Source organism: Prionailurus bengalensis, chromosome B1 (assembly GCF_016509475.1).
Source record: "Prionailurus bengalensis isolate Pbe53 chromosome B1, Fcat_Pben_1.1_paternal_pri, whole genome shotgun sequence".
Taxonomy (NCBI): Eukaryota; Metazoa; Chordata; class Mammalia; order Carnivora; family Felidae; genus Prionailurus; species Prionailurus bengalensis.
The window spans coordinates 7005371-7149549 of record NC_057344.1 but is presented as its reverse complement, the minus strand read 5'-3'; the positions used below and the strand labels follow the sequence as shown (position 1 = coordinate 7149549).

The 144179-nt window shown below is 46.2% G+C and overlaps 3 protein-coding genes and 1 pseudogene across 10 annotated transcripts; 2 read left to right on the top strand and 2 right to left on the bottom strand.

Moving 5' to 3' along the window:
- Positions 1 to 7840: 7840 nt before the first annotated feature.
- DEFB108B (defensin beta 108B) lies at positions 7841 to 12077 on the bottom strand. The gene is made up of 2 exons (XM_043555239.1): positions 11948 to 12077; positions 7841 to 8015 (listed from the first exon to the last, which is right to left on the bottom strand). The coding sequence occupies exons 1-2, from the start codon at positions 12075 to 12077 to the stop codon at positions 7852 to 7854; spliced, it is 294 nt and encodes a 97-aa protein (XP_043411174.1). The 3' UTR covers positions 7841 to 7851.
- Positions 12078 to 26043: 13966 nt separating this feature from the next.
- Positions 26044 to 56587, top strand: LOC122470277 (zinc finger protein 705A-like). Of its 6 annotated transcripts, XM_043557727.1 has the most exons (10): positions 26056 to 26281; positions 33272 to 33553; positions 33822 to 33892; positions 50368 to 50377; positions 50755 to 50791; positions 51370 to 51455; positions 53188 to 53314; positions 54031 to 54129; positions 54575 to 54657; positions 55100 to 56587. In XM_043557727.1, the coding sequence occupies exons 6-10, from the start codon at positions 51444 to 51446 to the stop codon at positions 55745 to 55747; spliced, it is 969 nt and encodes a 322-aa protein (XP_043413662.1). In that variant the 5' UTR covers positions 26056 to 26281; positions 33272 to 33553; positions 33822 to 33892; positions 50368 to 50377; positions 50755 to 50791; positions 51370 to 51443; the 3' UTR covers positions 55748 to 56587. The 6 variants fall into 6 exon arrangements, with proteins under 6 accessions (XP_043413647.1, XP_043413681.1, XP_043413690.1 ...); XM_043557755.1 differs by lacking the exon at positions 50368 to 50377 and having other exon boundaries at positions 26053 to 26281; positions 55103 to 56587; XM_043557720.1 differs by lacking the exon at positions 50368 to 50377.
- Positions 56588 to 76372: 19785 nt separating this feature from the next.
- On the bottom strand, positions 76373 to 109619 carry LOC122470258 (zinc finger protein 705A-like). 3 transcript variants are annotated; one of them, XM_043557701.1, is made up of 6 exons: positions 97049 to 97172; positions 90454 to 90539; positions 89045 to 89171; positions 87775 to 87870; positions 87432 to 87499; positions 76373 to 76757 (listed from the first exon to the last, which is right to left on the bottom strand). In XM_043557701.1, exons 2-6 carry the CDS (start codon positions 90463 to 90465, stop codon positions 76752 to 76754), a joined length of 309 nt encoding a protein of 102 aa, XP_043413636.1. In that variant the 5' UTR covers positions 90466 to 90539; positions 97049 to 97172; the 3' UTR covers positions 76373 to 76751. The 3 variants fall into 3 exon arrangements, with proteins under 3 accessions (XP_043413636.1, XP_043413629.1, XP_043413620.1); XM_043557694.1 differs by lacking the exons at positions 87432 to 87499; positions 97049 to 97172 and adding an exon at positions 109256 to 109619; XM_043557685.1 differs by lacking the exon at positions 87432 to 87499.
- On the top strand, positions 104383 to 105674 carry LOC122470252 (annotated as a pseudogene).
- Positions 109620 to 144179: the final 34560 nt, after the last annotated feature.

Genomic DNA, 144179 nt, shown 5'->3' with positions numbered 1-144179 from the left:
TTTAGGAAATTTCTCCCAGTATAGGTATCCTTTGCTATCTTGGCAGAATAATCACTACGATAATTGTACTTCATTTTAAACTATATTGCACTCTGTAGATAAAAATCTACTCTGTTGGATACTGTGATTTTCAGCTCCTCTGATGGTGCCCAGTGACCCCTGCCTCCTTTTCTTCATGCCTTTGTGCAATCTCCTTTCCTCAGAGGAGGCTGGACATGGGAATAGGGTACCGCAGAATGGATGGGATATTACTTTCTAGATTGGGTTACATTTTTTCCATCTTGGTCACCCTCTCTAACCCTTATTCTGGCTTATTCAGTTGCTCTGAGTAAAGCGGCTGCCATATTCTGAGCTGCCTTATGAAAAGACCCTTGTGGCAAGGGACTGATGACGCTAGCAATTAGCTAATGAAGACCTGGGCCCTGTCAACAATGACATAGTTGAGCTTGGATGCAGATTCCTCCCATGCACTCACAGTCCATCCTCCGGGTGAACCCCCAATCCGGGCCAAAAGCTGGACTGTGGGTGCATGGGGGCCTCATCAGAGCCCTTGAGCCAGAGGCACTCACCTGAGCCTCACCACATAAATTGTTTACATAGTAAATTCTTGTTTTTTCAGGCTTCTAAGTTTGGGGTAATATGTTGTGCGACAATCGATAGCTAATAATACAGCAGTGCATCTGTCCTCTGGCAAAAATGCTTTCATAGGGCATGAGTTCAGGTGTGAGGATGCCATACGTGTCACAGTTGTGTTTTAGGTCTTTTCCAGCCACGCGTTAAAGAGAGGGACGTATAAAAATATGTAAAATCGCCACGCAAATGACCCTATCAACCTTGTGTACAATTAGGCATCTGAGTGTGTGTGTGTGTGTGTGTGAGAGAGAGAGAGAGAGAGAGAGAGAGAGAGAGAGAGAGAGCGTGCGATGAGATGGGAGAGAGAGAGAATAAAGAAATACCATGAGGAAAAAAATGATTGGTTCAGGAGTATTCCCTGTGATAAATAAGCATTGCTGTTTCTTTTTCAACTTTATGTTCGTTGTTGAAAGAAGGAAGAGCAATGAATAAAACTGTAAGAGACATTCTAGATCCTGCTGAAAAAAAATCATTGCTATTGGTAATAACCATAATGAGGAGGTGAGCAGAGACAATGACAGTGGTCAGTTACAAAGTCCATTTCATGTCTCCAGGAGCTATATAATCACAGGGAAAGAAAGCACACAAATACCCATTTACAGCTTTTGCTTCTTTGTTTCTTCTCTTTGCTTCATTCCGAGATTCAGACAGATCAGCGCTTATGGCCAACTGATTCTGAGCCAGCAAGAGCTGTGAGTGCCAAATCCACCACATTTTTGGATTTGAACCTGGCGAATCTCACACATTTTCTGATTCCCTCCCAGTGTGGCCATTTCACTTTTGCTCGACTCCCCCTCCCTTAATCCAACCATGACTACTCTCTCACCCCCCTTCTCCCACCACCAAACCTCACTGAGCTGCTGACTATTTAAAAATATTGTCTTGTTTATTTTTTATCTTGCTAAATATTATTTTCATTCGTTCTGTACCTTTACTGCACTGTTTTATTCTTCATTTACACCCCAGCACATACTGATTGCGGTGTGGAAGGAAACACAATTCCTGTAAGATTTTGTTGTGTTCTGTTACATATATGGACCTACCAGTGTGTCATATGTTAAATAATGAGGAAATTGACGTTTTAAGTGCTTGAAATTGTACTAAAACCCTTGGCGGATGTTTAAGTAGATATCGAAGAGGATTTTAGTGATGCTCTTCTGCTAGTGGAGAAGCAAGGAACACGAAAATTATGTCTCAGTGGATACACTGCAGAGCACAGTCACCGTCAGAATTGTTATCACATTCAGTTGAATAACATTTTACACTTTACATTATTTTACATCATAATCCGGTATAGTATGTAGAAATGTTGGCTTCTCTGCTAGGTAAACCAGTATAAGGAAGATTTTCATTATCATTTCCTTTCCGGTTAGTAAGAAGGTTTTTAAATTATTTTATGCTTTCTTACCTTAGTGTTCATTTCGTTATTAAATTCCAGTTACACTGCATGATGATCAAATGTACTTGTCTGTGCTATTTTCACTTAGAATGACTGGGGATCTTGGGTCAGTTCTCCTTTATGTTCTGTAGAAAGAGAAATTGAGGGGCGCCCCGTTGGCTCAATCAGTTGAGTGTACCACTCTTGATTTCAGTTCGGGTCGTGATCTCAGTTTGTGAGTTCCAGCCCCACATCGGGCTCTGCACTGACAGTGTGGGGCCTGCATGGGATCCTCTCTCTCTCTGCCTCTCTCTGCTGCACCTCTCCAGCTTGCTGTCTCCCTCTCTCTCTCTCCCTCTCTCTTTCTCTCTCTATGTCAATAAACTTTAAAAAAGAAAAGAGAAATTAAATTATATCTCACATTGATAATGCTTAGAGTTGAACATATGTTTTCTAGATTTTACTTTACAAACTGTTGTTTTAGATCCTCTATAGTCTTAATGTATTTTTCACCTACTTGATCTATCAATTGTCCGTGATGAAATACAGCCTTCATTATGCTTTGTCTCTTTATCCATTAGGCACCTAGACCTGTCTGACAGATTTAGAGGATGACGAGTACGTAGCAGCAGCAACAGAAAGGCACAAGTAGTAGCCGTGACAGCAGGACTTATAGGAGCCGGGACTCAGGTGACTGGAATGTACCAGTATTTTGAACAAATTTAAAACCAGATTGGTTGCACAGGTAAAGAAGGGCTCAAGGGAGGGCTGAGGTTACCCAGAGATGATGGCAGGCAGCAGGTGCTACCCCATAGGGGGACACCAAAATGGAAGCAACCAAGAGCCTGCAGAGGGGTCTCCCAGCTCTCCAGCTCCTGAGGACGGACATGCCACCCAGATGTCGTGGGCATCCTTGGAGCTCTGAGAAGAGACTTCTCTTCCTATGGAAAGGGGACAGGAACTAGCTGTTGCTCGTGTCTCTGTGTGGGCACGACGAGGTTGGCTCTGGCCGTGCCCTAACAAGGGGGACACTGCAGCTGAGTGGTTAAGGAAGCTCTTCCCCTCTTCTCCAGGCTCCAGCCCCCTCTCCCTCCCCAGTGCCTGATGTTTGTTGTGACTCAACTGGAAGCAGGTCAGCAAAGGAGTCTGGGAGGCGTAGTTTGCCAGCCGCTGTCCCAGCGTCACCGGAGCACTCTGGGACACAGTGGTGCCACCGCAGAGACAGCATTCCACATTTTGAATACTGATAATTTCCTCTGATGTGCAGATGTTTTAAGTGATTATGTTGTACACTCATTTATAATTGCTTGGATGGATTTTTAAGTCATCTAGGGAAACAGAGTTCCATGGCATCACGCAAAAGATTAAGCGTGGAACGGGGAGTGAATTCATCAGATTCATTTGGACAATCAGACCTGATTCTGGTTGGGCCAGGAATTTGGTAGGCTTAGGAAACAATGGAGAAGCAGAAGGAAGGGACAAACAGTCTGTAAGAAAAACTGTTAATGACGCTGGAGTGTCCAAAAATTTCTTTCCTATGCTGCGTTAAAGGCTATGCCTTTAATTCAGAAGAATAGATGTGGGAGTGGGTTGGTGCCTCATACCTACTTACAGGTGATCTGGGGTCTCCTAGGGAGGCCAGGACGTGCTCTTGAGGCAAGACATTGATCTTCTGGTTCTTCTCATTGCCTCAAAGCCTATAGCAGTTTTTCAACCTCAGCACTGTCGACATTGGGGGACAGATAATTCTTATTTCTCTGTCTTCAAGGTCATCCCTGTCCACCGTAGGGTGTTTAGTATCATCCCTGGCCACCGGCCATTAGACGCCAGTAGCGCCTTTCTAATGGTCAGAACTACAGTGTCTCCAGACATCGCCAGTTCTGTGCTGGGGCCAAACCTTGTCCTGTCGGGACTTCTGGTTTATGACATCTAAATCCTCATGCAAGGTTTGTTTTTCTCTGGCTGTTTGGACCAATTCTTAGGGCTGAGGCTTGGCTCTAGCATTATCAGGGTGCAGCTGACTTTGAAAGAACCTAGGAAGAAAGGAAGGTTACATGAATGTATCCGGAGCGGGGCCGCATGGGATTCTTTGTCTGCTACCCCGTTATCAGTGCACAAGGCTTTATACTTTGGACTGTGAGAGAGAATGAGGTGGCTTCTCCGCATGACTGGATCTCCTCTGGGTTGTTGTCTGCTCCTGTAGTTGAGCCAGGCCTCAAGAATCCCCGGAAGTTATGGGGATAGAAGCTGTGGTTACTCTGGAGGACCATGTTCTAGGTGGACAAATAAAACAGATTCTTATAAATGAATCCTATCGTGGCACTGCTGCTTAATGAAAAGGAGGCACAAGTTACTAGAGTTATGTAAAGGGAACAGCAAAACTCTAAGACAGGAAGACAGATGATATTCGGTCTGTTGTATTTTAAGTCAGAATTATTGGGCTATCCCTTATACGCAGTAAAATTTTATTCATTAAAATTTAGTGTACATTTCTTTCTTTTTTAAGTTTATTTATTTTTATTTATTTGTTTTAATTTTTGTTTTTTGAGAGAGAGAGAGAGAGACAGACAGACAGACAGAGTGCAACAGGGCAAGGGGCGTAGAGAGTGGGAGACACAGAATCCAAAGCAGGCTCCAGGCTCCAAACTGTCAGCACAAAGCCTGATGTGGGGCTCGAAGTCATGAACTGTGAGATCATGACCTGTGCCATGCTTGGATGCTTAACTGACTGAAACACTCAGGTGCCCCTATTTATTTTTTTTTAGTAATCTCTGCACTCAACATGGGACTCAAACTCATGACCCCGAGATCAAGAGTCACATGCTTTTCTGACTGAGCCAGCCAGGCACCCTGAAATTCAGTGTACATTTCTATGAGTTTTGAAAAATGCATGTAGTCGTGTAACCAGCATCACAATCATGCATTGGATGGCTCCCTTACCTTTCTTCCTCTCTTTGTGCAGTCAACGGCTCAGGCCTCCAGCCCTTGACCACCACTTGTCTTTCTGTCCATATGGTTTTGCCTTTTCTTCTTTCTTAAGTTTTGGTAGTTTGTTTCTTTAAAGGAATTTACCCTTTTCCACCAAAGTTGTTGAATTTAATGACATAAAGCTATGCCAAATAAGACCTTCTTATTGATCCAAGATTTGTTCCTTTCTTTTATTACTGATGTTGGTCATTTGTGTTTAGTTTCTCCATTGACTTTCTCTCAGATCAGCACATAAGGGGTTCCTACATTTTATTGATCTTTCCAATGAACCAACTTTTGATTTCATCTTTGATTTCTGTTTAATACATTTTTCTTATTATCCTTATTACTCTCCTGTCTTTCTCATTTTAGATTTTCTCTTCTTTGGCAATGTGAACATATGGGTACTACAATGTATTTCAAAATGCTAATTTAGCTTTATTCCACACATTCTGATATGATGTGCTTTCTTTTTTACTCAGTTCAAAATGCTTACTCATTTTTATTCAGAGTGCATTGTTTAATTTCCAAATATATGGGAATTTCCCCAATACTGAATATTGGTTTCTACTTTACTTTTGTTAGGGTTGCAGAACATACTTTGTATGATTTCGATAATTTTGTTTATCAAGACTTGTTTTGTGGTTTATATTGGTAAGTGCACACTTAAAAAGAATGTTTGGGGCACCTGGGTGGCTCAGTTGGTTGGGTGTCCAACTCTTGATTTCGGCTCAAGTCGTGATCTCATGGTTTGTGAGATCGAGTCCCTTGTCGGGCTTTGTGCTGATGGCATAAAGCCTGCTTGGGATTCTCTCACCCTCTGTCTCTGCCCCTCCCCTACTCACACGCACTCTCTTTCTCTCTCTCCCAAAATTAAATAAACAAACTTAAAAAGAATGTTTATTCTGTGGTTGTGTGAAGTTTTTAAATAATGTTAGTTAGATTAAGTTGGTGGTCATCTTATTCAGGTCTTTGGTATGCTTACTGAATGTCCTCTCGTGTTACTGATAACTGAAAAAGAAAAATTTTTATTGAGATATAATTGATACATAACATTATATTCCCTTCAGGTGTACCACATAATGATTCAATGTATGTCTGTATTGTGAAGTGATCACCACAGTAGGTCTTATTAACATCTGTCAGCACACACAGTTACAAATGTTTCCTTGTGATGAGAACTTTTAAGTTTTACTCTTTTAGCAGCTTCCAAACGTGTAGTATTATTAACTATAGTCGAGTGCTGTACATGACACCCTGAGGGCTTATTTGTTTTATAACTGGGGGTTCACACCTTTTGACCCCCTTCGTCCATTTCACCACACATCTCCCAACCCCTGCCTCTGGCAACTGCCAGTCTTTCCCTATATCAATGAGTTTGTTGTGTTTTTTTTTCTTTGAATTACACATATAAGTAAACTCAGATGGCATCTGTCTTGCTGTGTCTTTCCGAATTATTTCACTTCGTGTATGTAATGCCATCAGGATCCATCCATGTTGTCATAAATGGCAGGGTCCCCTTATTTTCGTGACTGAGTAATATTCCATTGTGTCTGTGTGTGTATGACATTGCCTTCATCCATCCACCCCTGGAACCTGTGAATATGTCACCTCACATGGCAAAGGAGGTTGCACTGGAAGTTGGAACTGAAGATCCCAGTCAGCTGATCTTAAAATAGGGAGATTACCTTAAATTATCTAGGTGGGCCCAATTTAATGACAAGCCTCCTTAAAAAAGGGAAGAGAGGGACGCCTGGGTGGCGCAGTCGGTTAAGCGTCCGGCTTCAGCCAGGTCACGATATCTCGGTCCGTGAGTTCGAGCCCCGCGTCGGGCTCTGGGCTGATGGCTCAGAGCCTGGATGGAGCCTGTTTCCGATTCTGTGTCTCCCTCTCTCTCTGCCCCTCCCCCGTTCATGCTCTGTCTCTCTCTGTCCCAAAAATAAATAAAAACGTTGAAAAAAAATTAAAAAAAAAAAAAAGGGAAGAGAGAGGCTGCAGGTTAGTTTTGAGTGTTAGGATGTGAGAAGGATTAAAGCCCGGTGTTGGCTTTAAAGATGGGTGAAGCATAATGGCCCATGATGCACAGGAACATTCCACCATTGCTGCCCTAACCACGGAGGAAGGGAGCCATAGAGCTTCCAGGAGGGAACTCGGCCCTGCCGATACCTTGATTTTACCCCATTGAGATCCACGTCCGTGGATCTCTGGTTAGATTCTGACCGACAGAGCTGTCAGATAATGAATTGTTTTTGCTTTAACAAAACAAAGATCTGTGGTAATTTGTTAGAGCAGGCAGAGGGAGCAATGCAGTGGCTTACAGGATGGGAGGAAAGCTGAATGGCCATGCCCAGTGAAAGTGGGAACTTGAGAAATTCCATGGATCTCAGCCAGAAACACATGGACAGGCCAGAGCGCTACCTCTGGAAAGAATGTAGAAGAGGTTGTCTCGTATCTGGGTGCTGCTCTGTCTGGGGAAATTTCCCGTACGTTGCCTCTTTGTCAGGGAAGAGACGCCATGAGGCTGCATGGAAGGAAGTAACGCATTTTGCCAGTGGAAAGGGGAGCGGTGCCCCCAGATGCTGGGTTCGGGGGCAGCAGTGCCTGGTAAAAGATAGGTATGATCACAGCTCCCCCACCCAACCCTGGTCACTTAACTAGAAGCTTGTCCACACCCGACAGAAAGATGGGGACCAAACAGTGATGGAGTGAAAATGTACAAGATGAACTTTTGAAGTCGGTCTTGTGCTTGCTCATTTTGCTTTATTATTTATTGAGGACTCCATAAGAATCCCTGTGAGAAGACAGAAAGAGAGAGAGAGAGAGCACAGAAGAGAGAATAAAACGTCAAAAGAAACACAAAGCTTCAAAAGAATTCATCTTTCCTTGGGTGTTGTAGGCTCGATGAAGGGCTCATTCCCCACGGGCAGGCAGCATGTTAGGTCATTTAAACACTGCCCAGCATGGACTTCTTTTTCAAGGCAAAATTCCTGGCAGGAGCCATTTGGGGGCTCACAGATCTCCTTGAATTTGCCCCTGGCTGTGCAGAAAGGAGGGTTATTATAACTATTTATAAGACTCCCTGAACTAAAAACAAAATTTTTTTTTACTATTTATTTATTTTTGAGAGAGGGGGAGGGGGGCAGAGAGATAGGGAGACACAGAATTTGAGCAGGCTCCAAGCTCCGAGCTTTTAGTACAGAGCTCAGCTCGGGACCCGAACCCATAAACTGCAAGATCATGACCTGAGCTGAAGCCCGGATGCCACCCAGGCACCCCAAAGGCATTTTTCTTACTTTTTTAAATTGTTCTTTGCTAGTGAATCTTGTAGATTGCACAATGTCGTATCTAGCTTTTTGCTTTCAAAACAGAATCTAGAGTCACCAAGCACATACAAGAGGATCTGGTCTGCTTAGTCAACTTCCAGGTGAGGAAATGAGGCCAAGAGAAAGAGAAGCACCTTGGCCAAGCTCGATGATTGGGTGAGGGCGGGAGCGGGACAGAGGTGAAACCGTGTTCTCGGCCCCATTGTATTTCCCCTTCCTGCTTCCACTCGGTACCCCCTCCCCTCTCCTGGCTTCCCACGGAAAAGCTTCAGGCCCACTGCAAATGACCCCTGAGGGCAGCAGGAGAGATCCCAGTGCACCCAGCACAGGTATCAGAAACGGGTTTGCCTCTGCTTTTCTAAACACAACACTACTTTCCTTTCTTTTGGTTGAGTGACTGAAAACAAAACAAAAAAGAATTAGTTTTCAAAATTTGGAAGCTGTAAGACTTCATTTCCTATCTTCCATGCAACCCATCTGGTTAGTGAGGATGGCCGCTTAGTAAGTACCAGTCAGACGGGTCTGTGGCAATGCCACGTGGACATTTTAAGCTGAAGTTCCCAGCTCTGTGTGCTCCTGAGTTAATGTCCTCGGATATGGCTTCACCTCTCACCAGGTCCGGGAGTCCGAGAAAGGAGGCAGGACAGTGGAGCCCTGGTGGGGAGGAGGTGAAGACCAAGCCTTGAGTGACAGTTAGCTCCCTCCTGCAGCCTGGGGGAGGCCCTCACTTTTTTTTTTTTCAATATATGAAGTTTATTGTCAAATTGGTTTCCATACAACACCCAGTGCTCATCCCAAAAGGTGCCCTTCTCAATACCCATCACCCACCCTCCCCGCCCTCCCACCCCCCATCAACCCTCAGTTTGTTCTCAGTTTTTAAGAGTCTCTTATGCTGAGGCCCTCACTTTTCACAGCCTTGACTTTTCCTCTATAAAATACAAACAATAGACTAGAGCATCGAGACCTTGTCAACGACAGCGAATGATTTTATGGTATCTGCACCTGTCATACATAGCTCCTCTGCTCATTGTAACAAGGATAAATGCTCTTTTGTTTTGGTAAGAAAATACTTCTGCATCGTTTAAAAGAATACTTATTCTGGGGCGCCTGGGTGGCTCAGGTCATGATCTCGCAGTTTGTGAGTTTGAGCCCCACCCCACGTTGGGGTCTGTGCTGACGGCTCAGAGCCTGGAGGCTGCTTCAGATTCTGTGTCTCCCTCTCTCTTTGCCACCCCTCTGTCTTAAAGATAAACATTTAAAATAAATAAATAAAGGAATACTTATTCTTCCCTTTAAATTAGAGAAACATTTTCAAGTTAAGTCATAATGAGCTCAGCCAGGCTTTTACATATTAGCTCTTCACAGTGGGATGGAGTAGCTTGACCCCAGACCCAGAGGTATGATTCCAGACTGTTGTTCACGCCAAACCCTCGCGCGTGTGGAACGGTGGATATACTTCACACACATGCACACACACAGATTATTACTAAGGGCAAGATGCAATGAAAGCCCTGGAGAGACAGCCTCAGACACTCCCAGTACCATACTGCTGCCGTGATTTTCCATCCAAAGCCTGCTTCTGCAGGGCGGAGGGCCTGAAGCATCCCAACCTTGTGTTGCCTTTGGCTTTTGTCACTCTTTTGGTCATGTCTTATTCCTCTCCCACCTCTCACTTAGGGAAGCTCTCCTTCATCCTGTGCCACAGCTGTTTTGGGGCTTGGTGACTCTCTCCTAGGCTCTACAGCCACCAAAGTGACTGGCCTGTGACTTCTTGGGAATCAGGGGCCATCATATCTTCCTTGGCATGCCTGCTTCCTGGTAAGGGCCTCCCCTACTGTGGGAGCCTGACAATATCTGATAAACTGGACCAGCTTCCCACCCCCAGCCTCTGCGCACCCGAATCTCGCCCCCGCTGCTTCCTCCAGAGTAGCTCTCCTGGAACCGAGTTGCAGCCACTTTATAAGCCGTACCCTCCCCACCAACCTAAAGTACTGTCTACCTGTTCGCAGTAAGCAGTCCCTTAAAACCCAGGCTTCGCTGGGAAAGTCGGGATTCACCGAGACTAGGCGTGCCTCCCATTATATTTTCTGGTGGAAATTTTGGGAAGCATCCTTTTGCAAACAACATAAAACGCAAGAGTCAACAGTTCCCTGACGAATAAGAGGACGGCCCAGCTCCTCTTATCTGTGCCTGTTTTCCTATCCCTTCCCGAACTTCGAGGCCCCGAATTGTCAGGAGCAGATGACAAGACATTCCACTTGATGGAGACCACTACGTTGCTCGTGCCTCCTTGGAGCTACAGGTCCCGAGTTTTAGGGAATTTAATGATCCATTTTGGGTATCTGGCCACTTCCTTGGGTGAAAGCGAGGAGTGCCCACCCAATTACATGTCTGTGCAGGGCGCCTCACACCCGTGACCCATGTTTGCACGCTGAATGCAGGAAGATACACTCCACCGGGGTGTCGTTGCTGATGCCTGTGTTTAAGTTCAACTTTGTAAGACTAGATGTAGGAAAGGGGGGGAAAAACTAGGGGTTGGGGTGGAGCCTCCAGGGACAGAGTCAAGCACAGGACACCAGCAGCACGAAGGAGCCAAGGATTGGACATTTCTTTTTTTTTTTTTTTAATTTTTTTTTCAACGTTTTTTATTTATTTTTGGGACAGAGAGAGACAGAGCATGAATGGGGGAGGGGCAGAGAGAGAGGGAGACACAGAATCGGAAACAGGCTCCAGGCTCCGAGCCATCAGCCCAGAGCCCGACGTGGGGCTCGAACCCACAAGCCGTTAGAACATGACCTGACCCAAAGTCGAACACTTAACAGACTGAGCCACCAAGCGCCCCCATTTTTATTTCTTTTAAAATACTTTTTCACTTTCCTTTTGATTTATTCTTTAACCATTTGTTATTTAGATTACAAATATTTGAGGATTTTCCAGTGATCTTTCTGTCATTGATTTCTAACTTAATTTTATGGTAGTCAGAGAACTATTTTGTATGAACTGAATCTTTTAGAATTTATTTGGAATTATTTAATGGACAAGAATATTGCCCATGTTGGTATATGTTCCATGTACATTTTAGAAGTATGTGTATTGTATCATATTTAGGTTAAATATTTTATGACTGTCAAGTAGGTTAATTTGATTGATAGTGTTTATTTTTGGGACAGCGAGAGACAGAGCATGAACGGGGGAGGGGCAGAGAGAGAGGGAGACACAGAATCGGAAACAGGCTCCAGGCTCCGAGCCATCAGCCCAGAGCCTGACACGGGGCTCAAACTCACGGACCGCGAGATCGTGACCTGGCTGAAGTCGGACGCTCAACAGACTGCGCCACCCAGGCGCCCCTGGATTGGACATTTCTTAGGTCAGAGTAAGCCTTTCGAGGAGTCCCCCTGGCTCGTCCCTCTGCCGGGGCCCCTACAGCTCTGGTGGGGCTCTTACGCCAGTACCTTGGAATACCCTGGGCTTTTGCTGCAGGTAGGCAGAGGACGTTGGAAACCAACAATTACTAGAAGAGATACCCATTTGGGGGGTTATGTGGGTCTAGAAAATACTGGTAAACTTGCCTAATTAAATCCATCTTCAGTGGTGGAGCAAAGAGGGTATCAGACGCTTGAAGCACCCTGCCTTCCCTTCATCTGACCGAGAGCTGCTAGCGGGGACTGATGAGTCAGGCGGCTGCAGGCCCCAGCCACGGGGTCCTCCGGTTTCCTGCGAGCCCGCTGCTCGGGGTTCAGGTGACGGCGATTTTGCTCCAAGTACTGGATCCCCATAAGGTCTCAGGCACTCGACTCTTACCGAGACTTCGGCAAAGTTTCTTTTGTTACCTGGTAGAACTTGGCTCATAGACAACGGTAAAGAGGAGGGCTGGAGAGAGGAGAAAGCTTGGCTTCATTTCCGAGAGGCAGAGAGGACTTCCGTCTGCGGCTCTCCAGCACTGGCAGAATGTCTTTGTCTGGATGATAAGCACCCTTCTGTACCTCAGTAGGGATATTCATGGACCCAGGTGTTCTACGCATACACAATTGCCTTCAAGGGAAGACTGGGCATCCTTGTGCGGTCGGGCACTCAGTTCAGTAGGAGGACGTGGGTGCACCGTTTGATCAGAAAAGCTTATTAAATGGGGACAGAAGCTCCAAACACCTTGGCGGCAGATCAGAGTGTAGGAACAGAGCCATCTATATCAAGTTACAAGGAGAAACCAGTCGGGTTAGTTAGTGACTAGACATTTTGTCGGTGAATGCTGCCCAGGCTTTCCTAATAATAACCACCACGCTCGCTCCTGGTCTGAACGCCCTCGGTGCCCTGCTCCTGGGACGGTGCTTACCACCCCGTGTGTTAGTCTGCTGAACACATACATACTTCCCCCACGAAGGTGTGGGCTTCTTACTTGTGGGGATCACACTTTGCTCCTTGAAGCGTGAATCACATGGTCATTTACTTTCAAACGCTCCTCATGAAATGGAACAATGCGGGGCAGTGACATGCCACTGAACGTGGAGACACAAGGTCTGGATGGAGGTGCTGGATCTCCAGACCTGCTACTGACTAGGCGTATGGACGTTGGCAGAAGATCGTCTTCCTCGGATGTCCACAGCGCCCGTACAGATCTGGATCTGTTGAATCCACATCGGGGGTCTCTTAATCATTATTGTGTGTGCGACTAACAGGGAAAGTTGCTGTTTAATGTGGACCTGTAGATGCACTCTCAACATTTTCAGTGTGGTAGGGTGGGGTGGAGCCTGGAAGTCTGCTTGAACAAGGCTCCCCGGTAATTACTCTGAAATTTATTCTGGAATACTCATTGGAAGGTGTCAACTTGAATATTCTCGAAGCTTCTTTGTAGCTCCAATATCAGAAAATCCTAAGTTCGCTTGTCTTAGGATAAACCTCATGTTTGGGTTTTGTGACTGACAACAGTGCAGGACCAGAGCCCTTCACCCTCCGCTCAGTATTCTTCTCCTGAAGAGGTCCACGCACGGGTCTCTGTGCTCACGCATGCCCGCTGACAGCTACCCTCTCCCTCCTGTGGCTCACATGTACAACCGTGGAACACAGGGAGTGGTGCAGTCTTAGGACTCTGACTCCAACCCACCCCATATGCGTGCCTCGTCATTCACGTAGAGGAGGATGTACCATGATCGCTACCTCCTTAGTTTAATATTACTGTAACTACTAAATTCATTAGTATTTCTGTCACTTTGTTCATTATCATGATAGTTCTGATTGTTATTCACCATTAATTTTTATTAATTATTACCATTCTTACTGTGGGTCATTTTTGTGGGGTTATGCAACACCGAAGAGAGGCTGACTGTTGATTAAGGCTGCATGATTTACTGAAGATGATTTCAGACGCGCACATGCCAGCTGCAACCCTACTCTCACTCCACTGCCTGGGTGTTCTTGCACTTTCAGAGCCTCTGGAAAAATGTAGCAATACCCCTGAGGACCCAGCAACCACGTTTGCTGTCCTGTCTCCTTGTCACATCCAAGTCAGCACTAAATGCTCTAAGCTAACTCTGGGGCACAGGATCCGCTCCTGCAGGCGTGGACGAGTCACGAATGACATCCATGGCATTCCCAAGACTCTTCTGTAGGCAGACAGGGTGTCCAGGGGGAGCACTCTTGATCTGCTGAACCCCTAAAAATTTGCAAGTCCCCTCACGATGCCAGCACCTCTTGTTCTGGCATCGATGACCCAGGGAGATCTATCACAAAATTTTCTTCTAAGTCTACTCAGGGTCCTGGGAACTGCCCTGTTGTCCTGGGAAGGACGGACAGGGTGTCTATACCGGCATGTGCCTCCTTAGAATTTGATGTCCGCTGAGAGCACAGAAACTGCCATTGCCACACCCGAAGAGTGTCCTAGGCCTTTCTGAACCTCTGGAAATAGTCTAAGTACCTTCAGGTGTCTTGGAAATGCAGGTACTGCCCTGGAAGGCACAGAGATGATGACCCTCTGGCCTGAGCAAGGACGGCCTTCATGAAGTAGGTCAGGGCATCCTTGAACTACTTGTGTTGGTCTGTCGCCCCCTGCTGGTCCAGGAACAGCATTGAGGACACCTTCCCACAGCCCCCCTGCAGTTGCCCTGCACGGGCCTCCCCCAAACAAGTCCCCTAGGGTTCTGTGGGGGAGAGCTGTTGGAAGGGCATCCAGGCAGCGAGAGCTGAGGCAATGCTGGGACCTAACGTGGGTATAGTCGGGGCCTCTATGTGCGGAGGGTGGGTCTGACTCCTGCCTTCCCTGCTTGGAGCCCAGCCCCGTCATCCAGAAGGCAGAACTTCTGAAACCCGGTGGGTGCGCAGTGATGGGCAGGCCCAGGACTGAAGTCCCTCTGTTTTCCTCAGGACACCCCTCTGAACTTTGTGCACGGAGCTCCCAAGTTCACTCACATCCTTCTCCTCGGCTCTCTCTTTTCCTCTGCTGCTACTTTCTGCCTTAATTTTTTTTCTTTGTTCAGACCTTGGACTCTGGCCTCAAACTATCCCATGAGGCCAGAAACTGGTCCCTTGCCATTCATACAGGGGAGTCTGTACTCTCACCTCCCATTACCTTAGGTTTATTGTTCTTGTCTTTAGTAGTGGTGGTGTTATTATAATCATTATGTTGATTATCATTTCACTTTCATTGTTAGTCATTATTATTCTTACGAGTATTTTCTTTTTTTTTAAATTTTTTTTTAATGTTTATTTATTTTTGAGACAGAGAGAGACAGAGCATGAACGGGGGAGGGGCAGAGAGAGAGGGAGACACAGAATCGGAAACAGGCTCCAGGCTCTGAGCCATCAGCCCAGAGCCTGATGCGGGGCTCGAACTCACGGAGCGTGAGATCGTGACCTGGCTGAAGTCGGACGCTTAACCGACTGAGCCACCCAGGCGCCCCACGAGTATTTTCTTAGTAACAGTATTCCTCTATTTTTTCTTATTGATTATGATTTTTTTAAGTTTATTTATTTTGAGAGGGAGGAGGGGCAGAGAGAGAGGAAAGAGCGAGAATCCCAAGCAGGTTCTGCACTGTCATTGCAGACGTGGGGCTCAAACTCACAAACCATGACATCATGACCTGAGCTGAAGTCAGATGCTTAACTGACTGAGCCACCCAGGCGCCCCATGGGTTATAATTTTGTAGTCAACTTATAGGACACTGAGGGCTTCCTGTAGGACTTAGAAAACCCCGAAGTCAGGCAGGCAGGTGGACATTCCTGTGCCTTCTAGCGTGGTAACAGGATTTCTGGGGCCACTGAAGGGACTAGGAATGCTTCCAGGAGCTTGGGTAGTCTTTGGGCGCCCTTGTGACACCTCAGTTGAGGCGGCTGTGTGTCTGTGTGTCTGTAGGGGACCCTTGTAGTCGTGTCTGGCAGCCAGATGCCCTTCCTGAATAGAGAAGCTATATGCCATGCTGTAAGATAGAATCACAATTATAATCGGTAATAACAATAATAATCGGTCATAATAAAAACCGATGCGTATCAGCAATCATGATGATAAGCATGTGATACTGACACTCATACCTATTGACTATATTGACAATAATAGTAAACCTATGGACTTGAGACACAGAGGAGAGATTTCCCTTAGTGAATGTAGGTACAGATACTGGGCCTCATGAGGTAGTTTGGAGTCCCAGGAGGCAGAGGTGACCAGCCAGAAAGAGAAGAAAATCAGCTGGAAGTAGGCGTGTGCAAACACGGGGAACCCGAAAGGAACCCCAAGCCCTGAGCATCCAGGCCAACCAACACCCAGCAGCTTTGGGGAGAGGAGACAGCTGGCTGATGGGGCAGGGCCCCGTCCCAAGAAGGCAGGGCTCCAGACCTACATACGGCGCCCAGAAGCACGGACTCTGACAAACAATAAGCCCCTAGCATTGTGTCGTCCCAAACCATCTGGCTGCCCTTCTGCTGTCTGCTCTTCCGTGGCCCTCCATGGCTGGGACATCTGGGTACTTGTATCTCCTCCAAAGGCTGCTGGAGGGGTTGTCACCCTCCATTCTCCCCTACCTGCAGCGGCGAGACAGACAAAACCAGTGGTTCCCGGCTTTGCTAGAAGATTCTGTGTTTGCTCCAACAGGCCAGTCACCTGCTCAGTGCATTTTCGTATAGCTCCAGCCATCCCTGGACACCTGAGGAGACTTAGAAAATTTCCAGAAGCTCGGGAATTCTGGAAAGCACTCTGTGAGCATCCTTTGCCTGTGGCAGTGGATCCATGGGCTCCTGAACTGTCTTAAAATTTTTTCGGAGGCTCTGGTGAACACATGGGCCCGTTCCAGTTACAAAGGAGTGTTTCCTGGGCCCTGAGTTGATTCCCCCTGGGATCTCAGTTGGGTAACAGAAACTGTTCACGACCCATCCCTGCTGGCATAAGGGGCTTGTGGACCTGAGTTTATTTAGAGAAATTTTAGGTGGCCCAGTTGATGCAAGAAAGCCTTCTCTAGGGGCTGCAGGTCTGCCTATAGAGTTGCTGGCATGTGGACGATGTGTCTAATATTTTCCAGAGCCTAAGATAAGACGAGGGTGTCCTTTCCAAGTCCCCCCCTGCTGGTATGGACAGGTCCTTGCATCCAGAAGGAACCTGGAATATTTCAGGGGGCCCATCCTTTGAATTAGCACCAGACAAGACAGTACAGGAGCCCCGAGGTGCTGGGTGTATGTATGTCTTCGGGTTACTCTTCTAATCATCTGCAGTAGCCTGGACAGCTTTCACAAACTGAGAAGCTTTACACAACATTACATAACAATCACACAAAAGATCCATGATAACCATAATAATACATGGCGAGTAACAGTAACAATCACAGGGATGATCCTAATGACTAATACACAAGTATTAGTACACTAATACACTAATACACAAGTATTAGTCATTTCAATGAAGATATTGTTAACGTAAAGAGACGGAGATTGAGCATATATTTCTTTGAGTATCTGACAACGTACTGATTGATATAGGGCCCCGTGGTGTAGTTTGGAGGCAGAGTCCTAGGACCGCGCCGTGAAATGTGGTCCTGGGAGGGCAAAGAAGGGCAGTAGCAGGGAAAAGGCAACAAGCCACATGAGGCCACGCGTGAAAGCGAGGCCTCGCGCGCCACTCTGGGACGCATTACTGCCAGGCATTGATGAGGGACACTGGTCCAGATCCTGCCTGCCACAGGCCACTCAGAGGCTTTCATAGTTTTGCCACATGGATGGCGGGGCAGCGCTCCAGTGAGAAAGCAGTACCAGCCCCACATCGCCCCCTCCAGGTCTCAGAAGCTCTACTTACAAGGGACATCAAGCCCCCAGCGCTCCATCAGCCCTCACCCCCGTGGCTAGCCTGCTGCCATCTGGTTTTCCCCAGCCCCATTATGGTGAAGGTATCTCCATACAGTATTCACCAAAGCCTGGGGAGGGCATCATCCTGTACTTCTCCACCAGCAGGGGCAAAACAGGCCAGCACCCATGGTTCTGGAGCCTCCCTAGAGGACTTAGAGAATTCTGAGGTTGCTCAGACGGGCAGGAAGCCCTCTCTGAGGCTTGCAGTGGAGCTCCAGCCTTACACACCTGAGGGTACTTAGAAAACTTCCAGAGGCTCATGCAGTCCTAGGACACCCTTTGTGCAAATCAAACGCGTACAGTGGTGGCTCCTTGAAGTCAGAAATGAACTTAGGAAAACCTGGGGAGTCTCTAGAGGAAGGAGAAGAACTCTACTGCCATTCCAGAGAGAAAGGAACAGTTTTGTTGCCTGAAGGACACTCCTGCGTCCAAGTTCTTGAGTTGGAGGAGCACGCGGAAGAAACAGAAACCAGACGACTGTGCCTTGGACCAGTGGAAATTCCTCCCGAACAATCCCAGCCAAAGCCTGAATCCAACCCCAGGAAAACAGAATTCCCCCTGCCTTCCAATGTTGTCATGATTCACTAGTCGAATACAGCACGGAAATCCTGAACGGGAAAACCACCTGCTCAACCATGCAGGTATGTACAGGTGGCAATGCACGTTGGCAAGTCCCGTGTCGGGAGGAGCTCCAGGGGTAACAAGAAGAATAACAGGTCTCCAGATGTATCCCAGTCATCTCTGTCCAAGTGTTGACACACGAGCATATGCACGCGCACACACACACAGTTACTCGTGGACGAGGAGGTGAAGACAGAAGGTTTGTGGTTGTGCCCGCAGGTAGCAGAGACAATATTCCAGGTGAGCTCACACACAGGACGTATTTTGTGACGTGGCTTGTGGTTGTCTAGGCAGGCGGGGCGCTGTCTTTCTGCACATGTTCATGGACATCGCATGCAGCATGCATAAGTGTTTACTGGGTATTGGGCTGTAGGTCTCCACGGCAGGATTTCCGGAGAGGAGCGGGTCTTACTTCTGGGTCTGAGGATTTGCCAGTTGACAAAAATAAAGTCAGCTGATGACGGATGGGGGGGGGGGGTGGCGTTTCCATTTTTGCAATATGTGACCCATGTTCAGGGACCTGGAAGAACTGCATTGGGAATGGATTTGCCTGATGCGTGGGTAGGTTTTTCTTTTCACCCATTTCCTACTGGTATTTAGTGTTGTCCAAGTAAGTTCAGTTTTTGGCAGGTTGTCCAAATAAGTTCAATGGTGCGTTCTCAAGGAGCAGTGGGCTGTGCCATCTGCATAGCTTCGGGCATGTTGATCACACATTTTGTGGTTCATCTGGTGGGTATATGGGGTAAGCGTGTGCATCTGGGACTGCAGGTGTGTGTGCACGTTGCCTGGCCTTGGTCAGATTTGGGATTCATCTAATTTGGGATTAAATGCATTCAAAAATGTGTTTGTGCTCTATAGAAAGATGATATTTGAATTCATAGACCTTTGTGGTTAGAGAGAGTGCAGGTAAATGGTTTATTTAAAAATAAGGAGCAAGTGATCCTCTGCCTTAATATCGGAGGTTTTTATGGAGATGTAAATGAGTCAGGAATAATTTTTCCTATGTTCTAGGCTACGTGGTATTAATATCTTATAAAGTTGTCCCAATTGCCACTTCTCACAGAAACGTTATCTGCCATCTTTCATTAGATGAATAGCAAAGATGATTATTGAGAGCTCCCCCCACCCCCACATACACACCCACCATCCCCGCAGGTGCCTGTGCTGTGAGGTGTGTCCTGAGGTACCAGGCACATTGTCCTGGCTGCAGTGACCCAAGGAGGCCATTTCTGGCCCTCCAGGGCCACTAGACTTTTCCACCTACATTTGTGGATGTAGGAACTGCTCTTATCCTCCTGAAAAGGCTGGAGATGGTGAACTCTTGGGGCCAGGAGCTTCCTCAGAGTGGTCTGCATCAGCTTAGAGTCCAGAGTCTGACATTTCTGACAACTGAGATCCAGTAACAGTGTTTTCGGCCCAACTTGACACTCTGGAAATATGCTGGATCCCTGTTGGAGAGCTGGAAAGGTGTGTGATGCCCTCGAAGGCAGCTTGGCGACCCGCCCTCCCAGGGAAACTGCAGAATTTCCTGAGTCCTTCAGGAAACCCATGGACCTCTCACACATGCCTGTTTCGCCCCCTGCGACACACTGAGATGCATGAACGCAGACATCTGGGATTTCCAGGCTGGAGAGGATCAGGAGACAAGCAGCCAGACATTAAGGGTAGCAGTAATGCTTGGAATTGCAGTCTGTGCGAAAATGCCAGAGCGTGATGGTGTGGGCATCCTGGTCCTTAATTTCTGTTCACATTAACAACGACATTTGCCGGCAATACCCATGGCTACAATTCTATTGGAAGGGACGTGGAACTTTACAAATGTCAGCTAACAAGGGCTAGAAGAGAAAAACCCAGTGCATCTACACAAATAAATAGTAAACCTCGGTGAGCCTTAATGAACCAGAGCTACATGGGCCCACAGGGAGATTTTTCAGGAACAATTGTTTGAGTCAGAAGGGAAGGTGCAGAGTGAAACATAAAGCGTATCAACAGGGGCGCCTGGGTGGCTCAGTCAGTTAAGCGTCCGACTTCCACTCAGGTCACGATCTCATGGTTCGTGACTTTGAGCCCCAGATCGGGCGCTCTGCTGTCAGCACAGATCCTGCTTTGGATCCTCTGTCCCCCTTTTTCTCTGCACCTCCTCCACTTGTGCACGCTCTCTCTCTCTCGCTCTCAAAAATAAACATTAAAAAAAGAAAGTGTATAACAAGTGTAATGTTTTTACTTACATAAAATATATGTTGTTAAAAGTTTACACATGTGTATATTAACATTTTTCAATGCTTATAAATGGTGAACAATTACTGTATATTATTTCCAGAGAATTCGATAATTCCCATATACTAAAATCCCATAATTATAGTATATGGAAGTGAGTTAAGCAGGCTCCAAAAGGTAGAATCCTGTGTATAAGAATATCTTATAAATTATGATAAATCTTTCCAAATTGTCCATCAAAACACATTAGTCATCAAACCACCTTCAAAACAGCATTAACTGTGTACAATTCCCCAAAACAGTATATACAAGCGTTTGCTTCTAATTAGTTGACCAAAGACAATATTAAGAACTTTTACATTTTCCAGTTTGGTAGAGAAACTGTATCAAGTTAATATTATAATACCTGTTTTCCCAACCAGCACTGAGGCTGTTTGATTTTCATACCAAAATGATTGTTCATATTTCTTTAACTGTTAAATTTAATGTTTTATGTTCCATGACTTTTTATTTGGTTCATTTCTTTTCAATTTGATTGAGAGGAAATCCTAGTATATATTGTATACATGGCATCTTCTCCTACAGCATCCAAGCAGGTGGATGTGCCTGCGCACAAGGAAGAAATCTGTTCTAGAAGCTGTTCTCACAAGTCGGCCGCATGAGATCCCCTGCCCTATGGTGTCTCCCCTGAAATGACCTGAACTGACTTCCTCACCTCATGGACAGAATAAAATACAGGTAAGGAATGTCACTGAAACCCCCCCTCTAAAGTATGTTCCAAATACTTTAGCCAGGACCCTTCCCTCATTGTCAAGGTAGGCCGGATGTCGGTTCTCAGGATGTTCTAGAGCTGTTCTAGAAGCTGTTCTCACAAGTCGGCCGCATGAGATCCCCTGCCCTATGGTGTCTCCCCTGAAATGACCTGAACTGACTTCCTCACCTCATGGACAGAATAAAATACAGGTAAGGAATGTCACTGAAACCCCCCCCCCTAAAGTATGTTCCAAATACTTTAGCCAGGACCCTTCCCTCATTGTCAAGGTAGGCCGGATGTCGGCTCTCAGGATGTTCCCTAGGCTGCCATTCCTCAGTCCCCAGGAACAAGCCAAGTATCCTGAAATGAACTCACATCCCATCCCACATCCTGCTGCACATAAATTGGGCCAGGACTCCAGACTCAGCATCAAGGCACCAGGTGAGAGATCTGCCCAGATCCCCATCCATCCAGACTTGACAGAATCCCTCAAATAAATGGAGTCCCAGCCCCTTCCAGACCTTCAGTGGAGTATGATCTTGGGGGGCTTTACAGACTCTCCAGTATCCCTTCAACAGAAATGGATTTAGACCCAAAGACCACGAGGACACTTGCCCAAATGCCAACCCCTGACCTCCAGGCTCTCCTTGGGAGACCTCACCTAAATACTGTCCAGGCCTGCACTGTGCCCCGTCCTCCCCTGTCCAGCTGTGTTCCAGGCCAGTTCCTCCAAACAGGCTTCCTGAGATTAGACAATGAACAGTGGAGCCTCAGGTTCACAACAACTCCCTCATTCCAGCCTCCTGAGAAGCCAGCCCCTCATGGTCAGAGTCCTCACGTCTTAAAGAGTTCTGAGGAATGCTGTCCCTATATCCTGGCATATCCACGTGCGGCACCTTTTGGTGAACTCTGCCTCTGAGCAGAGTGACCAGGGGTGACAGAGGAGACAGCCTCCGGCCTCAGGTGTTGTGGAAGGGACTGTTGGATTGAGTAGGGAGGGATGCAGGGAACACCTAAATACCTCCCAGAGAGTCCTATCCTTCCCCCTCTTCGTAGAAGGGACCCAAATGATGGTCCCACCCTCTGTTGGTTTGTTGGTTCACAACCTCGGGAGTTCCTGGGTAAAATTTGAAGCTGGCCTCCACACATGGAGGTCAGGGAAGGACCGAAGAAAAGAGAAGACCACTCCAGATTGGTAGGTTATAGTTTTAATAAGCAAAGGGAACTTACATGCAAGGCATGACTTGGGCAGCTGCAAAATGAATCACTCTGAATACCAGCCACCAGGATCTTTGTATAGAGGCCTTAAAGGGGTTCAGTCACATTTACCATTGGATGGTCTCAGCATGTTGCACTCTCAAAGCTGCATCCTTGAAATGGTTTCTAGTATGGGCACAGTGGGCAGAACATACATTCCAAGGACGGGGAAGGGGCGAGGAGCTTTCTACAGCCTGGGTCATGTCCTCTCAGTGACCTCCTCCAACACCCTCATGACCTCACCTAACCCTAATTACCTCCAAGAGACCCCATCTGTAAACATCATCACACTGGAGGGCAGGGCTTCAACATAATGAGTTTGGGGAAGAGGGACACAGTTCAGTCCATAGTACCATGTCACTGGTTGAATGTTCTAGAGCCCAAGTTAGTGGAAAAACCATGCGGTTGCTGAAGAGAGTGGAACTGGGGCATGGGGCTCTCCTAGGGAGACCTTGGGCACACGTGCAGGGTTTCAGATGGAAACTCTGCTCGTACATGTGCCAGGTAGGGCAGAGATTGGTTCTGTGAGGGGCACAGGCCAGTCAGTGTCCTGTGCCCATGCATGGTCAATGTCACTGGGCATCACTGAGTGTCCACAAATCAGGTGAAGACTCAGCCATCAGAGCGTGCTCCTCAGCAACCCCTACACCAAATGATGCTGACTCTAGCTCTCTCTGACCACCCTGACCAGAGGAGATATGCAGGCATTTAATGAGGAACTGCAATGTGACATCAGTGTTTGGGTGAGCCGAGCCTCACATCCAGAACAGACGCAAACACCCTAAAAGGAACCCATAAAACTTGACTATGCTCTCTGGAATCCTGACACTCTTAAGACAATTCCAGAGCCAACCTTCATTCTTTCCTCCATCGGCTAAAGTCCTTCTTCCTCCATAAATACCGGAATGAAATGATCCCTGACTGAGCAGGCACTCATACTTTCTCGGGAAGAGAGCTCCTTCAAAGAGTGACTGTGAACTTCCCTCAGGAGTATGTGGGCATCCTGATCCCTTCTCTGAGGACTCCGAACAGAGACATGGCACTTAAGACGAGAACCTGGTGTCTGTGGGTGAGTCTGTGTTGCCCTGTGCGTGAGGACCTGCCCTGGAAATGACTTGAGATCCCCCGGGACACAGAGCTCTGGGGCCTCTAAAATGTGTAACTGAGTCTGGATGTCAAGGTCAGCAGCCCATGGATTTTCATCACAAACTCACTGTTTGTGTTCTTCATCCCCCACTTTCTACCTCTGGGTTATTCTCTTCACTTTCAACATGGCATGCTGAGAGTATTAATATACCCATCCACACATGAACATATTTTCATCATGAAAGCAATGAGACAAATGGTATTTGAGCATTCCAAAGGCCTCAGCAGAACCTCAGGACAAAAGGCTAACAAATGTCTCAACACTGGGGGGCACCATATTCAAACTTCACACATTACACCCCCTCATGTGCTCACATCCCCACACGGGAATCAGATTCTCCAAGCTTAAGCTCCTTCATTCCACCACCCTAGAGCCAACAGAACAACTGCTCCCTTCCACAGGAGCTCCCTACTTTGACTCATAGCACATCTCTGCTCTCAGCTGGAGGCTCCCAGATGTTACGACATTCAGGGTACTTGATGGGCAAATGTACTAGAACCAGAGACATCCCCAGGAGAGAAGGCATCATCATCCCTGGGATGATGTGGGCACAGGCACCCCTAAACATGCATTCCAGTCTACAGGGGCCACCTACCCACCAGGCCATCAGAGTGACCCTCATCAAAATTCTATCCTACAGTCATTATGATTACATAGGGTAGTGTTTCTAAGGAATGCCTGGAAAATGGTTTTTCACTGTAATAATAATATAATGAAAACAGAAATAGAAGAAATTATACTTCAATTCAGTCTCATTTCTTTTCTTTTCACTCCTCAGCTTTCATCAGATCTAATTCCAAGCCAGGGAAAGAGATTCAGAGGTGTGGGAAGACCTTGGTTTACTAAGACACCATCTTACGGGCTCAGCTTTTCATAAGGAGCTTCCAAATAATACACATCGACATGTGCACCCAAGAAAAATCACTTCAGTCGATTTATGGCCTCCCAAAGCACTCCGTATAAAGCAGAACACAGAGGATTTGATGGAGGAGGTGGCTTGGAGGCTGGATGGCTTACACTGGTGGAACTGTATCACTTGGCTTCCATGTAAAGAGAGAGGGGGATGAAGAAAGACTAAATGGGGGAGGGGTTCATGTACCGGGATTTCTTGATCCCTTCTTAATCTGTGCCCAGCTCCTCACAGGTATGAGAGGAGTGAGGTGAGTTCAGATTAAGTAATCTCTGCCTTGGAGACCAGGAGGGATCGTGGGTAGGGCTCCCCCAACTCGCTCCATATGAACTCCACAGTGTTTACTGTTGCCCTGCCTGAGAACGTTATCTTCCAGAATTTAAACCCATTTGAGCCCAAATATTTAATATTAAAAAAATGTAAAACTAGAGAAATAGGTGTTACGAGAAAACCAGAAGGGTTCTTCTCTGGAAATAATCTTTGAGAAATCCTGCAGCCTGAGTAGTTGGGATTTAGTCTTGCCAAATTCCCTCTAGCATGAACGTCAGAATTTACAAAGGAAACAGATGAAGATTTTCACTCACACACTTTCCATTAGAATTTATTAAGGGTATAAATGAGGCAACTAAACTTTGAAAATCCAGTTTCACTATGCTTTTTGGTGTTGTCAAAAAAGAGACGTTTCAGTGAGATGTATACAGAAATAATGAAAAATTAATACTTGCCCATACTCGACACAAAACATTGGGAGGCAGAAAAAAAACACAGACTAAAAAAACCCTGATTTTTCAAAATTAAAAATGCTCTTTCGAGTAGTACCTCCGGAATAAAGAAAAATGTGAAATTACAATAGATTCAGGAAATACTAACTCCGGCAACTTGCAGAATGTCCTGCACATCAGTCTTAAAGGTATGCGAATTTATCAACCTCAAGCCCTGCGCAGTAACACGAGGGCCTCAGCCGACCATCCTCACGGCCCAATCCTGGGCCCGTGTGTCCCTCTGCCTCCCCGCGAACAGGGAGGAGAAATGTTAGAAATGTTAGCCACCCTCCGCGGTGGTCCGGCTGAACCCCTGGGTTCGCACAAGTGAATTCGGCGTTCACACTCGTTCTATCGGAAAGGAAACCACAATTTGATAGGCGGAGCCGCAGACGCCCCTGCCCCGTCCACGCCGCCGCAGGGGTGTCCCCGCAATCCGAGCGCCTCTCGCGGTCCGCGGGACTCTGGCGCGCACGTAGGGTTATTTAAGCCGTTCTCACGCTGTTGCGAAGGAAACAACTCCGCATTCGGAATTACCGGCGCGCCAACGCTAAGCTTTTACCTTAGCGTATCTGAGTCATTTAACGTGGCGTAGGGTGGGCAGCCCGGCGCCACAGGCCACCCCGCCACCTGGAGGCAAACGCCGGGACCCAAGCTCCGGGCGGAAGAACTTGCAGAACGGAAACGCCCTGGGGGCGGGGCGGAGACTTGCATAAGCCACACCCAAGCCCTTCCTTCCAGACCCCGCCCCGTCCGAGGTCCCCGTTTCCGGCCGACCCGGATGCAGATTTCCCAAACGGAAGGGCTCTTTTCCCGGTGCGGGTTTCAGCGTTTCTAGTTGCAGCTGGCACGTTGATGGTCTGGGTGTTGCGGCCTCCACACCCGGAGTCCGGGCCCTCGCTAACTTGACAGTCCCCGCATCCGCCAGCCCCGCCCGCGGGGAGCCCGGCCTGGTCGGAAGACGTTGTGCTGCTGCACTGGATCCGCGTCTGTTTCCGGTAAACTGCCTCCCAGGCCGTTTCGCCCGTTTTTCTGCCTCCGTTCTTTTCACCGTCTCTCCCTGGCCCCCGCGCGTGTCAAGGCCCCACTGGCGGGGTGCATACTCGCCCTTCGCGGTACCGAGGGGGCAGCACCACGACGCCCTGCTCTCCGGATCCTGCAGACCCCAGCCCCCTCCTGAGTTCCTCTCTCCCTTCTCGCGTCTTTCTGGGGCCGGCCCTGCTGGTCCTTGGGCTCTCCACAGTCAGTTCCTCAGGGAGGCCCTGAGTCCCTTGCTGGGGCTTTCACCTGCCCCTGTCCCGTGGCACCCCTTGTTCTGTCCCGTCCCATCCTGCTGGCTGTGCCTGTCAGGTATTGGTTACATTCCCGATGAGCCACCACAAAGCGTGCTTCTGGACAGGGGCATCTTCATTCTGTTCCTGTGAATGTGAAGGTGGGGCCGGGGGATAGGGGAAAGGGAGAGACCAGGGAGAAGCCGGGAGCTACAGCCAAAGAGAGTGATGAGAAAAAGCAGCTGTGAAATCGAGGAGAGGGAAGTGGGTCCGATGGGCTTTGGAAGACCAAATAAGAGTGAGAGCGTGACATGAGCTAGAAGCAGTGGAATAAATGAAAGTGGCAAAAAAAGGATCAGCAGAGAGATGGAAAAGAGCAGAAGGGAGAGGAGGCGAGCAACAGTAGCAATGGGGGCAAAAGAAGGGTAGATCCCAAATTCATTAGAATTTTGTTTTTAATTCCCAACGTATATTCCCTCTTAAATATGTCAGAGTCAGATGATGAGGTCTTAATGGTTTTATAGTCTGCTATTATATGTTGAAAGTATTCTTTGGTGCTTAGTAAATAATTGTACACTGTTTCAGTGTGCCCTTGATTAAGGATATTGGCAATTTTTTATATTAACAGTCAAAACCTAGTTGAACCAATTAGTCTAATATTCCACATCTTCTCTTTCTTCTTATGTGATCTTTTAACCTAGTGGTCTGTGAACTAGTTCCCAGTCAAGTGTGTATCTATTTCCTTTGTCCTTTCTCTGGAAATGACCAAGGATGGGTTGGATTGTTGTGGGACTTTGTTGAAAGATAGCCCATCTGTTCATAATTGGATAAATTACTCAGCTGCTTCTATTGACCTTCTTCCACGGTTTTCAGTGCTACTAATTAGGTCTTCTTAATTACCTATTTTTTGGTAGTTTAATCTGATGTTCTGGAAAAGAGGAATTAAATACTTGAGATAGTGATTAAAACCATGAAAGAGAAGCAGCTCTTGCTCAGGTGTATGATATGTGATCTGTAAATTTTAGGGGTAGGGGTGAGAAGGGCAAGCCTTACCACTGTCCCATCCAGGCCATGTCTTTCCTGTGAGGAGACTTCCGCTCTGCTGGCCTCTCCCACCGACCCCTTCACCTGCCCCAGTACACATGCAGGGAGTCACGGGGCAGTTTGATGGGAAAGGGCCCAGGCTTTTTTTTGTCTTTTCTTTTTTAAGTTTATTTATTGTGAGATAGCATATGAGCCCTTGTGAACAGGGGAGAGGCAGAGAGAGAGGGATAGAGAGAATCCCAAACAGGTTCCACGTGCTGTCAGTGCAGATCCCACACGGGGCTGCATCCTGCAAACCTCGAGATCATGACCTGAGCTGAAATCAAGAGTTGGACGCCAGACCCACTGAGCCAGCCAGGCGCCCCCAGACCTAGGCTCTTTTAGCCAAATAGAGAACAAAAGCATCTCTCCAAGGAGGAGGAAGGAGGAGGTGCTTTGCTCTGTGAAGGGAGCCTGTAGAAGGAATTAGAGTGCTCTTTGGGGAGTTAGGGGTCCTGGAATGGGGGAGAGTTTGAGAAGCTCTGACCCTGTGCTCAGCAGGTATTAGCAGAGACTGGGGTCTTTGTCTTCAAGGGACCGTCAGTCCAGTGCGTAGACTCACCACTGCCGCGGACCGTGTGGGCTTCACTGGGATAGGAGAGTGTTCTGAAGAAATGAGCAGAAAAGCCCGACTGTTGATCTTCACGGAGGAGCGTAATCCTGCTGAATCCCCGTTATTTCAGCGTGCAGCGGAGGACTGGCTTTGCCACAGAGTGAATGCCTTCTCCTGGGTGTGTGTCTGCAGTGCAGGGAGGGGCCGTGCTGTTTCGAAGCCCCGAAAGCCATCGCCACGCTCAGGAGTGAGGGAGTGACTTTCAAGACGGATCTTGGCTGAGAAAGAAGTTTTTCATGTGTTCTTTTTTAATTCCTGACCTGAGGAATCATGTGAAATCATGACCTGAGCCAAAATCAGGAGGTCACTTGACCGGTGAGCCACCCAGGTGCCCCTGCTTTCTTTTTTTAATTCAAGATTTTTAATCCAATCAAGATCGGAAGATACTGCAACGTTTAAGTTCTGGGAGGATCAAATAGAGAGGAGTAGTGGAAGTTATTATTATTTTATAAGTAATAACATAAAATTCATGATATGGCAGGAAATAACAGGACCCAAACATAAAGTTGGAGGTAAAGAACCTAGCTAAGATTAAAAGTTATTCCTCACCTTTTACGGAGAAGATGGCATAAACACCAGGTACGACTGCAGGAATACTTTACAATTTAACAGTTGAGGGGCACCTGTGCGGCTCAGTTGGTTACGTGTCCAACTTCGGTTCAGGTCACGATCTCGCGGTTTGTGGGTTCGAGCCCCACGTCGGGCTCTGTACTGACAGGTCAGAGCCTGGAGCCTGCTTCAGATTCTGTGTCTCCTTATCTCTCTCCCCCTCCCCAGCTCACACTCTGTCTTTGTCTCTCTCTCCCTCCCTCCCTCCCTCCCTCCCTCCCTCTCTCTCTCTCCCTCTCTCTCTCTCCCTCTCCCTCTCTCTCTCCCTCTCTCTCTCTCTCCCTCCCCCCTCTCAAAAATAAACATTAAAAAAATAATAAAATAAGATGAACAGTTGAAAGCATCTACCTCCAAAATTACCTACCTTATTTGTGAAATAAGTTACCAACCATCTGATGAATGAAAGAGGAAGGACAAGTCGATGGAAATTTATCTGTCATAGCTAAATTTTGAAATAGCATTTATTTTGCATGGGAGTTGGAATTTACATGCAAGACCTAACACGATTGCCAGGTATTTTTGAGAAATGACCAAAATGACCTGAGATACAGTTGCGTATTTACTGTGCTGTGTACTGGAATTATTTCATTGTGAGAGGCAGAAACTTTCAGCCAAAAGATTTTTCTCTGCAGACGTAGAGATTCCACTTAAACGTATAATTCAGTTGTGAATGAGATGGCGGTGAAAGTATTTACTGCGTTGTGCTCTGTATTAATATTTTATTTATTTTCCCATTAGCCAAAAGATAAAGTATAAGGCTGGCTTCCCATTTTAATTATAAATTAATAAATTCTTAACATGTTCTTGAAAGCCCCCTAACACTCTCCTCCTCCACCCTAGTAACATAGTTTATGTATGCTGCATCATAATATATTTGCAGATTTTCATATTTATTCGGCTTTCATCTTATCTTCAAGCCCAGATTTCCCCCAGGGAGTTTGAGGTTTGTGTCCATGGAATCCCCGGGTGTCTGCTTCCCTCCTGTATCTGTCTTTAGACATTTGTTGTATCAAAGCAGCATCTTAAATCTGAATTTTACTGTTAGCGGTAATCAGTCCCCCATTCTCATGTCCTATTTTTGACTATTTGTGTCCCTTTTCCATTTTTGTCTTTAATCTGTTTCATTATTTTGACTGCCTACTCCAAGGTTTTAGAGCTGTGCTATCCAATAAAGTAACCATTAGTGACATGTGCTTATTAAATTTAGATTAATTACAATTAAATAACTAAAGACCCTCACTAATGCTAGCCAGATTTCAGGTGTTTTTTTTTTTTTTAAGTTTTAAAATTTTTTCAAAAGTTTATTTACTTTTGACAGAGCATGAGTGAAGGAAGGGCAGAGAGAGAGGGAGACACCGAATCCGAAGCAGGCTCCGGGCTCTGAGCTGTCAGCACAGACCCCGATGCGGGGCTCCAACCCGCGAACCTCAAGGGCATGACCTGAGCCAGAGTTGGATGCTTATGTGACTGAGCCCCCCAGGCGCCCCAGATTTTAGGTGCCCTTTAATGACATGGATCTGATGGCTGCTGTGTGGATAATGTAGGTAACAGAGCATTTCCTTCATCACAGCAAGTTCCACCGAACTTCTTGTTCTACATCTTATGTTTTTACTGGACTTTTTTGGCTTCTAAGTAATTTCTTTTCTGCTTCTCCCTATTCCCTTTAATGGGTTTCCTCAAGTAGTTTTTTCGTTTCATTTCTTTTCTTGAGGTAGGTGCTTATATCATTTATTTAATCTTTAATTAATTAAATATTTAAGATAAAATTTTCTGTGAATATTGCTTTAGTTTGTTCCATTGGTACATTTATATATGTATAGGGACATTGCAGGTTCCTTTTTTTTTTTAATGCGAGGTTTTCCTCCATCCTTGTGTCACAAGCCCTTTGTATTCAGGGACCGCTGTGCACTGTAAAGGGAGATCTTCTCTTTGGGAGTGTGATGCTTTCATATATGAAATTCTAGAATAATTACAAATTTCATTCTATTTTCACCTTTTCTGAACAGCTGTGGATGTACTGGATGTTAAAAATTCTGAAAGGTTGGATTTTGATTTGTGATCAAATGAGCTGATAGGTTTTTCCATTTACAGTATTAATTTGAAGGATACAGTTGTTCTAGTTTTATACTTCTTCATACGTAAAGCTATTTTCCTGTACTCTGTGCCTTTGCTTTCCAATCTGTGTATTGCTAGAAGGTTAGAGGCAAGAAGGCAAGACTCTCTTGGTTAACCTGTAAACTGCCGTCTCCCCAGCACCTGGAATAGCTTGGCCCATCACTGGTTTTGGGATTTGAGGGAGCTCACTTAGTAATATCATTTTTTCAGACTGCACTTCGGAAAGAAAAGGAAACACAGGTGAATGGGAATAGATACCAGTCATTTTTTTTGGCACATCTGTTGGAGAACCTGGTTTTGGAATGGAGAAAACAAATGTTGCACCCCAGACCTAAGCAGCTGTGTTCAGATAGCCTGGGAAGGACTGGGAAATCTTAATGGTTAGTTAGCAGTGCTCTAAAAAATAGTGAGGTGATATTGAGGATGCACAAGGCCTTCTTCCCAGTGACCCTTTAAGAGATCTCGAGGGAGGGGCTGAGCTGTGTAATCACCCATCCTGAAGTCATCAAAGACGTGTCACTATTCCTGGTTGGGTGGGAAGTTGGTTAGTATAGTGTTGTGTGAATGAATAGATAACTTGGAACTGTTAAATAGGTTTTATTGGTTCTAAAGTTGGCTTATATAGCTATTTTATTTATGTATTTATTTATGTATGTATTTATTTATTTATTTATTTATTTATTTATTTATATTCATTTTTGAGAGAGAGAGAGAGAGAGACAGAGTGTGAGCAGGGGAAGGGCAGAGAGGGAGACACAGAATCCGAAGCAGGCTCCAGGCTCTGAGCTGTCAGCACAGAGCCTGACCCGGGGCTCAAACTTGTTAACTGCGAGATCATGACCTGAGCCGAAATCCGCAGTTGGAGGCTTAACCGACTGAGCCACCCAGCTGTTCCCGTCCACGAATCTTTCTTAAATCCATCTCTTGTGATAGTTGAGGAAGAGTTTACTTGGTTATAAGGTTAAAGGTCACAGTTGGTTCCCCACTTTGTTCAGTGAATGTCCTTTTATACCTCACTTGAGTTTTTACTATGATCCTCAAATCATTCTTCGTCTATGAATTACAGACTCTATGGGGACGGGGCACTTTTGTTTTGTATTGCTGTATATATGTTTTTCCAAACAGTGCATTTTCACGCACGAATTACTTTTTTTGTATGTTTTAATACTTCTTTATTGAAATCATTCATAAAATTATTTTTTGTCATATTATTTCATTTGTTATCTTTACCACTAACATGGGTTCTCTAGGTTGTGGGCTTGTATTTCAAGCTTTCAATGATTTTTTATTTAATCCTTTTACCTTTTGCTCATTTTAAGCCTGTCTGTGACATTAATGAGTGACTTTTCAGCAGTGTGTCTGTTACTTTCTCTTCTCTCCCAATGTAGTCTCTTTTAAATGATTTTTTTATTTTATTTTTGAAAATTTTGGAGTTTTGCCAAGTCATTTCCTTCTTCCCTTGTCCTGTAATCTCTTTCATCATAATTCTGCTTTGAAGTCCTTTTTTTAAGGTTTCTAATGATTTGTTGTCTATCCATTACCAAAATTATTGGATAGCTTCTAAAGATGTTTTGCTCCAAGCCACGGGATTCTTTGAATATTAATATTCAATTACTTTTTCACTCCTGCCTCTTTCTTTTTAATAGCTACTGTGTTGGTTACTTTTTTCATGTCATTTTTATGAAGTTGAATTCTTAAACCCAATGAATTCATGGTGGTAGTTTGCAGAAAAATAAATGTCGGGGTTGTGCTATAGGAGGACCTCTTCCTGGCTCAAAATAATGACTGTTTAACACAGGACATTTGGAAAGTTTGTGGGACCTAGTTGGGAGTTTTCATAATATAAGAAATAATCAGCTACTGAGCTGCTTTTTATTTATGGTTCTCATTCATTCATGTTCCTCTTTGATGCCTACCACTTGGAAACACAGACAAAGCACAGTGATACGTAGGTAAAATTTTCCTTCCTACTCATAGGACTTTCCTGTTCATATGTGTAGGGATTCCCTGGGTATCCCTAGATTTCCTTTGAATAAAAATTCTAAAGGTAGAACATAATTTTACATTTCAATCTAAATTTGTCTTGAAGGCAAAATCTAACATAATCCCACGGCCAGTGCGTTACTAGTTTCCTGAGATCTTCCTTCTCTCTCCTTGGACTCTCCCATATGCTCTGGATAACTCAGTTGGTAAACCATATTTATAGAGAATCTTTTGGGCATTGTGAAGTGTCCTGGATATTGGCTACCTTTCTCCAGTTATCAGATGCTTGCATTAATACAGAGTTTCTCTTTCAGATCTGAATCAAAGCTCTGTTCTCTCCACTGGGTGGCTCATAGGAAAACAAGAGGATACAGTACCCAGAATCCAGCTGTCACCTCCCCAGAAATTTAAACACTTCTCCAGTTCCTCAGACCCCTCAACTCACCCCAGAAGGCAAAAGATTCAATTTCTCCATCATAGTACATGCATACAACGGGCAGAGAGCAAAGCTTGGTAATCACCTTGGCATTGCCTATCTCTGTGATGCTGAAGACATTCTCATCTCTGTGCATTACAGAAGAGATTCAGATTTCCAGGTGTGGACCAGTGTGCAGGGGAGGGGTGTTCCCACTCTTCTGAAGGGCAGGTACCTTGAAGCTCAAGAGAGGTACTCAGAAGGGTATAGAGTCTCAGTCCAAGTGCCCTAAAAGGGAAAATATTGGAATAGAAGCTTAGGGCACAGTTGGAACAGGATATCCAACCACTTTCTGGCCTCGTAGCCATGGAGAAGGACAGCAAGGGAGCGGGGTGAAACTGGGGCTCTTGTCAGTCTTGGAGATGAATGCCAGTTTTCTTCCTCTACAGAGTTGGTAAGCTTTGGAAGATGCTAGTGGAGCATTCTGCACTATGGAGACATGTACGTGACACCTTACAGGGTATGTACGGACTCTGGGAAAATGCTTGCGGGGATCCGCTTTATGTGGATGGCAGCTGGGATGGCAGTTCTTACACAAAACCCATCTTGGGCCCTCCAGAGACTGTATATATGATGGCTCAGTGGAGCTTTGATACTGTCCAAGAGCCCTGAACATCAATCATTCCACTTTTTTCTTTTAATCTTTATTTATTTTCGAGAGAGAGACCGACAGTGTGCAAGTGGGGGAGGAACAGAGAGAGAGGGAGACACAGAATCCGAACTAACCTCTAGTTGCGTGTCGCATACTTGAGGAAACTCCCAGTCACCAAACTTCCCCAATTCCTGACAAGTCTAGAACTGTACAACTCTAAAATGTCCAAGTCCAAGTCATGGATCTTTGAGGAAAGTGACTTCTCTTCACTATTCTTCCAACACAACTTTGGCCTGGACCCTGTTCCTGTCTTCATGACAGGTAGGTGGTGACCTCGTCCAGGCTGAAGGCTCTGCATTTCGTGGGAGTAGGGGACATTTCCTTGAGTGTCAGGAAAGGGGCTCATGATGGCCCTCTCTGAGGTTGATGGGTTCCACCACCTAAAACTGGTGAACTTCTCAGCAGATGGATTCCTACAGGCAGTAGTCTGTATCTTCAGAAGCTTTAGAAACTCAGTAGGAGGAGAGCAAATGGTCTCACGAGCCAAGTATTGTTTCAACTAGAAAGGATGGATTCACTGCAGCCCCTGGAGCCAAATATTCCTCCCACCACTGAAGCCTTGCCCTCTACTTGACACATGTGTGGTGGCCTCAGGCCCCGACCCCAAATCTTCAAGCTCCTGGAAGTCCATGCCCCATGTCAGAAGGGAGGATGCCAAGGCTTTTCCGCAGGAAGTTCCGTGCTACTCTGGTCCCCTTTAGTTCCAGCCCAACCTTATCCCGAAGGGTGGAAGTGATGCCACAAAAGGACTCGGTCCCATTTCTCACCACTCTTACTTACAAACCATATGCCCTTTTTATCCTTTCTCTTCCTGCAAGTGGTTATCCATCTGGGGTTCCTATTTTTCTGAGACATTTGAAACCGTGAGAACATAACTCATAAACTGTGGTCAGGCAATAGGCTTTTGACCCAGATAAATATGAGCAAATAGGTGAGTAAATTATATGCTGTATGGTTTTTGTCAGGTCATGTGAATCCTCTGCAAGCTGGCTTTCTAAGAGGAAAAGTGAAGATAATAATGGCAAACTTATAGGGTCTGAATAAATGGCAAGATTATAAGTAAATACCCGTCACCTAATATGTGATCAATATTGATGATGTATTTGGGCAGCTAGCTTCTTAGATCTTCCATGACTTCTCCGTAGACTTGGTACAGAGCAGGGCTAGAAGATGTCACTGAGTTTAAGAGAATCAGTGGTCCTGAAATGGACACACCTCTGCTGGAATGGAGTCTGGGCTAGGGACCACAGCGCTAACCATGATTATCTTTGGGGATGTGGGTTTGGGGGTTATAGAAATTTTGAAGATTTTGAAATGTTTATTTTTCATATTAAACACTTTTTAAAAAGTGTGTGTTTTAGGAATGGTAAAAAGCATGTTACTTTTAAAGTAATGTTACCAATTTTAAGTAAAATATGCAAGATTTTATATGGCAGATGACGGAGGAAAGTAGTATTCTCTCAAGATGATGCTCATGGAGGCAAGAAGCCACATTCTGTGGTCTTGTTGGAAAGGGAAACATACAGGTCAGTGGCCTCTGGAGAGTAGTAGTTAACTGACTCTCTGAAACAGACAAAGCACTGATTTATACCATTTGCTGGTTTCCTTGTATACCGTGGCAAAATTCAAGCTAACAAAGGCTTTCCATCCAGTTTCCAAACCTCTGAATATTTTATTTTTTTATTTTTTAAATTTATTTATTTTTTTCAACGTTTATTTATTTTTGGGACAGAGAGAGACAGAGCATGAACGGGGGAGGGGCAGAGAGAGAGGGAGACACAGAATCGGAAACAGGCTCCAGGCTCTGAGCCATCAGCCCAGAGCCCGACGCGGGGCTCGAACTCCCGGACCGCGAGATCGTGACCTGGCTGAAGTCGGACGCTTAACCGACTGCGCCACCCAGGCGCCGCCCTCTGAATATTTTATAAGCAACTCTTAGGAGCCAGTCCATGCCAGATCAAGCATAACTGCCAGAGGCACTGAAGGAATATATAAAAGAAAATTAGTAACTCTCCTTTGTTGCCCCAGGGTAGGAGTATAATGGTGGAATTGAGAAGAACAATCTCACTAGGATGCTGTGGCTTATGTTTTAAGGAAGCCAGTTAGAGTAGCTCCTCTTACCTCTGACCCAGTGACCTCTTGAATGGACCTAGCTTTTTGTAGTTGGGAAGAATAGAGTCCAGAAACATAAGCCCACTCCCTTACAAAACCAGCCCTGTCACAACTGTCACAACCGTTCTATTTGTTTGAAAAGGGAGGAGCTGCAAGGGTCTTGAGTGCTGCTGTAGGTGGAGCTCGGTGACGGTGAATGAACGAAGTTCCATGATTCCACGCAATCAGGACCCAAGGGAAAACCGTGGTTGTGAATGACTTTCTTTCTGCAGTATTCGTATCATTCCTCTTTGAGGGTTAAGTAGATTCGGCACTGATTAAATCTTGGTGGAGTTCTGGGATGCTGCCAAGGCTGACGCCCCAGGACAGAAATCCAAAGCTTAAGTGGTCCAGCCTCTTCAACTCTTACAACATTCTACGAGAAGTTATTTTAACTTTCAGTCACTAGGTGTGAAGGATGTAAGCTGCTTTGGACATATCTCTGTTCCATAGCTTGAAATTTCCCTAATGCATAAAGAAGGTGTTTGGGGATGGGTGGATGGTAGTCCAAATCAAACTTCTATGTTAACTATAAGTCAACACTATGGTCATTTTAAATTCAGAAAAGCGAGGTTACTGGATGGACTGGTCTAAGGAAGACTAATCCATCTATTTCTGGACTTAGTTACAGAAATAGGAAACAATAGGAAAAATATATCCTAAACCCAGACAATGTCATTACTTAATCTCAAAGGAAAGATGAGCTCCAGTACCATGCCAGAGCAGAAGGGGGCTTTTTATATACTCCAAACTCCAGGAATTTTCAAAAGGAGGAGCTGTCAAAGGGAAATGTAATAAAAGTGCCAAAAGTGAAAAGAGAGCTGAGTGGGCACTTGACTACCTCAAAGCCTTTCCAGTGCAGCTTGGAAGTAGGTGCCTGGAAGTGATGAGTTGAGTGGATAGTTGACATTTCTTGGATAAGTTGGCTTCTCTTTGCATCCATTTACTTTATCTATGAAGTAGGAATAGTACGGGGACCTGGCTGTCATTTTACCTTGGGGTAAATACCTAAGAGTGTAATTGCTGGATCATGGGGTAGTTCTATTTTTAGTTTGTTAGGGAACCTCAATACTGTTCTCCAGAGTGGCTGCACCAGTTTGCATTCCCACCAACAGTGCAAGAAGGTTCCCCTTTCTCCACATCCTCACCAACGACACTTGTTGGTTCTTCTGACAGGTGGGAGGGGGTATCCAATCATGGTTTTGATTTGTATTTCCCTGATGATAACTGATGTTGAACATCTTTTCATGTGTCTGTTAGCCATCTGGATGTCTTCTTTAGAAAAGCATCTATTCATATGTCTTCTTCCCATTTACTGGCTTGTTTTTTGGGTGTTGAGTTTGGTAAGTTCTTTATAGATTTTGGATACTAACCCTTTATCAGATGTGTCATTTGCAAATGTCTTCTTCCATTCTGTAGACTGCCTTTTAGTTTTTTTGATTGTTTCCTTTGCTGTGCAGGTTTTTATCTTGATGAAGTCCCAATAGTCCATTTTTGCTTTTGTTTCCCTTCCCTTTGGTGACGTGTCTAGTAAGAAGTTGTTCTGGCCCAGGGCAGAGAACTTGCTGCATGCGTTCTCCTCTAGGATTTTGATAGTTTCCTGTCTCACATTTAGATCTATCATCCATTTTGAATTTATTTTTGTGTGTGGTGTAAGAAATTGGTCCAGTTTCATTGTTCTGCATGTTGCCATCCAGTTTTCCCAACACCATTTGTTGAAGAGGCTTTTTTCTATTGGATATTCTTTCCTGCTTTGTCGAAGATGAGTTGACTGTACAGTTGTGGGTCCATTTCTGGATTTTCTATTCTGTTCCATTGATCTATGTATCTGTTGTTGTGCCAGTACCATAATACCTTGATGACTGCAGCTTTGTAATACAGCTTGAAATCTGAAATCGTGATGCCGCCGGTTTTGTTTTTCTTTTTCAGGATTGCTTTTGCTATTCAGGGTCTTTGGTGGTTCCATACAAATTTTAGGACTGTTTGTTCTATCTCTGCAAAAACTTCTGGTGGTATTTTGATAGGGCTAGCATTAAATGTGTAGATTGCTTTGAATAGGATGGACATTTTGACACTGTTTGTTCTTCCAATCTGTGAGCATGGAATGGTTTTCCATTTACTTGTGTCCTATTCAGTTTCTTTCATGAGTGTTCTACAGTTTTCAGAGTATGGATCTTTCCCTCTTTAATTAGGTTTATTCCCAGGTATCTTACTGGTTTTGGTGCAGTTGCAAATGGGATCGATTCCTTGATTTATTTTTCTGCGACTTCATTATTGATGTATAGAAATACAACAGATTTTATATTTACAACATTGATTTTATATCCTGTGACTTTGCTGAATTCATGTATTAGTTCTAGCAATTTTTGGTGGAGTGTTTTGGGTTTTCTCTATAGAGTATCATGTCACCTGCAAATAGTGAAAGCTTGACTTCTTCCTTGCCGATTTAGATGCAGTTTTTTTTGGTTTGGTGTCTGATTGCTGAGGCTGAGACTTCCAGTAGTATGTTAAATAGTAATGGTGAGAGTGGATATCCTTGTCTTGTTCCAGACCATAGGGGAAAGGCTCTCTCACTTTCTCCCCACTGAGGATGATATTAGCAGTGGGTCATTCATAAATGGCCTTTATGACATTCAGGTATGTTCCATCTGTCCCTGCTCTGTTGAGCGTTTTTATCAAGAATTGATGCTATATTTTGTCCATTCTTTTTCTGCATCCATTGACAGGATCATATGGTTCTTTTTTTTTTTTTTTTTAATGTAGTATATCGTGTTGATTGATTTGCAAATATCGAACCAGCCCTGTAGCTCAAGAATAAATCCCATTGATAATGGGATCAATGGGTGAATAATTCTATTAGTATACTGTTGAATTTATTTTGCTGGTACCTTGTTGAGGAATTTTGCATCCATGTTCATCAGGGATATTGGCCTGTAATTCTCCTTTTTAGTGGGGTCTTTGGTTTTATAATCAAGGTAATGTTGGCTTTGTAGACTACGTTTGGAAGTTTTCTTCTATTTCTGTTTTTTGGAACAGTTTAAGAATAGGTAGAACTATTCTTTAAATTGTCTGGTAGAATTCTCCTGGGAAGCTGTCTGTCTGGCCCAGGACTCTTGGTGGTTGGAAGATTTTTGATTACTGACTCAATTTCTTTGCTGGTTATGGGTCTGTTCAAATTTTCTATTTCTTCCGGTTTCAACTTGGTAGTTTGTGAGTTTCTAGGAATTTGTCCACTTCTTCCAGATTGCCAAGTTGGCATATAATTTTTTATAGTATTCTCATGATTATTTATATTTCCCTGGTGTTGGTTGTGATCACTCCTCTTTCATTTGGATCCTCTCTCTTTTTGATAAGTCTGGCTAGGGAGTTCAGTTTTGTTTATTCTTTCAAAGAACCAGCATTTAGTTTCATTGATGTGTTCTGTTTTTTTGTTTTTTTCCCTATATTGTTTATTTCTGCTCTAATCTTTATTATTGTCCTTCTTCTAATGGCTTTAGGTTTTATTTGCTCTTCCTCTTCTAGGTCCTTTAGATGTAAGGTTATGTTGTGTATTTGGATCCTTTTTTCTTGAAATAGGCCTGAATTGCAATATACTTCCCACTTAGGACTGCCTTTTGCTGCATCCCAAAGGTTTTGGACCCTTGTCTTTTCATTTTCACGTGCTTCCTTGTATTTTTTTAAATTTCTTCTTTAATTTCCTGGTTAACCCATTTTTTCTTTAGTAGGATGTTCTTTATTAACCTCCATGTATTTGAGGGCTTTCCAAATTTTTTCTTGTGTTTGACTTCAAGTTTCATAGCATTGTGATCTGAAAATATGCATACTTTGATCGTGATCTTTTTGTACTTGTTGAAGGCTGATTTGTGACCCAGTATGTGCCATGTGAACATGTTCCATGTGCACTAGAAAAGAAGGTGTATTCTGCTTTAGGATGAAATGATTCGAATGTATCTGTTAAGTCCATCTGGTCCAGTGTGTCATTCAACGCTATTGTTTCCTTGTTGATTTTCTGCTTAGATTTGTCCATTGCCATACGTGGGGTGTTAAAGTCTCCTTCTATTTTTGTATTATTGTCAATTAGTTTCTTTATATTTGTTAGTAATTGATTTATATATTAGGGTGCTCTCAATTTGGGGGCCTAAACACTCAAACTGTTAGATCTTCTTGATGGATAGACTCCTTAATAATAATACAATGCCTTTCTTCATTTCTTGTTACAGTCTTTGTTTTAAAATCAAGTTTGTCTGATAGAAGTATGGCTACTCTGGCTTTCTTTTGATGTCCATTAACATGATAGATGGTTCTCCATCCCCTCACTTTTGATCTTCAGGTGTCTTTAGTCTCTTGTAGGCAGCATATAGATGGGATCTTATTTATTTATTTATTTATTTTTTACCCATTCTGCTACCCTATGTCTTTTGATGGGAGCACTTAGTTGATTTACATTCAGAGTGATTATTGAAATGTATGAATTTAGTGCCATTGTGTTACCTGCAGAGTTGGTGTTTCTGGTGATGTTCTCTGGTCCTTTGCAGTCTTTGTTGCTTTGGTCTTTTTTTTTTTTTTTTTTTTTTTTTTTTCTTTTTCTTTTTCCCTCCAAAGAGTTCCCTTTAAAATTTCTTGCAGGGCTAGTTTAGTGGTCACATACTCCTTTAGTTTTTGTTTGGGAAACTCTTTATCTCTCCTCCTATTTTGAATGACAGCCTAACTAAATAAAGAATTCTTGGTTGCATATGTGCCCCATTCAGTACATTGAACATTTCCTTCCACTCCTTTCTGGCCTGCCCTTTTTCTGTGGACAGATATGCTGCAAATCTGATCTGTCTTCCCTTGTAGGCTAAGGACTTTTTTTTTCCCTTGCTGCTTTCATGATTCTTATCTTTGTGTTTGTGATTTTTGACTTGACTTTTATGCCGTGGTGACGATTGGCTTTTGTTGAATCTAATGGGAGTTCTCTGTGCTTTTTGGATGTTGATATCTGTGTCCTTCCCCAGATTATGGAAGTTTTCAGCTATAATTTGTTCAAAGAAACTTCCTGCCTTTCTTTCTCTCTCTTCATCTTCTGGGACTCTTATGATGCGAATACATTTTTAGTAAGTCACTGAGTTCCTGAAATCTGCCTTTGTGGTCCATGATCGTTTTTACCGTCTTCTTTTCAGCTTCATTATTTTCCATAATTTTATCTTCTGTATCACTGATTTGCTCCTCTGCTTTGTCTATCCTCATTTTTATGCCCTCCATTTGGGATTGTATCTCGGTTACAGCATTTTTAGTTTGGGCATGACTAGATTTTAGTTCTTTTATGTCTGCAGTAAGGTATTCTCTAGTGTCTTCTATGCTTTTTTCAAGCACAGCTAATATCCTTATAATTGTTGTTTTAAGTTCTAGTTCAGACAATTTACTTATATATGCATTGATTAAAATATCTGGCTGTCCTTTCTTCCTGTTCTTTCTTTTGAAGTGAATTCCTCGTCTTGTCATTTTGGAGAGAAAGAAAAATAAAGCAAAATAAAAGAAAAGTAAAAATAGAAGACAAAAAAAAAATCTAAAAAATACATGAAGTTAGATCCTAGGTGTGTTCTGATCTGCTTGTTACAAGAAGCTTGATAGGAAAAAGGAAGAAAGAAAAGAAAAATCTAATAAAAATATATCCAAAAATAAACAATTTAAAAATGATAAAATAAAAAATAAGATTAAAATGCTCTTTTTGTATCAAAAAATAAAAAGAAACAAAGACAAAAACAAAAACAAACAGAAAAACCTAGGATGCTTTTATGCTAGATATTTTTTCCTCTAGAGCTGAAGCTTTGCGCCAGTCTGATTCATAGACTTGGTGTGGGCTAGGTGTTTCTGCTGGTCTTCTGGGGAAGGGGCCTGCTGCTCTGATTTTCAGGTACAATTGCTCTCCTGGAGATGTGCCTTCAGGGTGCTGGGGGGGGCAGGACTTGGTATAGCAGCTCCGTCCTCCACTTGGTGGCGCTGTTTAGCTCACCGAGGTGGATCAAGCTGGTGGGTGCGGGAGAAAATGGTTTCTCTCTCCCCATTCTCTTGTTCTCTCAACTCAGGAGTAGGAAGTGTACACCACCCCTCTTCAATAAGCCCTCACAGACGCGCAGCGATGCCACCTGTGTCCCGGTTTCCGTCATATCCCCACCTTCACCCCGTGTCCAACCTGTCCACCTGCCAAATGGTGCAGCACTGCCGTGTTTTAAATCAGGTGCGGCTGTGTTTCAAAACCCCATACTTCAGAGACGCCCACAGCACAGACCTGCACTGATCTGGGGACAGTCACGATGACTTGCGGCTGGTGGTGCCAGTTTGTCACAGAAGACAGCCACGGGATCATGTAGTGGATCAGAATTTATTGTAAATCACAACACACAGCTGGCGCCCGGGTTTGCATACCTCTCCTGGCTTCTTTGTTTGGGATGTTGCCTGCTGGGTCCTGTGTCCATTGAGAGGCCGAATCACCTCTCCCAGATGCACTCCAAGCAGCCGAACCGCTTCTCCCCATGTGATCCTGGGGATCCTCAGGCCGCCCGCCATTGGGGCTCAGCTCTGCTCTCTCACTGCTTAGCTCCCCAGGTGCGAATCTGGAAATGTCACAGACCTCCGAAACTTAGGAATATGCGCTCCACTGTTTCTGGAAAACTGGTGGTGTTGTAACCCTGTCCTTGTCTGAGGTTTTGGGGAGTAATTTTCTTGAGCAGTCCCTTGCAGTGTTTTCCCTCTTACATGCCCCCCCCTCTTTTTCTCTCCGTCTCCCTCCTCTCCCTCCCCTCCCTACTCCCACTGAGACCAGGGCTCCTTTCCCTGGGGAGCACCTGCAGCTCTTTTCTCCCACGAATTCTATGCAGTTCCTTCCTTCCATGGGTCATTTTTCTGGTTTTTAGATGTGCAGGTTTGTTCTCTGAGAGTTATGATTGCTTTCTTGGGTGTTCAGAATGATTTGATGTTTATCTGGCTGTGTTCCAGGGAGGATGCATGCTTAGGGCCTCCCCACTCCTCCACCATTTTACTCCATCAATTTCTGTATTTTCTTAAGACAATAGATTTTTGAACTCCTAAGGTATTATCGTAACAGCAGTATTGGCGCAGTGATTTTTATTTATTGAAAATAAGATAATAGCAAGAACAAAATTCACATCTACTTAATTTGATCAAGGAAATTTGCTTTTCACAGAAATAACAGGCACAAAAGAAAAGTATAAATGCTGATGTATGTTTTAAAACAATTTTACGAAACCAAATTTAAAAGTTGTATTTTTATTGAGCTCTCTAGAGAATGTTCAAGCATTTATATGTACTTGTCCGTAGCATATGCTTTCTGGATGAAAAGTCATCGCTATGTAATAATATTTTACTTAAATCTTTCTGTATCTAAAAACAAAGCCCAAGAATTTCCATGGTAAAACAGTTAGGAGAATCTGTTTACCCAGCATTCGCTCTACAGCTGTCCCAGATAGAACTGCCTCATCATATGCACACAGGCAGCTGCACAGACTACGGACATGGGGGTCTCCAGTTTAATACTATAGTATGGCAGGACTGTCTACAGACACGGACGGCAGATAATTCATCAGCTGGTGCCTAAATGAGATACCTCCCCCCACCTCCCAGCCACTTTCTGAGGACCAGTTGGACACCAGCCCTGGGCCAGCCCTGTGGATCCCAGGAAGACCTTCAACCTTAAGTCTCTTCAGCTATTTCTTGTGGAGGTTGATACTGAAGTCAGTTTGCAAAACCAAGCTGTGAATTAGAGGAGGAAAAAACCCCCACAAATTCCCCAAAGAGGACTTGCCATCAGCGCAGAGGGGGGGTATTCCACTGGGACGTAAGACCCCAGGATCCTGAGCCTGCGCTCTGGAGTGGAGCCTTCGTCGTCCATAAATTAGTCCCATCCCTTTGCGTTTCGTTTGAAGGTTAAGAGTGTTGTTTCTGGTAGAAGGGTGGAAGGCGAGAATAGTGCTGCCAAAGCACTAAGGTTTGGTCCTGTGTTGATAGATCTAAAACAGAAGGCTTTGTTTATATGAATTGTTCTCTCACTACTTTTAACATGCATCATATCTCTCCATATCCCATACAGTTTATGGGGACCCGGGGACAATAATGAGCCAAGCCAAGTGTTTTTGCTGTCCTCAGCTCACACAGCTCTGAGAAGGAGACAGTGAAGGTGGCAGTTGCAGGGAGGTGTCCTAAATGCCCTCCTGGGATAATGGGGAGGTTTGGCACCAACATTAGACTGAATGTTCAGGGAAGGGGATCCCATCTCCCAAAGGGGTATGATATTTAATCAGATTCTTAAAGGGGAAGTTCAAGAATGCCAAGTGGGGGATGGGAAGGAAGTTCTAGTAAAAGGGCTGTGCACGGTGAGACAGTAAAGCCAGCTGGCCGGTGGCCCGTGAATGAGACAAGTGCCTGTGAGGCAGATGATTTCAGTTCAACCAGGGATGAGTGAGTGATGAATCTGGCCGTGTCTGATGGTGACCTGAATCCATATTAAGAATCTGTCTTTAGCTTATTGGCCACTGTGTCACATTTTCAGGGTTCTACTCCTACATCAGGATCCCTGGTGTACTTGTCAAAATGCAGACTCCCAGTGTCCACCCCAGACCAAAGGGAAGACTGTGACTGGTGTTAGTCAGGAGCCCCATAAGTTTGGTGCTCATGTCGGGCTATTGTCTTCCTCACTGCTGCACTGTGGCTATTTAATTTTTTTTAATTGTGCTCAGAAAGTGGTATCATGGCATTGTCAGCACTTTGTAGAATATAAGGTAGTTTGTTTCTTTACCGCTTCCTCTCTGTTAACAGTTCACTGTTATTTACTGGGCTCTATGTCTATAGAAGATCAGTCTATCTGGAAGACCATGAAAAAAGACAAATACACGTGGGAGACGCCAGATGTAAAAACATGGGCTCAGGGAGCTGTGGACAGTGGTTCACATTTGGATCCAAAACCCTCTGCGCCCCGTACTCCTGCCTACTTAGCTGCAGCTGGCCTTTACTGCTCCCGATACAAGTAATTACAGCAGTGACTCAGTGTGAAAACGTTACACTCATTAACCCATTTTTACCTCTCAATAGTCCTATGAGGGAGTAAAGGCCATCTCAATTTAAACATCACCCAGCATGTGGGGGAGCCTGGCTGGGGCCCCAGCGGGCTGAGACCAGAGCCTTGGCCCTTGACCTCTGAACAGTTTGGCTCCAGCAGGACCTGGTTCGACGTTCTTTTGGCCTTAGGACACTAGCTTTTCATGGTGATGATAATGCCAGTGATACTGATGACAAGGATGAAAATGACAATTTTTTCTAAATCAAATGCTTGTATTTAAAATGTATATTGCATGATTTTTCTTCAAAAACAATCTGTTCTTTTGGATCTCGAGATTTCCGTGTATCTTAAGATATGTCCTACTTCTTTGAAACTTATTTTCAAAAACAAAGCACATCCTATTTATAGTAAAATAAGTAATGAAGCTACGTTATTTATTCTAGAAAGCCTTATTAATACTTTGAAGCTTGTAGGGTTTTACAGTTGTTAGGCATCAATCAACTGAATCTGATGAAGAGACCTATGCTGATTTGTTTTTCTATTTCCTGAAAGTAAAATATACACACTCTAGGTAGCCAAATATATATTTTAAGCTCAAATGTTTCGTTTATTTGGAGTCACCAGGATGCTCACAGCCTGAGAGATGTCACATGATGAGTCCTCTTGAAAATAAAGAGCAGCATACAGCTCTCGCTTTAGCTTCTCTCCAGTGTTGCCTGTAACAACCCAAATCCACAAGATGGATGAAGATTGCTTTTGAGACCTTTAGAAGGATGACGAGTTAAACTATGTAATCTGTTGGTGAAACAGACAACTATATCAGTGAAACACAACAGGGAGCCCAGAAGTATACCCACACAAATACAGTCAACTGATACTTGACAAAGAAATATAATGGAGAACAAAAGCATTTTCAACAGTGAGGGCAGGTAATAACTGAAATTCATATACCAAAAAAAAAAAAAAATCTAGACACAGACATTATACTCCTAAAAACTTATCTCAAATATAAAACACAAGACTATACAACTCCCAAAGGAAAAAAATCAAGGTGACCTTGAGTTTGGCAATGACATTTTGGCTACAACATCAAAGGCATGATCCATGAAAGAACTGATAAGTTGAACTTGATTAAAATTAAGTACTTCTGCTTCAATACTGAAGAAAATGAGAAGACAGAGCCACAAGCTGGGAGAAAATATTTCCAAAACACACATCTGATAAAGGACTTAACCATAATATAAGATATTCCTAAAACTCAACAATAAGAAAATGACCAACTCCATTCAATAATTGGCAAAAGTGGGGTGCCTGGGTGGCTCAGTTGGTTAAGCATCCGATTTCAGCTCAGTTCATGATCTCACGGCTCTTGAGTTTGAGTCCCATATCAGGCTCTGTGCTGACAGCTCAGATACTGGAGCTGCTTCAGATTCTGTGTCTCTCTCTCTCTGACCCTCCCCCCCAGTTGCTCTCTGTCTCTCTCTCAAAATAAACGTTAAAAGGGGGGGGGGGAATCAAAAGATCTGAACAGCCATCTCACCAAAGAAGATAGAAAATAAGCATATGAAAGTATGCTCAACATCATGTCATTAGGGAAATACAAATTAAAATAAAAACGAGAGTACCACTGCATGCCATTAGAATTCTAGGGGAAAATCCAAAATACCAACACCACCAAATGCTGGTAAAGATACACAGCAACAGGAACTCTCCTTCATTGCTGGTAGGAATGCAAACTGGTACAGCTGCTTTGGAAGATAGTGGGAGGTTTTTTTTTTTTTTTTTTTTTTTTTTACAAAACTAAACAAACTCTTACCATGTGATCCAGCAGTCATGTTTCTTGTTTATCCAAATGAGTTGGAATACGTAGGTCCACACAAAAACCTACACGTGGTTGTTTTAGAACGGCTTTATTTGTAATTGCCAAAACTTGGAAGGAACCAAGTTCCTTCCTTCAGTAGGTGATGGATAACTAAACCGTAGTATAGCCAAACTGTAGAAATTATTCAGTGGTAAAAAGAAATGAGCTTTTAAGCCAGTGAAAATGGAGGAGGTTTAAATGCCTGTTACTAAGTAAAAGAAACCAATCTGAAAAAGACATACTGTATGATCCCAACTATATGGCATTCTGGAAAAGGTAAAACTATGAAGACAGTAAAACAATCAGTGGTGGCCAGGGATTGGGTGGTGGGCAGGGATAAATAGGCAGAGTACAGGATTTTTAGGCCAGTGAAAATCTGATGATACTGTAACAGTGGATACATGTCATTGTATATTTTTCAAAACCAGTAGAATTTACAACACCAAGAGTGAACGCTAGTATAAAACTAAGGACTTTGGGTGATGATGATGTATCACTGTAGGTTCATCAGTTGTGACAAATGTAGCACTCTGGTGGTATATTGATAGTGGGGAAGGCCATTCTTTTGTGGGGACAGGAGGTATATGGGAACTGTCTGTATCTTATGCTCAGTTTGCAGTGAACCTAACATGAGTCTAAAAAGTATTGTTAGAAACAAAAAAAAAGCATCATCTTTTTTTCCGTAACTGCATCTATATGATTTACCTAATTAGAAAAAAAAGGCATGCCTCAATTAGATTTATATTGACTGTCATCCAGACTGGCCAGGGTATGTCTTTTGGTTTACGTTACTGATGACGTTGTCAACTGCTTATAAAGACGGATCACCATCGCAAGAGCGATCTGTCTAGAACTAGAAAGAAACTCTGAGGGTCTTTGTGTGGTGGCTGCATCCTCAAAGAGTTGGCTTTGTTAGCTTTTCCATCTGTTTGGGTCTGGGGAAGTACTGGAGAGAATTTATACCAGAAAAGACTGACTCCTGTATTTCAGAGAGGAATTTATAATCAGAAAATGATGGTTTATCTGACCACAGGCATTTGGGGGGAGGTTTCCTTACTGTGGGCATAGAATTTCTCTGTCTTCATAATTCAGATGTAACGATCAGAGGGGGACTTGCCTAACTCTACCATTCATAGGTGCATTTTTCCTCATTTAGACCATTGAGAGGACAGCATAAGTAAATATATAACAACAATTTCATGAGTGACCTGAAAGGGCAGTAGTTCTGTTTAAGTCAAGGCGGAGGGCAAGGGAGAGGCTTACTCTGGTTGGAGTTTAGTGAAAGTGTCTCTGTATAATTGAGATGCAGACTGAAACTGGAGGAGGAGGAGTATGGGGCAGGACGTTCGTTGATGGAGGTGGAAATGAAGAATGACACCAGTGGCCAGTTTAGAAATAATAGCAGTGTGTTTGTCGGATGGATGAAGGCATTTACAATACCAACACTCAGATGGAGCCATTAGCTAAGATTCAGACAGAGGAGGAATACATTTGATGTTTCGAGTGGTGGAGTTACTGTCCTGGGAAATATTTCATTTTAGGTGTATGTACGTTTGCAGGCAGAGGTGATCATTCAGAAATGGAATCCAGACAAGAAATTGGTTACTTTCAATTTAGGGACAGCAACAGAAAAAATGTGGAGCAGTTGAAGAAATGCGTGAGCCTATGAGGACATGGTATAAAAGGAGAGCAGGAGCTCACGTGAAGTCTCGAGGCATTCTGACAGGATTGAGGAATTCTTTGCAGAGGACATGTGAGAAGGACCGATTGTAGAGGAGACTTAAAGTGTCAGGTAACGGCAGCAAGATGTTCAGAAAAGGAGGTCAGGGTTTAACTCCTCCTCATTTCCATGTAAGGATTTATTTATGGAGACAGTGATATTAACAACGTGTACTTACAAAGCAATCATTGGTGGTCTTTGGAAGTCAGAGGGAGGGGACGACGTGAGTGAGGGACACCAGCACTTCCGGTTCGGCTCTGAAGGGAGGATGGAAGGCCAGGGGCCAGAGAGAAAATCCGTCCAGAGGAGATTTTTGCTTCAAGTTACGAGAGAGATAATGAGCGTCAATGAGGAGATAGGTGATTGTGGAGAGATGGACATGTTTTGGGGAAAGGAGAGTTCATAATATAGTTCTGAACAAAACAGGAGAAAGGAATTCAGTTGGACACACTGCACTTAGAGGCAACAGGACTTCAATTTGATAGAAAAAAATAGCCAGTGGACATGAATGTAGGACTTGTGGGGAAAACTGAGGCAGAATGTCACTGTATGTAAATTCATCTCTATTATAGGTTGAATTTTGTGTTCTCAAAAGTCAAATGTTGAAGTCCCAACGCTAAGAATGTATTTGGAGATTGGGCCTCACAAGTGGTAACTAAGGGAAAATGAGGTCAGTGGGGCGGGCTCGGAGTCTGTTTGACTGGTGTCTTTGCAAGAAGAGGGACTGATGTCACCGATGTGTGCCAAGCAAGAGTGTGGAGACACAGGGAGAGGACGGCTGTGAGCACGCTGGGTGGGGAGGCCTTGGTCTCGTGCAGCGGCCAGATTCATGAGAAAATACACTTCTGTTGTTTAAGCCCCTCGGTTGGCGGTACTGTGTTACAGCAGCCTGAGCAAACCAACACAGTATTGTAGTAGGGAAGAATCCCGTCTTTTGAAAGGGGAGAACGTGTAGATTGAAGAGCCTGCAGATTTGAAGTATTTATGGAGCGTGGAAGAATGATTCACTTCTCCAAGGTAGAGATGCCAGACACATTTGAAAAGCCCTAGGAGTGGTGGTGCTGGTGTTAGGCAGGGATCGGCTTCTTTGCCACGTGGGTCACATTTGGCCACAGAAAAGGCAGGCGCACGGAAGTCACCTGCTGTCGGTTCCCGCGCACAGAGACCTGAGTGTGGGGTGTGTTTCTTGAAAAAGTAGGAAGAGGACGTTGTAGTAACAGCGGAGGGCTTCTCATTAAGTCAGAACCGACATGATTTTCCAGGTTAAACCCAGGCATGGGGTGTGATTCTTAAGGAATTTGAGCATGGGAGACAGGCAGAGCAAGATTAAAATACAGAAATTGTTTTGAACCTCTTCTCTTCAGGTCTTTTGTTAAATTAGTAAATCAATTAAAATCACCAGTTTATTGTGAAGATTAAATAAGTGGATCATGTAAATATCCAAGCAGAGTCACATTTGATACAAATTTCCTTTTTTTCCCTCTTTTTCTGGACCCCAGGTACAAATGGGTGAGTTACCCTGTTTTTGCTTATGACACATTGTCGTCATTTTCCCATGAAATACATTTAATTATTATTGGTATTTTAGGGGAGAATTTACAGTTTATAAATGGCTTTCTCTGTCTTTCACACACATTTGTGTATATACGTAAATGTGCATGTATGTATACGTGTATGTGTGTGTGTGATGCAGGATAGTACAGCTAATGAAGACTCATATAGAATCGGATTTCAAGGCCTTGTGCTACCACTTAGCTAAAATAATCGAAGAGTAGCTAGATATCCTCCTGAACCCCAGCCATTCCAAGTTACCCGAATGACCTGGAGGGTTGGGACAGTACATAACAGGAACGCTCTGACTCCTATACTCCTCCTTTCTGATGCAGGGGAGCAGACTGAGTGCCACTGATCTCTCCAAATGGAGTAAGTCCTTGAATTGAGTAATCCTATCATAAACTTAGTTTTTTTGACATCCACATCTGCGGGGGGAGCGCAGATCGCAGAGGTGGAGTTGAGGGAGAGCAGAAAGGCAATGTGGCTCCAGAAGGTTGCCATGGATGCTGGACAACCACTGCTTGTGTAGGAGAATAAGGAAATCTGAGAAAGTCGAGTATTTACCTCCAGATGGAAATCAAACTCGACATGCGGCCGAAGTCCAGGATCCCCACGCTCTGGAGTCACAGAGGGAACTGAAGAACTCTGGATGCCGTGGGCTGATTGCCATATACACTCAATACTTTCAGTGGTCTTATCCTGAGACATCTATATTTGTATTTTTTTTTGGGGGGGGGGGGTGTTTTTTTTAGCAACTGTAGTCAGTCTTCTTAACTCTAGACCACGGGAGAGGAGGCGAGTCCTCTGCATTTCTTGTAGAGCGCGCTGCAGGTTGGTGGGGCTGGGTGGGGAGTGTCACATCCAGGTGAAGGTTTGGGGCTTCATGACAGTTTAGACTAGACATTATGTGCAGGACCGCATCTCATGGCTTCTTTCTCCGTCCTCAGCTTTGCCTGCTTAGTGCTTGGACTGCCAGTGAGCGAGGACCCAGAGAAAGACACCTGCATCTGGGTTATTGACAATGCAGCCACTGGTGAGTGGGGATCGCCTCTTTCCGCTTACACCCTTGTGCCATCTGACGGGAGGGATTTTCCCATTGGCACGGATGTTCCAGGTGCAGTCAGGAAGTATTCAGGGATTTGAGCTCCAGTGAAATCTCCCCAGGACTCTGGGATGGTTCTAATGGGTCAGGAACTCCTCAGTAACTAATAACCTTTCTACCTCACACTAGTTTACTCTCGCCTCCATTACGCTTAGGTATTTACAGAAAAGAAGAAAAGTTTTTTTCTCTTAGTCCATATCCTTACTGGGAAATGATTCACTCACTAATCACGCTGTTAGCTATAATGGTCCTTTGTAAAGGGTTGTGATGAAGAGATGAGCCAGGAGGGCAACACTGTAGTCCAATAGGGAGGTGGGTTCTGACAGTCCAGTGTTACAGGTCCTGGTTGGGGTCTTTGGGTGCGAAAGGAGCACGAGAAAGGTTTAGGCCAGAAAAGGCATGAAGGGTCACTCATTCTGTCCAGTTTTAAAGTTTTGATAGAGTGTATTTGTACTTTTGGAAACTTCTTAAAAAGAGAACTTTTCACTATCATTCATGTTCCCAGTCACACATTTTGCCTTACTGTAATTAATTAACGTTTTAAGAAAATATTCTTAGCTGCAATTAGTGTATAGGGAGTATTATTTCCATAACTGTGGCTATATACTCAGGACAAGGGAGTAGAGTACAATTTAAGATCCTGCAGAAACTTTTTAAGAATTAAATAAACCAAAACCAGTCAAGAGACTTCTGTTATCCTTTAGCAGAAGGACCAGATAGGAGACGGTGATAACTGTGTCTGAGGTCCCAGAGAAGATTGGGATTGGGAGTCCTTGTGGCACAGGACTGTCCCCCGGCACAGCCGTCTCAGAGGTCCCTGGCTTTGCTGCTGAGCCTTCTGACCTTGTCCTTTATTATGAACATCTGCATCCCATAGAGATGAGCGAGACAACACTATTTTTACCAAGTTCTTTATGAAACCTGTTCATTTTTGAAGAATGCTAGAGATGGTTTCAAGGTTCTTGGGACAATGTAAGGAGTAATAGGCAAATGGCTTATAGTTAATACACGTTTACTTAGGAAGAACTTCGTACATTAGTTTATCAAGTCTTTCAGTACTCGTAACAGTTTACTAAATGTTTACCTATGGGAATGGCGTCATGGTTTAAAGAGACAGGTCACGGTTATTGTTTGCCTTACAGTGCGTCGGTAAAGTTACTTGAAATTACCAGAAAGTGAGTTTTAGTTATTAATTTTCAAGTGCCACATATCAGAAACCATCATTACCAGTTTTTATTTTAGACTTTGTCTTTATTTTACGTATTTACTTTTGTAAGTAGGCTTCACACCCAGTGTGGGGCTTGAACTCACAATCCAGAGGTCAAGAGTCACCTGCTGTACTGACCGAGCCAGCCAGGAGCCCCTAGAAATACCAGTTGTTGTTGTTTTTTTTAAAGTTCCAGGTAATATTATGTCACGCTTCACGTGATACCCCCTTATAAAGAAGTCTTATTGCTTCAGACTGGATGTATCTCTGTGATGAATCTGAAAGGCAGCTGCCCATTCGGTACTGAGAATGAGCTGACGGAACCCCACGTTCAGTTTGATCTTTCGACACACCTGGCGCCTCCGCCCCCTTCCTCAGAGCTGTCAGCTCAACCCTCCTACTCTGGACGCCTGTTGGGAGTGCTCGGTCTAAACCGGAATATCCATGATGTTTCAGGAATCAGTGACATTTGAAGATGTAGCTGTAGACTTCACCCAGGAAGAGTGGGCCCTGCTGGACGCATCCCAGCGAAAGCTGTTCAGAGATGTGATGCTGGAAAATATACGTCATCTGGTCTCCCTGGGTGAGCCTGCCAGTACGTGTGTATCTGTATGCACGTATACGTATACAGATGGGTGGGTCGGGAGGTAGTCAGTCCCTCCGTCCACAGGAATCTGGAATAGCTTCGACATACCCACTCCACACTCTTCCCTGAATCTTTCATAGACCTTCCTGGAAAAATAAGTTATTTCTTTGTATTTTGCTCCATCTAGTTTGTCACCCCACTAGAATGTAATCTTAGCCACAATTTAATGTCTTTGTTGCTACTCAGTCTCTAACACAAAGAGAACTGGGAACTCAGTATTTCTGAATGTAGAAATAAGCTGATTAAACATTGTCTAAATAATTATTCTGCTCTAGTCACTGTGGCAAGAGTTGAAAGCAGACTAATGAAAACAATAGAACTTGGTTATTCTTGTAGAGCTTATGTTTGTTGGTGTCTGTTTGAAAATAATATTCAACCCACTCTGGAGATATTCAGCATGTAATGCAGACTGACTGGCGTTCTTTGAGCTTGGGCATGGACATCAGCATCCAGAGGTCTTCACTGTTGTGAACACACTGTCTGGATGTCAGTGTTCTTTTCTATTCAAGTGGTGCCTGGGGTGAACTTCAGTGTTGTCCTTGTCCTTCCGCAGTAGCCTGTCCTGGACTTGATGATAATTACTAGCTTCGGGGAAGGAGAGGACTTTTATCAGCACAGAATTCAAAATCCATGTACCTTTTTTCAATGACCAGGGTACCAACATTGCCAGTCAGATGTGATTTTCCAGCTGGAGCAGCAGGGAGAAGAGCTGTGGGCTGAAGGAAGCGGATCTCTCCAAGGCCAGGGTCCAGGTGAGCCGCAGGGACCTGTGCTTAGTAGGCGACGTGCCTGCTCAGTAGGGAGCATGTTCCTGGAAATGCCGGCTGAAGGTCTTGTCCAGTGAGGGATGCTTCCTAAAATGCGAGGAAGGACACTGGGGCAGAATTCTTCAGTTACCATTATTCCTCGCATGTGACAGGCACGGTTCATGTTTCCTCCTGCCACTGTCTTTTTTTGGCTTTAGGGAGAGCATATTCATGTGCTTATCACAGTTAAATTTTCACGCAGTAACTCACACTGCCTACCCAACTTCTCTCCCTTAGAATTTTTTTATAATTCAATTTGAAATCTTCACTTGCCAATTACTTAGTATTCCTGGAGTATTCCTTCCCTTGATTTATTTGCCCCCATCAAAGTCAACATTTTCATTCCCCTAATGCCATTCGAAATATTTGTGTTTTTTTTCAATTGTTTTAGGTGGGGAAAGTGCCCTTAAAGAACAAGACATGATTGCCCCACAGCGTATCAGCAGCAAGGACACATCTACGGTCATGCCAGAGGTGAGTTCCAGGGGTAGTCACCCAGCTCACTCAAAGACCTGGAAATAGAATGTTAGTAATTGAGCACAATAGCCTAATTTACATTAAATTGGGATTAAGCCTTTTTTATTTGAGCAAAAGGTTTAATGAATCTGAGCTCAAATCCATAACCTGAGAATCTTTAAGAAAAGGTTTTTAAACATTGATCAGAAGTTCATAAACACTGATCTTATGCCTAGTCTTTGAAACATGTTAAGGTCTCCAAAATCAGGTAATAAGCTCTGCAGTTGGGATGCTACAAAAGGGAAAATCTTCATGTATGCAGGGGAGTAACCCATCATGTGTGTGCAAGTAATACTGAATTTTGATTGGAGACCATCACTGAACGATTTCTATTCCTATAGAGAAGGGAACGTATGGACATAGACAAAGCTTTACCAACCTTCCACCTCTTTCCCCAAAGCAGAAGTCTCCTTCGCCAGAGGATCCCTTTGAATGCAGTGACTTGGAAGAAGATTTCACTCGCAGCTTCATGGTGACTCGGCGTCTGTTGACTCCCACAGAAAAGACCCCCTGTGTCAGTAAACAGTGTCAAAAATCCGTTAGTGAGTCGTACCTTAATCAACACAAGCACCTTCACACTAGAGGTAAATCATGTGAGTGCCATCTGTGTGGGAAAGCCTTTAGCAATTGCTCCAGCCTGAGGAGACACGAGATGACTCACACCGGAGAGAAGCCCTACGAATGCCGTCTCTGTGGGAATGCCTTCATTCAAAGCTCTGACCTTAGAAAACACAATCTGACTCACACTGGAGAGAAACCGTACGAGTGTCACCTGTGTGGGAAAGCCTTCAGCCAGTCCTCCAACCTCAGACAGCACGAGAGAACGCACACGGGGGAGCAGCCGTACGAGTGCCACCTCTGTGGGAAAGCCTTCAGTAAATGCTCTGCCCTCAGACGGCACGAGAGAACGCACACTGGGGAGAAACCGTACGAGTGCCACCTCTGTGGGAAAGCCTTCAGTCAGTGTTCTGCCCTGAGACGACACGAGGGCACCCACAACGGAGAGAAAATTAGGAATGCCTTCGGCAAATGTCCTGACCTCACATGACCCGCGTGGCACGACTGTCACGAAGGCGGGCACCACGTCCACCACAGCGGTTAACACTGAAACGCGCCACAGGACTCGCACGTCGTTCGGTCTCATTCGTCGGACTCACGCAAACTTCTCTGGGAGAAATCCGCCGTGTGCTGTCCACGCGGCAAGACCTTCGGTCAGTGCTCCGACCACAGGCGACACGAGCACACTCACTCTGTAAATGCGAGGAAGGGACAGGTTTGCGGCCACGGCTCTCGGCCTCGGCACCTCCGTGCGGGGGAAGCCCGAGGTCGGTCATCACTGCACACGCCGCTCAGCGGGCACCGGGCCTGCGCCCAAGAAAGCTCAGTGAGGTCTGAGTAGACGCTCGCCCCAGATGGAAGAGGAGAACGCTCTTGAGGAACACCAAAAGTCACACCGCGGTGAAGACTCACGGGAACCCCTTGGCTCACAGAGAAGCCCCGTGGCGCGTGTGAGGACACAGACCCTACAGAGCAGTGTCACCAGCAGAGGAGAATCCAGTGGTCACTCACTTCTTAGCCAACGTTAAAGTTCTTACCCTAAGGAGACATCAGTCGTGAAACCAAAGTGGAGGTAACTTCAACTAGATTTCACATCAGAAAACTAAGTCGGGGGACAAAAACCTCTAAAAGAGCCTTTTGACGTAGAATTTAGCAAATATTTCAGGATTTTCAGAAAATAACTATTCATGGGGAAAATGTAGCATGTAAGTGCAGAATAGTAAGGTGATCCGGGAATACTGAATGCAGAAGTTTGTAAGAAATTAAATTTTTTCAATAGATTATTACTTGTAAATATTTAAACAATAAACCCTGTTGCTGAAAAATCTAATGTTGGTGAAATTCTAGTTTTCTCTGCGCGGTTGTAAACAGGGGCTCAAGCCTGCGCTCCTCGGTACGTGGGTGAGACTCAGCAGGACTCCGTGTCTCCCCCTTTCTCCAGCAGTTTCTTCCACACAGATCAGGTCCGCTCTTTCCAACGTGTCACCGTCAGCTGCCTCCTGCGCCCTGGTGGCACACAGCAGGGACGCTCGGCCCGGCCCGGCAGGACCCTACTGGACATCAGTGTAAGCTGCAGGGTTGTCTCCTGCCTGTGCCCCTAGGCGACCACATGGGGCCAGGGAAACAGGCAGTGGTCTTTCCAGACCAACGACATTCCTTGGAGTTTTTCCACGAAGCTTCTTTGGGGGTAGGAGTTCATCCCACAACCATACCTAACATCTGCTCAAGTGAGTCCGGAGTTATGTGCCTACCTGCACTCCAGAGCCACGGCCGTGCACCCCCAAGCAGTCCTGCAAAGAAAACTAGTACCATAAAATCCCCTAACCTGTCAGACATCACAGAAGACTTTGGCATAAATGTAACGTACTCTTCTCCAAACAAAATGAAAGTTCTCACAGGGGCCGTCTCCCCAGCTTTGGTCCCAGGCCCTGGAAATGCTCTGCCCTTCAACAAACCCTAATACTGGACCTAAACCTCAAGGGGGGGATGTTCTCTTCCCAAGCTGCCACAATCCTAAAATCTTAGCCTGGGACCAATTAAATGAGCACATCTCTGGGTGGAACTGATGGTTAAAAAAAATTTTTTTGAGAGACAGGGAGAGAGGCAGCATGAGCGGGGGAAGAGCAGAGAGAGGGAGGGAGGGAGACACAGAATCCAAAGCAGGCTCCAGGCTCCGGGCTGTCAGAATAGAACCTGATGCGGGGCTCAAACTCACAAACCATGAGATCGTGACTTGAGCCAGTCAGACGCCCAACCAGCGGAGCCACCTGGGCGCCCCAGATCATTTTTAAAAATTACCCACCAGTGATTTTACCCTGCAGCCAGGGTGAGTCATGTGCGAGGACAATAAGCAATCAATGTCCAACATCTTGGCACCCAGGCTGGAGAGGCAGGTCTGTGATCAGGCAGGGACACAGGGAGGTATGAAGGGGACCAATTAGTGATGAGAAATTCAGACCCTGGAGACAAACCTCATGGGTTTTAATTTCCACTGTCACAGCCAGTGAGATCTTGTTACTGAACCTTTCTGTGACTCATCAGTTCTAAGGCAGAACTAAGCTTACTGCTTTCACCTTCAGACTTATTGAAAAGACTGAGAACTCAGTTCTACATACACCAAGTTGTTATTACAGGTAATAGGTATTTTGTATTTGCCAGTGACATTGCATAAGCAGAGATGTGAATTTACCCCTCTGCCCTATTTTTATATTGACGTATTTCATAACCATTCTTAAAAATATAAACAGGTTGTAGTATATTTCATCTGTTTATAACAATATGTACCTTATCCCCATGCTGCAGTTGATTTTAGCTGTAATCCTGAGCCCCAACTAAATTTGAGACCATTTCTGGTGGCTTGGCTGGGAATCACACACCCTCTGCCCGTGTGTCTCCAGGAAGGAAGGGATCCATCCTGGTGCCTCCTGGGGGTGGGGCCTGTGCTAGAGTTGGGACCCCTAAGATTGACGCACACACCCCCTTCTGAGAGGATCTCATGTTCCAAGGGGCTTTATCTCCACCGACCTATGGATGGAAGTGTGCTGGGCCGCTGTACTGAGATCAAGGGACTTCAGGGCAGATAAAGGAAAATCTATGACTACAAGGTGATGGAGTGACACAACTAGCTTTGGGTAGCACATTGACAACTTGCTGTAAGGGGAAGTCCCTCACAAGTTGACTCCTTCCAGAGGAAAACTGTGGGGCCGCCACCCAGAAGGGGAGGCTGGCAACAGAGCTCCGGGCAGGGCGGGGGGAGAGCCATCTTCGCGTCCCGATGAAGTCTCATTCGCACACGGGGAGTCCCCGGGTCACATCTACGGGGGGCTAGCAGCACTGAGAGCATTGGGCGGTCCACGGTTTACCTTTATGGCTATGGCTAGCAGGTGCAATGTCAGTATGCACAGCACGCAGGCTCTGAATGGTTACAAATCTGCTAATCCGAGCTGTTTACAACAATTGGGTGTAAAAATGCGAGTTTGGCACTGGTGGGTTTTTAAGCTCATGGGCCTGGTCTGCTGCAAAGAAGTAAAAAATACGGAGACCATCTTTGGCTCATTTATAAACGAGGTCATAATTTCAACTGATTTGTCTTCGTGTTCACTGGTTATTTCTTTTGCCTGCTCAAATCCAGGGTTGGAGCCTTTCGTCATTGTACTCTTCGGAATTGTGCTCTTCGGCTCCAGAACTTCTATTTGATTCCGTCCTATAACTTCTGTCTCCTTACTGAAACTCCCAACTTGGTGAAATAACGTTCTTCTGGTTTCCTTCAATCCTTTGAGCCTCACGGAGACACCTGTTCTGAAGCTTCTGTCCAGCACGTGCACGGTCTGTGCTTCCTCAGAGACCGCATCTGTCCGATCTTCTTTTCCCGAGGGTGGGGTATACCTTCTGATTTCTTCACGTGACTCGTAATTTTTTGCCGAATACTGGATATTTTGAATATTAGAAGCGGTCCTCAGAAATCAGATTCTCCTACCGTCCCAGGGTCTGTTGTTATTACGCTTGTTCAGTGATTTTCTCAACTCTTTGTAACGGCTGTTCGGCGTGTGTGGCCCTGACGTCTGTTCCGTCAGCTCAGAGGTCACCTCGTGACTTGAGACCGATCTCCTTCAACAACCGCAGCCAAAACACCCCGCCAGTCACGGCAGACTGACTCTGTAGGCGCTCTCCTCCAGGGCTCGGGCAGGACGTCGGCCCTGTCCCACCCTTCCCTGCACCTGCTCCAGTGCTGACGGTGGACTCGCGTGGTGCCCTCACACGTTTTCCCAGCACGTGTCCAACAGCAGGCATCAGCGTGGCCTTCAGATGCCGCGGCGCTCGGCAGGCTTATCTCCCAGCGTCCTCCCGCGGGGGCTCCCTGGTCCGCCTGCCTCCCGCCCCTGTGCTCAATCCCTGCAAGTGCAGCTAGTAGATTTCATTGAGATGCTCTTGACATTGCCAGCCAGGAGGGTCCTTCAGCCCCCAGAGAGTTCTAAGGCCGTCGCAAAAGGAGAGCCCGTCCCTCCTGGAGCCCCCAGACGGTCCGAACGCACAACTACGATTCCCTGAGAACAACGTTTGTGTTGCCCTGGCACCAGAAGGCTGCGTCGGGAACGTGGGCCACTCACGGCTGCCACAAAGCTGGGGAGTGTGGCACAGTAGGTGGGCAAGTTAGAACATCACACTGCTGTTTTACTGAAATCAAACAGCTTTTGTTCTTCACGAAGCATCCCCCCAATTATTTGAACTATCAATACCTCATTCTCCAACTTAATTTTGCAATTTTTGTTTTCCTAGTCCAGTTCTGTTTCCCCTGGCATTTGAAGATTTTAACTTACCTCTACTCTCTAAAAAATCTTACTAACATTAGGTAAATATGTAGAAGGAATGCTATCTGTTGTGTCCAAATTCCGAATAACCAACAATTTATCCTCAAGGATTCAGTTTCATTTTATTACTTCCTGAAGACCCCAACTAACCGCCTTGTGTTTAGAGACAACACACATCATCATGGTATAACATATTTAAATACCCCTACCTTTATTTTCTAGACACACTACAACATAAAAAGTTCTTAGCGTGCATTTCTCTGGGGACAGCTTAATCTATGGCCTATAAGAAAGAATTATGGGAAATACCCTGCTGCCGCAGTTTTGGATTTTTGTTTTTTGTTTTCCCAGGACAAAAATTTAGTAGAACCCTAAACCTACTCCATATTTTAGTTACCTCCATTTCCAAAACTAGAATACAAACTCCCAGAGGAACTTAACATTGTTTTCTCCTGGTATATTTTACTAACACCCAGCAGGAGAACTCAATTCAAGACTCAGAGCTTTGGCAAGGCTGTTTTCCACATTACACAAATATTCTTGTGGTTAATACCTTTCAAACACTGCTCGCATGTCACTCCATAAAGCCGGTCTTAATTCTATCAGCCCAAGTTAGGTCCTGGACCCGGAGACCTTTCACAATACTTGGCTTTCATGTCTCTAGTACAGGCTTTATTTCAGTGTATCACTTCTCTGGAGAATTCTCCTTGAGTGTTCATTTATTCATCAAAACCGTGTACATGAAACATACCAGGCATTGGTCTGAGAGCTCAGGATGCAGAGATGAACACAGAATTATTTCTGACTTCAGAGTCTGGTGGGTGTTATATCCAGATCTTAGCTTGAGAAGCAGCAGTACAAGGCAGAGGTTACAGGAACACATTTAGAACCAGACATTGTCTGAAGACCACATCTACCATTTAGGAGCTGTGGGGCTTTGAGTAAATCATTTAACCATTTACTAATTGTGGATAATATTTGATAGGCTTTTTTGAGAACAGAATGAGTTAAATCATGTAACACATTTACAAACATGGCTGGTCTAGAAGAACTCCATGAATATATATTTTTAAAAATTGAGATGTTTCCTTGGAAAGCTTTCTTAAATGTCTCCACATTGTTCAGAATACCACGCTAATACCATGCTAAAGCAACACATTATGCTAATTATAAATTTCTATGCAACTAATCACTGTAGTATGGTATTCTGAACATACACATTTGATACATGTCACTAATTTGATCGATACCATTAATCTGTGAAGGAAGCACCCTGACTGCATTTGGCTTGATCCCCAATCTTGTGTGTTTGTCAAGCAGTCTTCAAACCCATGAGAACATCCCACCTGCTCACCAATTTCACACACAAAAAATGGGGACCTTTTGTTTGTACACTATTTAAAAAGACTACCCTACTTAAATGCACAGAATACATTTTGCATACAAATAATGAGCTGAGCAGAGCACAGATCTCCCATAACCATGGGGTGTGGGGAGACAGGGTGGTAACAGCTTCCACCCTTTCATACACCTGCCAGAGTTGCTCCGTTGTCATGGCTCATGCCAGGTAGGCTTTTATATCAAAGCCATCTTTCAATAACTTCTTCATAATAAGAACATTTCCAGCTTTTCTTTCATATCAGTAAAGTCAATGAACTATTTTGACTGTTGATATTTTATGATTATAGGAATATACCTTATAATCTAGTATATTGTTCATAATGAATGACTTCTGTTGCAGAATGGAAAAGCATGGAATGTATTTTGCTTTCTGTGTCCTTTTTTTTTAAATATCTTTTTAATGTTTGATTATTTTTGAGAGAGAGAGAGAGACAGAGACAGTGTGAGTGGAGGAGGGGCAGAATCGGAAGCAAGCTCTAGGCTCTGAGCTGGCAGCACTGAGCCTGAGGCGGGGCTCCAACCCACGCACTTTGAGATCATGACCTGAGCTGAAGTCGGACACTCAACTGACTGAGTCACCCAGGTGCCCGTGCTTCACATGTTCTTAACAGTATTTGAGGCCTACTGTGATTTCCTCATTAGAAATTCCATTTGAATTTTGTTAAACATAACAGGCAAATCTTTTTGCCTACTTAATAGGCAAATCTTTTTGCCTACTTAATAGTAGCTTGTAAGGCCAACTATAGTTACAACCATTTCTAGGGTTGGGCCTCCAATAACGATATGAGGTATTTCTTTCCCCCCCAAAAATAACAGCATCTGAAAGCTTTTACAAAATAGTCTGCCATTTTTACTTTTTGTTAACTCTACAAACCACCATCTACGAAACTCAGATGAAATGTTTTTAAAACTCTCCTGTTTGGGTAAGCGCTACGAAAAGCTATCAGATCTTCATGGTGCTACATTCTGTTTACACTCTTACAAACCTTAACAAGTTTCTTAGTTGGATAGTTGGATAGATTTGACTGTGCTAAAAGTGTGTATGGAAACACACAAGAACAAGAATGCTTTGGAGTAAGGAAGCCAATTACAATGAATCAATTCATCATTAGAAGTGCTATGAAATCAGCCTTTGGAAATGTTGAGACAAGATATGACAGAGAATTTTAAAATCTGAATGCTGACCCTCTTAGAAAAGCTATTTGTAGAGAGTAAGACACATAAACTCAACCATACCAGAACCACACACACACACACAAACATATGCAATACACGATCATATATTAGTTCTATTTACCCATCAATGTCAAAATTCTTCCAAATTAAAAAAATAGAGAATATGACTAGTACACTGTCAATTACGAGTTATTAATAGTAGGAATAATCAAACATGTAAGTAAGTGTTAGAAAATTATAATGGTGTTTTAAATAAACTTTTAATTTTGGAATAGATTGTATTCAGAATAATACAGAAAATTTCCAAAAAATATAAAGATATTTCCCATATACCTAAGACCCAGTTCCCTCTCTTATCATCTTGTACCACTATGCCATTTTTGACTCAATTTATGAATTAATATGTCATCAACTAAAGTTGATACGTCATTCCGACTTCCGTAGGTTTATCTTTACTGTTCAGACTCCCATCTAGTATACCACGTCATATTTATTCATCATGTCTCCTTAGGATCCTCTTGACTATGACATTTTCTTAGATTTTGGTTTTTGATGACTTTGACAGTCTTTAGAACTACCATTCAGGTTTATCTGATTTTTTTCCCCCATGATTAGAATGTCTGTGGTTTTTGGTATTGAGAGAAAGATAACAGAGATAAATAGCCATTTTCATTACTTCTTTATCAAGGCTCTATGCTTTCAAAATGACTTAATAGTGCTGTCAGATTTCTCCACTGTAAATTTACTTGTTTTCCCGTCCTTACTATTCATACTCTTTGGAAGGAAGTCACTGTATACAGCCCACATTTAAGGAATGGGGAGTTATGTTCCACCTCCTCGAAGAACAAAGTTATGAATCAGTTACTTTGTTTTTTTTCCTCTTGGTATGAGTACTATCTATTCTTTCCCATTCATGTATACACATCAATTCATATCTGTAGATTTATACTTTGAATCAGAATTCAATTCTACTTTATTTTGTTGTCCAAAGTATTTCAACTTTGGCGTTAGGAGATCTTTAATTTGGCTCTTGTTTTCCTTTTGCTTAACCTCATCTTTATTTTTTGTTTTAACTAACTTCCTTTTTAGAAACTCAAGGTTCTTCAGGATTGTCTGTACATTTCCTGCCCAGTCCTAGTATCAGCCATTTCTCTGAGGAGCCCTGGTTCATCCTATTGGAGACCAGTATTAAACCCAGGTTCTAGAGCTAAATGTGCTTGTTGCTACGGAGTGCCATTGCTTCTTGACCCTCTCAGTAGACACTGCAAGGAACTGTGTGTGCGCACGCGCTAACCTACGAATATACACCCAACTGTAAATATTGTTTATGAAAGCCATCTGTATCTGTGCTAAGCTAAGCACTAGTTCATAGTGATGTATCCAACATGGATTATTCTAACCTCCTTTCCATGCTTATCTCTAACTTCCTACCCTCAAAGTGAGGTACCTGGCTCCTCCTATCCGCCATCCTTTTTTAATTGTTAAATTCCAGTTCATGTGTATAGTGGTTTCGGAATTGTTAACTAGTACCTCCCTGGGAAAGAACTTTATCAAGTTGAGTGCACTGTTTATGTAACAATTCCTTTTGGTTCTGGTCTTACAGACTTCACTCATTCCAAGTTACTTAGGCCAGCCCCATCCTTCCTCCACCTACAGTTTCTTTGTTTCATACTTTTTAGTAAATTCATTGTGTAACATTCTTATTCCATTTTGGGATTAAGCTAGTTCCCAAAGGATTATTTTCAAATTTAAACTCATTAAGAGTCACCATTTTGGCTGTAAAATCGTAAGGGATTTGACAAATGCATAGGGGCAGGTAACCACCATTAAAGAGTCATTTAGAACGTTTCACTTATTCAATCTTCTCCTTTCACAGATCCCGGGAATCTACTCATCTATTTAGCATTTCTATAGTTTTGTATCTTCTCCAAGATCATAGAGATAATACAGTATGTGTCATTTTCAGACTGGCTTCTTCTACTGAGAAATATGCATGTAACCTTCATCCATGTCTTCATGTGGCTTCATACTTCATTGTCTTTTCATCACTGGATACTATTCCATTTCACGGTTGTTCGTTTTGGTTATATATTCACCCACTGAAGGACGTGTCGGCTCCTTCCAGTTTGGGGCCATCATGATAAAGTTGCTATAAATATTGGTGTGCTGTTATGGTGTGGGTCTAAGTTTTCAGTCCAGATGGATAAATATCTGGAAATACAATTATTATGAGACGAGACCATGTTTGCATTGTAAGAAACCTGCCAGACTGTCTTCTAAAGTATCTGTGTCACATTCCTTCCCACCACAGGTCCTCGTGGTTCCTCAGGCTGGTCAGAATGTTTTGTGAATTTTTCTAAATTTTAGCATCATCTTAATGTGCAGTAGTAAGTGGTAACTCACTTAATTTGCTTTTCCCTAAAAGTGAGTGGTGTTGAGGATGTTTCTGTATATTAATTTGCTATCTAAGTTCTGTATTGGTATCTCTCCTCAGAACTCTACTCATTTTTATTTTTTAAATTTTCTTCTTTTTAGGTGTTATGAGTCTTTACCATATTTTCCATACAAATCCTTTCTTCTGGTATCTGTTATGCAAAGATCTCCTTGTCTGCAGAAGCCTTTCCATTCTCTTAGCAGAATCTTCTGCAGAGTAACATTGTAATTTTGATGAAACTCGCCATTATCGATGTTTCTCTTTCATGGATCATGCTTTTGGTGTTGTATACAAAAACTTACCTCTATGCCCGAGTTCAAGTACGTATTTTCTTATTCCAGAATTTTTTAAGTTTGCATTTTGCTTTTAAGTTTATGTAAGTTCCAGCGTGTGGTGGGTTTTCTGTTCATTTCTCCACGCAGCGGAACAGTCCCTGCAGCTGTTACTGAAAAGAATCCCCCCCCCCCCCCCACCCCGCACCGCTGTGCTCCGAAGGCCAAGCTCGGGTGACTATATTTGAATGGGTCTATTTTCAGGCCCTCAATTCTGTTCCATTTACCAATGGGTCTGTTCTGTTGCCAATGTCGTTCTCTAATCGCGATGGCCCTTTGGGTTAATTTTTGGAATGAGCGGAAGGGGGTGAGGAATCTTCGACTTTTTCTCCCTAAGTGTGCAAGCTATTCTAACGTTGGAAACGGTTTTAAAAATCTACAACTTACCGGGATTCTGATTCAGATGGCATTGAATCTACTGACAAATTTGGGGAGATGTGTCATGTTAACAATACTGAATTTGCCTATCATGAACATGATTTGTGAAGACTCTCTCTGAGGGGCACCTGGGTGGCCTGGCCAGTTAAGTGACGCTTGATTTCGGCTCAGGTCATCGAGGTCACAGCACGGCGCCTGCTAGGGATTCTCAGCCTCCCTCTCCGCCCCTCCCCCGCCCGTGCTCTCTGTTTCTCTCTCAAAATAAAAGATAAAAAAATTTTTTAAACACTCTCTTTTATATCCTTTCACGGTGTTTCCGTTTTTGGCATGCAAATTTGTATTCATTTTGTTATATTTGAGATCTAAGCATTTCACTTATTTGTGCCGTAGAGTCTGAATACACAATTGTCAGCAAATTTAAAACTCCTTGACAAAATAAAAGACGTTGCACCCGCCTGAGGAAAATTTTCTCCACGACCCACAAGAACCCGGAGGGCAAAACGACCAAAACCGCGTCATTAGTGGGCACGCGGTCACCACACTGGGGGGAACCCAGAGCCTCCTTCCGTCTCTTCCAACAGGAGCTGACTTACTCCCTTGTTACGTAGCTGATAACCTCACGTACTTAATAATCCAAAGGCAGGCCCTGCTTACACTGGAGGCCAATCAGGATGAATGTCATCATGGCTCCCTTCTGTAACAAGGGCTCTTCCGTCCAATTAAGCAAATCATTTAGATACGGCCTTTATCTCAGCACAGATTTAAGCCATTATTTACACTGAAAACCGTGGCATCAGGTTTAAGGCACCTACTTTGTAAACTCCCTGTATCTTTCCCCTGTGCTTTTTTAACCCACACGAGGGGTTAAAACGTTTACACCTTGCACCAGGCACCTCGGGCGCTCACCCCCAGCGAAGGCGGCAGGGTCGTCGTCCCGCCTGGGGGGTCCCGGGGCTGCGCACCCCCTCCCCACCGTGCACGTGTGCACCCCGGAGCCGCACCAGGGCCCCTACATCCCCCGAAACAATCCCGAATCCCTGCACCTGCCCACAGCATGCTGTGACTTCCACCCAAAGGCCCTGGATGAACGGGCACGCCCGGAAAATACGTCCTGGGAAAAGCCTCCACGCCGGGCGGTGCGGATAAACAACGAGCTTCTCTCTCGCTATTTAAGAGAAACATCCCGCAACAGCCCCCTCCCACCAGTGCGGCCGCACAGAGACGTCACTCACGGCAGATACCGTCCCTCGTAGTCCTTGGTGTCGCCTAGTCCATAGCCCCCGGGAGGGAACACGTCCCCGGGCTAGCGTCTAGGGCAGGGGCGCGATGCGCAGATGCGCATGCGTTCCACGCGGGCCAGAGGCAGCGGGTCGGCGCGCCCCCTGCCGGCCTTCAGGGCGCAGCGCAGGAAGCTCTGCGCTCATCGGATGGACAACAGCACCCCTGGTCTGGTGATCATTGGTTATTGGTTACCTAAACGCAATCGGCTATTCCCTGTCACTTATGCAGGTGTTCACACTAGAGCCCAGATGGTGAAGAATAAACCGGCACTGCTTTCCCAGTAGAGAAGCTGCCTTATCACAGCATACACACCTGACTTGCATCAATGCTACATTGCGGCGCCACAGGGGTCAGAGGCTGCCTTTTTTGTGTGTCCAGAAGCAACTTTGATGAAGTAGAATGGAGTGATTCATTGGCTTTACTTCTATTATTGTTGCACTTGTGGCATATTTATGTTATTATTATACACTATATATATTACATCTGATTTTTTTCATGTCCTCCTATGCCACAAATTGAATAAACTGCTATGGGCTGTATTACTGAGAATGTCTACAATTTATGATAAACCCTCTTCCTCTCCTGCTTGTCCTGATTTTTATTCCACCACCATTAGCCCCTAAATCATAAAAGATTTGAGGAAGCTCCAAAGGGTCACACACATTCTCTGCCTGTCCTCACTCAAGTTCCCCTCCCCACAACTGTCTCCTTCACTGAGTCCCTGGGCGGGGCCTGCGGCTCCCTTGTGCTCTGAGGGGTCCTAGTTCCCCCCAGGACCTCAGGTTGACAGCCTCAGTCCCTGACAGTCAAACTCTCAGCTCCCTGGAGCCCAAACCCAAGGGTTTTGGCGTCACCTGCTGGCCATCGCGTATGCAACAGGTGCGGATGCTAGTGTGGTCTTCCTAATATTGAAAATAATCACGGTATTAGTAAAGCCTGTTAAAAACCCAAAACAAATGGGCAACAGCCTTGAAAAGTCCATGAGCAGACAACACCACGTTAGTGAAGCATGCTGAACTTAATTTATCTAATTTTTAATTTCAATTTGGCCTGGTTGTATCTTGTTTCTGCCTATGGAAATCATAAGCAAGACCTAAACCATTCCCACAAGTTCATTTGTGGTAACGAGCAACCAGTTCCCATTATTTTTAAAAATGTAGTAGCACAACGTATCGCTATCAATCATAAACAGCCCGTGTCTCCCCACTACATAGTGTGCTTTATAACAACATACCCCTGTGCCTCCTCCTAGGTTGCATGCATGTAGTGCTCTTGGATCACAGAGTGAATATTTAGTGTGTGCGCAGAAAACTTGCTTATTACAACTCAAGGATTCATTGATTCTAGTTCTATTATTACTTCATTATGCATATATCTATGCATTATTTTATATATTATTATATTAAACTCACATAAGACCTTTTTATCACTCTCTCCTTTGTCTCCTGATAGGATGCACTGACATTGGCGATAATGTTTACAGAATGTTTGTAATTAAATCCAGATCTTCTCTCCCTCTCCTCTCTGTCCTTGTATTTTCCCCTCTCCCCCTAGCCAATGAGCCCATGAAACGCTATTCCCCTCCAAAGCACCATGCTCATCATCCTGTCACTTTCTTCACCCAACACCCCCTCCCCAGAATGTGGTGACTCCTTCAGTGAGTCTCTGGGAGGGGCCAACATGTCCCCTGGGCTCTATAGGGTCCTGGCTCCCCGCAGATCCCCAGGCACTCTGAAATCAGCAATCCGGAACCAAAACGAAGGGTCTTGGGGCCACCTGCTGGCTTTGGTGGGTGCATCAGGTGTGAATGCATCCATTTCTCCCAACAGTGATAACAACCACGGTAGGAGTAATGTCTGTTACAGTCAAAAGCAACCGAAGACTAGTGTTGAAAGTTCCCGAGCAACAGCACCAGTTTAGTCAAATAAGCAAAGCTCATTTGCCATATTTTCCAATACCAACCGACCCTGGGTCTTGGCTTTTTCTGCTTCTGGAAATTGTAATGAAAACATAGTGTTTCTCAAGGTTCAAATGAAGGATCGAGTAATGAGTTCCACATGGCTGAACATTCTTATAACCAGTCACTGTGCAGAAGAAACAGTCATTCTTCTCCCTGAATATAAGCTGGTTTGTGACAATATATCCCTGAACCCATCCCATGTTTGGAGTACTTCAGGCTCAGAAAGTTTTTGCGTGTGTCCTGAATTTTCACCAAGTACTATTCAACAGTTTATTGGTGGTACTTCAGTATTGCTTAACTTTGCACATATATATAATTTTTACTGTATACTCTATTAAAGCTACATAACATGGGTTCTTTTTATTACTCCTTTGTCACCTGCTCAGATGCATTGTTATGTGCCCTTATTTTTATAGTCTTTGCAGCTTATGAAAAATCCTTTTTTCACCTCCTCCTTGTCTTGGTTTTTATTCCTACACGACTGGTTCATGAGCTCATGGGAAATGCTATTTGATTCCTAAGAATCATGCAACTTCTGAGCCTTTCCTCACACGACCTCTTCTCCCCAATGTAGTGTCTCCTTCACTGAGTCCCTGAGAGAGGCCAGGGGGTCTGACAGTGGCTGTGATCAGCTTCCTGGAACCAAAACCCCGGGACAGGTACTTAGCACCACCTGGTGTCCATGGGAGATGTAGCCGGTCATCCTTTTCATATGATAATAATGACAGTAGTATTAAAGTCTGTTAAAATCTAAAAGAAATGGAGCCCAGCATTGAAAATTCTCTGAGCAGGGAAAACAAATTTAGTAAAACAAGCACATCTTAAATTTGGCTATTTTCTGAGACTCACTGGTTCTGTGTCATATTTTGTGTGTCTTCTGTAAATCACAAGCAAAACTTGAACTGGTTCCCAAGGTTAACTGGCTTCCAAATAGCCAGGAAGCAATTCTTTATGATTAGAGAGTTATAATATTATTACCAATCACTGTGAAGAATAAACTTTCACTGCTTTCCCGGTATACAAGCTACTTTTTTTCTTTCTTACAAGCTACTTTATAACAATACAGTCCTGAGCCTCATCCCATATGTGGTGTGAGTCTTCCTGGGTCATAAGTCATGCACTGTTTTTAGTGTGTGCACAATAAACTTTTACTAAGTACTATTCAGTTATTCATTGCATTTACTTCTGTTACTGATACACTTGACATATATACATATTATTTAATATACTAGTATATTAAAGGTATATAACATGGTTTTTTTAATAACTCTAATTTGTCACCTAAGATGCATTTTATTTTTATAGAATCTATTTTATAGAATTTATTTTATTTTTATAGAATCTCTGCAATTTAATAAACATAAATCCACCACCCCTCCTCTAGCCCATGAACCTATGGGAAATGGTATTCCACTCCAAAGAATCATGCTCTTTCTGTGCTTTTTTTTTTTACTCAGTCTCCCCTCCCAGAATGTGGTGACTCCTTCACTGAGTCCGTGTGAGGGGCCAGCAGCCCCTGTTTTATCGTGGGGTCCTAGCTCCTCCCAGACCCTCAGGTACCAGTGTCTGATGGCAGTTCTGATTCCTCTGCTTTTTGGAGAGGAAACGACGGGGTTATAGTACCACCTAGTGGACATTGGGGGAGGCGCGCAGCGGATGTGAAGGCTTCTTTGTTCACTTGTTCATTCTTTTGTTTATTATAATAATGATGATACTATTAAAGCCTGTTAAAGTCAAGACAAATAGAGGCAGCGTAAAAAATTCCCTAAGCTGAGAAATTCAGTTTAGTGGGATAAGCAAACCATCATTTAGCTTAGTTTGTAAGACAGATTCGGACTGAGTCATTTTCTTTTTCATGTCTCTGGAAATCAAAAAGCAAAACTAAAACGGTTTCCCAAAGTTGATATGAGATAACCGCAAAGAAATTCCCTACCATTAAAAAAAATTTTAGGGGCGCCTGGGTGGCGCAGTCGGTTAAGCGTCCGACTTCAGCCAGGTCACGATCTCGCTGTCCGGGAGTTCGAGCCCCGCGTCGGGCTCTGGGCTGATGGCTCAGAGCCTGGAGCCTGTTTCCGATTCTGTGTCTCCCTCTCTCTCTGCCCCTCGCCCGTTCATGCTCTGTCTCTCTCTGTCCCAAAAATAAATAAACGTTGAAAAAAAAAATTAAAAAAAAAAATTTTAATAGTATACCTAGTCACTGTGAAGAATGAGCAGTCACTGTCTTCTCATTATATAACCTGGTTTGTAACAATCTATTCCTAAGCCTCATTCCCTATTTGGTTTCTATGCTCTTGGGTCCCAAACTGTCTTTTTGGCGTCTGCACAATGAACTTTGTCAAATTACTACACTGATTCGTTGACTTTCTTTTTCCTTCTCTTATTTATTGCTGAACTTTTGATAAATAAAATGTAATAGAATTATATGGAAGGTACATAATATGGCTTCTTATCACTATCTTTTGTCACCTAAGATGCATAGTTACAGGCTGTTCTTTTAATAGAATCTTTACAATTTATGATAAATCCTTTCCCCTCTCCTTGTCCTGATCTGTATTCCCCCACTCCTAGCTCACGGGCCCATCAGAAATGCTTTTCCACTTCAAAACATCATGCGCCTTCTGTGTCTTTCCTCACGCAACCTCCCTTCACCAGAATGTGGTGCGTCCTTCAATGAGACCCTGGGCGGGGCCAACAGCTCCCCTGTGCTCTGAGGGGTCCTAGTTCCTCCCAGAGCCTCAGGTCTCTGATCAGAAACTTGGAGCCCAAACCACAGGGTCTTAGCGCCACCTGGTGGCCATGGGGGATGCATCAAGTGGGGATGCTTGCGTCCACGTTCCTCTTGGTTAAAGAAATGGGGGCGAGAGAGAAGGGAGGGCACAGCAGAGACCTAAATGAAGAGTGGAGACTAGAAGCAGAGCGGGGAGACCACAGGAACCTTCCCGCGGCCATGTGTGGGGTCTCCAGTTACTGAGAGATTACTGAAAGAACTCGGAGACGTTCCTTATTTCAGGAAACCTAAACAAAACCAACAAAACAGAAAATACTAACCTTTTACACATCAAAAACCTTTTACAAATTACTAAAATAACTCGATAATAAATTTTTTCAAATCACCTAAAACGGCCTTTACCAGAGTGCACTTTTACCCAACATTAACACTTACCGCTCTCAAGGAGAGGAGGAGGCAGCCAGAACAAGCCCTTGGCCCACCAAGGGGAGGAAAATTGGGTCTGAGTCTTCTTCATTGCTAGGCCATTTGTTAAAATAGATGTGAATTTGGAGACACCGTGGCCAGTTCTGTGGGTCTTCCTGTGCCTTGACAATCTTTGCTGTCATCACGGTGCACATCTGGCTAGATCCGGTTTATATCCAGACACTATAACCTTCTCTCCAATGTCACGTCACTATTGAATTCCTTAAAGTATTTTGAAAGCCTGCTTTCCACTTTTTCAGAAATTGTTATTGGAACTGAAACACTTGATATATTTTCACAAACTGAATCCACTGCACTGGCAGCCAGACTAAGCGGGAGTCATGACCAGTACCTGCCACTCAACCCCTGCGCACGTGGTCAGTCTTCATCATCCCAAAGGTAGCCTTTCCCACCACTTCTGACGGCATGGATTCATTTTTGTCCTTAAAAGCTTGAATTTACAGATCATGTGTCCTTTTGTGTCTGGCTAAGTCTGTTAAATTTGTTCTAGTCATTGGCCGATTTGTAGGTCACTAATTCACATTGCTGATTATTCTGTTTAATGACTATTCAATATTTACTTACCTATTCTGTGTTAACGGGCATGATGTGAATATTGTAGGGGTTAACTAATGAAGGTGCTGCTGTGAACATTCTTGTCCGTGACTTTTGGAGACCATATTGGAAGACTTTTTGTTGCAGCTGAACCACGAATAGATACGTTAAATCGTAGGACGCGCTTATGTGGATCTTTAAACTTCCAAACCACTTGCCCAGATTGTCCCAAGGCACACATCCTGGGTCATTCGAGAGCTCCAACACTTAAGCCAAACAAAATTGACCGCATTTTCTGTTTTCTGTCGCTCGAGTTAGCAGAATACACACCCTTCCCAGCTGTCTGGAGACGGACATAAACCATGACGTTGGAGCTGGGCTGTGAGTCGGGGCTGCAGTAGCAGGGTTTCTGACCTTGACCGTGGAAAGGGGAGCTCACACTTTCTCAGATTGCCCCACACCTTTGTCACAAACAATAGGCATCCTGTGTCCATTTGTCCTTCAACTTGTAGGTCAGTCTTTTCTTTTTTTCTTTAAAGAATTGTGGTAAAATACGTATAAAGATTTACCATTTTAACGATTTTTGAGTATATAATTCAGTGGCATTAAGTACATTCACATTGTTGGACAACCATCACCACTATCCAAAATTCAGAATGTTTTCAGCATCCCAAACTCCCCGGTAACTCCTTCCCCAGCCCCCAGTTACTTCTACTTTCTGTCTCTTTGGATTTGATCACTACATGTACCTCATGTAAGTGGAATCCCACGGTATTTGTCCTTCTGGGTTGGCTGAAATCACTTGGCACAGTGATTTCAAGGTCTATCCCTGTTGTAATTTAATCTATGTCAGAATTGCATTTTTTTCAGGCTGCACCTCTATACCACGTTTTGTCTATCCATTCGTCTGTTGACGGACATTTGGGGTTGTTTCTACCTTTTGATTGCAAATGATGCTGAGTATCTCACGCCCCCCCCCCCCCCCCCCCCCCGCTTTCAACGATTTGGGCTATATACCTAGTAGAGGGTTTGCTGGCTTGTATGGTTAATTCTATGTTTAACCTTTTGAGGACCTGCTGAGCTGTTTTCCACTGTAGAAATTTTATACCATTTACACCCCTGTGGGCAATGCACAGGGATTGTGGCTTCTTTACATCCTTGACAACATTATTACTTTGTAAACAGCCATCCTAACAGGGGTCACGTGACATCTCATGGTCATTTCCATTTCATCAGTCCTTCCTGCCTAGTGATGTTGAACATTTTTCACAGGCTTATTGGCCAACTGAGGGTCTTCTTTGGAGAAATGTCTATTCAATCCTTTGCCCAATGACTAATGGGGGTCATTTGTTTCCGTCTGTTACTTTTTAAATTTGAGAAATAATCCACGGTGACTTTCATGCAGGATTTTAAACGGTACCTATATACCGGCATCCTTCCCTGTGTCCCGCCCTCACACGGCCTCTGGGGTGAAGCCCTTGCTCAGGAAGCCGCACTCAGGCTGCCGCACTTCCCTCCTCCCGCAGACACCAGGCCTGCGTCCGCGCTCCACTTGCCCAGATGTCCTTCCCTTCTCGTCCTTCTCCTTGCTCATCTTCACCAACTAATTCTAGTCATGCTTCAAGATTCAGCTCAGGGCCATTTCTCCAATCCTCCCCCCAAGCAGGCCAGGCTGACCCTGGTGGCGCTCCCGCATTTACCCCACTCAGCCGAGGTCTCTGCATCTGACCCTTGAGAGAGAGCTCCCGGGGTCTGTCTCCCTCCCCGGACGCCATCTGTCGTGGAGAGGGTGCGCCTTTGTCATCCGCCTGCGGCAATACCTGGCACGAAAGAAGAGCTCAGTGTTTGCCTAACAGAACTCCACTCTTGATTCATAGAAACTGCTACCAGAAAGGCTATTTTGTCAGGAACGCATGGCAGTACCTGCTTCGCTGCGCCCTCGCCTGCACTGGGAATTACAGTATTTGTGGCCAGGCCTGGGGGCGAGGCTCCGGGCAGCAGAGCCCAGGGAGCGATGGCCTAAGTGGGACTTGGGAACCAGGGCTGGGGCGCAGGACAGAGGAGGATGCTTTGGTGCTGGGGGAACAAAGCTGCGCCCCGGCTGAGGGTGGAGCTCAGAGCAGGCGCAGCTCCGGGCCCCGTACGTGGTGAGGCACTGTCGCGCCCCAAGCGTCCCCGTCCTGGGGGACGGAGCACAGCAATGACCAGAGCCCCCGGGGGCAAGTCTGTGCAGCGACCACTCTGTCAGCTGGCTCAGCTTTGGTGCAGACTGTGGGAGACCTCGGCAGCAAAGGCTAATAATGCGCCCCGAGGTGAGGTTGTCTTCTTTTCCCTTTCCAGTGGGCTGAGGCTCATCTGACGGACCGGACGCCGAGCTGCTCTGGACCGGGGACGGAGCTACACTGATAAAATGCTTCCCGGATCTTCTTATGGCCGTCCTTGGGTTTTGAACTCTGCAAGGTTGTTGCTTCTGCTCTGTCATAATCCAAAGCTTTCCCAGAGCTATTCTTGCCAGTTTGTAGTTGTTTATTGTTTTTGTGGGAGAGATGAGCATTGGGCCCTCCTACCCCTGCACCTTGCAGATGTCACCCCTCAGGTTTTCCTTTCTAGAGTTATTTTTTCTCACACTCAGAGATGGGCATGGTCATGTAAGAAGTTAAATCTAGTCTTCTCATCTCCAAAAGGAAAACAGAATTTCGAAGAAAACAGTTCCCCAATCTTGCCATCTATAATGTTACAATGATTTTCAGAGGCAGCTGAAATTTTCAGGGCCCATCACGATGAACTTGTGTCTCGGTTTCAGTGCGTGTTACTGGGGGACTGTCCACAGGAAAGGAAAACCACCCTTGGAGCTGTCGCCGCTTTAAACATCTCTGTAAAATGTGCTTAGTTTACCAAGAAAAGGTGCAAGCCGACCGGCCAGCTTCAGAGCCGTGGCCACCTTGGGAGCCCCGACCGCCTGAGAGGTGCCTGTCTCCTCTGCCAGAGGTCAGACCCTCTTCCCTCAGCACTGTAGCTAAGGCCTTGGGGGAACAGGCGGTGGGACACCCTTGAAGACACGAGCTCATCTGTCACAGGTTAGGAATAATAACTGAACAGAATATCTGCACTCTTGTATGCTCATTACTGTGCATCTGTGACCATCCCTGTCACCTCGCTCCGGGTCCTCAGATGACCCACGGGAACCAAGTTTCTTTACCCCACTGGTGTCTCGTGACACTATAGTTGCACACGGACCAAACCTCCCAAATAAGAAAACAGGTGCTCAAATCCTTTGAGGACTTCCTCTGCAGGACAAGTGTAAGACCTGGAGACTCTGAAGCACAGAAGATGTTGAATGTGGAACCATCTCCAGAACTGGTTCCGGAGTTCCCAGCTCCAAGAGAAAGCCATTTGAGGACCTGAGTTTCCCTTACCCACTGCTCACTGACCCTCCCTGTCACCATACCCAGCCCAGTCCTAGTTCTCTGAGTACATCAGCCTGAACTACGGCAAGGAGAACGATCACCAAGTTTCTAGTCTTTTCCATGGAGGAAAGCAATCTCTGGGTGATCACTGTGCTGAACTGATTAATATCACTACATTTAAAATGCAAAGGTAGCTCTAACTCAGTTTATTAGTTCCTAAAGCCAAACTGCGCAGCTCTTCTTTGGGGAAAACTGCAGCCCAGAGAAAGGTCACCAACTGTTGACTCATGACCACATATAGACGGAAGAGTTCTGAAAACTCTGGATTAAACGAAAAGAACTGTAGTTGATCTGTACCAACCTGCACTGCATTTAGTGAAGAGATTTTCACTGCATTTAGTGAAAATTTAGGGATTTTCACATTTTAAAAATTATTTTAATTAAAACATTAGAAATCAAATTATCAAATTATGACTGAGGTGAAAAAGTTACATTTCTTCCTGCAGCACCCAGGCAGTGAGAACCCTTAGATTTCAGAACAGCGGGATTCAATGATAGGCTGACCGCAATCATGTCTGAAATTCAAAAGAGAAACCAATGAGAAGACTTTGATAGAACTGTGATACAACATCTAATATTAAAATGGAAAAGCTACTTTAAATAATAACTGCAACATTAATGATAAATTAATGACAACATTAAGTTTAAATTATAATGAAATAGTCTAAGGGTATAAGTATCAATATCAATAACATTATTTATATAATCTGTGCTTAGACTACTAATATTGAATTATGCAGTAACTCCTGAAAGTAATTATACCTTATTAATACCAAATTATGAAGTACTACTAATATATTCTACATTACTAACTTATTAGTCTGATATAATAATGTCAATAAAATTTTAACGGAATGTTTTCTAAGTTTCCCAGAAATATTTATATAGAAGTTGTGTGAGGTATTGTTTGGCCAACAAAGAAAACAATGTTTAAAGTGTTGGCATTTTCCAGTTAATGATTTTTTTTTAAGTATTTGTTTAGAGAAGTTTTATGTTTACCACAAAACTGAGAGAAAGGTACAGATATTTTTCATCTATTGCCTGACTCTATACATGCACAGCACCCGCCCCCCACCCCTTATCAACACATTTGCCAGAGGGGTACGTCTTTTGTTTTTTACCAAGGATAGCCCTACACTGACACATCATCACCCAGAGTCCACAGTTTACCTGACGGTCACTCTTGGTTGTACATTCTATGGGTTTGGACAAGTGTATAATGACATAGATCCATCATACAACAACATCATTCAGAATATTTTCACTGCCCTAAAAATCCTCTGTGCTGATCAAATTTTTAAAAATTGTGTATTTGCAAAAAAAAAAAAAAAGGAATACCAGGAAGTTATATTTTAATGTCCTTTCATTTTCCACATAATAAAATTATTATTCACTTTACATTAATGAAGAATTCCTAATATTGATTCATGTCCTCACATGAAGTGTTAAGTGGTTTGCACTATGGCATACTGTAAATATATCATTTTCTGCTGAAGAGCAGTTTATTTGAATATTCAAGTAACTACCCACTAAACTATTTTAATCGAAAACATTCAGCCTATGCCATAAAATATTTGCTGTGTTTATACTAATTTCAAATTTCATAATAATTGCTTGCATCTCAATGTAATTTATACAATTATGCCATTTTAATTGTTTTAGAAAAGTTTCCTCTGAACATTCACAGTTCTGTAGTGTGTGAGTGAGCCCAGCATGAAATGTGGCCAGATGACAGACCCTAAGATAGAGCTTAAAACAGAATTATTTCACTCTCTGCATGACTGGAACATAAGAATCTCCATATTTCATATGAACCAGCAATATACATCACGCATAAGAGACTCATCTATATTTTTACATTACCCTAGTTCTCTAAAAACCAAGATGTAATAGATTTCCAACATCAAGTTTTAATATGTTTTTAAAATATGGTAATTCCTATATAATAGTGGCAATAACAAAATACCATTGTGTTCCTGTATTATGCTAGAGTGATCATTCAACAGGATTTAGTACTTACTCATATCTTCCCCTTGTTATTCTCCTGTATCAAATTAAAAAGCCAGAGGAGTCTGGGAAATAGAAAGGAGGTCTGTCTACTTAGAGAAGAAAATTGCCACTGAGCCCCAAAAAGCAGGAGAAAAACTAGTTCCGTGGAGATAAATGTAAATCCTAGAGACTTTTCTGTAGGAGACTCAGCCCAGCAAGCTCAGAGGAGAGTGACTCCCAAGTCAACCTAGCATCACAGGTACGTGATGTGGACATGCCCACGAGCACACCGGCTCCTCTGCCCTCTCCAGTCAGGGCTGACGTGCAGTGTCCTTCCATTCTGTTACATCATGTACAGTTTACCCATCAATTTTCAGCCAAGGTTTTTAGTTTTTATTTTGGCTACTTTTCACTGTTATGAATGTTCCGTACGAAATGATTTTCATAGAAGAAATCTTTATCAATTCACTTACTATTTGGAATATTCTCAAACGTGACATGGGGGGGGGCACTGTGACACACTGAGTGTGGCTCACTGCTCAGCCTTTCTACTTCCCACCCTCTCCAAGCTGGCATCTGGCAGTGACAAAGTCGCAACACCAGCCTTAAATCCCACAGCACCAGCATTTCAGGCAGTTGTTCGGGACTGAGCTGGTGCACAGAGCTGGCAGAGCAGAGCTGGAAGGCAGGAGCAAACATGTGCTCTTTTTTAAAACAATTTTTAATGTTTTTATTTATTTTTGAGAGAAAGAGAGAGCACGAGTTGGGGAGGGGCAGAGACAGAAGGACACACAGAACCCGAAGCAGGCTCCAGGCTCTGAGCTGTCAGCACAGAGCCGGACGCAGGGCTAGAACTAACGAATCAGGAGATGATGACCTGAGCCGCAGTCGGACGTTTAACAGGCTGAGCCCCCAGGCACCTCTCAAACATGTGTTCTTGACGCAAGGGAAGGTGAGGGCCACCAGGGAGGGATCATCCCTAAGGAGAACAGACCACAGCTCACTGGCTGCCTGGACACTGGCTCATCCCTTTGCTGAAGGTCACTGTTACCCCAAGGCCAGCTCCCCTACCCTTCAGTCAAGCTACATGGCTCCAATATCTTCTGTCAGGTTTTATTCCACTTCTGTTTTTACCAGAGACCTAGAGTCCAGAACAAATAGCCTGAATGTTCCAGCTCACCTCTGCCCCTGCTTCTCTCTAAATTGTATGAGCAGGAAGCAAATCATGCCATCCCCAGACTGGTCTGGACCCTCAGCCAGGTCGTGGTGTGCTCCTGGTCAACATAACCAATTGCGCAGAACAGCAACATCATTTCAGGCCGTTATGTGACAAACCTTGATGACAGATCAAGAGGAAGACAATTCCACCCAGTTGTCATGTCCAGACACAAACTAGAGACATCATCCAAGCCACAAAATACCAACTCCTTCCCTCTCTCAGCCTATATAAGTGATCGCTGCTTCTTTACAAGATACAGCTGTAGTCTTATTCTATTCATACCTCCAGAGAGAGAAGGTTTCATAAGACACCAGTTAAACAATTATCCCTGCTTTCTGACAGAAAATATCTAGATCTTCTTCTAACTTTTAACTGCCCCCTGAAATCAACTAACACAAGTGAAAATCAGCTCGTTCTAAGACCTTATTGAGAATTTCCAAAGTTCCATTTTGAAACTTGTCTCTAAATGAAAGGAGTAACGAATCCAATTTTTGTTCAATCTCAGGCACGTTTCGGACAGTCTTTAGCTGGAGGTCACTGACAGCTGTGTATAAAGTATGAACATCTGCATGTGCGTAAAGGCATACACACTTTATTTTACAAACCCGGATCTGTGTTCTCAATGTTTAAACACACGATCACAATGCACGGTCAGTAAGCTGAGCTGAATGCCCCCCATGAGGACTGGCACAAAGACTGCCAGCCGTCGTGGGGCCACGATAAGCTGCTGGTTGTGGACGTGTGCGTGAGCAGCGGCGCAAAAACGTGGGATGGAGAATTTGCCATCATTAGTTGGAGCCCTGGAGCGACAGGAGCAAAGAAAAGGTGTTCACGGCTGTGTGTGTGCCACAGGTCCCCATCCATCAAGGCACTACTCAGTGAGGCAGATGAAGGGGTATCACGGTGTCAGGAGACCCGGAAGAAACTGAGCTCTTGCGAGGCTGTGACCCCTGCCCGTGGGTCTTCACTCCCCACCCATGGTCCTCTGTTAGGTTTCCTGCCTGACCTCAAGTGTGCGACAACCCCATCTGCAGCTGCGGAGTCTGGGATGGGATTCTCACAGAGCCAAGAATGGGAACCGCGAGGCAGATGCTCTTGGCTGAGGTGACGGATGGGTCAGTGAGTCAAATTTCTATCAGGTTGTTCCACAGGCTCCGCTTGCACCCGCATCACATCTCTGCAGAATTCAAGGTGCACCTTCCACGAGAGAACAGCCGAAAGGTGTGTCATGACTGCCGCTACATTTGGTAGCCATGCACACAAAAGATGCCAGTCTCTTAAGCATCTTCCCGCCAAACCCCACACATCCTGGTATTACGACCTTGCTCTCTGGTGCTGAGTCCCCCCTGGCCAACACCTAAAGGAAACAGGCCAGCGAAAGGAGTTCAGGGTTGCTCCTGTTTTACTCACCCCTCTCATTCCTGAGGAGGAGCCCCAGAGGAAAGTCCGATGCAATGACTTCAAGGAGAGAAGGAACTCTTCCGGGAGCGCTGGAGCAAACTCCCAAGATGAGGAGGGCAAGGCCGGGTGCACAGGGGCCAAGCCTGCTGCCCTCAGGTTCCTCAGCGCCCACTGCTTTGTCTGCAGCCGCGGGGACGCTCTGTGTCCTGCTGAGCTCTCTCGTCTCCCAGGTCACAGGTCACCCCCAGGATTCGGGTTCTGTAGCTGGTGTCATCCTTTTCAACTGGGATACGATTCACGTTCCATAAAATTCACCCTTTAAACTGGGACTTTCTTTTAGCATATTCACTAAGCTGTGAAGCCATCACCACTAATTACAAAACATTTTTATCATCTGCCAAGAATCCCCATCCTCATTAGCAGACACTCTCCATCCCCCCTCCTCCCTGTCACTGGCAACCACTACTCCACTTTGTTTCCGTGGACCTGCCTCCTCTGGGTATTTCATATAAACAGATTTACATGAGAAGTATCTTTTGTGTCTGCCCTCTTTCACTTAATAGAAAGCTTTCAAGGTTCATCAGTGTAAGAGCATGTATTTAGCATTTCATCCTTTCTCAAACAGCTGAGTAACATTCCACTGTTCAAGTATGGCACATTTTGCTTTTTCATTCAACTTAAGGGCATTTAGGTTGTTTCCACTTTTCAGCTATTATGAAAACTGCTAAGAACACTCACACGTACATTTTGGCATGAACCTATGTTCTCATTTATGGATAGGTCAGCAGAAGCTGAAATGCTGAGTAGTATATGGTAACTCTATCTTCTTGAAGGACAGCCAGGCTGCATTCCAAATCAGCTGCACCATGTGACATTCCCATTTGGAAAGGATGAGAGTTCAATGTTCCATATCCTCTCACTTTCCACCGTCTTTGCATGAACCATCCTAGTGGCAGTGCGGTGCTATCCCTTTACAGTTTTGATTTGCATTTCCCTAATGACCATTGACTTTGAGGATCTTCTTGTTATTCCTACTGGTTGCTTTTATATCTTCCTTGCAAAAGATCTACTCAAGTTTTTTGCCCATTTTTAATTTTGATTTCTAGACAATTTTTGAGTTGTATAAATTCTTTATGTATTCTGGATACTACTCTCTCTTCAGATCTCTGGTTTGCAACTAATTTTCTCCCCTTGTGTGGGATGTCTTTCAACTTTATTAGCGTCCTTTGAAGCACATTTTCATTTTGATGAAGTCCAATTTATCAGTTTTATTTGGTTGCACATGCTTATGATACTGCCTAATCCGAGAACACAAATATATGTATTTTTATTTTTTTTAAGTCATCTCTACACCCATTGTGGGGCTCAAACTCATGACCTCGAGATCAAGTCACATGCTCTTCTGAGCCCGCCACGTGCTCCCAGGAACACAAATTTTTATGTCTTTGTTGTCTTTGTTTTCTTCTAAGAGTTTTGTGATGTTAGCTCTTATATTTAGCTATTTTACCCATTTGAGGGCTTTTTTTTTTTTTGTATATTAGGTAGGAGTACAATTTCTTTTCTTTGTATGTGGATGTCCAGTTACTCCAGGACCGTTTATTAAAATAAGTATATTGTTGGAACCCCTATCAAAAATAAATTGACTATAAATGTGAGGATTTACTTCTGAACTCTTAATTCTAGCCCATTAATCTAGAAGTCTATTCATACTCCAGCACTAGAGTCTTGATTAATGTCTCTTTGTGGTAAGATGTGAAAGTGGGACACGTGAACACTCTAATTTTTTTTTCTTTCAAAGCTGCTTTTTCTGGGTCCTTGGATCTCCACGTGCATTTCATGGTCAGCTGCAACTATGATAAAGATTACACTGAATCTGTAGGTCTGGGCGTGCTGCCATCTGATATTAAATCTTCCAACCCGTAATCACTTTCATTTAGGCCATTTAAATATTTCCTTTTTTTATGGTCTATTTCATTTCTTTCAAAATATTTTGAGTACAGATCTACCTGTGTTAAATGTATTTTAAGCATTCCATTCTTTTGGTATTAACATAAATGTTATTAATTTTCCGCTCTCTAGGATTCAGTTCTGGCTCATGCATTGCTTTTAGCTGTCTTAGCTTGCTACTTTCCTCAGCTTTGTCTTCTGTGAAACTCATTTGTGTAGAGTATGCGCCACTTGTACACCAGAATTCCCCCAAACAGTGTTTCCTTCTGTGTTCTAATGGTGGGATTTAGTTTATGTGGTATTATTCTTTTTGTTTTCATTTTTTAGGAACACTCCACAAGTGATGTTTAGTCTTTCTCAGTGATTTACACCAGGAACCACATGATGTCAATGTTTTTCATTATGATGTCAATTATTTTTCATCGATGTTTCAGTTACATGCTTAAAGTGTTTACCTAACATTAACCTTTTTCACTAAGGTAGTTTCAAGTGGTGTTTTTCCTACCATTCCCTCTGCATTTTTTAGCCAGTATTCTACTGTGATGTTTCACTTCCTGCCACGTATGAAGACACGTACGTATATGTGTATGACTATGTTAATCTTTCAATGTGCTAAAGAAATCCATTATTTTTATTTTTTATTTTGATGATATGGTTGTCCCAAATGTGGCCATAGGAGCCCCTTCAATCTGCCCCCTATTTCCTTTTCACCTGTCCACTCTCCTTTTGTACCTCCTTACTTTCCAGCAAAAGATACCTTAGACTCATCTGTACTTTCTCTACTCAATACCAATCTTGCATTTGCCCACCTCAATCAACCCCTTCTCCAAGAAAGCCTAGCTCCAATTAGTGAGAAGGAAATTTAGAAACCAGTAATTGAGTGATATTTGTCATTGCAACTGAGGTGTCCCTCCCTACTTCTAGGCCCTTTCAGGGCACAGGACACATGTCTGCACATATGCACAAGAACACAGATTGTCAATTCATGCTAATTAAGTCTAATTCCAATTCAAATGCCCTGAAACTTATCTTCTCCTTTCTCAAGTATCTGTATCTCCATTTTCTATTACCAGGTAAACTTTTGGCTGAAAAACACCTAAATATATTTAATCACATACTCAGTCATACATTAAAAATAAAAACTTTAAAAACTGCTACACTCACACCACTGAAAAAAATAACCAAATCAAGTAGGCATTAAGAATAATTTGCAAGTATTGTTGTATTTCGTTTGAGTGTATAAAAACACTGTGCTCAAAAATTACTTGAATTTGGGTATTTTTTTTTAATTTATTTTCTGTGATTATGGTAGTTATTTGATAAAAAGTTAGGTTCGTTTGTTTTCCAATTTTTCCCCACTCATCCTTTTCACTTAATTTCCTTGCTGGTACAGCAAACGTTCCCAAACCAAGCTTCCAAACAGAAGTGTTCTCAGAAGTGTCTTCCTCCTCCTCCCACTTCCTCGATACTCCTCTCCACTCCCTATATTTTACTTTTATTAATTATCCTCCCTTCACTTTTTCAAGACCAGCAGTAGACTGTCTCTGGCTTCACGTCTCTCTAACATGCTGTTTCTGACCTGCAGATCTTGTTCAAAAAGGCTCACCTGATTAGGTTATGCTTATTCAGGAAAAACGTCCTTGGGATCACCTTACAGACAACCAATTCGAGACCTTAACCACATCTGCAAAACCCCTTCCCCACTGCCACATGATGAGAATGATATTCTATCACATTCAAAGGTCCAGAACAGAAGCAAAGGAAAGAAATTATACAGGTGGGAACACTAGCGGGTATAATCTTGGGGGCAAGACTTTGAATACTGCCTCAAAATTACTGTTGATCCTCTTCCAACCCAGAGAGTCTGAGGCTGTAATATATAAGGAATAACTGCTTGGGGGTTTAGCAGAAAGTGCTGGGAGAGAAGAAAAAGACTTCGATTCCACCCAGACCATCTACAATGGTCCCAATCCCTCACCTCAGAGCTGGACCCCTATTTCCCCTCAGTGTACCCCATACTCCTCCATCCTATCCTTTAACCTACATTAACCCTCCCTACCTGGACCCTCTTTCTGAGACCTGTGCACACCGTGGATCACCAATACCTGTCCCAAAGCGCTGCTGTGGTCACTTCCAGTGGCTTGGCCTTTGACCTTGAGTCTACCTGGAGATTCCCTCTTGTGCATCCTCATTCAGTAACTTGGCTTTTACGCCTTTCCCTCTTTTCTGCTTTCGTCAACACCTAAGGCCACCAAATGCTCCCTTCAATCTACCCTGCTCCAACATCACCTGGCACCTCCGATGCCAGCCATGCACCTATAGCTGCCTCCTCACCCGCTTGTACTCACTTCTCCCTCTGCCCATGTTTATCCTACCCCAACCGGGCCCTGGTCTCCATCCCCACTCTCTCCTCCTCTGTCGTGCTCGAGGTAAGAATGACTGTGGCTGTGCAAGTAGGAAAATGTGGACAGGTTGGACATTTTAAAAAGAGGAGTACTGTTTTAACACTGGACTTTATTCACAAACCAAATGTTTATTCTTGCATGTGTGTATTAATTTTTACCATGTACATGTATTTTTAAACCTGGATTTATTTTTGAGCAGCAGGCAAAAGTTTATTAGAGTATAAGATTAGAAAAGAAGAATAAAAGGAAAAGTTCTCTTTATAGAGAGGGGACATTCGAAAGTGAAGGCCCCTCAACACTGATACATGTAAATCACATTATTTTTTTATTATGATCTTTCAGCATATTTAGGTTATTTTATGATTGACTCATGTCTGTAATTATGGTCAAAGCTGCATAAAAATATAAAGTGAACAACATATTAGCCTTCTGAGGAACAATTTTTACTAATTTCAAGTACTGATCTATTGAAAGGATTTAATTTTTATTGTTACAAATTCTTCATTAAACATTCCTGGATCACAACACAAATCTCTATTTTCATCTTACATTCTTTGTAATAGGCCATCTGGCAAAGGTCTGAATACTCTGATGAAGTGTGGGTTATAGGTTTCTCTAGGCAGAGTTTTTTTGTAGTCTCTGCCGTAGCATTTGCTCACGGCGCTTAAAGAACAGATTGCGCGTGATGGCACGTTGTGAAGGCACAGTGACTGTGTGCATACAGTTCTCCCTCTGTGAGCTCTTTGGGGTGGTTAGAGTGGAGTACAAAGACAGTCCTGCCTCACATTTATCATACGGGTTCTTTCATGTGAACTGAGGTCAGACACTGATGAAGGCTTTTCCATTCTATGTGATTATTTTATTTATTTATTTTTTTAATCTTTTTTTTTTTTAATTTTTTTTTTCAACGTTTATTTATTTTTGGGACAGAGAGAGACAGAGCATGAACGGGGGAAGGGCAGAGAGAGAGGGAGACACAGAATCGGAAACAGGCTCCAGGCTCCGAGCCGTCAGCCCAGAGCCTGACGCGGGGCTCGAACTCACAGACCGCGAGATCGTGACCTGGCTGAGGTCGGACGCTTAACCGACTGCGCCACCCAGGTGCCCCTATGTGATTATTTTAACTAAAGGGTAAGACGTTTACCTAGACTTTGGCCACATTCATTTCATACACAGGGCTCCTCTCTGGTGTAAAATTACTCATGCTGTTTAAGGTGACAATTTTGAGGAAAAAATTCCTATTATTTCTCTTCAGTTTGACTTCTTTTATGTTGACTGAAGGAGGAAGGATGATAGAAACTTTTTCCACATTTATCACAGATGTGGGTTTTCTCTCCCCTGTGACTTATTTTGTGTGAATAGAAGTTAGCATTCTGGCTGGAGTGTTTCCTATATTTGTTGTATTTATCGGGTTTCTCTCCTCTTCGGGTTCTCTGGTGTATATAAAGTGAAGTGATCCAATGGAACCCTTTCCCACATTCTTTACATGTATAAGGTTTCTTTCCTGTGTGGATTTCTTTGGTGTGAGTCAAACTTAGCCTTCTGGCTGAAGCATTCCCCACATTCATTACACTTGCAGGGTTTGTCTCCAGTGTGTGTCCTTTTGTGCATAGAAAGCGGAGTCCTCTGGCAGAATTCCTTCCCACATTCCTTACATTTATAGGGCTCCCCCCCACACACACACACCACCATGTGATTTAGCACATACTGAGTCACCATGGATCTGTAGGGGAAAACTTCCCCACATTCATCATATTCATAGGCATCCTTTTTAGTGTGAAATCTCCACTGTTCGAAGATGAGAGGCTGTTAAAGAATTTCTCACATACACTCGTTAATTCTTTTCTCTACACACGACTCCTACTTTGACCATGCAGTGAAAATCTCCTGCTAAAATCTTCCCTGTGTTAGTTATACATGCAATGCCTATTATTTTCTGCAATACAAAGAGATTTCCTTTTTCATAACATCTCAACTGCAGAGATATCAGATTTATTTGAAAGATTTCATTAGTTTCAAAGACTAGATGCATGAGCTATGTTTATGTTTGTCCTTTTAGAACTCATGTGGTGTCTTTGAGCAATACCTTAATTTTTCCCCTAATTTCAAACTACCCAAAGCTCTCTGCTGGGCAGCATTTACTCAAATCACAGTTGTGTGCTGCACTCTAAAATCTGTCAGTCCCATATCATTAATGTTCAGGGAGGGTTCACCCCCTTGAAACTTACCACTGACATGCACTTAGATGGGTCCTTCCTGCAGACATCTTCTTGCCTCATAAGGCTACTTTTTCTGTCTAAAATAATGTAAATAAAATGAACTGCTAGTGTGCCTTACAGGAAGAAAACTGTTGAAAACATGCAAGGCCTGTGTATGTTTCAAATACTGACTCTTCCACAGGGGAAAAATGTGAAAAGAAGGAATATATCAGTGAGTTGACAGGCATTTCAGGTAAGTGAAAACTATCAAGTGTTTTCAGGACATAAGATGTCTGCTGTTGACATTTCCCTGTCCTGCTCTCCCTGTATCAGGATGTTCCCAGTGCTGAGCACACACAAGCCTGGAGCTCACCTGGAATCACGCCTTGGGGAAATCCTCTCCCTTCCCTCCACAGCTCCACTCCTTGCTGCAACTGGGAAATCACATCTGATTTGCAAACTCGATACCCTGTTTGTGGGGAGTAAAAGACATACCGATTTTAGATCCTGTACAGAGAAACATGAATGATCTTTAATATCAGGACAGGATACCAAGGAAGAACTAGGTGAACAACAAAGGAGAGCCCAGGGAAGAGCACCTTGAACACTGAAAATACTAAGGTCCTTCAACATAGCAAGAAGAACATCGTGACACCATGCCAACACAGGGAGATTTTCTTGTTGCTGATTTGCAGGACCAAGATCAAAGACAGAGTGAAGAATCTTTAGTGTTTTTCTACAAAGGAGAAATTACATGTTCCCACAGTAGAGTTAAATTAATTTTGAAAAATAACATAAAAACAGAGAAGGAGGCAAACTATGAGAGACTCTTAAATACAGGAAGCAAACAGAGTTGCTGGAGGAGAGTGGGGGTGGTGGTGGTAGACTCAATGGGTAATGCGCATTGAGGAGGGCACTTGTTGGGATGAGCACTGTTGTATGTAAATGATGAAAAACTGGGTTCTACTCCTGAAACCAGTATTATACTGTATGTTAATTAACTTGAATTTAAATAAATAAATTAAAAATAAATAAAACAAGTACACAGAAGCTTCACCAGAACAATTTAATTTCTCTCTGAAAATAGGTAAAAGGCTAATAAAACATCGGGCACCTGAGTGGCTCAGTTGGTTAAGTGTCTGACTTAACTCAGGTCATGATCTCATGGTTTGTGAGTTCAAGCCCCACATCGGGATCTATGCTGACAGCTCAGAGCCCACTTTGGCTCCTCTGTGCCCTCCTCTCTCTGCCCCTCCCCTGCTTGCTCTCTCTCTCAAAAATAAACATTAAAAAAATAAGTTATAGGTATAATTTCCACAAAATGGATTTTTAACTACCAGTTGACCATATAGAAAACAGTTATTTAGTAATATTTAGTGCTTTCATTCACTTAAAACATTCATTGAACTCCCAGCAGAGTCCTGGGAATTACAGACCTAGAAGCAAGAAAGGCACAAAAGAGGGGTCAGGAAAACTATATTCTTATGGGGTGACAAAATAAGTGTAGGTAAGTATAAGAAAAAACAAATTACGTTCAAATAGTGTTAAGAACCATGAAAGAATCTGAATGAGGGCTGAGAGCGGAGGGATTAAGTGAAAGCTAGATACTTGCTGAATAAATTTATCAGTGTTGACAGACTCACCCACAGACACCAGATGACCGATGTTCTCCAGCATCACATCTCTGTACAGCTTCCTCTGGGATGCGTCCAGCAGGGCCCACTCTTCCTGGGTGAAGTCTACAGCTATATCCTTGAAGGTCACAGATTCCTAAAACATCAGAGACATTTTGGTGCAGCCAGGGCCTCCCCTATCAGGGTCCAGTATGCTGGACATGACGGTGCCGGAGATGAGTGGCTGTATACACAGAAACGTCAAAATCTGCCTGGGGTTCTAGTCACACGTTTCTCTATGCTGCCTCGTCATGTGTCTTTCACACACACTCACACTTTGTAAACATAACTTCATTACAAATGAGTGTCTCATGAGGTGCAGTGGAAATAACCTGGACACAACAGTGCCCAACTTTCTGCAGGACTGAATGGGGCTTCTAACAGAACTTGGACAAGCAAGTGTGGCCTCTCTCATCCCTACGCAACCCACATGCTCCTGAGAAGGCATAAGACATACAGTTCATAAGCAAAACCCCAAGGGACCTAAGAATGCTGTACATAAGGAATGTCCTACCCTGACCCTCCTGTGGTAAGGCTGTGCATTTCAATCTTCTCTGGGACCTCGGAGCCTTGGTTATCACTATCCCTCCTGTAACATCATCCTGTCTAAATGCTAATGGGTAAGGGAAGCCTCTCAATTGAACCTGATCTTTCTAGTCCTGCAAAATTTGCTACAGGACCCTAGGTTTAGTTCTATTATAATCTATGCACAACCCAAATTAGGAAAATATTCGCCAGAAATTTGTTTTCAAATTTGAACAAAGTTTAATTACAAAGAGAGAATTTGGTTTGTTTGGGAAAAAAGTGGTAAGGAAAATTTTTCTATGCTTAAGTTATTAAAATGCTCAAGCAGAGTCTAGAAAAACTTTAGTAAGTTTAAAATTGGGGAAAAAAAATAAATGATTGCTCATAGCTCTCTTGCCTCCCACCCCCAGTGTCAATGCTGCAGAGCCCTGCTCTGCAGTATCTGAAACCCTGGATGGATGAACTCCCCTGAAGAAACACCTGCCTCTCTACAGGCCTGTAAACTTCTGCTCATTCTCATTTCTATCACCTGTATCACCACATGCCTAAGCCCACTGCAGACACTAACACACTTAATGAGTGAGTCACTTCTCAACTGAGGCCATGTGATGGATGAGAAGAAACAACTTTTCTGCAAGGACATACTTAAGGGGATGGGGAATGGAATACAGTAGTGCAATACTGGGTAGGGGATTATTTCTTGATCAAACCCGGACCTGCCACAAGCCTCGCTGAGTCCTGAAGTGTGACTGACATGGGGTGGGGGCACACAGAAGATCCAAGCCATGGAGAGAAATCTGCTCATCCCCTGGAAAAACAGGTGTCCATGAGAAGGAAGAACAAGTCCTACTCACCTGTGGTTGCATGGTCTAGAACTCAGTCGCTCCTCTCTTCCTGCGTATTCTCACCAAGGAACAGTCCAGTAACTAAGCAGACAAAGCTGAGGAAAGAGAAAGCACCCACGAGACTTGTCTTTTCCAATATTCCTAGGTATGCCCATCTTGCAAATGCAAATCTTCACACGGTAACGACTTCCCCCTCCCCCAACCCGGTTCAACTCACACGTACCTGCAGAGTAAACAAGGACAAACAGGGAAGGGGGCTCTCCTCTCCAAGAATCAACAATAAGAAGTCAATAATAAAGTCAACAATAAAGAAACTATTAATATCCCCGTTATAGAGATAGCAAAAGCATAGGGGTTTCTAGTTTAATTAGACTTGATACTCAGAGGTCTTAATTACATCTCTGGTACCAAAATCCTAGGAGATTCTGACTCCTGTCACATGGAGGTGCTTGTATCCAGAACTAAGGACACCATTTTGGAATTTCATATTTTATCGTTCTTGGTGAGGTCCACTAGCATTGTTTTCTAACACCCATCTCAGCTCACGAGGGCCCCATACTCTCCCTCAGTCACCTTGGCTCCTCCACATGTGGGATTCAGGCAGTGTTAGTGCCTCAACCCACCTGTATCACTCACGGCCTTGGACGTGTGGCGAAGCAACCATGGACTCTCTTTAAAGTTTGGCTGGAACACTTCAATGACCCAACCCTTGTTCAAGTGTTCAGTGACTCTGCTATCATGCAAGTCTAGCACATACAACCCCTTGTACAGGAAAGAAGCAGGAGTATACATGTCACAATGCTACACACTACGGATTGCTGCACAATCCCCACAGACCAGATAGGCTCATAAAATATAGACTGAGGGGTTTAGTTTTAGAGGTATCTTATTGACTTCTTGGGGCCTGGAGTTCTAGTTATTTTTATCAACAAGATTATGTCTGCATTTCATGACTTAAGTATATAAAAGAATTTGTCATATCTAAAGTGCTACCTAAAACAATGTTTATAACTAAATATATTGCATCCACATTCACAACACGTCCAGCAAAGGGTATGATTAAAACCCACTGACCGTGAGGACCTGGAAAGAGAAAACATCTACCTGTATTAATTGAGACTCTGTGCCAAAGCATAAGAGACTCTTAAAAACTGAGAACAAACTGAGGGTTGATGGGGGGTGTGAGGGAGGGGAGGATGGGTGATGGGCATTGAGGAGGGCACCTTTTGGGATGAGCACTGGGTGTCGTATGGAAACCAATTTGACAATAAATTTCATATATTGAAAAAAAAAAAGACTCTGAGTGGAATTTACATATATCTGCTTACATACATTGAACTTAATACTCAACAATAACTCTGCCTTTACAGATTACTTATACATTTAATGAGTTATATGCACTAGATTCAAAAAATTTTATTTATAGGACAAAACTACATGGATACAAATTGACAGCTAGAATTTAAAATTAACTCTATATATGAATGTGAAATAACTAAAGAATTTCATCTTGAAGGACACCGGGACCAGTTTTACCTACGTATGTCACCGGTCAGATCAATGACCAGAGAGACTCTTCTCTCAAAACCTCCTCCTTTCAACTTGTTCACATAATTTCTCCCCATGCCCAGGATGTCCTACTACATGGGAACCTCCATCTTAGTGACCCTAATTTCCAAAATTAGCCTCCACCTCTAATTTGTACTGATCAGAGGAACATACACTTACTCATTCCAACATACACACACCAAGACCAACAATTCAAATGCCCTTTAGTTCTTTCTAACATCTACTACTCAAAACTCCAATTGCAGATGACTCCAATATCTCATAGTCTCATGGCTGCATCTGTCACAGATCAGAACGAGGTACTGAGCTGGTCTAAATACAGTGTCACAAATCTGCCAAAAGCCTTTTCTAAATATCTAGCACCTGACTTTGGCTTAACAAGTGCTCTGCCATGCTTCATGAATGTGTTAATATTACCTGTGCTTTTCTAATCTCACAAAAAAATCTCACCTTTTTCCTTAGTTTTCAAAAATGGTTTCATTTCCTACTGCAGAAATGAAACAGATAATTTGAAGAAATATTTCAGCTCACTGGCAAGAAACCTACAATTATTTCCTGATTCCCAACCCATCAGTATTTCCAGTCTCGTAAAAACTGAAAAGTCATCGCTATTCCTAATTAAATCCAACTTCTCCAATTGCATCCCCTTCTTTCCTACTTCCTCAAATATTTTATGTTCTTGATTATAAACCAAATTTCTTTTACCAGTAACCCCTTCATCACTTCCCCATCTATCTCCTTAAACTCATTTAGTCTCACCATTCGTCAAAGAAAAACATCTAAACCAATTTATATCTAGCTGCTGATACACGACCTTTTCCCTTCAAAATGAACCTGAAGAAATATTAAATATTTAGTAACAATTTCTTCACATTCTCTCACTTTTAATTACAAAAATTAGTTCTGATTTCCAAGTTAATCAATCTTGTTAAGATCAGTTATTCCCCCATGATTAAATCCAGTGAGTGTTTCTCGGCCTTTTACTTGGAATTAAAGCAGTACTAGCACATGACCTCTGTTTGGGAACTTTCTTTTTCTAGGCTTTTTTGACAATTCAGATTCCTAACTGCCTTTAAAACAGTCTAGACACTCCTTCCAGAAGTCCTCTGCAAGGTGTTTCTTGAACAACAGTGTTGAAATATCTCCAGGTTCAATTCTACCCCCTTTCTCTCCTCTTACAATACTGTCTTGGAAATCTCACAACACTCTTTCACTTGCTTCAATTTCTCCCATGGTTATTCCTAAACTGAAAACTAAAAACATACCTAGACTCCACTGCTGTGCTGTAATCCCCACCTGCATGTACTGTACGCATGTAAAAGGAAACAGATTTTGAAATGAAGCCATCAACTCTTCCACAATAAAAATTTCTTGTCTTCTAGTCTTCCAAGTCCAATAACAAATCCACCAGATATCCAAGGATTAATCTTTGACACCACTTCTCAGAACCACACAACTAAGCACTGCTGTCATCTCTACACTGAGCACTGTTATCTTTCATTTCTACTCTGGTATCTACATATACATGGTCACTTCATACTCACTAGGTTTCAATCTGAGATTAAATGCCATTTCTTCAGAGATCCCTTCTTTAAACTACTACCTAAGTTCCTTAGGTAGTTTTGCTGCCTTGAGTAGAACCTGACTTTGCTTCCTTCAGGTTACTCATTAATTTCTTACTATGCATTCATTTATTTATTTGCTCCTTTCTTCATTGCCAAAATTACCTGCAGAAAAATCACCCGCAGCATTTTAAGCAAGGGTCTCTTTGACTATGATTTGTGAATCATAAATAAACAGAAATTCCATGTCCTCATCACCTAACCTATCCTCAGATGTGGTACTACAAATGGCCCGTCATTATAAACAATCACATTCATAATTAATAATTACGGCAAAATAAAGGAGATTGGATCTGATGGGGGAAATTTTTCTTCAATACTCACCAGAACCTAAGTACATGGAAAACCTGGGATATTGTATGGCTACTGAGTATGCCATCACCACAGACCCAAGCTCAGAACTTCACTTACTTTAGGAATAGACATATATTTATTTGTGGACTCACTTTGACATAGTTGGTAACTTCATCATATTTACGATGCAATGGACAGACCTTGTTTACCTTGGATGTTAATCAAGATAAATATCACCAAAGAATAACTAGTTTAACAAAAAAAAAAATTCCCCTCTAATTAAATAATTTAGATACAGTTATGAAAAACCGAGTGATTCTTAAACCCTGTTTGTGTTCCAAAGGCACTGAAAGGCCTCACTACATTGTGGGTTTGGGCCTGTTCTGGCAAGCGCTACAGGGAAGTTTACAGCAAGATAATCAGCATTCACCAGTGGGTTTAGCCTACCAAAATAATTCTAGGGCTTCAATGTGGCAAATCTACTTCTGAGTATTGTACATGAGGGAAACAAAAACACTAACTCAAAAAGATATATGCCATCCTCATGTTCACTGCAGCATTATTTACAATAACCAAGCCATAGAAGCAAACTTAGTGTCTACCCATGGGTGAATGGATGATAAAGAAAATGCAGTATAGATACACCCAATGGAATACCATTCAGCCATTAACAAAAAGGAAATCTTGCCATCTGGGACAATGTAGATGAACCTTACTAGCATTACACTAAGTGGAGTAAGTCAGACAAAGAAAGACAGACCTCACTTATACATGGAATCTTAAAAAACAAAACAAAACAAAACAACAACAACAAAACAAACAAACAAAAAACAACCCAAACCCATAGACACAGAGAACAGATTGGTTGTGGTTAGAGGCAGGGGGTAGGAGTGGGCAAAGTGGGTGAAGCTTGTCAAAGGCACAAAATTCCAGTTATAAAGGAAATAAGTAATGGGGATGAAATATACACCATGGTGACTATAGTTAATAATGTTGTATTACACATTTGGAAGTTGCTAAGAACAGATCTTAAAAGTCCTCATTATAAGAAAAAAATCTGGGGGCACCTGGGTGTCTCAGTCGGTCAAGCGTCCGGCTTCTGCTCAGGTCATGATCTCATGGCTCGTGAGTTCAAGCCCTGCGTCCAGCTCTGGGCTGACAGCTCGGAGCCTGGAGCCTGCTTCAGATTCTGTGTCTCCTTCTCTCTCTGCCCCTCCCCTGCTCACATGCTGTCTCTCAAAAAATGAATAAACATTAAAAAAAATTTTTTAAAGAAAAAATCTGTAACTCTGTGATCATTTTGCAATATATACAAATACCAAATTATGCTGTATACCTGAAATCAATATATTGTTACTCTATCAAGTAAAAAAAAGTCTGAGAGGAAGGCAGAAAATGAGTTCTAGCCTTGGCTCATCTATACTTCTTTGTCCTTAGTTACATTCCTAAACCTAGAGTGAATCCTTGTTGTCCCCTTACTAGTTAGAACAGGCCCTATTCTTGAGCCTGGAAAGCCCCTTTTCCCCTCAAAAGCTAGACTGGAGACCTTTCGTGGCTGTCTTTGGCACCTGGGGGACACCCCACTCCCTGGGCTTGGGGATGCACAGCTGACCTGTATGGTAAGTAGCTAATTCAGGAACCTGCTCCTGTCACCTTCCTAACTGAGCGCCACCCCATGAGGTCAAACGGGTTAAGAGGCACTTTTGCAAGCACAGCATTATTGCCTTTCTAGAGCACCTTTCTCAGCTGGCAGCTGGTCTCCTGCTGCCTGATTTGAACTTATTTTCAAAAACTGAGAAGCACACTGGGGACATTTCTGAAATTAAAGTGGGGGGCGGGCATGCGACGTGTTTATTCTCACACCTCTGATATATTCAAGAATCAGAACATTTTGAGGGTTCACTAAGTGCATATTTTTTTAAGGCCTTCCACGCCAAGGGTGCATATTTTAATAAAAAGGAAGAGAAAACCAACCCAACGTGCAGCTCTCTGAGGCTATTTAGCTATGTCTTAAGGACTGTAAGCCAATACTACAAAATGTTTAAAAATACTAGGACCTATCGGGATAACTGAGCCACAATTTAGAAGTGATGGGAGTAGAAGCACAATGCGTTTCAACGGATTTAAAAAATAAAATAAAATAAAATTTAGAATTCAGAGGTCTCAGAATATCTCTGCAATAAAGTAGAACAAACCATTCTGCAGAGATGGTAGGCGTCCTATTTTCATTCTGAGGACAACCTTTCCTTTCAAAATCCGTATTTTCCTTCCTTGTCTTTTTGTAAATATTGTATAAATTCGCCAGGGTCCTAGGCTTATTTCAGATCCACGTGTCACAGTGAGGTCCTACAAAAGACGTTTCGGTGACCCGACTTTTACTTAAAATGATCTACGACTGCTGCCGGGTCACGAGAAAACCTCAGTCGTGGCAAGACCTCACTCACCCTGGATATGGGATGCGCTGTTTTAAGGGCGTTGTTTTAAAATACAGACAAGGCAACTCCCTTGAGAGCCTGGAAAGTCCAATTATCATCAATTCTCACCCGGATGTGGACAAAATACCGACATTTAAAAGAACAGCCGTGCGTTTTAACACACCGACCTTGTCTACGTTTCGGTACTTTTCAAACTATGACACTTTCACTTTCTACCACAAACCGCCCCCCCCCCCCCCAAGTGAACGAAGGCCAGTGCAGCGTCGCACGCAGCACCCCATGCAGCCGCACACGGCACCCAACACAGCCTCACGCAGCCACCCACACGGCGCCCCACCCGCCCGCGGCCGGACGCGCCCTCCCCAGGCGCCTCTCGTGCCTCGGCCTCCGTTGAACGCCCCGACATTTTGTTCCGTCCTCTCCCCACGGCCCACGTGGTTTCCCCCTCCCCGGAGCCGCACCGGGGCCCCCCGCACCCCCCGAGGCAATCCCGAATCCCTGCACCCGCCCACAGCATGCTGTGGTTTCGACCCCACAGGCCCCGGATGGACGGGCCCGCCCGGCCAACAGGCCCTGGGAAAAGCCTCCACGAGAAAGGGAAGAGGAAGGGAGACACGCGGGGCGGGCAACAGCGAGCTTTTTCAGAGAAACTTGCCGCAGCGGCCGCACAGGGACATCACTCACGGCAGATACGGGGCTCTCGTCCTCCGCGGCGTCGCCTCCTCCGTCGCCCCAGAGGGAACGCGTCTCTGAGCTCTCGTGCGGACGCAGCGTCGAGGGCAAGGGGCGCCACGCGCATGCGTTCCACGCTGGCCCAAGGCGGCGGGTCGGCGCGCCCCCTGCCGGCCTTCAGGGTGCAGCGCGCAATGGAAGAGGGATCGGTCATTAGGGTGTTTGGATGGAGGGGCCAAGGGATCTCCAAGTTCAAGTGAAAATTCTTCTGATGTGTGCAGGGTGAGAATAGGATAGCAGAGTTAAGTGGCATCCCAGAGAGCAGGGGTGGCTCCTACCTACTCGATAGGCTGAAGACCCTATAGGCTGACGCCCACTGAGATCGAGACAGGAATGTTTTTGGTTGTGGTGATCCTGAGACCCAGACACGGAAAAGGCAAGGCGCGTGCAGACATGTGGGGATGCCCCAAAGCAGTAGGGCCTGTGGGCAGAGGACCGTTTCTGATCCCCAGATCTGTACCTAATCAGTAGGACTTAGAACCCTGCCCAGGTTCCTGTCTCTTCCTCCACCATGACCTGAGATTGAGGGTTTGCCAAGGGCTCCAGGAAAGAGGATCATAGAGGCTAAACCAACTGAAGTAAAATAAACCCATTTTAGGATACTTTCCTTTAGAAAATGTCATTTTTAAACATGTTTATTTTTAATGTTTACTTTTGAGACAGAGAGAGGCAGAGCATGAGCGGGGGAGGGGCAGAGAGAGAGGGAGACACAGAATCTGAAACAAGCTCCAGGCTCTGAGTTGTCAGCATAGAGCCGGATGCAGGGCTCAAACCCACGGATCATGAGATCATGACCTGAGCCGAAGTCAGACACTTAACCAAGTGAGCCACCCAGATGCCCCTAAAATGTTTATTTTTGAGGAAGACAGATAGTGAGCGGGGGAGGGTCAGGGAGAGAGGAAGACACAAAATCGGAAGCAGGATCTAGGCTCCCTGCTGTCAGCACAGAGCCCCACACAGGGCTCAAACTCACAAACCAGGAGATCATGACCTGAGCTGAAGTTGATGCTAAACTGACTGAGCCACCCAGGTGCCCCAGAAAATGTTATTTAAAAATTTTTACAAGGAGGTTCAGGGATGGGTTAAAGAGGTGATGGGGATTCAGGGGTGCATGTGCTGTGATGGGCACAGGTGATGTATGGAAGTGTTGAATCACTATGTTGTACACCTGAAACTAATATTAAACTATATGTTAACTGAGATTAAAATAAAAACTTAAAGTAAAAAAAAGTAAAATAAATGTCACAAGGAAATTTGACTTTAAAAAATATGTATAGATTGGGGGTCCTTGGTGGCTCAGTCAATTAAGCATCCGACTCATGACTCAGGTCATGATCTCATGGTTTGTGGGATCGAGCCCTGCATCGGGCTCTGCCCTGAGCATGAAGCCTGCCTTAGATTCTCTCTCTGTTTCTCTCCTTCTTTCCCTGGCTCACATTCTCTCTAAACAAACAAACAAACAAACAAACAAACAAACAAAGTACGTGTAGATTAGTTTTCCTAGAATAAAGAACCATTACCCTTCACTCATATCATTGCCCACTTGGGAAAAGTGGGAGGAAACTCTAAATGGTTCTGGAACATCTGGATGGTGCTGAAGGAAAATATATAAGCTAATCTTTCTTACAGAGGTATGGATCAAGTATTAATTGAAGTAACCAAAATGAAACCAGTAGTAGATTTAAAATAATTTATTATAAACATTTTCTAAGTAATGAACAAATGCTTTATATATTTCCTTATTTATTTGAAACACCCCCCCCCCAATTTGGAAAAAATAAAATGAAACTCTATGTGCCCTTAAGAGACTTTCAAAAATTACCAACAATTAGCGGTGCTGTATAACTCATTCCAAACTCAGCTTGGTTGGTGAGTAGGTGGGGGGAAGAACCTAGATTCTCGAAAGCAAACCTGGAATTATATTATTCTTTCCATAAACAATGTACTAGTGAGGAAAAAGTGATTGGATGTGAAAATACATCTGGAAAACCACCTGTCATTCAGGAACACTCTTAATATTAGTTCATTTGTGTGTGTGCGTGTGTGTGTGCATGTGTGTCATTCAGGGAGATGTGTCTCCTTGAAAGCCTGATGCAGGGACATTACCCCACTCGCCATCCTCTGAAGCCCCTGCCCTCATGCTTAACATTAAGGCTCTAGCACTTTCTCAGCCCTCCCTTCCCTGCTGCCCCTTTCGCCACCTGCTCTTCCCTATCACTTTCAGGTCAGGATTTATGAGATTGTGCTTTTTAGCCTGGAGCTGTTGACTAGCACCCAAATCGGTTCCTCTTTGCTGTGCATGGTGCTTCCAGTCCAGTAAGGGCTTATACAGGAGGGCAGGAAAAGCAGTTCCATGGTTCTGGGGCATACCTAGAAATACGGCAAATGCTCCAGAGGGTGGGGACCTCCTCTCTAGCCTCCCATACTTGTTCCATCTATTCCTGGTTCTCTATGGGTCTTAGGAAAATTTTCATTGAGCCTGACGGGCCATGGCTGCCCAGCCCTCCAGGTCTTACAGACAGGCACAAGTGGCCGCTGCTCCCAGGAGTGACTTGTAATGTTTCTCAGAGGCTCAGGAAGGTCAAGATACCCTCACCAAGCTTCCACTGTCAAAATGACTACTCCAGGACCCTGGAAGGAAACTTGGAAAATTTGTGGATGCCCATATCAGTAAAGGGAACCAGGAGTGACCTGGAAGCATCTGTCAATTTGTATGTATTTTTGGGAAATCTCCATCATCCTCTTCAGTAAACCAGACACCCTTCCTGGATAGAGCAAATTGACTCAGGGTTTTCTAGCAGCAGCATCAACAATAATAAATCATAGTTGCTGTAATAATTATGACCATGGTGATTAACAACAATAATGACAATAGTCTTTATAATGGCAGCCGTAATAATAATAATAAAAATAATAATAGTATGGAAGAATAGACTATAAACCACCACAATGTAGGAGAACATGAACTTTCAATGTGACAAGAAAGACAAAGACTTTCAGTAGTTTAAAATTACTTTCAAAAATGTAAAAATGTTTCAATCTCCACAGACTGAAAACATGAACCAGAGTAAAACTCCTCCTTGATAGGATGGTACAAGAAAATATCCTTATCTTGTAATCCTTATCAAAATAACATCAGCATTATTCACAGAGCCAGAAAAAACAATCCTAACATTTCTATGGAACCAGAAAAGACCCCGAGTAGCCAAAGCAATCTTGAAAATGAAAACCAAAGCGGGAAGCATCACAATCCCGGACTTCAAGCTGATTACAAAGCTGTAATCATCACGGCAGTATGGTACTGGCACAAAAACAGACACTCAGATCAATGGAACAGAATAGAAAACCCAGAAATGGACCCACAAATGTATGGCTAACTAATCTTTGACAAAGTAGGAAAGAATATCCAATGGAATAAATACAGTCTCTTCACCAAATGGTGCTGGGAAAACTGGACAATGACATGCAGAAAAATGAACCTGGACCACTTTCTTATACCATACACAAAAATAAACTCAAAATGGATGAAAGACCTGAAAGTAAGATAGGAAGCCATCAATATCCTTGAGGATAAAGAAGGAAAAAACCTCTTTGACCTTGGCTGCAGCAACTTCTTACTCAACACATCTCCAGAGGCAAGGGAAACAAAAGCAAAAATGAACTATTGGGACCTCATCAAAACAAAAAGCTTCTGCACAATGAAGAAACAATAAGCAAAGCTAAAAGGCAACCCATAGAATGGGAGAAGGTATTTTCAGGTGACATATCAGATAAATGGTTAGTATCCAAAATCTATAAAGAACTTATCAAACTCAACACCCAAAGAACAAATAATCCAGTGAAGAAATGGGCAGAAGACATGAATAGACACACTTTCAAAGAAGACATCCAGATGGCCAACTGACACATGAAAAAAATGCTCAACATCACTCATCATCAGGGAAATACCACAATGAGATACCACCTCACACCTGTCAGAATGGCTAACGTTAACAACTTAGGCAACAATAGATGTTGGCGAGGATGCAGAGAAAGAGGATCTCTTTTGCACTGCTGGTGGGAATGCAAACTGGGTCAGCCATTCTGGAAAACAGCATGGATGTTCCTCAAAAAATTAAACATAGAACTACCCCATGACCCAGCAATTGCACTACTAGGTATTCATCCAAGGAATACAGGTGTGTTGTTTTGAAGGGGCACATGCTCCCCAATGTGTATAACAGCGCTATCGACAAGAGCCAAAGTATGGAAAGAGCCCAAATGTCCATCGATGGATGAATGGATAAAGAAGAGGTGGTATATACACACAATGGAGTATTACTCAGCAGTCAAAAATGAAATCTTGCCATTTGCAACTCCATGGATGAAACTAGAGGGTATTATGCTAAATGAAATAAGTCAGTCAGAGAAAGACAAATCTCATATGGCTTCACTCATATGAAGAATTTAAGATACAAAACAGATGAGCATAATGGAAGGTAAGCAAAACTAATATAAAAACAGGAAGGGGGACAAAACATAAGAGAATCTTAAATACAGAGAACAAACAGAGGGTTGCTGGAGGGGTTGTGGGAGGGGGGATGGGCTCAATGGGTAAGGGGCATTTAGGAATCTACTCCTGAAATCATTGTTGTACTATATGCTAACTAATTTGGATGTAAATTTAAAAAATTAATTAATTAATTAAAAACAAAAGAAAAGTCTATCTTTCTTCACTGAGATGGAATATGTGGTGCTCAATTGGTTTAGCAGCCAGAGAGACTGATTCATGCTGAAAACACAAGCAAGCCCACAACCAGCAAAACACCTGTGACTCTCCCTCAAAATAATAAACCTACTACTAATTAAGCATATTGGACAAAGACATTCAGTTTGACATTGTTATAAGAGGTACAGAAAGGATACAAACATGTTAGCTGAGCACTGAGCAAGCAGTGAAATAATTTGAGGTTCACTTTTGCATGGCAACAATCATGTTAAGGAATGAACTGTGTCTCAGACAGAGGACCCAGAAAGCATTTCAGCCTGTGATTCTTTTCATTATTTTTAGAAGATTATGTATCGTAACATTATCAATCTTAACAATTTTGGATTAAACAGTTCAGTGATATTACATTCGTACTGTTGTCCAACCATTACCGCCATCCACCACCTGAACTCTTTCCCTTTTGCTAAACTGGAACTCTACCCATTATACACAAACTCTCCGTTTCCCCCTCCCCCGTCCCTGGTGACCACCATTCTACCTTCTGTCTCTGTGAATTTGATTATTCCAGGCACCTCGTGTAAGTGTAATCACACAGTATCTGTCTTTTTGTGACTGCCTGATTACACATAGTTTAATGTCCTCCAGGTTTATGTGTGTTGCAACATGCATCAGAGTTTCCTTTCTTTCCTCTCTTTTAAGGCTGAATGATACTCCATTGTATGGATAGACCACATTTTGCTTATCAATTTATCTTTAGCCTATGATTTTAACTCAGAAACATAATATGAATTGATGCTTCTAAAAAGTGTGGAGGTGTGTTAAATGAATGATGGCTGGATCTAACTCTGTGTGTGGTGACAAATTTTTAGCTTGGATGAAATTTTTAGCTTGGATGAAATGGAGAGGGATCAGGAAAGAGAAGAGATATGAGATAAGTCCACCATCTCTACAGAAAGACATCATTTCATACAAAAAAAAAAATCTCAAGCAGACAAACATTTTTTAGAGGATAAGTCTGACAAAGGAAGTCCTGCTCAGGGTTCTACTATCATATCATCACAGACGTGTCAATGCCTCTAGAGGGGGACATGCAATATTTCAGGAGCCTCACTGGAGGAACACACTTTAACTCATACAATGGGGACATAGAAGCGAGTGTGTGAATTGTAGGTCTTCTGGAGAATCCTTTATAATCATCATCAAAAAGTCTGACCCATTTTATGAAAAGAGAGACTATAGGGGAGCTTGGGTGGTTCAGTCAGTTAACTGTACAACTCTTGATTTTGGCTTAAGTCATTATCTCACGGTTTGTGAGATTAAGCCCCATGTTGGGCTCTGCGCTGACAGTGCTGGGTCTGCTTGGGATTCTCTTTCTTCTTTTCTCTCTCTGCCCCTCCCCCACTCATGCACACACACATTCTCTCTCTCTCTCTCTCTCTCTCTCTCTCTCTCTCTCTCTCTCTTTCTATCTCTCAAAATAAAGAAACAAACTTAAAAAAAAAGAGAGACCATATAATGTAGTATGGCATCAACAAAATAATTCATGATAAAAAATTTACTGATAAAAATAAAGAATTACAATAGTCATCATTAGTAACATTAATTACACTATTAATATGGGAAATACTGATAATTAAGCAAGTTGGGTGTAGAATCCCCTAAGTATATGACAAAGTGACTATACCAAGCTTTATGGGATGGATTGTGTTTAGAGCCCTAGGTCTGCACATGAAATCTGTTACATGAGGAAAAGATGAACAACCAGAGGGGGAAAAAAGCCAGCCTTGAGGAGGGTCTGGGACAAAGTGGAAAACTGCATGCAAATCCAATTGGGAGGGGAGCAGGGGGAGGGGGATCCTGACTATGCTTGCAACAGGATGGCCACCAGATTTCACGAGTTTGGTCCCCATTGAAGCAGGCAGGACTGCATGCCCACACTGGCACAAAAAATCCCAGTGTCAAATGGACACTCAACCTGTCATTACTATTTTAGCCCCCAATGCGCGGGACCAGTTCTGCATTTTCTCCACTCAGCCCTTGGAGCTCCAGACTTCTCAGTTCCCACCTTCAAGGTCACTTAAAAATATTTGCAGAGGATCAGATGGGACTGGGCTGTAGGAGAGTATCACCTACAGTGCCCCTATACCAACAGGGAGGACACAGCCTTCAGTGTGGTCCCTACATTCCTATGGAAGATTCAGAAAAGTTGTGGGGTGTGCAGGATGGCATCTCCCAGTCTCCAAAGTGTCTTCGAGTACTGCACCAGTGTACCCTGGACTTAGATGACTTCCAGAGACTCAGGCTAGGCAAGGAAGCCATTCTTATACCACCATGTTTAGCTATGGTGGTTCCAGGGCTCCAGATCACATACAGCAGCTTCTGTGGAGGTTCACATGAGCGGAGACACCATCTCCCATTTTTCTAAGAAGAAAGAGTGGTTGTGGGGCCCCGTTTGGACTAAAATAACATTGTGGCAGTTCAGTTGGTCAAGGACAACTTTCTCGGCCTTCTAGGCTGGCATTAGCAGTTGGTGGGCCATAGAAGGGATTTTAAATTTCAAAGGAAGAAGTGTGCCAGGGATACCGTTCCACAAGCTTCCACGGTATCAGGGGTTGATCCCACTTCTGGAGGACGACTTGGAATAGTTAAGGATGCTCCTCAGAAAAATAAATAAATCGTATGAGGTACAGCAGGAATTACCCGAACAGTTGGATGCTGAAAATGCCTATCATCATAGTACTTCTCTAAACAAGGTACCTGCTCCAAGACGTTGACTTTGCACACTTGCTCCAAGGTCCTGATGCTGGTCTTGAAACGATTCTGCCATTTCACGGGCAGCAAACTGGCTAAGGAAGTGCAATATCCTGAGCACCTGGACATGCAACGCTACGTGTCTGGGCAGAACGGGGGGTCGCTGACGTATGCTGGAGTTGTCACAGCGGACATTACTTCTGTTACATCAAAGCTGGGAACGGCCAGTGGTACAAAATGGATGATGCGAAGGTGACCGCCAGTGATGCGACGTCTGCCCTGAGCCAACACGCCTATGTCCTCTTTTACATCCAGAAGAGTGAATTGGAAAGAGACCGTGCGAGTGAGCCAGGTGCTGGGGAATCCACATCCCTCCGGGCTGACCACGCAGGCGCGGCTGCGGCCCAAGGGGGGCCTGAAACCGACCCCAACATCGAGGTGCCACCATTGGAGGATCACGTGGAAGAGACACCACTGCCAGCAATCACGTTAGACCAGTGGAGATTCCTCCAAGAAAGCCACCGTCCCAAGTCTGAATTCAACCTCAGGAAACTAGAACTTGCTCTTCCCCCCGACGCAGTCCTCATTCACCAGTCCAAATACAGAGATGAGATGGGAAAGGATCACCGTGAGCCAAACATCCACCGGCTCAACAGTTCAGCCAGGGACATCCCACCTCAGAGGGCAACGGCCATTAACCAAGTCCCTTGTCTCACCGGCAGAGCCAGAGCTACCAAGAGGAAGAACAAGAAGGGACAGAGGTCTCAGGAAGCAGTGCAGGGATCCCACTACAGGCTTTGAGATACACGCCTGCCCACGGGCACACTCACCCGCCCTCACTCACTACTCACTCACTCACAGTCCCTTCTAGGCCACGTTTTGTGTGTTGTAGGTGGGTGTGATCGGGACATGTGGAGGGACCATGAATCTGGCTGTATTCATGGGGTATGGCGTTCCCGTTGACCTGGAGAATCCTGAGCTTTAAGGCTGGCTGGCTGTCATGATGTTATTGGAGAGGTGTGGATTATGCTGGGTATTTGGAGGGTTTCTCCCCTCCATCAGCACCGAGGATCATTGGGCACTCTCAGAGCCTGAAAGGGTCAGAGGAAGTGGCCAATGAGGCATGAAGGTGGAAACAAGGCAGAGCACGGGGAGTCCCTGTGAAAATGCCTGGGACTCACGGTCCCATCATCCCATTCCCTACTCTCTGTGTATTGGTAAAGTACATGTGCCCAAACATGTGCGTGTGGGGACTCTCGGTGATATCCAAACATGCACCGGCAGGGGAAGGAGTTGGAAACAATCTCAGTGCTTCCACACGGAGGAGTGGCAAATGAGCAGGAAACTGGAAGAACTCTAGCTCTACGTGGGAGCAGACAGCCTTTTCAGGAATGTCTTGGGTCGGAAGGAGAGGAGCAGAAGGAAACACTAATTCATAACTGTGCAAAGTGTTTCCTTGTAGACATAATATCTTTTGTAAAGTCTCCACATGTTCATGTGAACATTGGCTAATTGCCTGGAAATGGCAAGGAGCAAATCAATGCTCATGTCTCCGGAGACGGGTGGGTGGAGCCTTCCTGGCCCATGTGCATTAGATTAGGTTCCCTTAACGATCCCCCTCCCATGAGGCTGCAGAGCGAATGGGGGAAAGGAAGCTTCTTCCACCTCTTCTTGCTGAGCCACCAAGCAGCTCTACCTTGTTCCGCAGAGTTGACCACCATCCCCCCATCGGACAATCTCCTCCACAAGGGAGGAGGCTCAGGGATTTCTGCTCAGTTGCATTGCAATCTTGGTCCTCGGTTGTACACCTCACAAAAACAGTCTCAAGTGGACACCGAGGCAACAATGTGGTATTTCAGGTCAGGGTATGGATGGATGCTCTCAGTCACACCTGTATTTCTTAAAGGAGCGAGACTCACTAAACACACTGTTGAATGGGAATTAGTGCATGAGCCTTCAATTCCCCCCAGGGGAGGGGGGCCATATAGGAGATCTCTGGTCATTTGCCAATGGCACTGACAGGGTAAAGCCTGTTGTTGCTGTTGTTGTGGTTGTTGTTGTTGCTGTTTCCAGTCTGCATTAAACATACACACCACACGTAGTGGGAACTAATGTCAGTATGTGAATTTTGTACAGGAAATCATATTGAATTCTGGATGTTCAAATATCATAGCCGATAGAGGAAAAATACTTTTTCTTAATCTACTTTTAAAGTTTATTGGTCTGTTGTTTTCATGTTTTCAACATGAAGTAAAATGTTTAAATAAACAGAGAGGGACACACACACAGAACAGAGACAGAGTGTGAGCATGGGAGGGGGAGAGAGTGAGAGACACAGAACCCAAAGCAGCTCCAGGCTCTGAGCTGTCAGCACAGAGCCCAACGTGGAGCTCAACCCCACGAACCATGAGATCCTGACCTGAGCTGAGGTTGGACACTCAACCGACTGAGGCACCCAGTCCCCCCTCCATTTTCCAAATGTAAATCAAATTCAGTTAACAGTGAGTGTAGTCTTGGTTTCAGGGGTGGAATTTAGGGCTTCGTCCCTTACATGAAACACCCACTGCTAACCCCCACAGGGGCCCTCCATAACGCCCGTTGCAAATGGAGCCCACCCACTCCTACCCTCCAGCAACCCTCACTTTCTTCTCTACACTGAAGGGTTCTCCTGGGGCACGTGGGTGTCTCAGCTGGTTCGGACTCTGATTCAGTCAGCTCATGATCTCAGGCTTTGAGACTTCAAGCCCCGTGTCTGGGGCTCTGATGACAGCTCAGAGCCTGGAGCCTGCTCCGGATTCTGTGTGCATGCCTCTCTCTGCCACTCCCCTCGTCATGCGCTCTCTCTCTCTCTCTCTCTCTCTGTCTGTCTCTCTCACTAAGATAAAGAGAAAACAAAATTTTTTGAAGAGTCTCCTATGGCTTGCCTCCCGCTGTGATTTTATCTTATGGTATTTATTCTTCGCTTGCCCTATGTTCTTCTGTTTTGTCTTTTATTCCACAGAGGAGTGATGACACGGCACTTTCGCAGTGAAAGAGTTCAACAGGGCTAGCTGGGTGTTAGAGCTCAAAGACATGCACACGTGACATCTATCTTTCCTGTGGATTTGATTCTAAAGTGGGAGGAATCGTGGGTAAAATGCAAACAGTGTATGTGCAACTGAGCCACCAAGGGAAAAGCCACAGAAAATAACCACGCTAGGTCATCCTGTAGAAATTTTGGGATCCAACTTTCTCTTCCTGGGTTAAAACCTGTATATCACACACACACACACACACGCACACACGGACAATATTTGATCTGGATCTCAAGACGGCCTCCATAAGCATCCAGTCAGCTCCCCAGATGCCTATGACCAGCTCTTCCTGGGTGGCCGTGTGTCACGTGTTCCACCCACACATGATGAAGTCCACACCCCTGGCTCTGCAATCCGTGGGGGAGGTCACAAGAGGGAGTCTTGCCACACTGCTCTCTGTCCAGCAGGGGGCGCCGCTGGCCAGCACGGGCATTGCCTAGACTTCCAGGAGGACCTGGCATTGGGCACTTGCTCAGGCTGGCGGGTCGGAGGCTCCGTGCCTCGCACTGCAGCCTGAGCATTTCGTGGGGCATAAAGGCGACCATGAACATTTACAGAAGGTCTGGTGGGTCTAGGATTCCCTCCTTGTGACTTAACTTTGGCCGTGCTGGAGCCCGGACTCTGAGCTAAAATTGACAACCCTGAGCTGCTCGGGCCACTGGTGACGATCTATTTTCCAGACATTCCAGGAACTTCTCTTTCAAAATAGAAATCCAGTTGGGGCGCCTGGGTGGCGCAGTCGGTTGAGCGTCCGACTTCAGCCAGGTCACGATCTCGCGGTCCGTGAGTTCGAGCCCCGCGTCGGGCTCTGGGCTGACGGCTCAGAGCCTGGAGCCTGCTTCCGATTCTGTGTCTCCCTCTCTCTCTGCCCCTCCCCCGTTCATGCTCTGTCTCTCTCTGTCCCAAAAATAAATAAACGTTGGAAAAAAAAAAAATAGAAATCCAGTTAAGTCAAAACGTTCAATTGTAGAAACTGTTGACAATTAGCAAAGAAGATTGCATAGGGGAAAACCAGGAGGAGGCCTCACGTGCGGTGATGTGGGAGCAATCACGGCAATAGGAACAGCGTTATTTGGCCTCGCCAAATCCAGCCAGCCTAATCTGGATTTGTCACGGAAAGCTTAATTCAGAGATGTCACCCTGCAGTTCGTAAGGGTATTCATGACGATACAGAAAAGGCAGTGTGGGGGGAGGGGCCAAGATGGCAGAAGAGCATGGAAGTTTTCTTTGCGTCTCGCATCCATAAAATGCAGCCACACCAACACAAAAGCATCCTGCACACCTCGAAAACTGATCTGAGGATTCACGCCACAGGTTGCCCAACCTGAACCCCAGAACTCAGTGGGGACGCGGCGCAGAGAGGTGAACTGGGGAAGAGAGAAGCCACAGAGGGCACGGAGCTGTTTTTGCCTGCAGAGAGAGGACAGAGACAGGGCCAGAATATGGGGAAAGCAATCCCCTCGCCCTCCCCTCCCCCCGCCAAAAGCAGCTGGGGAGAAAGCGGAAATGTGGAAAGAGCCACAGGCACTGAACCAAAACGGGAGGAAGGACAAAGGAGCGGGTTTAAATTCCATGAAGACTGTACAAACAGGGGGAGGGCAGAGTGCGACACTCGGCATCTGATACCTGGCGGTGCTCTGGTCGGAAGGGCGAATCCCCGAGAGCAGAGTGAAGACTGGGGGTGTGGAGGAGGGGTGTCTGGAACCACACGGAGAAAAGCGGTTCCCCTGCTGCGAGGACACGAGGTAGAGTCTGTGTGGCCACCCCAGCCGACCCCAGAGGTCCCAGCAGACCCCGGAGAACAGCCACATTCGCTGGTGCTGGAACAAGGTCGTTAAGGGGGAAGCCCGGTACCAGAAGTGTGTGGTGATTGTCCATAATCCTCGAAACTCTGCTGCTACACCATCGCGTGAACGTTTCCGGGCGCAGGCTGGCACCCAGCCGCAGTCTCTGGGCATCGGCAGCGGAACGGTGTTGCCAATGTTCCTGGGTGCGGCCGGGCCCCGGCCACTGCTCGCTGAGACCCTGACGCAAAGGATCTGAGCAGGTCTCAGCCGCGGGCCCTCAGAAGTGAGGGGTCGGGAAACACAGCCGCCTGGGAGGTAAATCCCAGGAGGGAGGTGTCTCCTGGCAACCTGACGGCTGGGCCACGGACAGTGTCAAAGCGGCGAGTGGACAGAAGCCGGAGACAAAGGACGGGGGCAGGATTGCTGATCTCCGACAGCCGAGTTCAGATACTACAGACTGGCACCTGAGTGACGCCAAGGTCTCCGCTCCCGCGCATGCGCATATGCATCTCCAAGCGCCCCAGCACTCCCCGCTTGTAGGCTAGCTGCGCCATCTAGTGGAGAACACAGCCGTGACACTTAGCACGGCCCAACTGGGCCAACCTGGCTCCAGGAACCCAGGTGTCTCCGCCACTTTGTAGTGTATGGACTACAAAGTGCTTCATCCTTTGACGTCTAGGGGACAGCAATGTAACTTCAATCGTATTGCAGTCTGTTCGCGGGTCCATCTCTTTTCTTTTCTTTTTCATTTCTTTTCTTTTTCAGGAAGACAGAAAGAGAAAAAATATGTTGTTGTTTTCCATGGTTTAAAATAATTTCCTTGAATCTTTTTGGACTATATTCGTTTAATTTTTTGTAAATGTGTCAAATTCTATTTGAATTCCATCATTTCATTTTATCCTATTTCATTGTATTCTTTTTTCCAAGTGTTCAAACGGTTTCCTGGTTTTATGTTCTTTCCCTTTTTCCTCTAATCTTTCAAGCCCATTTCAACAACCAGACCAAAACTCACCTAGGATCTAGCATCATTTGTGTGATTTGTGTGTGTGTGTGTGTGTTGTTACTTCTTTTTAAATTTTGAATTCTTTTATCTTATTCATTCCTTTCCTTCCTCCAAAATGATGAAGCAAAGGAATTCACCCCAACAGAAAGAGCAGGAAGAAAGGACAGCCAGGCCCTTAACCAACACAGATACGAGCAAGACGTTTGAACCGGAATTTAGAATCACGATAATAAGAATACCAGCTGGGGTTGAAAGTAGATGAGAATGCCTTTCTGTGGGGATAAAAGAAGTGAAAGCTAGCCAGGATGCAATAAACAATGCTAAAAGCGAGCTGCGATCTGGAACAGATGCCACAGCGGCAAGGATGCTAAGGCTGAGCAGAGAACCAGCGATAGAGGGGACAAAGCAATGGAGAATAACGAAGCAGAAGGAAAGAGGGAGACTAAAGCAAAAGAGCAGGGTTTAAGAACTCGGGAACTCAGCGGCTCATTGAAAAGGAATCACATCACAGTCATAGGGGTCCCAGAAGACGAAGAGAGAGAGACAAGGGGGTAGAAGGGGTATGTGAGCACATCACAGCAGAAAACTTTCCTAACCTGGGAAAGACACACAAAATCCAGGAAGCACAGAAGACTCCCATTAGATTCAACAACGTCCAACCATCAACAAGGCAGAGCCTGGTCGAGTTCACAAAATACTCAGGCGAGGAAAGAATCATGAAAGCAGCAAGGGAAACCAAAGTCCTTCCCCTACAAGGGAAGACTGACCACATTTGCAGCAGACCTAGCCACAGAAACCTGGCAGCCCAGAAATGAGTGGCAGGATATATTCATCGCACTGAATCCCTAAAGGATGCGGCCAAAACTTATGTGTCCAGCAAAGCTGTCATTCCAAATAGAAGTAGAGATGGAAAGTTTCCCAAGCAAAAAGTAAAGGAGTTCCTGACCACTCAACCAGCCCTGCAAGACATTGGAAGGCAGACTCTCCCAGGGGACAAAAGACATAAAAGAACAAAACAGACCACAGGCAGAAAACACTGGCAAGCATCGGCGAACACCACCAGAAACTCCAACTCTACAAGCAACACAATGGCAATAACTTCCTACCTTTCAGTACTCACTCTAAACGTCAATGGACTCAGTGCTCCAATCAAAACACATAGGGTAACAGAATGGGTGAGAAAAGAAGGTCATCCACACGCTGCTTACAAGGGACCCGCCTTAGATCTAAAGACGCCTTCAGATTGAAAGCAAGGGATGGAAAACCATCTCTCATGCTCATGGTTGACAAAAGAAAGCAGGAGTAGCCATACTCATATCGGACAATCTAGACTTTAAAATAAAGACTCTAACGAGACACGTAGAAGGGCGTTATATCATAATTATGGGGTCTGTCCACCAAGAAGACCTCACGATTGTGAACATTTATGCACCAAATGTGGTGCGCCCAGATACATACATCAAGTCATCACACCCATAAAGACACTCATTGAGAATGATACCATACTAGGAGGGAACCTCAACACCCCACTTACAGCAACGGACAGCTCACCTAAACCTACACTCCACAAGGAAGCAATGGTTTTGAATGACACACTGGACCAGATGGACTTGACAGATATAGTCAGAACATTTCATCCTAAAGCAGGCAAATAGACATTCTTCCCCAGTGCACACGGAACATTCTCCACAACAGATCACATACTGAGACACAAATCAGCCCTCAACAAGGACAAAAAGGTCGAGATAATATCGTGCATATTCTCAGACCACAATGCAGTGAAACTCGAAATCACGACAAGAAACAATGTGGACATGGAACAAATACTTGGAGACTAAAGAACACCCTACGTAAGAGTGAATGGGCTAACCGAGAAGTTAAAGAGGAAATTAAACAGTCCATGGAAGCCAAGGAAAACGGTAACACCACAGGCCAAAACCTCTGGGACGCAGCAAAGGGGGTCATTCGAGGGAAGTCTATAGCAATCCAGGCCTTCCTTCCGAAAGAAAGAAGAAACGGCTCCGAGACACAATGTAACCGTTCACCTTAAAGAGTTGGAAAAAGAACAGCAAAGAAAACCCCAAACCAGCAGAGACAGGATATAATGCAGATTAGAGCGGAAATCAATGCTATGGAAACCAAAACAACACAACACAAAAACAAAAACAAGTACAAAAAGAAAACAAACAGCAACAACACTAGAACGGATCAATGAAACCAGAGCTGATTCGTTGAAAGAATTCACAAAATTGACCAATCCCTAGCCAGTTTGCTCAATAAGAAACAGGAAAGGACCCAAATAAAGGAAATCAAGAACGAAAGAGGAGAGACCACAACCAACACAGCAGAAATGCAAACAATACTACGAGAATGTTGTGAGCAATTATACACCAAGAAAATGGGCAATCTGAGAGAAATGGACACATCCCAAGAAACGTATAAACTACCAACACTGAAACAGGAAGAAAGAAAATTTGAAGAGACCAAAACAAGTAAAGAAAATGAATTAGTAATCAAAAATCTCCCCCTCCCCCCACCCCCACGAAAAGAAGAATACAGAGTCCAGGGCCAGATGGCTTTCCAGGGGAATTCTCCCACACATTTAGAGAAGAGTTCACATCTATTCCCTTGAAGCTGCTCCAAAAGGGAGAAACGGAAGGAAAACTTCCAAGCTCTTTCAATGAAGCCAGCGTTTCCTTGATTCCAAATCGAGACAGAGACCCCACGACAAAATGGACCCATTTCCCTGATGAACATGGATGCAAAACGCCTCAACAAGTTTTTAGCCGATCGGATCCAACAATATATCCATAAAATGATTCGCCACGACCAGGTGGGATCTCTACCTGGGATGCAGATCTGGTTCAATATGCACAAAACAAGTAATGTGATTCATCACGTCTAAGAAAAGAAAGGACAAGAACTACACGATCCTCTCAATCGATGCGGAGAAAGCATGGGACAAAATACAACATCCTATCTTGACACAAACCCTCCAGAACGTAGGGCTAGAAGGATCCTATAAGTCAGATACGAAAGACCCAACGCGAGTATCATCCCCCATGGGGAAAAATGAGAGCTTTCTCCCTAAGGACAGGGACCAGACAGGGAGGTCCACTCTTGCCACTGTTATTCACCATCACGTTGGAAGCCTTAGCCTCAGCCATCAGACAACACAAAGGACTCAAAGGCCTCCAAATTGGCCAGGACAGGTCAAACGTTCCCTCTTGGCGGATGACATGATACTCTATATGGAAAACCCAAACGATTCCACCAAAAACTGCTAGAACTGATCCATGACTTCAGCAAAGTTGCAGGATGTGAAATCAATGCACTGAAACGGGCTGCATTCCCATACACCAATGATGAAGCAACAGGAAGAAAAATCAAGCATCGGTCCCATTGACAATTGCACCCCAAATCATAAAACACCTACGAATGAATGTAACCAAAGAGATGAAAAATCTATACACTGAAAGCTACATGAAATATTAGAAGACAAGAAGCACAATGGAAAAATATTCCACGCTCCTGGTTGGGAGGACGAAATATGGGTAAAATGTCAGTACCACCCAAAGCAATCGACATACTCAAAGCAACACCTATCCAAAGAACACCAGCACTCCTCACAGAGCTGGAGCAGACAATGCTAGAATTTGTATGGACCCCGAAAAGACCCTGAAGAGCCAAAGCACTGTTGAAAAAGAAAGGAAAGCTGGATGCATCACAATCGCAGACGTCAAGCTGTAATTACACAGCTGTAATCATCAAGACAGTATGGTAGTGGCACAAAAACAGACACTCAGCTCAAGAGAACAGAAACGGACCCACAAATGGATGGCCAACTATTCCTTGGCAAAGCAGGAAAGAATAGCCAATGGAATAAAGACAGTCTCTTCAACAAGTGGTGCTGGGAAAACTGGACAGCGACATGCGGGAAAAGGAACCCGCACCACTTTCTTACACCGTACACATAAAGAAACTCAAAAGGGAGGAACGTCCCAAGTGTAAGACAGGAAGCCATCAAAACCCTCGAGGAGAAAGCAGGCAAAAGCCACTGTGATCTGGGCCACAGCAACTTCTTACTCAACACGTCTCCGGAGGCAAGGGAAACAAAAGGAAAAACGACCTATTGAGAACTCATCAAAAGAAAACTCTTCTGCACCGTGAAGGAAACAGATCAGCTACACTAACAAATCAGCTAAATCATCAAAGGTAGAAGATATTTGCGAACGACACGTCGGAGAAAGGCTCAGTATACAAATCGATAAAGAACTGATCACACTCAAGAGCCAAAAACCAACGAATCCAGTGAAGAAATGGGCAAAAGTCATGAATAGACACTCCTCCAAGAAGACCTCCAGATGGTCAACTGACACATGAAAAAAATGCTCAACCTCACTCAGCATCAGGGAAATCCGTATCCAGATCACAATGAGCTAACACTTCACACGTGGCTAACATTAACAACTCAGGCAACAACCGATGTTGGCGAGGGTGCGGAGCAACAGGATCTCTTTTGCGCTGCTGGTGGGAAGGCAAACTGGCTCCACCACTCTGGAAAACAGTATGGAGGTTCCTCAAAAAAATTGAAAGCACGGCGACCCTATGAGCCGGCGATTGCACGACTAGGTATTTATCCAAGGGATATGGGTGTGCTGTCTCGAAGGGGCACCTGCACCCAAACGCCCCCAAAAGCTTCGAGCAGCACTACCAACAAGAGCCAAAGTATGGAAAGAGCCCGAATGTCCATAGATGCATGGAATGGAAAAAGCAGAGGGGGCACGTATATATACGGTGGAACATTACGCGGCGATTGAAAGGAAAGACAGGGTGCCATTCGCAACTATGTGGCTAGAAGTAGAGGGTATTCTCCTCAGCGAAATTAGTCAGAGAAAGACAACTAGCATATGACTTCACTCATATGAAGGCTCTAAGGTGCAAAACAGTTGAGCATCAGGGAAGGGAAGGAAAAATCATATGAAAAGAGGGAGGGGTACACAACCAAGCAGGGAGGGGGCCAACGGATATTTGAGGAACAGGGAAAGGTGTGCTTGTGCCCTGGCCTCGCTCGCCCCCTCCCCCGCCCACTCTCTGGGGGCTTCTCCCTGGGGAGTGGTCCTGAGAGTGGCCGGCGCCAGGCTGGCCCCGTGGAGCCACGGCCTGGAAGCGAGGCCAAGCCAACGGAGGTTTGAGAGCATTGGGAAAGGGTGTGGGCATGGGTGTGGCAGGGGTAAGGATGCTGCGTGTAAGGGGGTGGGGCCGTAGTATGGTGCCATGGAGAGAGGAGGCCAGGCAGAGGCTGAAGGAAGCGGTGGGCGGGGCTGCAGGGCACCAGGTTGGGGGAGGGCCATGCCTTGAGGGCAGTGGACAGAGGCCACAGGAGCAGCCTCCCGGAGAAGATAGGAAAGGCCAAATGAAAAGCGCACACGACACCCAACACACGCCAATGTTCAAGGAGGGAAACCATCCAGGGTGCCGACGGCACTGCCGATGCAGGCCCTCCACCTCAGCCAGTGGGGCCGCTAGCTTTTGCACTGCTGTGGGAGAAAGGTGCTCGCTTGCATGACACTCAGGAATGCCCCGCCGATGGGGTTGCACCTTGTCCCTTGGGGCTGGCCCTTCAGGATCCCAAAGACATCTCCCTGACACAGTGTCCGTGGCTGAGGCCAGCCAGGCCAGGCCAGGAGAAATGGTGGCAGTCACACCAACATCCCCCAATGGGAGCAAAAGCTCAGCAGAACGTCCGAGTTGATGGGCAAGAACAAAGAGCCCCAAACGAGGGGCGTCGGCCACAGGGAGCCCCCTGCGTCAGCACAGGGACTTGTCAGGAACAGCGACTTGGGTCACGAGACCAAGTGCCAAGGCAGCTAGTTCCCAGGGGACACGGGACATAGGATCCCATTCCTCCGAAGGTCCCAGCGAGCGCAGTCACCGCCCTAGAGACAGAAAGGGGAACGGCGAGGGCAGGGCAGGGTGTGGAGTGAAGGGACACTGCAAATAGGTCATGGACACACCGCTGCCGTTGGGAAAGGGAGAAGCTTGGACACGGAGGACGCCGAAGGGGCCCCCAACCACAGGAACGTACGTGAGGCCAGGGGCCCCACAAGAGTCCCTGGAGACCCACGAGAAACACCACTTTACGAATGCAACAGGCATGCACACACGAGTCTCTTTGTCCAAGGGTGAAGATGTGTTCTGAGACGTCTATCTCCACATGCGTGCACACCAGTTACAACGGCAAGCAGTCGCTAAACCTCCAGGATTCTTTCCTAGTGTGGAGACGTGAGGGGCACCAAGGGGATGGGCTGCATGGGATTAAAGTGCCCGAGAGGTCACGTGACCTTGGGCGGGTCTAAGAGTCCGGGAAGGAAGGAAGTGTCCCTCACTGACCGTCCCTCGGGCACGCCGAGGGCACGCCTGAGTCTCCTCCACGGCAGTCCGCCTGCCACCCGCCGCTCTGCACGTCTCCTGACACACAGGAGGAGCACATTGGCGTTTCAGGTGGGTTGGGACGATCTGGGGCTCCCACAAGCTGGCACAGAAGTGGGCCAGGGAGGAAATGGAGGTGGTGATGCGCCTCGACTCACCAGGTGAAGGACGCTTTAGTGTTGAAGACGATTGTGAGAACAGAGACTGAGGAAAGGCGTGGCTCTCGCTGTTCCTGAGCACATGAGGTTCTGCTTCCAAAGGAACCGAACCCCGGAGTCTGACTGGTGTGAGGGCGTGCGGGAGCAGCGACAGCATCCTGCTCCACGTCGCCGTGGGGCCTCAGAGCCTAAGGAAGTTTCTCGTTCACCCGAATTTCACGGCAAATGCTCATTTGCCACGGCTGACACGTGAATTCAGCGTGGGGCCCCGTAAAGGCCACGTGAAAGAAAAGGGTTCAGGTCTTCTTGTGTGGGGAAGCTTCCACTCGAGTCGAGCAGAAACGAAACGTTTTCCTTGACTTTGACTTTGAGGGTGGTTTCTCTGGGGGTCAAGTAGGAGAGGTACATTCTGGAGAGGCAAGCATCCCTCTCTTTGCACATGCAACCCTGGGTGCCACAGGGAGTATCGCTGTAGTGTGGATTGCGGTGTCCAGGGGGGTCAGGACTTTGTGTGTGGTTTTCCTTCCGGAGGGCGCTGGGAGAGACTTCCCGAGAGTCTCTCCGGTGAGTCACGCGAGACCACCTCCACGGCCTCGCCTGAGGGTGCCGTCCTGAGGGTGGGTCCACGGGAGAGCGTGTAGAACATGCAGGAGGGAGAGGTCCCACCTCCCAGGTGAGGACCGTGTTTGACCTGGTGGGCATGACGCCCCCTCCTGCCCGCTGGGGGAGGTAGGTTCATGAAGGAGTCGTTGTGTCTGTGGGAATGACTCTCCTTTTCCCATTGACTCAGCAAGTCCAGAAACCCATCTTGGAGCAAGGCTGACTTGACCCTTCATGGAGAGGGGGCAGATGGCGGGTGGTCACACCCAGCACGCACCTTCCAGACCCTTGAAAGCCCCAAACGGGAAGAGGCAACGGAGAGCACCCATGGCGCCCAGGGTTCCCAGGCTAGAGGACGAGGATCCTCGGGTAAGTGGAGCCCTGGAGGCGTGGTGAACCAGTGGGCGGGTTGGAGGGGCTGGGTCGGGTGGGGGTGGGGGAGCCATGCCTCTGAAGCCGGCGATCGCACATGACGAGGGAATGAAGACTCTGTGTCCGGAAGTCGGTCGTCCTGTCCTGGCCCACGGTGGCCTGCCTTGGCATCTCAGCAGCCTGCCCGTTGGGATAAGCTCCCTCGGCCATAGGGTCACGTCCAGCCTGGTGTCTGTCCCCCTCGTGGCGTGGGGCTCATTCTACGCGGCCTGGGACCTGCAATCCCAACTCCCGGTCCGTCCCTCACAGAGGCTTGGGTAGAATCCTAGGAACTTCCATCTCCTGGCACCTCCCGAGCCGTCCACGATGTGCCCTGGCCCACCCACACCAGTCCTCTGCTCCCCGGGTGTGTCCTTGTCATGTCCTTTGCAGTTGGACTGTGATTGGTGCTGATTCACTGAGCCCCTCCTCCTTGGTCCGCAGCTCAAGTGTAAGGACTGCGGAGCCTTTGGGCACAACGCATCCAGCACCAGGTGCCCCATGAAGCGCTGGGACGGGTGCCTGGCCCCCCAGGCCTTTGTCCCCAGGAAGCCGAAGGAGAATGTGGAACCACGCCAGCAGCAGGACCAGCACAAGCCCGGGCCCTTCAACCAGGCTGCGAGGGACATGGAAGAGGGACAAAGGTGAGGATGCGGCCGGCTCCGGCCTGCCCGTGGCCTGGCAGCTCAGGTCGCTGTGTCTCTGTACCCGGACACCGGGTGCTGTGTCGTCTTCAGACACACACAGGGGTGGGGGAGGCAGAGAAAGGAGCTCCCCGTCCCCCAGGGGACCTCACGAGCCTATTGAGCTGCTCTGGGGGAGTCCCTGAGGCTGTGTGTCCTGCGGTAGGGAGACAGGGGGAGGCGGCAGATGACAGGCAGTGGCGCACACGGCTCTCAACGCAAGGACGTCTTGGGCCAACCTGGACGGCTCGCTGGAGTGGGAGCCAGGAGGGCAGATGAAGAAAGGAGATCTTGCCCAAGCCCCATCGCTCGCTCCCCAGGTGAAGACACGAAATGCCGCTCCTTCACCTTCCCGTTCTTGGTCGTGCAGGCGCGAAGCCCAGCAGAGGAAGGCGCTGCTGCAGAGATTCCCCAGGATAGGCCCTGGAAGGCAGCAGCGAGCCTGGAGGGACTCCACAGAATCCTGTGACTATGTGAGGGTGAGTGTCCCCCGTCCCTGCTCTCGTTCTCTCCTGGGGACGGGGATGTGACGGGCTTCCCGGCCCTCCTGGCTGAGGAAGGGGGTCCGCCCCGATTCTCAACATTGGGATTTCCGTGCGGGTCCTTTCCAGCCACGCTTGCTGGGTGTCCATGATCCGGCCGGATTCCTTGCATGTGTGCTAACCGGGTGCCGGGTGGGCGTGCCAACATAATTTCGGGACGCTGTGCCCACACCTAGGCCTCTTGGGAGGCACAGGCATCTTTCCCTGGTGACACATAAACCCGCCCCATTGGCCATCCAAACTCAGTAGCCACCCCCCACCCCAAGAACCTCCACCTGCAGGACGCCTGTCCTTTCCCTAGAAACCTGAATGGACGTGCTTGTCCACTTCGGGAGGCAGGCACGATGCACAACCTTTCCGGTCCATCGGTCCCGTGGAATCAAAGCATCAAGCGGCTACTGCCCAGTGTTTCTTCCCAATCGACGCTGAGCTGGAGGCCCTTGTCCTCTGTCAGTACAATCCTTTCCCGTCTCTCCCGGTTGTGTGCGTTTCTGTCTGTTTCTTTGCTGTGCTTGTCATGCATGTGTCCTTGGTGGGCAGGAAGGACTGATGGCCGTTGTCTGTGTGTTGTGTGTTCCCACAGCATCCGCACAGGCCGATGCCCGTGTACACCACCAAGAGGGTGTCCGTGCTGGCGCCGCACATCCCGGCTGAGCCTCGTAGCGGGACGCCTGACACGACACAGCTGTCCCCGTCGGCTGCTCCTCTCGGGAGACCTGCGGCAAGCACCTTCCCGCCTGCTGGCCGACAGGATGCCCAGCGAGTGGGGACCCCAGCCCCGCCTGTCCCGCCTGCCCCGGCGCACCAACGCTCTGCCCGGGATCCAGGCCTCGGTGTCCAGCTGAGACAACACTGGCCCCGATGTGCCTCCCTGGAAGCTTCCAGGGCTGTCTCCAAGGCGCGTGGCATTGGCCACGCCCAGGCACCAGCCAAGCGTCCTGAGCTGAGCCCTGATCCTCCTCCAACCCGTTTGGCTCCGAGTCCCCAGCCCCACATCCAGACACCAGGCAAGAGATGGGCCCCGCTCCCCGACGACACGTGCCAGAACCCCCGAAAGAAACCACATTGCAGCCCCTTCCAGCCACCCCACAAGAGCACAGGGAGCACCCATGTGGGGCTGCGCCAGAGTCTGTGTCGTCCAGCAAGGAGAAGTGCATGTGGTCCCACGGGGGCAGCCCAGCTGACCAGGAAGACACCTGCCTCGGTGCAAAGCGGGGGCCTCCAGCCTCCACGCCCCCAACCTCACCTAGACACTCTCCAGGCGTGCACCTTGCCCCCGTGTCCGCCCTGTCCGCAGGCACCCGGCCAGCCCCTGCGAATGGTCTTCAGCCGCCTGGACAAAGGCGGCTGGAGCTCCAGGTTCATAGCAGTTCCCTGTCTGCCACCTCCCGAGAGGCCAGTCCCCCCTGGCCAGGGCCCGCCCGTCACACACCAGTCTGAGGGAGGCTGTGTGCCTGTCTCCCGGAGCATCCTCCACGATGACCTGCAGCTTTCCTCGTCCTCGGAGGAGAGCGACCGGGAGTGAGACACCTCATGTCCTCGGACACTCGTCCTCTGGCTCTTGTGACCCCGAGCAGGTGACTGCGGAGCGGCGGGCAAGGCAGGGCCGTGACCTATTTTGGCTAAAGCAGCAATTCCCCCAAAGACCTGCAAGGACAAAAACTTGCGTCCACACCGTGTTCGGTGTCCTGCTTGGGGCGGGGAGTGGGTTGAGCGCCCACGTGCAGACGCTCTTCGCGCACTTTTCCTTTATGCGTCTACACCTTCTGGTTCACCTGCTCCGTCTCAATCAACAAGGTCTCGTTTCTTTCGTTTCAATAGATTCTATGAGAAATCCAGCGCCAGGAGAGCAAGAGGTCGTCCACTCGATGTAAAGTTAAGGATCTGTGAAATGAACGTGTAGTGGGTTTGCGAATGTCTGAATTTGGGGACGCCGGAGGAATGATTCCAGTCTGGGCTGGGCAAGTGGAGGCAATCTTTTGTCTTAGAACAGTTCACTGGTATCGTTTTTCTGCAGATCATATCGGGGAATATTTTACATGCTGTCTGCATTTTTGTGTTTCCCTGATAGTGCAACGTTGTGTGTAGTGTTACCACAGCTAATAAAATTTGCTCAGACACGACCGAATGTGCATGGTTTTCTTTTTGTGTGTGTACACTGTAGTTTCCCGTCACTTAGAGTAGAATCCTGCATTTGTTCCCAAGTGCACTTGGGACTTGGATCCTCACCTAGTGGAGAACAACTAAGTATTCAGAAGCAGCAAAGAAACACGGGTTAACCTCTCTTCCCCTTTCAAGATAAAGTCTCTCCAAGTGTCCTGGGAACAAGACAATGCTAGAGGTGAATTCGAAACCGATGAGGGTCGGGATGCCTGGGTGGCTCAGTCAGAGAAGTGTCTGACTTGGAGGCGGCGACTCACGTCACGATCTCAGGGATGGGGAGATTGAACTTTGAGTTTCCCTCCCTCCTCGGGATTGCCTCTCTCCTTATCTCTCTAACCCTCCCCCACATCTCTCTCCCTCCCTCCCTCCCTCCCTTCCTCTCTCCCTCTCTGTCTCTCTCTCTCTCTGTCTCTCTCTCTCTCTGTCTGTCTCTCTCTGTCTGTCAACATAAAAACCCATGAACTGAAAGAACATGTGCATGGGAAATCAATCAGCATTGGGGGCTGCTGTCCACATCTCTCAAAGGCATTTTCATTCACAAGTCACGTCAAGGAGGGTGGCATAGAAGAGATACAAGGGAAAGGATGAGAAAGACATTCCACAGAGAGATACTAGAGAGGGGAAGGAGACACGAGAGTTAGAAGATAGACACATAGAGTGATGAGCGGTTGATGAGAGAGGACAGAGAATTAGGTGGTCAAAGGGTTCTTTGGAAGCAATTCTGCAGGCCTCTTTGCCCACGTTTGCAGGTGGCCGGGGCTGAGGCTACAGAAGCAAGGGGGTGTTCGTGGAGTCTGAAGACGGGCAGGCTCCAGCCCCGGGGAGAATGGACATGTCGGGGCCAGGCACTCAGACAGGAGCAGGTGTCTCGTCTTGGGACAGGGGTCAGCTTTATGCTCCAGGAAGGTCTGGAATGGACTGGCTCAAGTCACTACGTTAAATAGGGCAACTTGCTTGGCTCAGACCAGTCACGTGAGAGTTCCTACCATCTAACACTGTCCAGTGAAAACACAACCGGTTTTCTGGGAGGAGATGACAACCAAAGGGAGAGATGATTCCTTGCAGAAACAGGTCCGAACTTGGCGCCTGCCAACGGATATTTGAAGAACAGGGAAAGGTGTGCTTGTGCCCTGGCCTCGCTCGCCCCCCTCCTCTGCCCACTCTCTGGTAGATTCTCCTTGGGGTGTGGTCCTGAGAGTGGCCTGCGCCAGGCTGGCCCGGTGGAGCGGCGGCCTGGACGTGAGGCCGGGCCAACTGAGGGCGGAGAGCATTGGGATGAGGTGTGGGCATGGGTGTGGCAGGGGTAAGGATGCCGCGGGTAAGGGTGGGGCCGTGGTCCGGTCCCATGCAGTGAGGCCAGGCAGAGGCTGACGGAAGCCGTGGGTGGGGCTGGAGGGCACCAGGCAGGGAGAGGGCCGTGTCTTGAGGCTGTGGTCACAAGAGTCTGAAGACTCCTTCTGTGCATCCCATTGGGTGTCCTCCTTGACCCCTTGCCCCTTTCCTTCCCCTCACATGAGTGTGTTTGGCATTGAGACACCTCACGTGCTCGCAGCCTTTTCCTCCTAGTTGGTGACCCCGAGGAGGTGACTGTTTCATTGACGATCCTCTCTCCCTCTCTCTCTGTCTCTCCCTGGCTTGTCCACATGAGCGCTCTCTCTCGCTCTCTGTCTCTCTCTGTCTCTCTCTGTCTCTCTCTCTCAAAATAAATCAATTAAAATGTTAAAAGTGAAAAACAAACAAACATTAGAGAAGAAATCACAATGTCAGTAGACCTGGTCAGTTCTGAAATCTGGTCTAGAGATACTGACACACTAAAGCCACAGTTTCCACGAGCGGACATTGGTCCGTGCATGTCTAAATTCCAATGTCAAACCGTCTATAAATGTCACAAATCCACAACAAACATGTCCTGAACCATGGGAACCTATACCTACCTTGCTATGTGATTTTCTAGTAATACCAGTGACAATTTGGCCAATGATGGGTTTAGGATTTGTTCTCCTATTGGGAAGGGAGCTACAAAATGAAGAAATCATTTACAAAGCCCGAAACCAGGCAAAGGATAATTCTTGGGACAATTTCTCGGCCACCCCTTGGTAGACAGACATGTTGCAAAGGACCTTCATGATAGTTGTATACACAGATCCTATGGAGACAGTTCAGGACTTTTAGAATCAAATCCATGGACAGTAATCCATGGTGTCAGAATAATTTGCTGGTGTCACATACATTCTGGCTGACAGAGAGGAGGTGCTCCTACATGATGCCAGAGCTCAATTGGTAAAATGATTTCCATAGCCTAAAAACTTCATGGCCGTCATTCCTCGACACTTTGTGTTATCTAAGAGCAAAGTGGATACTCAAGAAAGGATTTCCTCTAGGTTGAAATGCTCAAGTCCGTCTGTCCAGAGAGGGAGCAATGGAAATGAGGGAGGTGGAGAAAGTGGTGAAACGTGTGTGTGCCTCTTGAGGAGGGAGGGGCAGGAGGAAGGCTGGGCTGAGTCGTCTGACTGCAGAAGAGTGACCACACCCTAAGACCCTTCATCCAACTCCAGCTGGTAGCTGATTGCATGACGTGGTCCTAGTCAGGTGGGTGGGGTGAGCTTTATGAGGGCTGAGGAGAGGGCCACAGCCATCATTCTGAGCCTGGCCTCCTGACAGAAGCATCGCTCTGCAACATGAGGCTGCACGTTTCAGGAGACATGGAGACGCCCTCTTCCACTGCCGAGAGGAGACTCAGTTCCATGTCTTTCCAAACCTCAAACCTTGCGGATCAAATACGGGTGGTGCTGAAGGCCACGGAGGACCCACTCTGCCTGAGAAGCCGTCACCGTCATCGCACACACCCTGCGACTTGCCTAACGGTTGGGCTCCCACGTCGAAGGAACCTTCTTCCACCTCTTCTTGCTGAGCCACCAAGCAGCTCTACCTTGTTCCGCAGAGTTGACCACCATCCCCCCATCGGACAATCTCCTCCACAAGGGAGGAGGCTCAGGGATTTCTGCTCAGTTGCATTGCAATCTTGGTCCTCGGTTGTACACCTCACAAAAACAGTCTCAAGTGGACACCGAGGCAACAATGTGGTATTTCAGGTCAGGGTATGGATGGATGCTCTCAGTCACACCTGTATTTCTTAAAGGAGCGAGACTCACTAAACACACTGTTGAATGGGAATTAGTGCATGAGCCTTCAATTCCCCCCAGGGGAGGGGGGCCACATAGGAGATCTCTGGTCATTTGCCAATGGCACTGACAGGGTAAAGCCTGTTGTTGCTGTTGTTGTTCTTGTTGTTGTGGTTGTTGTTGTTGTTTCCAGTCTGCATTAAACATACACACCACACGTAGTGGGAACTAATGTCAGTATGTGAATTTTGTACAGGAAATCATATTGAATTCTGGATGTTCAAATATCATAGCCGATAGAGGAAAAATACTTTTTCTTAATCTACTTTTAAAGTTTATTGGTCTGTTGTTTTCATGTTTTAAACATGAGGTAAAATGTTTAAATAAACAGAGAGGGACACACACACAGAACAGAGACAGAGCGTGAGCATGGGAGGGGGAGAGAGTGAGAGACACAGAACCCAAAGCAGCTCCAGGCTCTGAGCTGTCAGCACAGAGCCCAACGTGGAGCTCAACCCCACGAACCATGAGATCCTGACCTGAGCTGAGGTTGGACACTCAACCGACTGAGGCACCCAGTCCCCCCTCCATTTTCCAAATGTAAATCAAATTCAGTTAACAGTGAGTGTAGTCTTGGTTTCAGGGGTGGAATTTAGGGCTTCGTCCCTTACATGAAACACCCACTGCTAACCCCCACAGGGGCCCTCCATAACGCCCGTTGCAAATGGAGCCCACCCACTCCTCCCCTCTAGCAACCCTCACTTTCTTCTCTACACTGAAGGGTTCTCCTGGGGCACGTGGGTGTCTCAGCCGGTTCGGACTCTGATTCAGTCAGCTCATGATCTCAGGCTTTGAGACTTCAAGCCCCGTGTCCGGCGCTCTGATGACAGCTCAGAGCCTGGAGCCTGCTCCGGATTCTGTGTGCATGCCTCTCTCTGCCACTCCCCTCGTCATGCGCTCTCTCTCTCTCTCTCTCTCTCTCTCTCTGTCTCTTTCTCTCACTAAGATAAAGAGAAAACAAAATTTTTTGAAGAGTCTCCTATGGCTTGCCTCCCGCTGTGATTTTATCTTATGGTATTTATTCTTCGCTTGCCCTATGTTCTTCTGTTTTGTCTTTTATTCCACAGAGGAGTGATGACACGGCACTTTCGCAGTGAAAGAGTTCAACAGGGCTAGCTGGGTGTTAGAGCTCAAAGACATGCACACGTGACATCTATCTTTCCTGTGGATTTGATTCTAAAGTGGGCAGAATCGTGGGTAAAATGCAAACAGTGTATGTGCAACTGAGCCACCAAGGGAAAAGCCACAGAAAATAACCACGCTAGGTCATCCTGTAGAAATTTTGGGATCCAACTTTCTCTTCCTGGATTAAAACCTGTAGATCACACGCACACACACACACGCACACACGGACAATATTTGATCTGGATCTCAAGACGGCCTCCATAAGCATCCAGTCAGCTCCCCAGATGCCTATGACCAGCTCTTCCTGGGTGGCCGTGTGTCACGTGTTCCACCCACACATGATGAAGTCCACACCCCTGGCTCTGCAATCCGTGGGGGAGGTCACAAGAGGGAGTCTTGCCACACTGCTCTCTGTCCAGCAGGGGGCGCTGCTGGCCAGCACGGGCATTGCCTAGACTTCCAGGAGGACCTGGCATTGGGCACTTGCTCAGGCTGGCGGGTCGGAGGCTCCGTGCCTCGCACTGCAGCCTGAGCATTTCGTGGGGCATAAAGGCGACCATGAACATTTACAGAAGGTCTGGTGGGTCTAGGATTCCCTCCTTGTGACTTAACTTTGGCCGTGCTGGAGCCCGGACTCTGAGCTAAAATTGACAACCCTGAGCTGCTCGGGCCACTGGTGACGATCTATTTTCCAGACATTCCAGGAACTTCTCTTTCAAAATACAAATCCAGTTAAGTCAAAACGTTCAATTGTAGAAACTGTTGACAATTAGCAAAGAAGATTGCATAGGGGAAAACCAGGAGGTGGCCTCACGTGCGGTGATGTGGGAGCCATCACGGCAATAGGAAAAGCGTTATTTGGCCTCGCCAAATCCAGCCAGCCTAATCTGGATTTGTCACGGAAAGCTTAATTCAGAGATGTCACCCTGCAGTTCGTAAGGGTATTCATGACGATACAGAAAAGGCAGTGTGGGGGGAGGGGCCAAGATGGCAGAAGAGCATGGAAGTTTTCTGTGCGTCTCGCATCCATAAAATGCAGCCACATCAACACAAAAGCATCCTGCACACCTCGAAAACTGATCTGAGGATTCACGCCACAGGGTGCCCAACCTGAACCCCAGAACTCAGTGGGGACGCGGCGCAGAGAGGTGAACTGGGGAAGAGAGAAGCCACCGAGGGCACGGAGCTGTTTTTGCCTGCAGAGAGAGGACGGAGACAGGGCCAGAATATGGGGAAAGCAATCCCCTCGCCCTCCCCTCCCCCCGCCAAAAGCAGCTGGGGAGAAAGTGGAAATGTGGAAAGAGCCACAGGCACTGAACCAAAACGGGAGGAAGGAGAAAGGAGCGGGTTTAAATTCCATGAAGACTGTACAAACGGGGAGGGCGGAGTGCGAAACTCGGCATCTGATACCTGGCGGTGCTCTGGTCGGAAGGGCGAATCCCCGAGAGCAGAGTGAAGACTGGGGGTGTGGAGGAGGGGTGTCTGGAACCACACGGAGAAAAGCGGTTCCCCTGCTGCTGCGAGGACACGAGGTAGAGTCTGTGTGGCCACCCCAGCCGACCCCAGAGGTCCCAGCAGACCCCGGAGAACCGCCACATTCGCTGGTGCTGGAACAAGGTCGTTAAGGGGGAAGCCCGGTACCAGAAGTGTGTGGTGATTGCCCATAATCCTCGAAACGCTGCTGCTACACCATCGCGTGAACGTTTTCGGGCGCAGGCTGGCACCCAGCCGCAGTCTCTGGGCATCGGCAGCGGCACGGTGTTGCCAATGTTCCTGGGTGCGGCCGGCACCCGGCCACTGCTCGCTGAGACCCAGACGCAGAGGATCTGAGCAGGTCTCAGCCTCGGGCCCTCAGAAGTGAGGGGTCGGGAAACACAGCCGCCTGGGAGGTAAATCCCAGGAGGGAGGTGTCTCCTGGCAACCTGACGGCCACGGACAGTGTCAAAGCGGCGAGTGGACAGAAGCCGGAGACAAAGGACGGGGGCAGGATTGCTGATCGCAGACAGCCGTGTTCAGATACTACAGACTGGCACCTGAGTGACGCCAAGGTCTCCGCTCCCGCGCATGCGCATATGCACCTCCAAGCGCCCCAGCACTCCGAGCTTGTAGGCTATCTGCGCCATCTAGTGGAGAACACAGCCGTGACACTTAGCACGGCCCAACTGGGCCAACCTGGCTCTTCAGGAACCCAGGTGTCTCCGCCACTTTGTAGTGTATGGACTACAAAGTGCTTCATCCTTTGACGTCTAGGGGACAACAATGTAACTTCAATCGTATTGCAGTCTGTTCGCGGGTCCATCTCTTTTCTTTTCTTTTTCACTTCTTTTCTTTTTCATGAAGACAGAAAGAGAAAAAATATGTTGTTGTTTTCCATGGTTTAAAATAATTTCTTTGAATTTTTTTCGACTATATCCGTTTAATTTTTTGTAAATGTGTCAAATTCTATTTGAATTCCATCATTTCATTTTATCCTATTTCATTGTATTCTTTTTTCCAAGTGTTCAAACTTTTCCTGTTTTTATGTTCTTTCCCTTTTTCCTCTAATCTTTCAAGCCCATTTCAACAACCAGACCAAAACTCACCTAGGATCTAGCATCATTTCGGTGATTTGTGTGTGTGTGTGTGTGTGTGTGTGTGTTGTTTCTTCTTTTTAAATTTTGAATTCTTTTATCTTATTCATTCCTTTCCTTCCTCCAAAATGACGAAGCAAAGGAATTCACCTCAACAGAAAGTGCAGGAAGAAAGGACAGCCAGGCCCTTAACCAACACAGATACGAGCAAGACGTTTGAACCAGAATTTAGAATCACGATAATAAGAATACCAGCTGGGGTCAAAGTAGATGAGAATGCCTTTCTGTGGGGATAAAAGAAGTAAAAGCCAGCCAGGATGCAATAAACAATGCTAAAAGCGAGCTGCGATCTGGAACAGATGCCACAGCGGCAAGGATGCTAAGGCTGAGCAGGGAACCAGCCATAGAGGGGACAAAGCAATGGAGAATAACGAAGCAGAAGGAAAGAGGGAGACTAAAGCAAAAGAGCAGGGTTTAAGAACTCGGGAACTCAGCGGCTCATTGAAAAGGAATCACATCACAATCATGATGTGGGGTCCCAGAAGACGAAGAGAGAGAGACAAGGGGGTAGAAGGGGTATGTGAGCGCATCACAGCAGAAAACTTTCCTAACCTGGGAAAGACACACAAAATCCAGGAAGCACAGAAGACTCCCATTAGATTCAACAACGTCCAACCATCAACAAGGCAGAGCCTGGTCGAGTTCACAAAATACTCAGGCGAGGAAAGAATCATGAAAGCAGCAAGGGAAACCAAAGTCCTTCCCCTACAAGGGAAGACTGACCACATTTGCAGCAGACCTAGCCACAGAAACCTGGCAGCCCAGAAATGAGTGGCAGGATATATTCATCGCACTGAATCCCTAAAGGATGCGGCCAAAACTTATGTGTCCAGCAAAGCTGTCATTCCAAATAGAAGTAGAGATGGAAAGTTTCCCAAGCAAAAAGTAAAGGAGTTCCTGACCACTCAACCAGCCCTGCAAGACATTGGAAGGCAGACTCTCCCAGGGGACAAAAGACATAAAAGAACAAAACAGACCACAGGCAGAAAACACTGGCAAGCATCGGCGAACACCACCAGAAACTCCAACTCTACAAGCAACACAATGGCAATAACTTCCTACCTTTCAGTACTCACTCTAAACGTCAATGGACTCACTGCTCCAATCAAAACACATAGGGTAACAGAATGGGTGAGAAAAGAAGGTCATCCACACGCTGCTTACAAGGGACCCACTTTAGATCTAAAGACGCCTTCAGATTGAAAGCAAAGGGATGGAAAACCATCCCTCGTGCTCATGGTTGACAAAAGAAAGCAGGAGTAGCCATACTCATATCGGACAATCTAGACTTTAAAATGAAGACTCTAACGAGACACGTAGAAGGGCGTTATAAGTATTGGGTCTGTCCACCAAGAAGACCTCACGATTGTGAACATTTATGCACCAAATGTGGTGCGCCCAAATACATACATCAAGTCATCACACCCAGAAAGACACTCATTGAGAATGATACCATACTAGGAGGGAACCTCAACACCCCACTTACAGCAACGGACAGCTCACCTAAACCTACACTCCACAAGGAAGCAATGGTTTTGAATGACACACTGGACCAGATGGACTTGACAGATATAGTCAGAACATTTCATCCTAAAGCAGGCAAATAGACATTCTTCTCCAGTGCACACGGGACATTCTCCACAACAGATCACATACTGGGACACAAATCAGCCCTCAACAAGGACAAAAAGATCGAGATCATATCGTGCATATTCTCAGACCACAATGCAATGAAACTCGAAATCACGACCAGAAACAATGTGGACATGGAACAAATACATGGAGACTAAAGAACACCCTACGTAAGAGTCAATGGGCTAACCGAGAAGTTAAAGAGGAAATTAAACAGTCCATGGAAGCCAAGGAAAACGGTAACACCACAGGCCAAAACCTCTGGGATGCAGCAAAGGGGGTCATTCGAGGGAAGTCTATAGCAATCCAGGCCTTCCTTCCGAAAGAAAGAAGAAACGGCTCCGAGACACAATGTAACCGTTCACCTTAAAGAGTTGGAAAAAGAACAGCAAAGAAAACCCCAAACCAGCAGAGACAGGATATAATGCAGATTAGAGCGGAAATCAATGCTATGGAAACCAAAAAAACACAACACAAAAACAAAAACAAGTACAAAAAGAAAACAAACAGCAACAACACTAGAACGGATCAATGAAACCAGAGCTGATTCGTTGAAAGAATTCACAAAATTGACCAATCCCTAGCCAGTTTGCTCAATAAGAAACAGGAAAGGACCCAAATAAAGGAAATCAAGAACGAAAGAGGAGAGACCACAACCAACACAGCAGAAATACAAACAATACTACGAGAATGTTGTGAGCAATTATACACCAATAAAATGGGCAATCTGAGAGAAATGGACACATCCCAAGACACGTATAAACTACCAACACTGAAACAGGAAGAAAGAAAATTTGAAGAGACCAAAACAAGTAAAGAAAATGAATTAGTAATCAAAAATCTCCCCCTCCCCCCAGCCCCACGAAAAGAAGAATGCAGAGTCCAGGGCCAGATGGCTTTCCAGGGGAATTCTCCCACACATTTAGAGAAGAGTTCACATCTATTCCCTTGAAGCTGCTCCAAAAGGGAGAAACGGAAGGAAAACTTCCAAGCTCTTTCAACGAAGCCAGCGTTTCCTTGATTCCAAATCGAGACAGAGACCCCACGACAAAGGAGAACGATGGACCCATTTCCCTGACGAACATGGATGCAAAACGCCTCAACAAGTTTTTAGCCGATCGGATCCAACAATATATCCAAAAAATGATTCGCCACGACCAGGTGGGATCTCTACCTGGGATGCAGATCTGGTTCAATATGCACAAAACAATCAATGTGATTCATCACGTCTAAGAAAAGAAAGGACAAGAACCACACGATCCTCTCAATCGATGCGGAGAAAGCGTGGGACAAAATACAACATCCTATCTTGACACAAACAGTCCAGAACGTAGGGCTAGAGGGATCCTATAAGTCATATACGAAAGACCCAACGCGAGGATCATCCCCCATGGGGAAAACCTGAGGGCTTTCTCCCTAAGGACAGGGACCAGACAGGGAGGTCCACTCTTGCCACTGTTATTCACCATCGCGTTGGAAGCCTTAGCCTCAGCCATCAGACAACACAAAGGACTCAAAGGCCTCCAGATTGGCCGGGACAGGTCAAACGTTCCCTCTTGGCGGATGACATGATACTCTATATGGAAAACCCAAACGATTCCACCAAAGACTGCTAGAACTGATCCATGACTTCAGCAAAGTTGCAGGATGTGAAATCAATGCACAGAAACGGGCTGCATTCCCATACACCAATGATGAAGCAACAGGAAGAAAAATCAAGCATCGGTCCCATTGACAATGGCACCCAAAATCATCAAATACCTACGAATGAATGTAACCAAAGAGATGAAAAATCTATACACTGAAAACTACATGAAATTTTAGAAGACAGGAAGCACAATGGAAAAATATTCCACGCTCCTGGTTGGGAGAACGAAATATGGGTAAAATGTCAGTACCACCCAAAGCAATCGACATACTCAAAGCAACACCTATCCAAAGAACACCAGCACTCCTCACAGAGCTGCAACAGACAATGCTAGAATTTGTATGGACCCAGAAAAGACCCTGAAGAGCCAAAGCACTGTTGAAAAAGAAAGGAAAGGGGCGCCTGGGTGGCTCAGTCGGTTGAGCGTCCGACTTCAGCTCAGGTCATGATCTCGCGGTCCGCGAGTTCGAGCCCCGCGTCAGGCTCTGGGCTGATGGCTCGGAGCCTGGAGCTTGCTTCCGATTCTGTGTCTCCCTCTCTCTCTGCCCCTCCCCCGTTCATGCTGTGTCTCTCTCTGTCTCAAAAATAAATAAACATTAAAAAAAATTAAAGAAAAAAGAAAAAAAAAAAGAAAAAGAAAGGAAAGCTGGATGCATCACAGTCGCAGACATCAAGCTGTAATTACACAGCTGTAATCATCAAGACAGTATGGTAGTGGCACAAAAACGGACACGCAGCTCAAGAGAACAGAAACGGACCCACAAATGGATGGCCAACTATTCTTTGGCAAAGCAGGAAAGAATAGCCAATGGAATAAAGACAGTCTCTTCAACAAGTGGTGCTGGGAAAACTGGACAGCGACATGCGGAAAAAGGAACCCGCACCACTTTCTTACACCGTACACATAAAGAAACTCAAAAGGGAGGAACGTCCCAAGTGTAAGACAGGAAGCCATCAAAACCCTCGAGGGGAAAGCAGGCAAAAGCCTCTGTGATCTGGGCCACAGCAACTTCTTACTCAACACGTCTGCGGAGGCAAGGGAAACAAAAGGAAAAACGACCTATTGAGAACTCATCCAAAGAAAACTCTTCTGCACCGTGAAGGAAACAGATCAGCTACACTAACAAATCAGCTAAATCATCAATGGTAGAAGATATTTGCGAATGACACATCGGAGAAAGGCTCAGTATACAAATCGATAAAGAACTGATCACACTCAAGAGCCAAAAACCAACGAATCCAGTGAAGAAATGGGCAAAAGTCATGACTAGACACTCCTCCAAGAAGACATCCAGCTGGTCAACTGACACATGAAAAAATGCTCAACCTCACTCAGCATCAGGGAAATCCGTATCCAGATCACAATGAGCTACCACTTCACACGTGTCATAATGGCTAACATTAACAACTCAGGCAACAACCGATGTTGGCGAGGGTGCGGAGCAACAGGATCTCTTTTGCGCTGCTGGTGGGAAGGCAAACTGGCGCCGCCACTCTGGAAAACAGTATGGAGGTTCCGCAAAAACTTGAAAGCACAGCGACCCTATGAGCCGGCGATTGCACGACTAGGTATTTATCCAAGGGATATGGGTGTGCTGTCCCGAAGGGGCACCTGCACCCAAACGCCCCCAAAAGCTTCGAGCAGCACTACCAACAAGAGCCAAAGTATGGAAAGAGCCCGAATGTCCATAGATGCATGGAATGGAAAAAGAAGAGGTGGCACGTATATATACAGTGGAACATTACGCGGCGATCGAAAGGAAAGACGGGGTGCCATTCGCAACTATGTGGCTAGAAGTAGAGGGTATTCTCCTCAGCGAAATTAGTCAGAGAAAGACAACTAGCATATGACTTCACTCATATGAAGGCTCTAAGGTGCAAAACAGATGAGCATCAGGGAAGGGAAGGAAAAATCCTATGAAAAGAGGGAGGGGTACACAACCAAGCAGGGAGGGGGCCAACGGATATTTGAGGAACAGGGAAAGGTGTGCTTGTGCCCTGGCCTCGCTCGCCCCCTCCCCCGCCCACTCTCTGGGGGCTTCTCCCTGGGGAGTGGTCCTGAGAGTGGCCGGCGCCAGGCTGGCCCCGTGGAGCCACGGCCTGGAAGCGAGGCCAAGCCAACGGAGGTTTGAGAGCATTGGGAAAGGGTGTGGGCATGGGTGTGGCAGGGGTCAGGATGCTGCGTGTAAGGGGGTGGTGCCGTAGTATGGTGCCATGGAGTGAGGAGGCCAGCCAGAGGCTGAAGGAAGCGGTGGGCGGGGCTGGAGGGCACCAGGTTGGGGGAGGGCCATGCCTTGAGGGCAGTGGACAGAGGCCACAGGAGCAGCCTCCCGGAGAAGATAGGAAAGGCCAAATGAAAAGCGCACACGACACCCAACACACGCCAGTGTTCAAGGAGGGAAACCATCCAGGGTGCCGACGGCACTGCCGACGCAGGCCCTCCACCTCGGCCAGTGGGGCCGCTAGCTTTTGCACTGCTGTGGGAGAAAGGTGCTCGCTTGCATGACACTCAGGAATGCCCCGCCGATGGGGTTGCACCTTGTCCCTTGGGTCTGGCCCTTCAGGAGCCCAAAGACATCTCCCTGACGCAGTGTCCGTGGCTGAGGCCAGCCAGGCCAGGCCAGGAGAAATGGTGGCAGTCACACCAACATCCCCCAATGGGAGCAAAAGCTCAACAGAACGTCCGAGTTGATGGGCAAGAACAAAGAGCCCCAAACGAGGGGCGTCGGCCACAGGGAGCCCCCTGCGTCAGCACAGGGACTTGTCAGGAACAGCGACTTGGGTCACGAGACCAAGTGCCAAGGCAGCTAGTTCCCAGGGGACACGGGACATAGGATCCCATTCCTCCGAAGGTCCCAGCGAGCGCAGTCACCGCCCTAGAGACAGAAAGGGGAACGGGGAGGGCAGGGCAGGGTGTGGAGTGAAGGGACACTGCAAATAGGTCAAGGACACACCGCTCCCGTTGGGAAAGGGAGAAGCCTGGACACGGAGGACGCCGAAGGGGCCCCCAACCACAGGAACGTACGTGAGGCCAGGGGCCCCGCAAGCGTCCCCGGAGACCCACGAGAAACACCAGTTTACGAATGCAACAGGCATGCACACACGAGTCTCTTTGTCCAAGGGTGAAGATGTGTTCTGAGACGTCTATCTCCACATGCATGCACAGCAGTTACAACGGCAAGCAATCGCTAAACCTCCAGGATTCGTTCCTAGTGTGGAGACGTGAGGGGCACCAAGGGGATGGGCTGCATGGGATTAAAGTGCCCGAGAGGTCACGTGACCTTGGGCGGGTCTAAGAGTCCGGGAAGGAAGGAAGTGTCCCTCACTGACCGTCCCTCGGGCACGCCGAGGGCACGCCTGAGTCTCCTCCACGGCAGTCCGCCTGCCACCCGCCGCTCTGCACGTCTCCTGACACACAGGAGGAGCACATTGGCGTTTCAGGTGGGTTGGGACGATCTGGGGCTCCCACAAGCTGGCACAGAAGTGGGCCAGGGAGGAAATGGAGGTGGTGATGCGCCTCGACTCACCAGGTGAAGGACGCTTTAGTGTTGAAGACGATTGTGAGAACAGAGACTGAGGAAAGGCGTGGCTCTCGCTGTTCCTGAGCACATGAGGTTCTGCTTCCAAAGGAACCGAACCCCGGAGTCTGACTGGTGTGAGGGCGTGCGGGAGCAGCGACAGCATCCTGCTCCACGTCGCCGTGGGGCCTCAGAGCCTAAGGAAGTTTCTCGTTCACCCGAATTTCACGGCAAATGCTCATTTGCCACGGCTGACACGTGAATTCAGCGTGGGGCCCCGTAAAGGCCACGTGAAAGAAAAGGGTTCAGGTCTTCTTGTGTGGGGAAGCTTCCACTCGAGTCGAGCAGAAACGAAACGTTTTCCTTGACTTTGATTTTGAGGGTGGTTTCTCTGGGGGTCAAGTAGGATTGGTACATTCTGGAGAGGCAAGCATCCTTCTCTTTGCACATGCAACCCTGGGTGCCAGAGGGAGTATCGCTGTAGCGTGGATTGCGGTGTCCATGGGGGTCGGGACTTTGTGTGTGGTTTTCCTTCCGGAGGGCGCTGGGAGAGACTTCCCGAGAGTCTCTCCGGTGAGTCACGCGAGACCACCTCCACGGCCTCGCCTGAGGGTGCCGTCCTGCGGGTGGGTCCACGGGAGAGCGTGTAGAACATGCAGGAGGGAGAGGTCCCACCTGCCAGGTGAGGACCGTGTTTGACCTGGTGGGCATGACGCCCCCTCATGCCCGCTGGGGGAGGAAGGTTCATGAAGGAGTCGTTGTGTCTGTGGGAATGACTCTCCTTTTCCCATTGACTCAGCAAGTCCAGAAACCCATCTTGGAGCAAGGCTGACTTGACCCTTCAAGGAGAGGGGGCAGATGGCGGGTGGTCACACCCAGCACGCACCTTCCAGACCCTTGAAAGCCCCAAACGGGAAGAGGCAACGGAGAGCACCCATGGCGCCCAGGGTTCCCAGGCTAGAGGACGAGGATCCTCGGGTAAGTGGAGCCCTGGAGGCGTGGTGAACCAGTAGGCGGGTTGGAGGGGCTGGGTCGGGTGGGGGTGGGGGAGCCATGCCTCTGAAGCCGGCGATCGCACATGACGAGGGAATGAAGACTCTGTGTCCGGAAGTCGGTCGACCTGTCCTGGCCCACGGTGGCCTGCCTTGGCATCTCAGCAGCCTGCCCGTTGGGATAAGCTCCCTCGGCCATAGGGTCACGTCCAGCCTGGTGTCTGTCCCCCTCGTGGCGTGGGGCTCATTCTACGCGGCCTGGGACCTGCAATCCCAACTCCCGGTCCGTCCCTCACAGAGGCTTGGGTAGAATCCTAGGAACTTCCATCTCCTGGCACCTCCCGAGCCGTCCACGATGTGCCCTGGCCCACCCACACCAGTCCTCTGCTCCCCGGGTGTGTCCTTGTCATGTCCTTTGCAGTTGGACTGTGATTGGTGCTGATTCACTGAGCCCCTCCTCCTTGGTCCGCAGCTCAAGTGTAAGGACTGCGGAGCCTTTGGGCACAACGCATCCAGCACCAGGTGCCCCATGAAGCGCTGGGACGGGTGCCTGGCCCCCCAGGCCTTTGTCCCCAGGAAGCCGAAGGAGAATGTGGAACCACGCCAGCAGCAGGACCAGCACAAGCCCGGGCCCTTCAACCAGGCTGCGAGGGACATGGAAGAGGGACAAAGGTGAGGATGCGGCCGGCTCCGGCCTGCCCGTGGCCTGGCAGCTCAGGTCGCTGTGTCTCTGTACCCGGACACCGGGTGCTGTGTCGTCTTCAGACACACACAGGGGTGGGGGAGGCAGAGAAAGGAGCTCCCCGTCCCCCAGGGGACCTCACGAGCCTATTGAGCTGCTCTGGGGGAGTCCCTGAGGCTGTGTGTCCTGCGGTAGGGAGACAGGGGGAGGCGGCAGATGACAGGCAGTGGCGCACACGGCTCTCAACGCAAGGACGTCTTGGGCCAACCTGGACGGCTCGCTGGAGTGGGAGCCAGGAGGGCAGATGAAGAAAGGAGATCTTGCCCAAGCCCCATCGCTCGCTCCCCAGGTGAAGACACGAAATGCCGCTCCTTCACCTTCCCGTTCTTGGTCGTGCAGGCGCGAAGCCCAGCAGAGGAAGGCGCTGCTGCAGAGATTCCCCAGGATAGGCCCTGGAAGGCAGCAGCGAGCCTGGAGGGACTCCACAGAATCCTGTGACTATGTGAGGGTGAGTGTCCCCCGTCCCTGCTCTCGTTCTCTCCTGGGGACGGGGATGTGACGGGCTTCCCGGCCCTCCTGGCTGAGGAAGGGGGTCCGCCCCGATTCTCAACATTGGGATTTCCGTGCGGGTCCTTTCCAGCCACGCTTGCTGGGTGTCCATGATCCGGCCGGATTCCTTGCATGTGTGCTAACCGGGTGCCGGGTGGGCGTGCCAACATAATTTCGGGACGCTGTGCCCACACCTAGGCCTCTTGGGAGGCACAGGCATCTTTCCCTGGTGACACATAAACCCGCCCCATTGGCCATCCAAACTCAGTAGCCACCCCCCACCCCAAGAACCTCCACCTGCAGGACGCCTGTCCTTTCCCTAGAAACCTGAATGGACGTGCTTGTCCACTTCGGGAGGCAGGCACGATGCACAACCTTTCCGGTCCATCGGTCCCGTGGAATCAAAGCATCAAGCGGCTACTGCCCAGTGTTTCTTCCCAATCGACGCTGAGCTGGAGGCCCTTGTCCTCTGTCAGTACAATCCTTTCCCGTCTCTCCCGGTTGTGTGCGTTTCTGTCTGTTTCTTTGCTGTGCTTGTCATGCATGTGTCCTTGGTGGGCAGGAAGGACTGATGGCCGTTGTCTGTGTGTTGTGTGTTCCCACAGCATCCGCACAGGCCGATGCCCGTGTACACCACCAAGAGGGTGTCCGTGCTGGCGCCGCACATCCCGGCTGAGCCTCGTAGCGGGACGCCTGACACGACACAGCTGTCCCCGTCGGCTGCTCCTCTCGGGAGACCTGCGGCAAGCACCTTCCCGCCTGCTGGCCGACAGGATGCCCAGCGAGTGGGGACCCCAGCCCCGCCTGTCCCGCCTGCCCCGGCGCACCAACGCTCTGCCCGGGATCCAGGCCTCGGTGTCCAGCTGAGACAACACTGGCCCCGATGTGCCTCCCTGGAAGCTTCCAGGGCTGTCTCCAAGGCGCGTGGCATTGGCCACGCCCAGGCACCAGCCAAGCGTCCTGAGCTGAGCCCTGATCCTCCTCCAACCCGTTTGGCTCCGAGTCCCCAGCCCCACATCCAGACACCAGGCAAGAGATGGGCCCCGCTCCCCGACGACACGTGCCAGAACCCCCGAAAGAAACCACATTGCAGCCCCTTCCAGCCACCCCACAAGAGCACAGGGAGCACCCATGTGGGGCTGCGCCAGAGTCTGTGTCGTCCAGCAAGGAGAAGTGCATGTGGTCCCACGGGGGCAGCCCAGCTGACCAGGAAGACACCTGCCTCGGTGCAAAGCGGGGGCCTCCAGCCTCCACGCCCCCAACCTCACCTAGACACTCTCCAGGCGTGCACCTTGCCCCCGTGTCCGCCCTGTCCGCAGGCACCCGGCCAGCCCCTGCGAATGGTCTTCAGCCGCCTGGACAAAGGCGGCTGGAGCTCCAGGTTCATAGCAGTTCCCTGTCTGCCACCTCCCGAGAGGCCAGTCCCCCCTGGCCAGGGCCCGCCCGTCACACACCAGTCTGAGGGAGGCTGTGTGCCTGTCTCCCGGAGCATCCTCCACGATGACCTGCAGCTTTCCTCGTCCTCGGAGGAGAGCGACCGGGAGTGAGACACCTCATGTCCTCGGACACTCGTCCTCTGGCTCTTGTGACCCCGAGCAGGTGACTGCGGAGCGGCGGGCAAGGCAGGGCCGTGACCTATTTTGGCTAAAGCAGCAATTCCCCCAAAGACCTGCAAGGACAAAAACTTGCGTCCACACCGTGTTCGGTGTCCTGCTTGGGGCGGGGAGTGGGTTGAGCGCCCACGTGCAGACGCTCTTCGCGCACTTTTCCTTTATGCGTCTACACCTTCTGGTTCACCTGCTCCGTCTCAATCAACAAGGTCTCGTTTCTTTCGTTTCAATAGATTCTATGAGAAATCCAGCGCCAGGAGAGCAAGAGGTCGTCCACTCGATGTAAAGTTAAGGATCTGTGAAATGAACGTGTAGTGGGTTTGCGAATGTCTGAATTTGGGGACGCCGGAGGAATGATTCCAGTCTGGGCTGGGCAAGTGGAGGCAATCTTTTGTCTTAGAACAGTTCACTGGTATCGTTTTTCTGCAGATCATATCGGGGAATATTTTACATGCTGTCTGCATTTTTGTGTTTCCCTGATAGTGCAACGTTGTGTGTAGTGTTACCACAGCTAATAAAATTTGCTCAGACACGACCGAATGTGCATGGTTTTCTTTTTGTGTGTGTACACTGTAGTTTCCCGTCACTTAGAGTAGAATCCTGCATTTGTTCCCAAGTGCACTTGGGACTTGGATCCTCACCTAGTGGAGAACAACTAAGTATTCAGAAGCAGCAAAGAAACACGGGTTAACCTCTCTTCCCCTTTCAAGATAAAGTCTCTCCAAGTGTCCTGGGAACAAGACAATGCTAGAGGTGAATTCGAAACCGATGAGGGTCGGGATGCCTGGGTGGCTCAGTCAGAGAAGTGTCTGACTTGGAGGCGGCGACTCACGTCACGATCTCAGGGATGGGGAGATTGAACTTTGAGTTTCCCTCCCTCCTCGGGATTGCCTCTCTCCTTATCTCTCTAACCCTCCCCCACATCTCTCTCCCTCCCTCCCTCCCTCCCTTCCTCTCTCCCTCTCTGTCTCTCTCTCTCTCTGTCTCTCTCTCTCTCTGTCTGTCTCTCTCTGTCTGTCAACATAAAAACCCATGAACTGAAAGAACATGTGCATGGGAAATCAATCAGCATTGGGGGCTGCTGTCCACATCTCTCAAAGGCATTTTCATTCACAAGTCACGTCAAGGAGGGTGGCATAGAAGAGATACAAGGGAAAGGATGAGAAAGACATTCCACAGAGAGATACTAGAGAGGGGAAGGAGACACGAGAGTTAGAAGATAGACACATAGAGTGATGAGCGGTTGATGAGAGAGGACAGAGAATTAGGTGGTCAAAGGGTTCTTTGGAAGCAATTCTGCAGGCCTCTTTGCCCACGTTTGCAGGTGGCCGGGGCTGAGGCTACAGAAGCAAGGGGGTGTTCGTGGAGTCTGAAGACGGGCAGGCTCCAGCCCCGGGGAGAATGGACATGTCGGGGCCAGGCACTCAGACAGGAGCAGGTGTCTCGTCTTGGGACAGGGGTCAGCTTTATGCTCCAGGAAGGTCTGGAATGGACTGGCTCAAGTCACTACGTTAAATAGGGCAACTTGCTTGGCTCAGACCAGTCACGTGAGAGTTCCTACCATCTAACACTGTCCAGTGAAAACACAACCGGTTTTCTGGGAGGAGATGACAACCAAAGGGAGAGATGATTCCTTGCAGAAACAGGTCCGAACTTGGCGCCTGCCAACGGATATTTGAAGAACAGGGAAAGGTGTGCTTGTGCCCTGGCCTCGCTCGCCCCCCTCCTCTGCCCACTCTCTGGTAGATTCTCCTTGGGGTGTGGTCCTGAGAGTGGCCTGCGCCAGGCTGGCCCGGTGGAGCGGCGGCCTGGACGTGAGGCCGGGCCAACTGAGGGCGGAGAGCATTGGGATGAGGTGTGGGCATGGGTGTGGCAGGGGTAAGGATGCCGCGGGTAAGGGTGGGGCCGTGGTCCGGTCCCATGCAGTGAGGCCAGGCAGAGGCTGACGGAAGCCGTGGGTGGGGCTGGAGGGCACCAGGCAGGGAGAGGGCCGTGTCTTGAGGCTGTGGTCACAAGAGTCTGAAGACTCCTTTTGTGCATCCCATTGGGTGTCCTCCTTGACCCCTTGCCCCTTTCCTTCCCCTCACATGAGTGTGTTTGGCATTGAGACACCTCACGTGCTCGCAGCCTTTTCCTCCTAGTTGGTGACCCCGAGGAGGTGACTGTTTCATTGACGATCCTCTCTCCCTCTCTCTCTGTCTCTCCCTGGCTTGTCCACATGAGCGCTCTCTCTCGCTCTCTGTCTCTCTCTGTCTCTCTCTGTCTCTCTCTCTCAAAATAAATCAATTAAAATGTTAAAAGTGAAAAACAAACAAACATTAGAGAAGAAATCACAATGTCAGTAGACCTGGTCAGTTCTGAAATCTGGTCTAGAGATACTGACACACTAAAGCCACAGTTTCCACGAGCGGACATTGGTCCGTGCATGTCTAAATTCCAATGTCAAACCGTCTATAAATGTCACAAATCCACAACAAACATGTCCTGAACCATGGGAACCTATACCTACCTTGCTATGTGATTTTCTAGTAATACCAGTGACAATTTGGCCAATGATGGGTTTAGGATTTGTTCTCCTATTGGGAAGGGAGCTACAAAATGAAGAAATCATTTACAAAGCCCGAAACCAGGCAAAGGATAATTCTTGGGACAATTTCTCGGCCACCCCTTGGTAGACAGACATGTTGCAAAGGACCTTCATGATAGTTGTATACACAGATCCTATGGAGACAGTTCAGGACTTTTAGAATCAAATCCATGGACAGTAATCCATGGTGTCAGAATAATTTGCTGGTGTCACATACATTCTGGCTGACAGAGAGGAGGTGCTCCTACATGATGCCAGAGCTCAATTGGTAAAATGATTTCCATAGCCTAAAAAATTCATGGCCGTCATTCCTCGACACTTTGTGTTATCTAAGAGCAAAGTGGATACTCAAGAAAGGATTTCCTCTAGGTTGAAATGCTCAAGTCCGTCTGTCCAGAGAGGGAGCAATGGAAATGAGGGAGGTGGAGAAAGTGGTGAAACGTGTGTGTGCCTCTTGAGGAGGGAGGGGCAGGAGGAAGGCTGGGCTGAGTCGTCTGACTGCAGAAGAGTGACCACACCCTAAGACCCTTCATCCAACTCCAGCTGGTAGCTGATTGCATGACGTGGTCCTAGTCAGGTGGGTGGGGTGAGCTTTATGAGGGCTGAGGAGAGGGCCACAGCCATCATTCTGAGCCTGGCCTCCTGACAGAAGCATCGCTCTGCAACATGAGGCTGCACGTTTCAGGAGACATGGAGACGCCCTCTTCCACTGCCGAGAGGAGACTCAGTTCCATGTCTTTCCAAACCTCAAACCTTGCGGATCAAATACGGGTGGTGCTGAAGGCCACGGAGGACCCACTCTGCCTGAGAAGCCGTCACCGTCATCGCACACACCCTGCGACTTGCCTAACGGTTGGGCTCCCACGTCGAAGGAACCTTCTTCCACCTCTTCTTGCTGAGCCACCAAGCAGCTCTACCTTGTTCCGCAGAGTTGACCACCATCCCCCCATCGGACAATCTCCTCCACAAGGGAGGAGGCTCAGGGATTTCTGCTCAGTTGCATTGCAATCTTGGTCCTCGGTTGTACACCTCACAAAAACAGTCTCAAGTGGACACCGAGGCAACAATGTGGTATTTCAGGTCAGGGTATGGATGGATGCTCTCAGTCACACCTGTATTTCTTAAAGGAGCGAGACTCACTAAACACACTGTTGAATGGGAATTAGTGCATGAGCCTTCAATTCCCCCCAGGGGAGGGGGGCCACATAGGAGATCTCTGGTCATTTGCCAATGGCACTGACAGGGTAAAGCCTGTTGTTGCTGTTGTTGTTCTTGTTGTTGTGGTTGTTGTTGTTGTTTCCAGTCTGCATTAAACATACACACCACACGTAGTGGGAACTAATGTCAGTATGTGAATTTTGTACAGGAAATCATATTGAATTCTGGATGTTCAAATATCATAGCCGATAGAGGAAAAATACTTTTTCTTAATCTACTTTTAAAGTTTATTGGTCTGTTGTTTTCATGTTTTAAACATGAGGTAAAATGTTTAAATAAACAGAGAGGGACACACACACAGAACAGAGACAGAGCGTGAGCATGGGAGGGGGAGAGAGTGAGAGACACAGAACCCAAAGCAGCTCCAGGCTCTGAGCTGTCAGCACAGAGCCCAACGTGGAGCTCAACCCCACGAACCATGAGATCCTGACCTGAGCTGAGGTTGGACACTCAACCGACTGAGGCACCCAGTCCCCCCTCCATTTTCCAAATGTAAATCAAATTCAGTTAACAGTGAGTGTAGTCTTGGTTTCAGGGGTGGAATTTAGGGCTTCGTCCCTTACATGAAACACCCACTGCTAACCCCCACAGGGGCCCTCCATAACGCCCGTTGCAAATGGAGCCCACCCACTCCTCCCCTCTAGCAACCCTCACTTTCTTCTCTACACTGAAGGGTTCTCCTGGGGCACGTGGGTGTCTCAGCCGGTTCGGACTCTGATTCAGTCAGCTCATGATCTCAGGCTTTGAGACTTCAAGCCCCGTGTCCGGCGCTCTGATGACAGCTCAGAGCCTGGAGCCTGCTCCGGATTCTGTGTGCATGCCTCTCTCTGCCACTCCCCTCGTCATGCGCTCTCTCTCTCTCTCTCTCTCTCTCTCTCTGTCTCTTTCTCTCACTAAGATAAAGAGAAAACAAAATTTTTTGAAGAGTCTCCTATGGCTTGCCTCCCGCTGTGATTTTATCTTATGGTATTTATTCTTCGCTTGCCCTATGTTCTTCTGTTTTGTCTTTTATTCCACAGAGGAGTGATGACACGGCACTTTCGCAGTGAAAGAGTTCAACAGGGCTAGCTGGGTGTTAGAGCTCAAAGACATGCACACGTGACATCTATCTTTCCTGTGGATTTGATTCTAAAGTGGGCAGAATCGTGGGTAAAATGCAAACAGTGTATGTGCAACTGAGCCACCAAGGGAAAAGCCACAGAAAATAACCACGCTAGGTCATCCTGTAGAAATTTTGGGATCCAACTTTCTCTTCCTGGATTAAAACCTGTAGATCACACGCACACACACACACGCACACACGGACAATATTTGATCTGGATCTCAAGACGGCCTCCATAAGCATCCAGTCAGCTCCCCAGATGCCTATGACCAGCTCTTCCTGGGTGGCCGTGTGTC

Coding starts and splice junctions, on each gene's coding strand:
- DEFB108B (XM_043555239.1), bottom strand. CDS start 12,077: ATGGGGATCCAGTACTTGGAGCAAAATCGCCGTCACCTGAACCCCGAG. Junction 8,016..11,947: donor GTCCCCGCTAGCAGCTCTCG/GTCAGATGAAGG, acceptor CTTTCTGCACAG/CCAGGGGCAAATTCAAGGAG.
- LOC122470277 (XM_043557712.1), top strand. Junction 53,315..54,030: donor ACGTCATCTGGTCTCCCTGG/GTGAGCCTGCCA, acceptor TTCAATGACCAG/GGTACCAACATTGCCAGTCA. Junction 54,130..54,574: donor TCTCCAAGGCCAGGGTCCAG/GTGAGCCGCAGG, acceptor CAATTGTTTTAG/GTGGGGAAAGTGCCCTTAAA.
- LOC122470258 (XM_043557694.1), bottom strand. Junction 87,871..89,044: donor CGGTCATCTGGTGTCTGTGG/GTGAGTCTGTCA, acceptor CCCCACAAACAG/GGTATCGAGTTTGCAAATCA. Junction 76,758..87,774: donor TCCCCAAGGCGTGATTCCAG/GTGAGCTCCAGG, acceptor TTTGAATTTCAG/ACATGATTGCGGTCAGCCTA.